Below are 128,158 nucleotides of genomic sequence, written 5' to 3'. Positions count from 1 at the left end.
TGAAAGAGCAAAGTTTTAAAGTGTCTCTGTTTACTGATGTGCAAAAAAAATTTCATAATTACAACTATTGGGTAAGGTTTTTTTCTATTTTTTCATTTTAGTGAATGATTAGGTAGTTCATACTTTTGCAGTTTACATATTTAGCTGAGTTTACAACTGCCAGTGTTTCTACAACTATCCTTATTTTAATCTTCAATGATGAATTCATCTGGGAATCTTTATTTTGGGAAGGGTGGGTCTGGGAAGAGACAAGTAGTGTTTTTTAGGGTAAGAAGCAGAAGCAGGAGCAGATGTCAGTTCTGTGCCTTTACTGATAGACTTTCATCCTCCCCTCAGTGAATATTCACTTTTCTAAAATATATTCTTGATAGCAACATTTGTGTATTTCACCGTTGAATTGTGCCCTAGTATTTTGATCTTTCAAGTAAAAACAAATTTAGTGACATTTGTCCATTCATAATTTGGTGAGGATGAAATTCACTCCAAGGTTTACAACTGGATCAAGGCTTATTCTCCACTATTCTTGCTTGCTTTAATGTATTATTGCAAAACTTTATTTTCCATTTCTAGATAGAAATTATGTGTGGGAGGGTTTTATATTTAATTTTGTTTGTTTTGTTTGTTTGTTTGTTTTTCCCCCACTAAAACCCAATATGAATATCCACAGGGTGCTGCTTCTTCAAATCCAACAGACAGAACAATGTTCCTCTGTGAAGTCAGTCTTACTCAACCTGAGTTATATTAACAATGCTGCTAGTATGCCCAGCGTGTGGATCAGGTGGTGCTGCACTGTATTTTTCCATCTGTAAGAAGAAACAGGAAGAGTTTATCTCAGAGCATGATGTATATTTCAAGATATTTGGCTTGTCCCCCTACATTACACTGCTGCGTATCATTTCTCCAGATGTCCCATTTTTCTTCTCTTTTTGTTTTATTTCTACTGTATTTTCATAAATCAAAGTATCAGATTCAGTTTCAGAAATCATACTCTTTGCCATCTAGCTCAAGGACTTATGAAAGTCAGATATACAGACTACTGATGTAAGGAGATGTTTCTCATCACAGAAGGCTTTAACCCCTGCAATAGATTTCTAGCATCTTGAAAGTCTTTTCAAGGCATTTAGAAACATCTCCTAATCATAAATATAGCAACTTGCTAAAATTTGTGGTTGTATTTATTATTATTTATTATTATATAGTCACTGAGGTGTCTTTATTATCATCTCAAGTTAATGCCTCTTCTAGTTTCATTCCTCTCTAAAGATGTTAAAAAATTATAAAGATCCCTTATTGGAATGTCATGACATACACATATTTATGTTTATTTTATGCCTTGATAAAAGAAAGATTTTCTTTTGAATTTTAACTTGCTCTCATCTTCAGAATTAAGCATTATGCACAATATTATGGTCTGAACAGACCCTTGTATTAATATAAACCATTCACCTTCTTAATTAAGATCTGTGTTATACTGTCTGTGAACATTTGGAAATCGTGGTGTATCTAATACACTTGATAACTGACTAAATTTTAAGTACAAATATTTTAACTTTTAAAAAAAGTGCTAACAGATTATTATAAATAGTGCTTAAAATTTATTCCTATAGAAAATTTGTTGAGGGCATTTTGGAGACAGCAATAAAGTAGAATTAAAGATATGGTTCAATATAATCATTATTAAAGCCCCAGAGTCTGCTCCCAAATCTAGTGCCATAAATTATCTACCTGACTTAGGTTTTGTTTCTCCAGGAGATATGGCTAATATGGCATATTTGCAATTTACCTTTACCTTTTCAATTATGCAGGTTGTGTCTAGCTATTTCTAAAGTAAAAGGTCTAGACTAAGAGTCATTTCTGAGGAGCTGAGCAGTCATTTCTGAGGAGCTGAACCAAATTGCCCCAACTACATATTTCTCAAAGACGATACTGGGTTCTGCTGAAGTCCAACACAAGCATCAGACAAGGTCAACATGATCAGAAAGGGAAAATCCTATCTAATTGGATATCTTTCTACAATAAGATATCACAATCCTGCTGGTGGATGAAGGGAGCAGAGTGAATGTAGTTCATCCGGATTTACATAATGTTTTTGATACTGTCTCAGAATAATCTTCTGAAGGAGTTGTCCACCTGTGAAGAACTGGCTGCATCTGGCCAGCAACTAGCCGGTGGTGTTTCTCAGGCTTTAACTTTGGGGGATGTTCTGTTCAACGTTTTTACAAATGGTCTCTATGCAAAATCTGAATGCTCCATCAAGTTTATCAATGATACCTGAGAGTTGCTTAAGAGACAGGAATCTTTGCAGAGAGAGCTGGGTAGAACATAGCATTTGATGACCAATGACATGAAATTTATTAAGTGTCAGATTCTGCATTTGAGACAGAGTAACACTGAACACAAGTTTAAATTGGGAGAGGAGCAGCAGCAGGAGAGCTGCCCTAGGGTTATCAAGTGCTGTATCACCAGCTGATCAAAAGAATTGATTGTATTCAGTGTTGGTGTGGCCTCATCTTGAGTACTGTATGCACTGTGGTGCTGGGCCTCATAATTAAAAATTTTAAGGTCTTTAAATGCATTTGGAGGAGTGCAACAAAGCTGGTGAAAGCACTGGCAAGCATGTGAGAAGTGACTAAGTATAATCACTTGAGCTTGTCTAGTTTGGAGAAAAGGAGCCTGTGAGGTGACATCTTTACTCTCTGCATCTTCCTGAGAAGGGAAAATAGACAAGAAGATGCTGATCTGTTCTCCCTGCATCGAGGCACAGTTGGTGCAGATAATAATTGTAGCTCTGGAGCTATTCTATTCTATTCTATTCTATTCTATTCTATTCTATTCTATTCTATTCTATTCTATTCTATTCTATCCCACTTTAACCCAACAGGGTAATGTCAAGTCAAAACAGGGAGGCCTCAGCAGGACAGGCTGTCCAAGAATTGTTTAAAGAGTAATTAGGTATAAGTAAAGGTACAGACATTCAGTTCTTCTTCAAGACTTCTCTGGTGCTCATCCAGGAACACTGTGATAGAACACTGATGGAAAAATTCTATCATTTTTTCCAAACTACAAGGAGGTTTCCTGTATTCTCATATTGTGTCTAATGAAAACTTCACAAAGAAGGCAGGTTCAATGGATGTATTTAGTTATCTGAATGACCAGTGCACAAAATCAGAAGTCAAAACTTGTAACAGAAATACCTGAAATAATTTTTCTGAGCAGGAAATAAAATGAGGAGTGTAGTAGAGCTGACCTTGGCACCCACAAAAGCCCTTGCTACCCTCTGCAATGGGTTCATGAGTTCACATAAAGGCTTGGAGAGATCGCTCATCAATCACCAGCAATGGAAAAACAGGCTTGGCTTAGAGTAAACTTATTGCTAACAAAAGAGCATCAGAGAAGGATAATGAGATAGTAATGAGAAGCAAAGTAAGCCCTTAGCAACACCTTCCCCCCACCCCTCCTTCTCCCCAGAACTACCTTCTACCCCGGCAGCGCAAGGAGATGGCATGGGGGCTATGGTCATTTCATCACCTGTGGCTTCTCATGCTGCTCAGGGAGAAAAGTCTTTCCCCTGCTGCACCACCATGTCCCTCCCATGGGAGACTGTTCACTGAGAGCTTCTCCAACAAGAGTCCATCCCACAGACAACAGTCTTCCTCAAACTGCTGCAGCTTAAGTCACTCTTCCGCGGGGTGCAATCCTGTGGAAGGACAGGTTGCTCCAGCATGGGAGCAAGGCCACTCTCTCCATATGCCTCCCACATGGTCACAGCCTCCTCTCAGACATCTACCTGCTCCAGGGTGAGGCTCCTCCACAGGCTGCAGGTGGATCTCTCCATCCCTGTAGACCTCCATGGGCTGCAGGGGCACAGCTACCTCACCATGGGTTGCAGGAGAATCTCAGCTCTAGTTCAGCCTGGAGCACCTTCTGTCCCTCCTTCTGCACTGTTCTTGGTGTCTGCAAAGTTGTTCCTCTCACTTGTTCTCACTCTGGTCTTCTCAGGTCACAATTTCAAAAGCACAACAACTATTTGTATACCTTTCTTCTTAAACCTGTTATCACAGAGGCATTACCACTATTTCCAATTGGCTCAGACCTGGCCAGCAGCACATCCCTCCTTGGAGCCACCAGGTATTGGCTCTGCTGGACATGGAAGAAACTTCTAGCAGCTTCATACAGAAGCCACCACTGTAGCCTCCCTGCTACCAAAATCAGTAGTCATGCAAAGCCAATATGAGGAGAAAAGAAAGATTTGAGACAGACTTTAATGTGGTGGGATTGTTGGTGCTATGACACAAAGACTCCTTTCAAACATTGATGTGTTGTTCCTGCTTTTATGTTAGCATTTATAAGTACATATCAAATTAGTATGTATGAAAATATAACTGTTTCATACAGTTATGAAACTGTAAGAAATTACAGTTTCCTTAGTATATTAGAAAGCATATTATTGTAAAGGTAGTAGGCTGCTTTTTTGCTATGCTTGGGGAAAGACAAATAAAAAGTATTGTGCCATATGGGTACTGCTGTTAAATTCAGACTCACAAATTAACAGAAAAAAAGCAGAAAAGGAAGGAGTTTTTTCACATATGAATGTCTAAGAGCTATATCCCAACTTCCAACAGGAATACGCATTTTATCAATTTTTTCTGGACCTGGCTAGGCAGAGAAAAATAATATATGCAATGAAACCGAATTTTTTTTTGTCTCTCCTATTGTACTCTTAGCATCTTGGATAGAAAATAAAATGAGTAACCCTCATAACTCAAAATTCACTGACAAATCCATCATTACTATGACATGTAGTATAGCTATCTAACTAAATAAATAATAATGCTAAATATTTCCACAAACATGTAAGATGCTCCTAGAACTGAAAGTTTAAAAGGAGACATAAAGGTAAGACAAAGCAAATTAAGAGAAAGTATTGTTTTGGGTTTTTTAAAATTTTTTCTTTTCTGAGGTTCAAATGTGTTTTCAAGGGTAAGAGAGGTAATGTGATATAGATAATACACTTTCAAGCCTCTGCCTCAGAATGTGTCATAAATTTCTGTACTAGTTACATTTCTTAATGCTTTATTTTTAAGTGGTTAGTGATTTAAGCTACCTGAACTAGTAATTTACCTAAGAAAAAATTGCAGCAAATGTTTCCCACAGTGAATTATGAGAAAAAGGAAAAAATATAGTAGAAAGTAAAAAGGTATTTCAAGCTTCTTGTTTCCTTGCTCTAACATTTTGAAGGAAATCACAGAATATTTGCATAACTACTATAACTCCTAATACATTTGAATTACTTCTCTGTCACAATTCAGACTGAAGGCGTATCTTTTAATGTAAAATTAGAAAACCATTTTTTTAAATGTGTTTTTTTAGCACTTCTGTTAAAAACATTAGAGTGCTACTGCCAACATTCCCCTGCCCCTCTCTACCCACTGTTTGAATGGGAGGTATAAGGAGTCAGAAGACTCTAACATTTTTCCCATAATTTCAGGAGTGGTACAGCTTAAATTAAAGTGCAACATGGTTTTAGAAGGTTCAGCATCCAAAAGAAAGAGTCTTTGGGCAGAGGAGGATGAGTGACAATTAAAAATTTCATTGTAAATATTTCGGTTTGTTTTCTTTTCTTTAAAGTACAGGTAGAGAAATTATATTAACAAGGGTGAATACAGTTTAAATTCATTATTTAAAGTGTCTTTTCTCTATGGCTTGCCTGATTTGGAGAATCCATGTTGTTTAGTCTAAAATGTAAATTCCTTGTGGCTTCCCTGCTTTATGCAAGAGCCACTGTTTAGCTGAAGGTCACCCTAAACTGAGCTGAAACCTAGTTTAGATTCCATAAAACTTACTTACAGTGCTTCAGGGAGGGTCATTATTTTTATAATATTGTAGAATAAGCAATAGTCTGTAACTCTTAGATGCTTAGAATAAAATCTGGGAAATTTATAATCCATTTAATAAACATACAAAATTGTCTTTTGTGTGTGTGTTTTAGACCATCACATTGACTATGTGCCTGAAAACCCTGGGACACTTGACAGTCAAAGATATTTTAAAGTCTGCAAGTGTCAGAAGAACATCATTTAGGTTCAGTTAAAACAAGAGTACATGGTAAAATATGAATAAAGGTGTACATGCTAGTACACAAGGGATGCTTATTTCAAAATGGATGGAATATATGAAGGCTCTTGGCTGGCAGAGGCATGCAAAGTGCTTTACAAAAATGACATGCACATGGTCTGTTGGGTAATATAGGTCAGCTAACTCTCTTGGTTTATTGAGTATTCCAGTGCACTTTGGTTCTGAGGACAGATAGTGGCATGTTAAGCTTGCCAGATATAAGGCACAGCCAGGAGTGTAATGAGAGCTGGGAGCAGGAGTGCATGTGAAAATGAGAGAGCATTTATCTTTTGGGAGGAAGAGAAAATAAGGAAAAGGAAAATGGGGTAATGCCGTCTACTTACAGAAAATAACAGGAAAGGGTACATTTCTCTTCTACACGGGAAACATAGGAAGATAACTATGAATTATTACATGGGCATGATTGTATTATTTTCTGGACTAATATTTTCTGGACAGTAGAAGGATGTCCCACTTCCACCCACAGAAACACATGAATGATGTCTGAGTTCACATTCATAGCACCCAATCTCTCCCCCATGCACCATTTAAAGTAGGGATATATCTAAATATTTGCTCACTTTAGAGCCCATCATGCTACTCCTTATAGGATTTCAAATATTGTGAATATCTGAATTTCTGTTCTTGCTCCTGCATTTTGTCTATCAACTGACACTGACATTTCTCTAGCACAAGACCCAAAAGACGCCAGTGTGTTGCATTCAGGTCTTTTTTCCTAAGACTCTCCAACAGATTAAGCAGCCATATCAAAGACATAGTTACGTTGCAGGACAGAGTATAGATATTTCTGACAAATAGAAAAACTGTTAAATAGTTTTTGCGCCAAACTGTAAACCAAACTCTTTCTTACTGCATGTAAGAAAAGCAGACATCTAGACACTGCCAACTTAACTAAATGTTATTTCTGTCCCAGCTTCTTAATGATGACAGAAAGTCACTGGGGTTTAGCAGTGAATTTTATAAAGTATCTGACATTTCTCTAATACAGATGGCTTCCTCTTTGGAGTTGTGTAGTATGTCCCTGCTTAGCTTGTGGTCACTATTTAAAAAAAACTTATTCTGTACCCCATGATAACAGAGTCATTCTTCTTAAACAAAGTACCGATTTTCACTAGCTTCTTGTAGCAGGTTCCCTTCGTTCTAAAAGTTACCCGAGATATCTTTTTTGAGAGTTTTCAAACAACTGCCATTTTTTACAGTACACCATGATTCTCCTCTCTTGATCCAATCAGCTTTCTGAATGTTCTTCATCTGACTGCATAACTGCTAAGATCTAGTAAATTAATGAGCTACTTTTATGTACATTTGAAATGCCATGATTTAAGAACTCCTGAGTAGGAGACTCTCTCAAATTAACTGACTGTTTTCTAAGACCCAGCAGTGACTATCCCTACATTTTTTTAATAGTCTCACAAAAATTCTCTAGTTTTGTCTTTTACTTAGCCAGGATTCATGCAGGAAAATAAAGCCACAACAACGTGGATATAACCTACACATTGAAGAATTTACCTGTCTCCTCTATATTAGGAAAATTTTAATAAAGAATAAATGGAAATAAACAACAATCTCCCTTTTGAAAATAGGGTATATAAGGCTGTTTCAAACATTTTATTTTTTCCTTCAGTGCAAATTAAAGGCAAGCTTTACAGAAGATAAATAAAAAATGTCTGATGGTATTTGGTATTGACTGGTGACCAAGGCAAAATTATTGCTATTTTCCTTCTGCTTCTGAGAATGTGTTGGCAATTATAAACTTAAATATATATTTCACAGCAATCAAACTATACTTATATCTATCCAAATGTCTCAGTGACATGTCATGGTCTAAGCCCAGCTGGCAACTAAGTACCACCCAGATGCTCTCTCACTGCCTCTCCACACAAATAAGTTGCATTCTTATTAGAGCACATCCTGTAACATATAAAAGAATCTAAGAACTTGCAAGGTAGGGGTACTGAAAAATTCTCTTGATTTTGTTTACAAGAAGGGAGTGATGCTGGTACCCTGTGGCTTGGCAGTGGTATCTGCTTCTAAACAAATCCTTATGTATTATGAATTACTCTTCCTTGGTAAATCATTAGCTGAAACTTGATTTCAATGTCTGTAAATTTTATTTACAGACAAATTTAAAGCTTTCTTTCATTCATCTCAGTCCAGCAATGAAATAATTATGAATTGCATAAAATTAACTGTATTCTGAACTAGAGTTATCAAAGGCTTATGCACAATTTAGTTTGGGTTTTTCCTGTGGCAATTACTCCCTTCTAGAGAGTGATATTGTGCACAGGAAAGGGTTTTCAGCTGTATTGGTGTAACACTGAAAGCAGGATAAAAAATTAACTTGTCAGAAAAGGGAAACAGCAGCAAAAAATGTCCACGATGCCATTGTATTTTCTATGCTGGCTCAATATATCCTTATTCCAGACTACATTGACCTTACTGAAGAATGATCTTCACCAGTTTCTATGACACTTTCCCAGGTCTGAGCCTTAACTGGGGAGGAGGATGCTGCTGATTTAGATTCCAGAATATTCAGTCAGTCTGCTTCATTCTGCATTACCCTGCATGTACTGTATCTAATCTGTTACTTTGGAAGGGCCTGCAGCTGCTGTTAAGTGATTTATCTCAAGTAACCTCTGTGCCATGACAGCTCTGAGATACTAGATGGTCCCAGCAGTGATAAGAGCAGCCACACTCAGCACAAAGTGCACAACTGCATATTCATGTCAGACTGGGGTTTGCCAAATAAAATCTGCAATGCTGTGATTAATCAGACAATTTCTTTTCATACACAAAATTCATTAAGAGAACAATGCAATCTTTAATATCTTGAGGCAACACAAATGTTATTTCATAAAGGGGCATAAATTTATAAGAAATATAGAAAAAGAGAGAAAGTTCCCTATTTTTGGTTAAACATATTGTTATTCAAACACATAGGTTTGTACTAGGAAAATTGATCTCATTTTATTTTGCAGCCTTGAGCTATATCCTAACACCAACAATGTGAAACACTGTGAAAAAAAGCATTATTGGTTGAGATTCCAGAGATCCATAATGTTTGAATATGTTATTTTACACTGCACACTTTTTTTTGTGTATTTTATATGTCATGACCATATTAAAATAATCTTTATAGCATTAAAAATCTTTCTGAAGTTCTTAAACAAATAAAAATAAATGCAATGTATGTTTAAAAAGGGCATGATGATAAGAAGATATTAAAAAATTCCTGAGTTACATTCTAAAAAAAAACCAAACCAAAATTAACAAACACTTAACACATCTTCAATATGCTTGAATTCCCAAAAGACAGAATTTTTTTGGATGAGTTGAAACAGGTGCAAGAGATGTCTTATGGTTGACATTACTTCAGCAAATGAACCTCTAAGAATCAGCTTTCCCCTCAACTAAAAGTACTGAATCTTGTAGCGTATCTGTTCCATCAAAACTAAGTAGAGCTATCCAGGTTTCTGGTAAAGCATATCCTTGCAACATTAAATGTCAAATTATGCTGAACTTTGTGTCAGTGGATTAACAGTATTTATAAATGAGCTGAAATTTTACCGAAGTCTTTCCAGGAAGTGATCATTTGGGCTTTGAACTGATGTTTAGACTATGGAAGAAATATGCATTTTGCCTTTTACTGAACATCAAATCTCCCTACTTTCTGACTTCATTGATGAGTGTATTAGGTTTGCATGGCAAGGTTTTGGTGGCAAGGGGGCAGAGGTGGCTTTTGTGACTTCCCATAAAAAGCTTACATTATGTCTAACAGAGACAGTGCTGGCTGGCCACAAGAGAGACCCGTGACTGGCCAAGCATAAGCTATCAGTGGTGATGGCAACACTGCTGCAATAATATGGTTTAAGAAGGGGGAAAAACTTGCTGTGAAGCAGAAGCTGAAAATGAGGTGTGAGAATATGTGAGAGAAACAGCTTTGCCGACACCAAGGACAGTGCAGAAGGAGAGGGGAAGAGGCACCCAGGCACTGGAGCTGAGATTCCCCTGCAGATGTGCTGAAGATTCCCCTGTGCTGAAGACCATGGTGAGGAAGGATGCACCCCTGCAGCCCACAAAGATCCTTGTAGGAGCACCTGCACCTGCAGCCTGTGGAGGAACCCCATTCTGGAGCAACAGAACAGGATGTTACCCCAGGATGTGGAAAGATCATACTGGAGAAGGTTTGCTGGCAGGACATGTGATTCTGCAAGGGGTTCACACTGGAGCAGTCTGTTCCTGAAAGACTGAATCCTGTGGAAAGACGCCCACACTAAAGCAGTTCCTGGAAGACTGCCTGCTGTAGGTGGAACCTGAACGGGAGAAGGGGGAGAATGTGAGGAAGAAGCAGCACCAGGGCCAATGAACTGAGTGCAACCTCCATAGAAATAGAAATTAGTGAAATTGAGAGTGAAGCTGAGCTTGAGAGGAAGGGATGGGGAGGGGAGGAATATGTTTTTAGATTTGTTTTTACTTCTAATTACCCTACTCTGGCAATAAATTTAATTAATTTTTGCAAGTTAAGTCTGTTTTGCTTGTGACAGTAACTGGTGAATTATCTTTCCCTGCCCTTATTGTGACATTTTTATTTTCTCTCTCCCCTGTCCAGCTGAGGATGGGGAATGATAGAGCAGTTTAAAGGACATTTGCCCTCCAGCCAAGATCAACCCACCACAATGTCTTAAGCAAAAATTCAGAAATAGGAAACTTTAAGTTTTTAGTAAAAGTTTTGTGCAAACCTAGAGTCAGATTCAGTGAGGTGGTTGTACCCATTGGTATAGCAAAGATGCAATAACTTTAAATCTGAAATACTAAGACCAAGAATCAGAGTTTGCAGATGTCTATAGGTTTTCTTTATAGATAGTGGACAAAAACCATGCCCATCAAGAAAGCCAGTGCATTCAGTGAAAGATATAACTTCAAGGAAAGAAAAATGTGTGTTTAAAATCCTGTTGGTATCCTGAATTTAAGCATCCCCTACAGTAAGCATCTACATGAAAATAGAATTTGCAACTTAAATATGCTTTTTTAAGGTACATGACTTAATCACAATTTGTGAAACAAATGTCTCAGCCACTGTGTGAACTAGTTGCCGCAAAACTTTTGTGCTTTGTATGATCCAGGTCTCAGTTTTCAAATGTGTCAATATACAAATTCTATTCTGCTTCAGTCTGTTTGCAGTGATGAATATTTTTGTCACAGAATTGTGAAGATACATCTTTTTCTCTTTGGTCTTTCAGTTTAAAAATGCTGCAGATTATTTACTTCATTCTTATAAATGTGTATATTCAAAAATTGTGATAAATTATTTGATCACTTTCAACCGCAGTTGCAGCAAAGCAGTTGCAGCATTTATGCATAAATCCATTTGCTAAAATGATGGAACCTTACATGCATATGTCAACAAATTAACTGCATTCTTTATTGGTGCCTAAAGTGCCCTCTCATTAAAACATTTTTTGAAATTAAGGTGTTGTAACTGTAGCAGGCTGAAATTTCCTTTTCTGTCATCTTTATGTCACCCATCAACTTCTTTTTTTTTTCCCTGGCAGAATTACATATACAGCAATTATGAATGTTAGTATTAAAATTAGGTTGAACAAAACTGCAGAAAGAAAAGTCAGTAAGTAAATAGAACTGCATAGAGAGTGTTCTGGATTGAATGTCTGATTTCTAAAAGGTTCCATGCCAGACATCTGTGGTTCAATCTCTATAGATGTTCTAGCAGTTCAGGACCCTTGTCAAGTTTGTTTGTGTACATTTAGGTGATGAATGCTTAAATGGAAAATTTCTGTATTGCTTGGTAGTGGTGAAAAAAGCTAAGTTTAGTTGTTGTTGTTGAATCTGTCAAAAGGCACTGGATATCAACCCAAATTGCAGCATCATTTCTTTCTACATATACATGCCTCTAAAGTTTAGATAAAGTGAATTGTTGTAAAGATGCTCTGCCATAAATTATAGCTGACAGTGGAAGTGATTAAGGCACATAGTTTGATTGCATGCATTAATCTCTACAACTTTCATCAAGTCTAATTTAATTACCCACAGGTAAAAGTTTCTTTTTAATTTATTAGCTTTGTCAGTAATCAGTTGCACTGTATGCTATTCCTCACAAAAGGTGAAAGCCAGCAACATTCATGGAAAAATCAGACACTGAAAGTGAAATAAAAAAGGTTAAGAGTCACAGCCCTCAAGTGTACAGTAACACTGCTAAATCCACCTATGAAATGAGACTATATATTTAATCAGGAAGGACTAACAGACTTGATTGAGACCAGCAATCTTCCAGGAAAAAAAGTTTTGAGAAGGCTTAATAATTTTCAGAATTTGAAACTGCTGCTGTTATTAGAATATCCTGCTCAGGTGTTATCAAATATACAGATTTATATATTTTTAACTGATTTTATGCCACTATTTGGACCTGGCTATTTGTTGCTTTGCTGACAGTGACCATGAACATGGATGTTAATTTTAATAACTACTGTTAGGACCCAAATATTCAGCATGGTCATCGTTTTAGGTCTCATATGTGTCTTATTTTGAATTTTCTTTGCAGTGCAGATCAGGCATTTTAAGAATTTTTATATAACAGAAATGCCTGTAGTACTCTATTGCATTTGTAGAAAGTTACATTTGCAAGACTACTCAAAAACCTTGTCCAGTCAGTATTTTGAATTTAATGTTACACAGTCTCATAAACATCCATGTCTTTTACTTACAAAATCCCTAACCAAAAGGAATACTGTAGATGTTTGGAGAGTATGTGTGTGGGGTTTTTTTTTGGTGTTTTTGTTCATTTGTTTGTTTGTTTGTAAGGTTTTTTAATTTTTATTTTGATTTTCTTTGTTTTGATTTGAGGTTTTTGTTGCTTTGTTTTTGGTGGTTTGATTTTGTTTCCCTATGCATTCTATTCTTCTAATAACATAGACATAAATTATTTTTGCATATTTTGTTATTAAAACTCATTGTAATTGTGACTAAAACATTAGGAAGAAGATTGGTTTATGTTATTGACTGTTTCCACAACCACATGGAAAAAACAAAGGAAAAAAAAAAATCATTGGGTACCAATATGTGATTAACTGTCAATATCTAAGAGCCAAACTCTGTTTCCTATATGTCAATTAATGACATTTTCTACTGTGAAATTCCTCAAATAAATGTATTGCTGACAGAGGAATTATCTTTTTTTTTTACATAACTCAAGAATTTTTAGTGCTTACTAGCCCTTAAATAATGCACAGTAAACCATTTCAAACAAATATCATGTTGAAAAGATACACAAGGGAAATAAAAGAGCCTTCCTAAATTGCACAGTACATGCAATTATTATTAAACCTGTTTAGTGAAACATGAAAATAAACTGCTTACTCGTGTCAAATGGATTTAATTACTGCTCTAGCTGTCAGACAAAAACCAGCCTTCCTGTGATGTTAATCTGTTAAACTACATGGCTATAAATTAAAAAAAATATTTTTTAATGTAGTGCATGTACATTATTACTATTGATGAGCAGTTAAGCATAGTAGCTCCCAATCTGTGGGAAAAAATACAGCTTATTAGGCCCTGCAAAGAAGTGCATGAGTGCTTTCTATGGCATGCTAAACGTCATAAAAGAATATATGGCATGATCCTAGAGTAATGCACACACAAGGGCTGAAGGGGAACTTTCAGTATGAAAACTGTATACAAACCATATGATATACCTAGCAAGTAGTAGAGTGATGTGTATATTTTATTGTTTCTTTCTTTGATCTTTTTTTCTTTAATAAAGGCATTATGCCATGGAGTTTACTCTAAAGCTGTTACTTTCCATGAGGCTAAAGGATGATAAGCATTTTGCCTGACTTAGTGGGAAAAGAGCAGTTCGAGGCAGGGGGAGGACAGGTTATTCCCCTGTTGCAGCTCAGATGGCAAATCCCAAGATAAGTGGAAATGCAGAGAAAGGTGCTGTGGGGACAACAAGAATTCATATTGGAATGCCAAATTAAAGAAAATGCTCATCAAGGCCAAAAAAATAATTTGGCCTAAGGCCTTGTTACATGGGAAGAAAATCCATAAGTTCAAAACAAGATAGAAAGTGTAAAATGGATAAAATCAGTGAACAGGCATGACCATTCTCAAACTGAGAATTAGCATAAGAAAAATATCTGAAAGTATTTAAAATGAAAGTTCGTCATAAAGCCATATCATCCTCTAATAATTTGCATTTATATATTTTTCAACTGTTACAGTTTCATGGAGAAAATTACTGCTTCATTGGGAGGCAAAAAAAGAAAAAAGAAATATTGCTTATTCATGAAAGCCTTTAATACTTTTAATCAATTTACAGAAGTAGCCTTGCAATATAAGAGACAACTTTAAAACCACCTGAACAAGAAGTTAAAATGTTTATATTGATTGACACAGTAATTAAAAGCCAATATATTCTACAATAGCTATTCTGTTCAATTTCTCCATGTACTCCAAAGGTCTAAATCCATTATCTTTAAGCCACCATGGATTATGTGGGTTGTTATAATGCTATGCTGTTAGCCAAGAAAGTTTTTCACAATTCAGAAATCTCCTCTTTATTTCTTTTCCTTTCTTGTCTGTACAGAATGTTGCCAGGAACATTGTGGGTGTTGACATCAGTATTAATTAAAGGCAATTAATGAGAGATAATGAAAATAAAGGTGAGGGGAGAGGGAAACTGATACAGACTTCTACAAGAAATTGCAGAGCTTTAAAAGTCATATTTCAAACTTTGCAAATATCACAGAGAAATAAACAAAATGTTCACCCAGACCATTTAGTTGTGACTTTACAGTCACAATTATCTCATTTTTTGCTCTCATGTTGTGCTGGTTTTGGCTGCAGTGGAGTTAATTATCTTCACATTGGCCAGTGTGAGTGTATGTTTTGTGTTTGTGCTGAACACAGTAATGATAACAGAGATATTTTTATTTCTCTGAGCAGACTCTTACTCTGAGCAGAGCCAAGGTCTTTCCTGTTTTTTGTCCTGCCATACTGATGAGGAAACTGAGAGTGCATGAGAAATGGGAAGGGGACACAATCCGGACACAACCAATCAGAGTTCTTCCAGACTGTATGACATCATGCTAAGTATATAAAGTGGGGAGAAGAAGGAGAAGGGGGGACATTTGACTTCTCAAGTAATTTTTAGGAACAAAGGAGGCAAATAGTGTACAATACAAAAGTTGAATAAAGCTAAAACTGGAAGTGGAAACTATTTGCCCCATCCCTGTGCAACATAAGATGTTCTTGTTGGCTAGACATATGAAAACTTAGGCATGATGGGGCCCTGCTCCCCTGGAGATGGCTGAATGCCTGCCTACCCATTGGAAGCAGTGAATTAATTCCTTGTTTTCATTTGGCTTGTATGTGCAGCTTTTGCATTCCCTATTAATCTATCTTTATGTCAGCCCATGGGTTTTCTACCTTTCACCCTTCCAATTCTGTTTCACTGGTGGAGGAGTGAGACAGAGGCTGCATGAGACTTGGCCTCTGGCAAAGGTTAAAGCATGACAGGTGTAGGTAAGGTTGAATATATGAAGACAGTATAAAAAAGGGAATTTTTACTCTTCAGTTATCAGAACTGAACCACAATGAAGAACCAGAAGAAACACTGCTTATTGGGTTAAGTTATTGCCTTTTACCAGAGATGGGGTTAGATGGGTCTTATTTTACATTCCATGGAATGAAATAGGTGCTCCTCACATTCAAGAAACAGATGAGAAATGTTTAATTTGATCAAGGTTCTTCCTTTATTCTTTTCATAGTATTTAAACACCACAATAAACTAACTTTAGTGCACACAATAAACTAACTGTACTGCAAGATTATTTCTGAGATTAATTAGCACTCAGAAGTAACATTAATTATAGAAGAAAAGCGTTTAACATGCTGAAGAGCAAAAGTTTACTTGTACTTTTTTACTCTAAAAAAATTTTAAAATAGAAGGAAAATGAGGATATGCAGATATTCTAGCAAGGACCCACTTTAGCCATCTAACTAGTACTGCCAAGTCTCTTTAGAGACCTGCTCTGAATCAAGACAAACTGGGTATCTTGCTCTGTATAGTGCAAAGTCAGCTTCTGTTGTCTTATTCAGAGACTATGCAGTAATATCTATCATCCCTTTAATATATGTATTCATGCTGTAACTGTGAAAATCTCCAGTGAAAGTCAATAAGAGAAATTAGATATTGGTGACTAGAAAGGTAAATACTGACACTATGTACAAAAGAAATATTGTTAATTTGCCATGTATGTTGTATCCCCAATAAAAGAGAAAATAAGAAAAAATAAGTAATTTTTAGGAGCAAAGGAGACAAATAGTGTGCAATAAAAAATTTCAATAGTGCTAAAACTGAAAGTTGAAAGGTGTTTGCCCCAGCCCTTTGCAGCACAATGTGTTGTTGTTGGCTAGACATATATGAAAAGTTTGCCTTCATTGAAAATAAACAGAAGAATATGCTTTGGTAACTGACCGTATTGATTTGTAATTGGTAAAAATTCTTAAAAACTCTCTCCCCAGAACAACTGGGCACTTTGTTGAGTGCAACAACTGAGATCTTAAACTTAACATCTCTTAAATAGATCTTTCAGGTTATTCTACAAATAGGATACAATTCCTTTTTCGAGTTATAAAAATAATTTCATTTATAAAGGAAATTGATATTTTTAGAATGGATGAAGTACTCTCCCATAAAAATAAAGGTCTAATGGAGAAATGCATGGGTCATATTAAGCATAAATCTTTCTCTTGCTCAGAGCAAATGTCTATGCAAATGGTACGCTGCCTATATAAAACATACAATTAGCAAAATACAGATGTTTCCTTTTTCAGTTCCTTGCTGTAACTTCAGAGGGAATGAATGGTGTTTTTCCACCAGTAATACCTGTCCTGGAGAATTTGAAATACGTTCAATTTTTGGGATGCCTTGTTGTTAGCGGATGTTGCTTTCAAATCGCTGCATTTTCAAACAGGCTGTGCACTGAAAATGGAAAGTATGGAAACTGGAAATTGACATGCTTTACAGAAGCCTGAGACAGAATGCTTCTCTACTTAGTAGCTCAGGCAGAACATGTAATTATTTTCACATCTTCCAGGAACACTGGTTTACTGTTAGATTGCTGTAGCTCTGTCCATGTGCAGTGCGTTTTAGTTCTGTCATTCAGAACTAGCTTGGTGAATATGTTAGATTTACTTTGAAATTTCATAAAAGATTACTGAACAATTCTATCCATGTAGAAAACAATTACTTTCCAGTCAAATTTGCCATAAAGTTTTCTCACTTCATGTCTCCCTATTCTGTACAGGTTATTTTCAAAGAGGGTATTATTGCAAGAGTCAGGAAGTTTGGTTGCTGCCCTCACAAAGCTGTTTTAATTAATCCAATTGTTTTGATATATATACCATCTTTTATAAAAGTTTATCTAGAGTTATGATATAGATTAATACAATCTGTGGACACTAATACTTCTGCTGGAGAATGCAAAGTTAATCACAATTTATAGAAGAAGACTTGTTTTGAAAATGAAATTTTGAAATTACAAGATTTTGTATTAATAGCTACATATTCTCTTCATAAGTATTTACCTCTACTTTGTAATTACTCTGTGATGAAGGAAATTTTTGTCTAAACCTTATAGAAAGAAAACTGAGGCAAATGGAAAATTAAAGTCAAAAAGGGAAAGACCCTTAGTCATTGTCAGCATTGCAATGCTATTGTGACAATACAAAGTTCTCATTTTGATGCCTATTTTTCAGAAAACATCTTTCTGGAATAGCTAAGTCAATCATGAGACACAAAGATAATGAATTCAGAGAAGTAGAAATAGCTTCTGGTACATAAAGGACAAGAAATCACCTCAAAACCTAAAAAGCACAGAACAAGCCATAGATGTCTATAATTCTTATGCCATTGATATTAAATGTCCTTCATGGTACTGCTTAGAAAGATATGTAGAAGTTCATATTTCTGCACATATTTAATGACCATTCTATGTAATGATTTTTTTTATATATTTTAGCTTAACTTATTGTTTTCTCTCAGATGATGAAGGCTTAACAAATGTAGCATCCTACAGTATTTAATATATTCATTGTAGTATCACACAGTAACTTTCAGGTAAAGTGCTGAGGTATCATTAGGTTATGTGTAATGTGAATTGAGAGTTGGCAAGACTATGAGGATCAAAGGTCCATGAACAGTGGCACAGTCCAGCTGGAGGCCAATTACAGTGGACTTCTGTCACAGAACTGATCTGGGATCAGTATTGTTTCACTACTATTTAATTATTTGTTTCGTTGTCTAATTACAACCTAGATGGTTGGATAAACTTCAACCTCAGCAAATCTGTGGATGATACCTTGTCTGGAAAAGTGGTCAATACACTGGAAGACAGAGCTAATATGCAGAGAGGCACAGAAAGCAAGCAGAAGGAACTGCATGAACATCACCTAAACAAAAAGCAAGCAAAGCCCAGCCCCTGGGACAGACAAAGTCCTGCAGCAGAACAGGCTGGGGCTGACTGGGTGGGAGCAGTTCTGCAGAACAAGCTCTAAGGACTGCAGGTTGGCAGCGTCCCCATGCAGGAATGTGGCCTTTTGTCTGGGGCTGCACAAGCAGGGATAGAGTCAGCCAGTCTGGAAAGGCATCTTCCCCTGGCTGGATCTCTCCTGCATGACATTTACATAATGGTGTGTGTCCCTCAGAAGCCACTGAAGCAATCAGGACTGGAACACTAGACATTCAAGGAGAGGACTGCAAGATCTGGATGTGTTCAGCCTGTAGGAAAATGAAAGGTGAGAGGAAGCATTTCTATCCTCAGGTATCGAATGTGCAAGTATAGAGAAGATAATCTCTGTTTCCATACTTATCAAGCAGATGAACAGCAGAATGGGACTGCAGGACCAATGTATTTGCCATTGGGAATGTCAGGTTCATGACCACCTGGAGAACCTGAATGTACTAAAATATTTGTGAGACCCAATGAGATGCATCCCAGAATCATGTGGGAATTGGCTGATTTAGTCGCCAAGCCATTGTCCATGATTTTGGAAAAGTCATGGCAGTCTAGTGAAAACCCAGGTGACTGGAGAAAAAAGGAAAACATTCACTCATCTTTAAAAGGGGTGGAAGGGAGAGCCCTGGGAACTACTGACCTGTCAACCTGCCATCTGTGCCTGGGAAGATCATGGAACAGATACTCCTAGAAGCTAAGGCTCGTGGAGGACAGGCAGGTAATTTGAGAACTATGGGTGTCATTTATTTGAACTTGTGTAAAGCCTTTGAAATGGTCCCCCACAACATCCTTGTCTCTTAAATTGAAGAGATATGCATTTGGTGGGTGGATTGTTCAGTAGATGAGAAATTGTTTGTCAAGTGACATCCAGAAGGTAGTGGTCAGTGGCTCACTCTCTAAATGGAGATCAGTAACATGTAGTGTCCCACAGGGGTCTGCATTGAGAGAAATTGTCTTCAACATATTTGTTAATGACACAGGCAATGGGTTTCAGTGCACCCTCAGCAAATTTGCAGATTACACCAAGCTGAGTTGTCTGGTTGACACATCTGAAAATGGGATGCCACTCAAAGGGACCTGGACAAGCTTTATAAGTTGGACCATGAGAATATCAGGAAATTTATAAAGACCAGGCGCAAGGTCTTGCACCTGGGTTGGGGCAACCCATGGTTTTGATAAAGACTGGGAGATGAACAGATTGACAGCAGTGCTGATTGGAAGGTCATGAGGGCACTGGTGGATGAGAGGCTGGACATGACCCAGCCATGGGCACTCACAGCCCAGAAAGCCAAACATGTCCTGGGCTGCATCCAAAGCAGTGTGGGCAGCAGGGCCAGGGAGGGGATTCTGCCCCTCTGCCCTGCCCTGCTGAGACCCCACCTGCAGGGCTGCTCCAGCTCTGGGTGCCAGCACAGGAAGGACATGGAGAAAGTCCAGAGGAAGGCCACCAAATGTGAAGGATGGAGGTCCTCTCATAGAAAGATAGGTTAAGAGAAATGTGGTTGTTCAGTCTGGAAAAGAGAAGGCTTCAGGGTGACCTAATTATGCCTTCTGGTATTTGGACCAAGCCTACAAGAAAGATGGAGATAAACTTTAGAAGGATATGTAATGACAGGAGAAGGGGAATTGGTTTTAATCTGAAAGAGAGTAGTTTTAGATTAGATGTTAAGCAGAAATTCTTTACTGTGAGTGTGGGGAGGCATTGGAGCAGATTTCCCAGCTAAATTGTTGATTCTCAGTTTCTGGAGATGTTCAAGGCCGAGTTCAATGAGGCTGTGGTATAGTAAAAGTTTTACTTAACTGTGGCAGGAGTGTTGGAACTAGATTATTTAGGTCCTTTCCAACTCAACCCATTCTATGATTCTTTGATTCTATGGACACAGAGCTGTACAGTCAAATAAGAAGAGAGACATACAAAAGAAAAGTGAAGTATTCACCTACATATAAAAATAAATTATTTGCATATTATGGGTAGTCAGAAGAGGTTAGTCATAACAGTTTTGCAACAGCCATCTTTGATTTGATGCAAAAATGGGAAAAAAGTTCTTAAGAAATTGATTGAGTTGTGCTTTCTTTGAGCACGGGAACAGATGACCACCAGAAATTATTTCTGATGTATATTTTTCCATGATTCCTTATTAGAGAAAAGTCGTCTCCGGTGTGGCTATTTTATGTGGCTTGTTTGCAACGTGTTGCACTGTTTAGAATTGCATCTACATCAGAAAACCACACGAAAATTCTTTGTTTTCAAGTAAGATATCTCCAAGGCTTACAGTTCTCTTAATTCTCTTTCAAAAGCTACTTGCACTGTACACACATGCATCTGGGACAGTGATGATGCAAATCCACAAATAAGGGAAAAAATCTTTTTGGAGATGAAGCGTGGGTTTTTTCATATTTTAAGTGTTATGGGGTTTATTCTGTGACATGCTTTCTCAGGTACTCCTGCCTGATTTTTGCAAACTCAATGACACCCTAAATATCCAAGATGTTCTCTAATATTATTAAATAGTAAGATTACTGCCTTTTGAAATAGAATAAAATGTATTTATATTTCAAGAGTCAAGAAAAGATCTATGTACCATACTGCAAGTTTCAAATTTTAGGTATCTCATTGTGACACTATGTTTATAAATTATTAAGTAATGTAATCACATGATTTTCTTGTTACCAAAACTGGAAACTAATTTAAAAAACAATGAAACCACAAATAAGCTTTCAAGCTGGAGAGAATTATGTCCATTTTGCAAGGCATGTGGTCTGAAAAATGCCATTTATACTAAGAAGTCAAAATGACTGTATAACATAAAATTAATTCCCCAAGTTATAATTAAACACTGCACTCATCGGTGATTTCTGTATTGACAGCTCAAATGAAATAGGACCACATAGACTCTTGATTCCTGTGATTACCTTTGGGTACCCCTTTGCGACATAATTTTAGAATACTGCCAGCCATTACTCAACCACATGGTCTCAAGGAGCTTTTAAGCATCATAAAACAGATGAACTTGAAAATGTCAGTATTTGGTGGGATATGGGTATATGAGGCCTTAAAGGATTAAAAGATATTAGGCAGACAAGACGAATGAATGACAAATGGATACATGAATGTGTGAGGAGACTAAAACCTCTGTCTATCCCACTGTATATAAGTTATTTATGTATTATTATTTATGTATTATTTATTATATTAACTCTTCACTATGTTATTCTTTTTGCTTCCACTAAGTTTGTTTTGGGGGATGTGTTCAACAGTATTAAACTATGACCAACCAAATGTAAGATATCATTGAAAGAAACACTGCAAGGTAAATTAATGGTTTAACTCGCTCTGAGTTTTCAGTAATAAATAATAAGTAGAACTTTACTTCTCTTGCAGGGGACACAAACATTGACAGTTGCATTTTGTTGCTGCAGCTTGAAAGATTGAGCTGTTTGCTCTCTCTCTTTCTTTCTCTGGAAGTAGCTTAATGAAATGAAAACAGCAATGGCATAACTGTTGTCTGAAGTATCACAATGTGATACAGAAAAGTTTTCTTCTGGATATTTCACTACTTATTTGGTTGAATAAAAGATGCATGATGTCAAACACAAGACCTAAATCACCTTCTGTTCAGGCGTCTTCTCTCCTTACTGATCAGCAGCCTATGAGATAGAAAAAAATCCTTGAGAGATATATGCTGAAAATTATTTGTGGCAGAAGACTGGTTTTCCCTGGTGGCTTTGCACAACAGTTTAGTATCGTTTTCAAGCATTTCCCTTTCCTTATGCAGAGCTTCCTTCAAAGCTCTGGCATAGCATTGTTCTTACTTTACAGCAAAGGACAAACCTCTAGCGATTTGAAGCTGCTGACATCTTCTTTTAGCAGCCATGTGATGGTGAATATTTTGCATGACAAAGAAAGTCCATATTCATTATAATTTATACTAAAGGCTGCATTATTGTCTGTGGATTGATAGAAGAATTTAAAAATTCAAACTGCATATAGGAAATGCATTTCATGGACTTAATATACTATAGCCATAAAGGGAAAAATCTTAGCAGTTTCAAGCAACTGGATATTTTTTACACATTTTATAGAAAACCAATAGAATTGACTGCCTAGGGGAGGTGAAAAGATTAGAGGACAGAGAAAAAGAAACTTATCAAAGATGCCTTTTCAGAATCAGAACTCACACAGTATTTTTCATAGTATTTCTACTCCAAAAGCATAATAATATTTAAAAATATTCCCTATATTTCTACATTTTAATTGAATTATATTTATAGTCTCTGCCTCTATCATCTGTAAAAAATACTTTACAGCAAAATAAAATAAAAATGTTCCAACCACCTGAAGTTGACATCAGTGGCTGGTGGTCTGAAAAAAAACATCTTCCTACATAAATTTTATACAGTTTTAAATTGGTCCCCTATGCTAGTCTTTGTTTGGTCTACAAGGTACCAACTCAAACATCTGACATAAACAGAGCATTCTAAGAAAAGAAAAATCATGAGAAGATTAGAATTACTCTGTTGGGCTGAGATATTTTTAACTACCAATCTACTGTTTGTTGAATATGGGATAGGAATACGTTGTCCATCTCTTTATAATGTGAACAGACTGAAGTATTAACTAGTGTAAATAAAGCTATGATCTCTATTTTAAAAATTGATATAGTATTATTGAATTGAAGGGGTCATTTCCATGGTGTTTTTTCAAAAATAAATGTGAGGCTGACAGATGTCATCAAAATATTTACAACAAATTACTGCTTCTTATCAAGTTAGTGAAACTACATGTCAGTATAGTATTTGCTAAAGGTAAACAAAGCAGCACTTTATTCCAATACCATGATTGCCAAATGTTTCTGTGAAATTAATCAAAAGTAAGCTTCTGTTAAATACTATAAAGAGAAATTACAGCTATATCTTATCTGAAATGCATATTTTAAATTCTCCAGATTTCTAATGCAAAACACTCCATCCAGTTTGACAGCATAGTATAAAATTCTAGATATCCTATGCTTGTATAACAAATGTTTACAGATCATCTGATTGTTTATAATGTTTTTTGCTCTCTTCCTGTACTTTTCTGCATCTCAGGTGCCTATACTAATCAAGAAATGAGAAAGCAAAACATGAGAATTTTGAAATAATGAATAAAAAGAAAATATATAACTTTACCTGTTTCTAAGAAAGGTTATTGCAGCCATAACACAGCAAACATGGCTGCAGTAATCTGAAAGTTAGATGGGCAAATGAAGATAAACCAAACATGTTTTGATGTGGCCAAACTCTCCATTTGGTTTAATATTTTGAAACAAACGAAATATTGTTATCACTCTTTGATCTGATGAATTCCTTAGGCTTGTGCATATATTGTTTCTAATAAAACAGTATGCTGATGGTGGAATATGTATGTCTCTAGATTAGGTGGAAAGCAATGAAGTGTGAATAAAGACTTCCTGCTCCACCAACACATGAGGTACCAAGAAACAGGTGTCATTCACTTTACTACTGGCTCTAACTATATCTTATAAAGCATGAAGCTTAGAAGTCGTTTTTTGTCAGATTCATGAAGACATGATTATAAGCCTTGTAATTCTTCACTCTTTTTTTCTGTTCCCAGTTATTTTTTTGGTGGTGGTTTTCTGATAGATCTATCACAGAATCACAGAAGGACTGATACTGACCAGCACACCTTCACATTGTCTAGGCACATCCAGGAAGGTTTCAGTGTCTCCATGGACTGGAATTCTACCGCCTCTTGAGGAAATCTGTTCCATTGTTTCATAACCCTCACAATGAAATCCCTTTCCTTTCTATTTAGAATTATTTTCAATTATCTCAGTTTGTGTCACTTTCCTCTTGTCTCTGGACACCACTGAGAAGTTTGATTCTTTCTTCTTAATGCATATGCATAAATATGTATACACCTAAAGAAGAGCCTCCTGAGCCTTTCCTTCAGGACATACACGGAAAGCTCTCCCAGCCTCTCTGCCTCGTGACAGATGTTCCAGTCACTTTATCATCTTCATGGTTCCCCATGAGGAGTGTCTCCAGTATGAAAGAATGCTACAATAGTTTGAGGTGGAAGGGACCTTTAAAGACCATCCAGCAGTGATCAGGGACATCTTTGACTAAATCAGGTTGCTCAAAGGTCGACCTGATCATGAATGTTTCTAAGGGTGGGACATGTATCAGATCCCTGGACAACCACTGCCTGTGCCTTACCACTCTTATTGTAAAATAAGTTTTTCTAATATTTAATTTAAATATAAGTTCCTCTCCAGCTTTCTTTCAAGTCCCCTTTAAATCCTGGGAGGCTGCTATAAGGTCACCCTGGAATCATCTGTTCTCCAGGCTGAAAAACCTTAGCTCAGTCTATCTTCTGTAAGAAGAGTCTGAGTTCTCCTCTGGACTTCCTCCAGCTAGTCCCTGTCTTTTACTGGAGACACATGAATAAAGGTTTCCTTGAAACATTTTTGTGATAGTGAGATAGTGTTATAGTGGATCTTGTGATAGTGGAGAAGGGCAGAATCACCACCTCCAATCTGCTGACCAGGCTTTTTTTGATGCATGAGATTGGCTTTCTGGCCTGGGAACATACATCTCCTGGCTCATATCCAGCCTCTCATCCGCCAGCACCCCGAAGTCCTTTCTGGCAGGACTGCTCATAATTTGTTCATCTTCCAGACAACATTTGTACTTGGAGTTGTCTCAACCTGGGTTTAAGACCTTGCACTTGGTCTTGTAGAACCTTGTGATGGTACCATGTGCCCACCTCTTGCCATGTGTCTCTTGTCCCTCAGGTGTGTCAAATGAACCAGTCAGCTTGGTACCATCTTTGAATTTACTGAGCTGTATCTCTCTATGTCATCGATAAAAACATTAAAAAGTGCTGGTCTTGAACCCCAGAAGGACACCCTTTTTCACTGATGTCCATCTGGATATTGAGGCACTGACCACTAGCCTCTGGGTATCACTCTCCGAATAATTTTTCATCCACAGAATAGTCTATCTATCAAATGCATATCTCTTCAATTTAAGAGACAAGGATGTTGTGGGGGACCATTTCAAAGGCTTTACACAAGTTCAAATAAATGACGCCCATAGTTCTCAAATTACCTCCCTGTCCTCCATGAGACTTAGCTTCTAGGAGTATCTGTTCCATGATCTTCCCAGGAAGATCTTCCTGGGAAGATCTGCCATCTTCCCAGGAACAGATGGCAGGCTGACAGGTCAGTAGTTCCCAGGGCTCTCCCTTCCACCTTTTTTAAAGATGGGTGAAGGTTTTCCTTTTTTCTCCAGTCACCTGGGTTTTCACCAGACTGCCATAACTTTTCCAAAATCGTGGACAATGGCTTGGCAACTAAATCAGCCAATTCCCACATGATTCTGGGATGCATCTCATCAGGTTTTATAGAGTTGTATATGTTCAGGTTCCTCAATTGGCCATGAAACTCATCTTGTCCTACAGTGGGAGGGCCTTTGCTCCCCCAGTCCCTATTCTGAGGTCCATTCACTCTAGAAATGTGGGAAAAAAAGCTGCAGTTGTAGAATAAAGCAAAAAATCTATTGAGTACCTCAGCCTACTCCTTGACTGTTTTACCAGTTTACTTGCCTTGCTCATAAGGGGGATCACATTCTTTAACCTTCTTTTCTGGCTAACACACATACTGCTTTTTGCATCCCTTGCCAAGTTCAGCTTCACCTTCGCCTTGACATTTCTCACCTTATACATACACAACGGGACTGCATCCCTATACTCTTCTCAGTATACCTACTTCCACTGCCTGTGCCTGCGCTTCTTTCCCTTTAGTTTGACCAGTAGGTATATTCATGTCCCTCTTGTGCAAGCCAGCCCAGCACTGGATACTGCACAGAGATGTGTCTCATTTAAGTTGAATACTGGGAAGGACTGCCTCTTTCAATCTGCTTGCTGTGGTCTTCCTAATGTGTCAGGGTGGTGCTGTCCCTCTTTGCTGCCAGGGGATATTTCTCACTCAGGTTAACTTCCTGTTCCCCACGACCAAAGGGTCTTTCTCTGCACAGCTGTGCTCAAGCTTACAGGACAACAGCATAGGTTTATTTCTCCTCAGCTGCAAGGTGTGTCCCTTTATTTGGTTGAGTTTAGTGAGATTGCTGTCTAACCATGTTGCCAGCATTTCCAGATTTCTCTGAGAGCCATGCATGCATCTGGTGTATCATCTGCTCCTTCCAGTTTTGTTCCTTCCATAAGAGATTGTAATCTCTTTCTAATATAATCAGTGGCTTCATCTCAGTGACTGTTGTGCTGCTTCTTACAAAAGCTTGTGGTACTGCATGTTTCAGCTTCTACCTAAAGACATGAGCTTGTGTTTTCACTTATGGCTATTATAATTTCATCTGTCTCATTACACAAAGGCATTAAATGGCTTCTGCTACTTTGCACTGACAGAAAGACAGCTGTTATGCTACCAACTCTGATGAAATGGAGTCCAACTCATTCCAAATCACAATCCACTATTTTACTGCAGCATTTTATGCTTGTATCTTCTGCACAAGTCTGTCAAGAATGATAGTAAAAATCTTGGCTTTAAATTTGCTTGCATTGAAATTAACAGGCATCTTACCATTAATTCCACTGGAGCAACTAAGCCAATGGTAAGGGCTTAGGAAGAATCCTGCCATATGTGCGTTTTAAATATTCATAACTGAGATAAGTAGAAAGATATTTTCTCTTCAAGGTCGTGTTAGTGGGTTTTTTGGGGGTGAAGGCTCAATTTGCCCCAATATTCTGTATTAAAACAGAAATCTTTTCACTATTCTAAGGTTTCTCAGAATATGACCATCTGTTTTGCTTTTTAAAAAAATATTTAAGAACAGAAAAAATTTTTTTTAAAGAACAAGCAAAAAGTGTCAGACCAGGAGTTTTAGATAAAATGTGATATGGAATTTGAGCATGAAAGTGCAATTTCCACTTCTATACAACACATATGATTGTACGTGTTGGGAACACATTCAAGACACAGTTGCTATTTCCTTCTCTATCCCACAATTTTAGAGGAAATCTGATCATCTGTCATGTCTTAAGAATACCATTTGCCACACCCAGTTCTACATACAGCTTTTAAAAAATTATTTTGTAGTACAATCCAAATAAATAAAAAGCAAAATTTTAAATAATTAACTATAAGCATTGTTTCTCAACTTTTTATGCTTTATTCCATGTTACTTTTACACTTGAAGCAAGAACTACAAATTACATTTTTAAATCTTTTTTACTTAAAATGGTTGTTTTAAGAATATATTTACTTTCAACATATGAACACCAGAGTAATTTTTCAGTATCAGAATACCTCAGCTTATATTTTGGCTATATGATCTGATCAACTTGTTGACAGGAAATCAAAGTAAATTTTCAGTCCTGTTATTTTCCTGCATCTTGGGGTTCTGCCTTATTTTCCTTGAGGAATAGGAGGAACAAAAAACACACATCCTAGTCAACAGGTAATTCACAAACATTAAAAAACCCTACCAAAACCATATTTAATGAATTTTAAATATAATGCAATTTTGCTTTATGGAGTATGAAATAGATACTCTGGGGATGGAAACTTGTACTTTATGTTGTCAGATTTGGATTCATAGATTTTTTAACTCTTGGTTAGGAGAGAAGCAGCAGAGAAGGTATTCCATTAGGTTTATCCTTCCTGGTTGTTATTTTATTGCATTGAGATGTGACAGTTTTACCTATCTTTGAATGTCATTACCAGTTAATCAATGTTGACACAGAGAGTACTGACAGTAACTACATTCTTGTTTTCCAGCATCTACCAAAACCTTCCAAGAAAAGATCACCCTTTGTTGATTTCCTCTTATTATTCTGAGGAACAAGCATTTCCTAGAAGCTGAGGTAAAATACTCTTTACTAATAAAATAAGAAATTTCTGACAGTGAGAAGACTTTGTTCCATATGCTCTGTTTTAGGACCAGTGCCTGAAGTCATTATTTACTTATATGTTTCTTAACACCCACCTGAAATAAAACCCAATTTTGTTTCTTATAGCCATTAGTTCAAACTGGTGCAATCTGTTTATAGAAAGTATTGTCAGTTTTTCCCATGTATCAAAGGGGCAGAAAACAGCTGCACTCCACCCTTAGTGATTTTAAAGCTTTAGTTTTCAAGTTTTGAAGAGAAAATCAAGACATCAAACTCATATCTATATGATATTGCAGAATTATTCAATATTTTTGCTCTCTTCATGCTTTGCCTCTGCTTATCTCAGTGTTTTAGTTTTGCTGCCACTTGAAAGCATGTGATTGACTGATATAAGGCATGAAAGAATGTGACAAAGTCATCAAGTGCCTTTATATCAGCATCTTTTCCAGACTACATGCTAAAAAAAGACTCCTCATTAGGAATAGTGTCTTGAAGAGAACATATAATCTATATTTACACTTTTACGTGCATTTTAAGAAGTTCTGCATTTTGTAGAAGCAACATCTATTTTTACGTTGTCTTATTTCCTTTCAATTTCATTAGTTTCCATGCCTCCCCCTTCTTCTTTTCACACTCCTGAAATTAAAAAGATGAAAAAATATATATTTGTTGTGTTTGGTTGATAAAGACACAAAATTTGGGTACATAGGCAGTGATAATTTAGCTGCTTTTGTGTAAACTGGAAAACAGAAATTTCTTTCTTCAGAATTCAATAAACACCTCAGCTTCTTTTAAATGCAGACCCATTTTTTTCTCTTTTATAATTCTATGCTATATTGATTTTTGTTTAAATGAAAGCTTTTGCAAAACAATAAAAATCTCTATTTTAAACTCTAGATAGAAAGAAAAATATTTCAAATACTTTGAAAAAAATTAGTGGATTGCATGAATTTGACAATGATCTTTTGTCTTGTTTATGCGTAAGTAAGCACAAAGTGGATATATTTTAGTTACCAGAAGAATAAACACGGCCTGTGCCAAAAGTTAGTGTGACAGAGCACCACACTGTAGATTATATTGTATGGATAGTAAGAACTACCAATACCAGAGATGCTGCTCAAAGGGCCATCTAGAATTAAATGATTCACCTTGAATTCAGACAAGAAGGTAGATAAAGAGTAAATGGCAGACATTTTTTGGCATTACTACAATGATATGCACATGCCACACAAAGTACCCACCACAGCTGACTAATCAGAGGTAGGCTTTCTTGTTTCATGTAAATTTTATTGCATTCAAAATTTCTTAAGTGACTGGCTATCAGATGGCAGGCCACACAAAACAATTTTTCAGGACAACTTAATTATGTCCTGTTCCTTGGGTGAACTTTCCTTTTCAAATATTGCAAAATTTTGCCTCATAAATTGCATATGAAATGATAAGCTCCATTTCTAGCTTACCAATTCATCAATGCGGTTTTGTATGTATGACCTTTTACTTTTACACTGTTAACTTGCTTTTAAACTTGTGTTCCTTCACACTAAGGATTAGGTTTCAGCAGCTGGCAGAGTCAATCTGAGACGTCTGCAGAGGGAGGTTTTCTTATGCTGTATGTGGCTTGGTAATTCAAGTGTTCTCTCTGTCTTGACTCTGCTACTATGTTAGCCAACATAGCTCAATAACTTATCCTGTGTCAAAAAAGACAAAACTCTGTTTCTTCTTTATTCTGCTGAACAGACTCAACAGTATATATGCAAATACTTTAATGAGAACAAGCAAGAGACAGTTGTGAATAAAGAAGATTATAAAAAGGCAAAATTAATACCTATCTCTCTTAACTGATATGAAACAGATTCATGTACCTGACCATAACTGACAAAAATGACTGAAAATCAGGTAAGCAGAAAGCAGAATGCCTTACACATCCTACAGAAAGCATATTTTGGAGCAAAAAACCAGCATCACACAACTGAAGTGGGTACTATATAATCTATCTCTGTGACTGGTGACTTTTATTTTTTCCTCCTTACTGCTTTCCACTAATATCAGATTTAAAGAGTAATAGTTTTATAGTACCAAATTTCCAAACAACAAATAGAGATTGGATACTTGAACTGCAAGTGTATATTTTACCAACCAATCAGGATTGGAAAGAAAATCATACTCAAGATTTATCTAAGATTATCAACACAGGTATAATTTTGCACTTTGATCTGGAAAAGTTTAGAACATATTAAAAATTAGTACTGAATATAAAAATAGAATAATAGTTATGAAGTATTCCACAGAATGAAGATAATTTTACTATTCTTTACCACACCATGTATTTCATTTTTTTGTAAGGAAGTTTTGCAAAAGGACTATATATTGTCATTAGGTCAAAGAGAAGATATTGTGGCAATGACCGCCATTAATTTATTTCTGTTTATTAACATTGTCACTGCAAAATCCACTAACATGAGTTTATCACAATTATCAGTTAAATTTTTTTTTTCAGAGAAAAATAAAATATGTTTTCTACTTCTACACATCCTGTTTTAACACTCCCATCGGATTTGTTGTATTCTAATTTTATGGAGAGATGGTTATGGAAAAGGATGTGTTTTTCCCTAAAGCCAACACAAAGAACAACAACAAAAAAGATCATTAATAATATTTAAGTGATCAGCAACAATTTTTTGAGTCAGCTGAAAAACCATGAATACCACAGGCAGACCTTGAAAATTAGATTCCAAAAGTCATAATAGCTGTGATGAAAAAATAGCATGGCAGATCAAAACTATACCGTTTTCTCATTGCAACTGGTAGCTTTTACTGAAATGTTTATGTTTCAACAATGTTTTTTCAGCAGTAATATTCTTCAGGTATGTGCTGGCTTTACAACCAAACTACTACCTATCATGGGATAGACAGTAGTATGGTGAATATGGATGGAATATATGAAATTATGATTCTGACCCAGGGAATAAACTCCATTACTCCATTGATACATTGGATACACAGGTATTACACATTCCTTTAAAATGTTTTAAAGTACTTTGTTTGGGTTTTTGTTTTATTTTGAAATGAACCAAAAACTATTTTAAAACTTTAGAGTGCTTTATTGAGGGAAATGATGTTTCATGACTTTTGCAGGGAAAAAAACAAATGAAAATGAACATGAACATGAACATGAAAATACTAATACTAATACTTATTATTATTATTATTATTAATGTTTCTAAAAGCAACAGACTGCCAAAAACACCCCAAATCCTGATCCAATAGAAAAATCAGCAGCTAATTCTATGCCATAAAACTATTACTGCTAAAATGTAGATATAACTGAAAGACAGAATCCTTTGAATAATATACAGAAAACATACACCAATATTATGAAAAGTGTGTTAAGCCAGTTAACAGAGAGACAGAGCAAATAGAAAACCAAACATGAAAACATCAAAGGGTGACAAGATCCTCGAAGAACAGTAGTCAACTATGCTAAAGATGATGCACTCTCTAACTCATAAGTAGGAACAAGTAACCTGCTACCAGTTACTTTTACCAGTTACTTGGGTGTGCTTCAATGGGCCAAAGTAAGACTAAAATATCCAGAATGAGACTGTGGAAAATAACTGAAAAGCCCCGTAATGCATTTATATGCTCTATTCATATATGTGCACAATGTATTCTACATGCAGAGTTTCTGGAACTTGTATTGTTAAACAGTTCATCTCTGTAGGTGTTGCTCTCTTGTGGATGTAAATCAAAGCTAAATGTCTTATTAGCTTCTATGACATGGAACTTTCCGAGGTTTTTTCCATATCTGAATTTTATGAAGCACCTGTAGGTGGAGTATACTGATACATGTGCCAGAAACAAGATTAAATAAACTAAAGGAATCTCACAGAGATTTGTAAAGCATTCAGTTGTCTGGAGTTTTTGTTGGGTTTTTCTGTTTGTTTGTTTTTGTGGAGTTTTTCTTGGTTTTGTTTTTGTTCAGGTTTTTTGGTTTTTTTCCTGTTGTTTTGTTTTTGTTAGTTTTTGGTGTTGTTGTTGTTGGTTTTGTTTTGTCTGTCATTGTTGTTGTTTTTGCTTTATACCTATTCGTATGCCTATACGAACAAAAAAAAAGTGATAAAGAATTCCAACATTGAAATGACTAACTAATTTCATTGCATAGCTCCATAAAATCTGGCAGGATTCCATCAGAAAAGGCCTGAACACCTGTGCCATGTGGGCACAGAGAGGCTGCTGTAGACCATATGCTGGGAAAATGTCCCAGGAAGGATTACCAGTCATTGGATAGGCAGCATGAAAAGCTATGCAAGAAGAATGTCTATCAACCACAGCCTCACAACCTGGAACTATCAGCATTTGAGCTAACTGCTGAAATAATCTGGTATGTACAGCCTGGTAAGGAAGAAAGGCCTATCAAACCAAATGGTATCTGAATGCATAAGTCAGAGACTTTAATTGTGAAATATCAATGCAATCAAAGTAATTTATAAATAGTCACTTTTGAACTAAAATCAACTCAATCAAATGAGCTAAATAACCAATAATCTCCTTAAAAATTATGCAAAGTATAAAATATTGACATTATTACTCAGGAAGGGCAGAAGGGGTGAAGATGAGGCTGTAAGGAAAAAAAGTAAACAATTCTGATGCAAAGACTGCAAGCCCATATGCAGTCTTTGAAAATGTAAGCAGTCAGTTCTATGCAAATGCAACTAAAAAGGTAAGATTCCATTCTTTCTTTTAAATACAGTATTCTTAGTCATGAGATATTCACCAAGTATTCAGTACAGAATGCTGTAGAATTCTATTAAATAGAAAAGATAATTCATAAGTGTTGTCATATGGCAATAATTTGGAAGGAAAAGACATATTTTAAGAAAAACACAGTAAAGATACAGAAATTCAATCAGTATTATTTTTTTTTGTTTTTTCCTATATATTTTAATTAAAAATTAAATTAATCCTTTACTTTTATTTTGTAGTTCAGTAGCTGTATTCCTACCTGAGTAAACATACAGTTTCAGTGACCTTAAAACAAATATTTAGCACAGTACTAATGTAATGGCATTTTGTGTGTCAGACTTGCTAAAAAACAGGTGCCTAATAGAGCCTTTCACATGTGTTCCCTGGCAGAGTTTTCTCATTAAAAAAACCTCATACTTCTGAAGATATTATTTAACTGTAACTTTTCCTCACTCTCCTTTGAAGCAATTTGTATGGAAAAAACCCAGTTTTTATTGACACCCAAAAGAGTCATGCCAGGAAAGAAAAGATCATATGTCCTGCTGACAAGCACTATAAACTAGTCCAAGTAAACAAGGATTGTCAGTGGTTAAAAGCTTTCAGCAAACCAACAGGAAGGTTATAATTTCTTGCTCTTCTATATTTATATGCAGTTTCTTTATTGCCTTATGCTCTTGCAATTTGTTTGCCTCTCTTTAACCCCAAATATATCACTGTCTCACAGATGTGGTGACAAAGAGACGTTTTGAGTATTATTAACCAAATTTTCAGTTGCCACAATAGGCTTGAAGAATTGGAGAAATTATGAACAAGACAAGAACAAATAATGACCTTCACAGGAGTGAATGATACTCTTCTATTATTAACCCACATTAAGTGTACCTTTATTTTAGATATTGCACTGGGAACAAAAAAAAAGCTTTTGTTTATTTTTCAAATATTATACTGTTTCCTTCCTTTCAACCTTTCATTCTCATTTTCATCACTGCCTGGTTAAAAAAAACCACCACCACCACCACCACCACCACCACCACCAACAAAAAAAAAGACAAAAAAGAAAAACCCCACCAAAAAAACCCCAACCAACCAAACAAAAAAAAACTCCACCAAAACATTAGTAGCTCCTGAGGCAGGGAAATTAACCCTGCCTTTTGTATAAATGAATGGCTGGCTTGAGCAGCTCTGCAGTTGTTCTTAGATGCAATCATTTCAGAGAAATATGAAGTTTTGGTAGCAGTATTGTCCTGTTTCCGAAGCCTTATCCAGAATAAATCCTGTCTCCTGGCAGACATTTAAAGCCTAACCCAGCCTAACCCAGAATAATCTGATACACAGATAAATTTTGAGATCTGGATCCAGAAAAAGCAGTTGAATGGCCAGCTGCCACTGAAAGTTTAAGGAGAATTACACCTTTAAATCAGTCAGGTTTTGGAAACTTCAGTATTCATTGAGTTTAGTGAACATTGAATGAAACAGCTCTTTCCTTCAGAAACATTAATGAGGAAAAGTCTCTTCATTTGATACAGAAATAATAATTTAATGCTCTGCCAATATGTGGATGATTATGGAGGGAACGGAAGCGTATTTACTTTCATTACAATCATGCCAAAGGCGAAGTGCCTACAAACCCACTCACCTCATGTTATTAAGTAGCAGAAGGAAACTCATAAATCACTATTCATTTTGAATCACATAAAATAATCATGTCTAATTGGGACCTTATTATTTCATTATTCATCTTGTTTTGTTGGGAGTAGTCCAATATATTAAGTCATAATATATAGTCTATCACAAAACACTCTGCTATGTGCTGGCACATATATTGGTTTCAAAGATTTCCTTCCTGTTTTTCATTTGTATACTAGAGACTCTGTTATTTAAATAGAAGGCACCTCTGCTGTGGACAGTACTGTATTCTGTGTGTCCTGTCAACATAAATGCCTTTTGTTTTGGACTTTGTGATTTTTTGATATTGTCTGAGTTTCCATTAAATTATTCTTAACAGTTTGGAATTCTGGACTGATAATACTCATTTTTGTGTATCTTTTTTCCCTAAAATTTTATACGCAATTTTGTAGCCATTAAATGATTGCATCTGCTTCTTTATGAATAGTTATACTATCCTCCTTATTTGTCTGTGGTTTGGAGTGAGATGTAAGAATTTGTTTTAAAACTCTTGACACCTGCCATGGTTTCTGAAGTCCTTCATCTGTATTACAGTTGGATAGTCCATTTCTGAGAGGCACCATTCAGGCCCTTTAAAAAACCTGACCTATGTGCTGTAACTCAAATGATCCTTTTGAATTCTATTCCTCAAGATCACTGAGATCTAGTTTCTTAAGAGAAATGTTTTCTTATAATCACTGGTTACAAATTATTTTCCCTGCACCACATTTTCTTGAGCAGCACAAACGAAAAAAAATAGAGAAGATACAACAAAACTGCTGAATAACATTCAACTAGAAAGGATAGTAAGTACCATTTCAGCATTCACAATGGAAACTGAAAATAATCCCCATTAAATACACTCAATAGGAATGAAGAAAGTAGATTCAGAATTGATATAAAATTGGCAGAGCTTCCCTTAAGTGAGTGGAATTTTGCTGAATTACATCACCTAAGAATTTGCTTTCCTGGGGAGAACAAAAAGTACTTTAAACTTAAAGAAATAATGGATTGGTTTTCTCAGAAAGGACTATAGCTTTTCTATAAAAATCCTCTATCTTTTTTTCCTAATACATGTCAGGTGAATCAATCATGTAAAATGTTCTAACTTGTAAAATGTTAAATAAGATACTGAGGCAAAAATAGGATAGCTAGTTGTAGAGTAAAATGTAGTCATTCATTGAAAAACCTATGGATGAATTTTTATACCTGAAACACCCTTGGTTTATATAATAAATATTGCAAAAATAAAAGAAAGAAACTACAGAATTAATGTCGCATAAAGGGCAAAAGTCTTCAGATCAATTAATAAAAACACCATGAAAAATTAAATTCTCAGGTACTTCTTAGTGATGAAAAATTTGCTGCTCTATCTAGCAACATTGTGTTGTATTAAGTCATCAAATGCATCCAATACTATTTAAAGCAAAATTAGAAAAGTTGCTTTTAAATAAATTATAAAGATGAAACCATTATATATGCTTCAAAATCATCTTCAGGAAATGTCATGTGGAAAAAGATCACATACCATATTGAATGTTGTATCAAATATGTCTGTAGGCACATTTGATTGTTAAAATAATTGCCTGTTCTTCCATGGTAACATGAATATTCTGTATCTAAATTTTTAACAAAAAAAATTTATATGCGTCTGGAAGAATTCTGTAGCTGTCCCTGACTTAGTAGTCAAAATATAGTACAAACACGGGAACTTCTCCACAAATATCCACTGGGAAAATGTTCTTTGGTCCTTATCAGCCTTTGCATAGTGCTTTAAAGTATTTCTTATACTTGTCACGTGTCCAAAGCAGCAATATTTTCAGGGCATACGTACTATGACAAAGACTTTTCCGAGGCCACTGGAGCTTCAGGATGTTCTAGTGCTGACATTTTGAGTTGTACTGGTTCCAATACGGATTTTTGCTTACTCCACAATCCTTTCAGGATGTACATGCTGTGATGTGCACACAGCCATGGCCACAGACACTTTGAAGTGTACCTCTTTGCAGGTGGACATACATCCTACTTCACACTGCAGTTCCAGCCTGCCCCCTACAGCAGCATACAAAAAGCAGTAAAGTCCTAGTCAACTACCAATCCAGGCAACAATTTATTGAAATTGTCCCAGTCACAGTAGGGCAGAAAACAAGGACTACAGCAATCAGCAAAAGCAAATATAATGTCAAGCAAGCAAGCCCCATGGCAAGTACAAGACCCTTTTAGTTATTAACTGTTATAAATTTGGGCTACCACACTCCAATCAAATCTATTGTCTTTAACCCTTGAGCCCTGTTGGATTCCTAAAATAGACAGCTGTGGTTTAAGCTGCATTGAGAGCTAAGCACCACGCAAATGCTCACTCACTACACCTTAGCAGCTGGGATAGAGAACTGAAAGAGTAAAAGTGAGAAAACTGATGGGTTGAGGTAAAATAGATTAATAAGTTAAAAGCTGCAGAGCAAATTCTTTCTAAAAGCTAAAAAGGAAGACTTTCACCACTTCTCATGGGCAGGCAGGTGTTCAGGCATCAGGAACGCAGAGCTCCAGCATGTGTTCATAGTAACTTGGGAAGACAAATGCCATCACTCTAAATGTGCCCCTCTCTCTTCTTCTTCCCTAGCTTTATTTATTGAGCTTGATGGCATATGGCATGGAATAATAGCCTTTGGGTCAGTCTGGTCAGTAGTCCTGGGTGTGTCCCTGCCCAATCTCTTGTGCACCGCTGGCCTCCTCCTTGCAGGGAAGCATGAAAAGCATGCTGTTGTTCAGCAGTAACTAAAGCATGACTATGTTATCAACGTTTTTTTCCACCAGAAATCCAAACCACAAAACCATGTGAGCTACCATTAAGAAAATTAGTCATATCCCATCCAAAACCAGTACAAAAAAGAACAGTAGTGATAGGCAAGGTACCATGGATTGTCAATATGCATTCCATGTAGACCACTTAAACAGAATTTTTATTCAACAATCTTTTCCTACTTTGTTCCTCCTCAGTCAACACTTTCTTCCTGATGCTGTGTTTATTTACACTTTACAGTTACTGTTCAACATACTGTCCTTCCTGCCTCCCATTCATGCTCTGTAACCTTATCTTCTTTTTCCTTACCATTTTTTTATGTTCAGAATGGTGCTGATAAAACTTTTTATGGACAATCTCTTAGATCATTGTGCATAATGAATGCCAGGAAAAGAAGGCTTCTCCTACTTTTTCTACCAAAAACTTATTTGATTTCAATTGAAATATCATGTGGATATCCTCATGTTGTCAAAGGATGTTCCTGTTGTAGCCTTGGATATGACTAAAGCTAAGAAACTTTAATTGCTTTTTAAAAATCAAGTAAATAGTACCTCCTGTTCTTTCATCTCAGTTTGAAGGTAATTCCCCTGCTAATAAAGCAAGAAAATCTTTGAAATTTCTGTAAAATTTTCTTGTAAAAACAAACATGGAAGTGGTGGTTTGGTAAAAGAACTTACATTGTGGCATCTTTAGGGTTCCATATTTGACTAATTTAGGGTTTATTTGCCAAATATATATTTAATACCTTTGGATTGCACTAATGAATATAAAGTCTGAGGGCATATGACCTTATTTTTGAGGTTAAATGAACTAGCTTGTTGGGACTTCTACACCTTCATTTCCATGTGAAAGGAATTAATGAGTCCTTTATCTCCTCTGACCTATCCTCTTGCTCATGGCTTTCAGTTTGCTTCACTCTCTTTAACTGTTTTATCATATATATGTTACTAACCTCTTTAGTAATAGATTCCCCGTCTTCTATTTTATGGAAATTATTTTCCTCCTTTAGTTTTATTTTATTATTTAAACTTCTAAACTTTTTTTCCCTCACTTGGGACCCATAAATAAACTCAAGAATCTAACTAAATTTTTGAAAAATAGCTCCCAAGAAAGCTGGATTTCCTTTTATTTTTCCCCATCAGATCAAGATGTTGCTTTGTTTTCAAGTTTTGTACACACTCAAAATCATTTTCTGTGAAACTCTGAGAATTAAAGTAATTAAGGATAATATCGAGCTGAATGAGAAACTATTATGACCATTGTCAAATCTCAGTCTTCACATTGGCAGTTATCATAATACTGAAGAAGGGTGTGGAGTAAGACTGGAATATTCACATGTGGGATCAGTATTTTCTGGAAAAAAATTTAATGTGTTAAGACACGTTTGTTAAATTTTCTCTCAGTTACAACCAAAAGAAAGTAGCATGAGAAAAGTGTATCTGGCTGAGCTGGAGTTCATTTTCCCATAGCAGCCCTCTCCAGCTTTGCATTGGCAGCTGAAAGAATGTAGCAGATACACCCGTGTTTTGGCTACTGCTGAGCAGCACTGGCACATCATCAGCTCTGCCTTTCCAACAGTGCATCAGTAGGCAGGGATTTGGCAAGATCCCGGAAGGGCACACAACAAGGAGAGCTGACCAAATTGGCCAAAAAGATATCTCATGCCATATTATTTCTACTCAGCTATAAAAAAACCAAGAGAGAGGAGTGGGGGCTTTGGGGAAAGGAATTGAGGTTTGCATCTGTTACTGACATTTGCCTTCCAGGGCAACCAATATGGGTACTCAAGTCCTGCTTCTCAGGAAGTAGAAGGATAACACACACTGAAGTAAAGTAGAGAATACACATTTTGTTTTTCTTAGCTTCTGCGTGCAGCCTTTATTTTTGCTTTATTAAACTGACCTTTTCTTGACTCATTGGTTTTTTACATTTTATTTACTCCCTGCCTGTCCTGCTGAATGGCTTGGTAGGCATATGCCAAGGAATGTCAGGAGATAACTACATTCATTTATTAGCAAAAAAAAATAGTGTGGTAAGCACTGCAAGGACAATACAATGTGATATTCTTTTCTATGCACTATCATAATCTGCCTGTTTAGTTTTCATTCCAGAATCTTTATTGTGGGTGATGAGGCAAGAGACAAGAAGAACTGAGTTTGTTTTTTAGAGAAAGGACAGGCATGTATCTCTGACAATTAAGAAAACCTGTATTTAGCTTTCAAATGAGTGAATTTGATAAGAATTCAGTGAAGGAAATAAACAGGAAAAGCAGGATGTAATTTTAGAGATACTATTCTTCTCCCCTCCCTCTGTGTCTACCATGCTTGAACAGTAACTGAAGAAGTTCGAATAAGTGTCAATTTATCCTTTTCCCTCATGGCCATCTGATCAAATCAAAAAGGCTGGGCAAAAACATCAAGAAAGTGACATAGTGAAAACTATGTGACAAATACATATGATGTTATATCCAAAGAGAGAAATGAAAATGGATGCAACTAGAAAGAGTTGGAAAGATACAGACCCCACGTTTAATAGCGGCTGATGGTTTGGAGGTTTTTAACTTTCTTATTTAAACTAGAAATTAGAGCACTTACCAGAGCAGTTTGGGAGGCAGTTAGGTCTACACGAAGTGGAGTGCAGTGTGACAGTAAGACAGGTAAGATGGCACGGCTCCCACAAGAGATCTAGCTGTGACAACATGTAGATGATTTAGGCTGTACAGTCTGTGTTCCTTCTTCTGGGCTGCTTCCAGTACTAGAGCTAGTGTGTATGACTACTTTGGATACGTGTGTAATTTTACTTGAGCCTGAAACTGGGAGACCTTGAGAGCACATAGACAGGGAATAATGGCAACTGTTCAATTCTAAACATAACACCAACTAAGAAAATACAATCTTCACTCACTAAACTTGCACAGCCCCTGGCAGTTATTCAGTGCAATTAGGACAGCAGAGATATAAGAATAAAAGAAATATTTTTCATAATAGTGACAACCTTTTTATAACTCTTTATATTGATGTGAATGTTTCAAAATTTTATTGTGAAAAATGTGAATTAGGAGCACATTATTATTCCTTAATATAGAAATTTTCAGTTAAATGTAACAGCTAAGATAACTATATATGTGAAGGCATTCTTCCTCTTCTCCCCATTGAAAGCCTGAGATTCCACAGTCTACTGCTACCTAAATTAAGACAGGTGTTCTAAAAATACATTTTTAGGTCACATACTCTTGCTGAGATCCTTGCTGTACAAATTCTTCAAGTTTACAGTTCTGGAAGTGCAGAAGAAAGATGATGCAATTAAACTTGTTAGACGACTAGGAAAGAGATATAGAATTAAATATATGTAATTCTTATATGGCAAGATAAAAATACCTTTCTCATAACTTATTGATTACATATCTGTTTCAAAATACAAAAGTACAAAATTAAAGTTTAGGAAGCACACTGATTTGCAGAGGTGATTCATTTCAGCAAGGGTCAACTTAAGTGATATTTCATTGCCTTTTCATCCTGGGCTCTGGATATCATAAAAATAAATATTTGTGACAGACATGTTAAGGTAACTAACACATGCATGCTTAACCTTGTTTGTTTAAAGGTAAATATCAGAGTTAATTTTAAATAACACCTAAAGCTAATCAAGTAAAACTACAGTAAATATTAGTTAAGGGCAGCCACTGTTAGATCACAGAATGCCAAGGTAATGATAAGATATTAATAGTTTCTTCATGCTATAGCCCATCCATGTTCCTCAGAGATAATGAAGATATTTTAAATTATTCCTCTGTTGTGATTTAAATCTATTCCTCTTTTGTGAGGAAATGTTATGATTTCTAAAAGATGAAATAATATCAATAATGAAAATTCATGCAGAAGTAGTACATGAGACCAAAAATCCTCCCATGATTTCATTTCAGAGATGGATTCTCTGAAGCCATATGTCTTTTAATTCTTCTTTAAATACCAAATAGGTTATGAAAAAACTGAGAAAATTAGCCATCATCACCTAATGAAAGGAGCTGAGAACTCCAATTTAATTTAGGAAGTTGAGACCTTATAATGAAATAGTGGCATCATTCTAATGAATTCTGATATAACACTTGACATAGAGCACTGGAACTGTGAAATATCTGATTTTTCATTTGGAAAGCCAAATAAATAATTCAACACTTACTGAATTTTTTTCCCCCCTCATTTGAAGCCAGTTTAAAGAGGAAGGTTTATCCATTCCTCTTGTTTACTGATAATTTTTACATAGATCAAAATAAATTTCATTTACGAATCAACAAGTTAATAATTATTTTCTGAAGTCACTACTTGCAAATATGTTTCAAGATTTATATTTTCATCTGGATGAATTCTATACAAGGAACATGTTATGAACAGTACAGAATCCAATAAGAAAAACAAGTCTGTGTATCATTAAAACTGGGGTACTAGAAAGAGGGCCTTAGCATTTTAATATGATTATTGCATATTTTACAATACAAGTCTTAAAAAAGCCAGCTCAGCAACATTTTCACTAACCACAAACACACACACACATATGAACAAAATAAGCAGGTAAAAATACGAACAAATAAATAAAGTCAATATATTTCAGGTTTACTCTGAACATGTACAGACTTGACTGATATGTAGATTTAGGAAGAGTTTGTGAAACTTCATTATGAAAAAATAATATTTTATTTCTTTTTCAGTAAACATGGCAATATATTCCCCTTTAGAAATCTTTTGTATTCCTGGAGTGGGGCAGGAGAAGAGAAGTAGTTTCAAATAAAAAAAATATTTAAGTGAATCAGTTTGAAATTTTATTTAAAAGTGAATTAATGGTAGCTGCAATTTCTAGACCTGAGTGTTCTGTTTCTCATGGCTTCACAGGTAAAATAGAGAACCATGGAGACAGGATTGTGCAACATACCCAAGTTAATGCATGATTATTTTTGACACTCTTGCATGTATTAGAAATTATCTACATTGTTATTTAACTCACAGTTACTTTTTTGAGTAACTGATTTACCATTGAAGTTAGGCTACATTCTTATATCAATCAAATCTGAGTAGGGAGGCATTCCCATTGAAATAAATCCACATTCATTCAAGATAAGAATGAGAAATGGCAAAAAAATCATGCTTTATGGTATTACTGCACTGAGGGAGAAGAATGGGACTCTAAAACTATTTTATCAGAAATTTGGCAAGATCTTACTGCTGGCAATATATATACAAATCCTGCAGTGAGAGTGCAAATGTCTGAGATAGCAGAACTTAAAATGTATAAAAAGTAAAATTGGATAGAGGAAGAGCAAAGGGATACTAAATCAGATACAGTGGATTTTTAATTTTTTTTCTATTTTTGCCAGGAATCAGATCTTTATAGAGACAAGAGACAAAACAACATCCCTCTTAAAAAAAAAACACAACAAAACCAACAAAAAAACAAATGAAAAAACCCCACTTTTGGTAGTTTTTAGTTAGATGGTCAGACTCCAACTTTTACAGTGAGATGCCTGACATGAAATCAGTAGATGGTGAAAAAATGCACCAGGTGTTCAATTTATGGGAAAAATATCTTATCTGGGGATGAGACTTTTGACCTCCTAATTCAATAAATTAAACTAATTGAAGACTAAAATCCTGGCATGCATAAAGATTATCACCATCAAATAGTAACACAAGATGTATGACACTGAGGATTACTTCAATACTTAGTTGATTATGAGGTGTTGAAATATCAGCGTTAAACAGTTTAAGACTCATTTGATTACAGCATATATTGGATGAAAAAGCATATGCAAGCGATTCTACAGTTGCTTCGCAGAACTGGTGGGTTTTGGCTCTTCCAGTAAGAAATTGGATGACATCTTCTTTCAGGTCTGAAGATGATACCCTTCTCCGGCAATAAAATATATTGAAATTACACTTGCCCTCCTATTTTTGTCTCAGAAACTAAGAAATCTGTCATCCTACTGCCATTATTTTTGCAGCAGAAGTTGAATTGGATTTTTCCAAAACAAATGATTAATGTATAAGATTTTGCAATTTAATACTAGGGGTTTTTTTTCCCTGCACAAGCATCTTGGATCCTGTTTTCAGCAACTGATTTAACATATAAATTGGCCAAACTTGGCAAAAGTCAAGAATATTTAATAGGATACAGATGGTACAGCAGAAAGCAATATCTAGAGATTTGGGTGACTTGAATGCTCTTTAGCCCTCTACCAGCTGCTTTGGCTCAAGTGTGAATGAAGACCTTTTAAGAATCAATAAGTGTATCTTATGTTGTGCCTAAGCATTTGCCCACCCAACTAAGCTGACACCAAAAACAAAAGCAACCATATGGTTTTAAGTATATTAATGAACAGGGCACTACAGCTTGATACTCAAGTTTAAATATGTTAATTTAATACCATCAATTCCTTGCACATTGCTAATTTCCATTGGCCATCTAATACAAAGATATGTAATTCTCTCCAGATTTTCAGTTTCAATGGTAACAGAAAATAAAACAGACAGCAATTGCCTGAGGCTAGAAGAAAATGGAAGAGACACTCAATTTCTTTCTTTACAAACCATAATAAAATCACAGTCAATAGATTTTAGTTATTGGAATCATAAAACAACACTAGCTGCAGTTAAGAATTAAGTCCTTTGGGGCTGTAAGTGCTCTATATGGTGTTTTCAGCCTGTAATGAATGATTACTAATTACAAGGCTCAGATTATATTGCAAGCATTTAAGTGCTGATGTCCCACTATAATAAAGCAGAGAACCTCGAGCAGTGTCCTCCTTTCTCTTTTATGCAGCAGCACACTGCATTTGATGAATTGATCTTCAAGTTCCTAATAAACGCTAAAACGTAAGTGATGGAGTGGATTCCAATTGTAAATGGATTCCTGGGGCATTAGATACTGGAGGCAATATCCTAACAATACTCCATGCTTTCCTCTAGCATTGACTCGTTATTATGTTCAGAGGCTCTTGTGGTTGTGTATATCAAGAGCAGCATTATTGCCACAGTTCAAACTATATACAGCTGTGAAATCTTGGCAAAAATAAAAGAAAAAAACTGAAAGACAAAAAAGATACTAATCTATCCCATGACAACAGTACCAACAATTATGATCAAACAAACAAACAAGTAAATAAAAACTGGAACATGAGAAATTCTGGCTGAATTCTGGAAAGGGAACTTTCCAGAAGGAGAAAGTTGGAGTTTAATCACCAGTGGAGGTGATTAAAAATAGCAATACTCAGAGGAGCACTGGTCATAGCCCTAAGCCACCTGCTATCATGGGACCTGCATCAAGCAGGGGCTGGGGTTGGTGACCCAGTTGGTGATCTGAAGATTCCTTCCTACCGACACTATGACTGTGGTGAAATTTCACTTACAAATTTCTATTACAATAAAGGCCTAATAGCTTGTAGTCTGCACAAAATATCATACTCTCCATCAGTGGATCTGGGTCTTCCCCATGCGAAGGGGGCCCAGCACTCAGGTACAGCTATATACACAGATATCTCTGCAGTAAAAGACAACAGGGAATTATCCCCTCTGCAAGCAAGGAACTACTTTGTTTCCTGGGGGCATTGCTGCCTCCTGCCCTGAGGCACCAGATCCTTTATTGCAGAACTGCTTCTGACTTGTCAGCCCCACCATGTCCACCTGCAAGGCTTTATTCATCCCCTGTATCAGGCTTGGAATTCAGCTTTGGTGGACCTCGTAAGGTTCATGACTATCCTCTTTTCCAGCCTATCCAGGAACCTCTGCAATCCTGCCTTCCTGCATATTAACTTTTTCTAGCAACATAAACTAATGACAGACCTTTACTCAGAAGGTCAATTTACTCATTGCCTCAGAAGTTAGTCATTCATGGTATTATCAGCTTGTCACATCCATATCTTACCAATTTGGTTATAACATACTAAAATACAAAAGACACAGGATGCTTAGTACTTTTAACCTCAATTTGACACAGTCACTTCTTTTATGACAAAAGAGAGATAATATAAGTATGTTTACATATTTTAGAATGGATCAAACAGAATAAACATATGGTAAAATGAATATAAAATATCATTTATGAAATAAAATAATAAATAGATTAGAACTTTTGAATTTATGTTTCTTTTTTAGACATATAAAGTAAATTAAGTAAATTATAATTTTTATATAAACTAGCTTCAAAGAGTATTAAACATTTTCAGCAAATGTGATTAAAAGCATACCATTACAATCACAACTTTAGAATTTACAAAGATTTGCTTAACTGTGCAAAGAAAACTTTTGACAGATAAGGCTGAAAGAGACATTTCTGCATTTTGTATTTTTTTTCCTCACATCAAGCATGAGTGTCTTAGTTTGTTCCCACTGCCTCTCATTGTCATGCCCTGTACCACTACTACTAAGCAATATAGTTTAAAAAATCACATGAATTTCACAAGTACCTTCATCTAAAACATCTAATCTACATTTTAAATAACTAAAGACACAGAGTGGGCTTAAACACATCTTGTCCCAGGTGAAAATCCATTATAAAATCTCATGTGTAGAATCTCTTGTTTAAACTTGCAATTTCTATGAGACTGTTTTTGTGTTGGTGCCTTTCCAACAGTCACAAATCATGGATGAAAGAGGATCTAGGAATCCTTATGGATCTACCAGTGTGCTCAGAATAGAGTCAGGTAACAGAACTGTCAAAAAAGTCCAATGACTCTTTGGATGGCAACTGTCATTATGAACAGTTGCTGGTGACTTATTAGCCTTGGTTTTCCTAGTAAAAATAGAGGTGTTTTAAAACGCTGCTGATAGCAGTGCATTCATGTTGACACTACATGTCAAATATCATCAACACACCTGCACCTGTCATGAACTACAAAGTGTGCTTCTCAAAAGTTATGAAAAAACTTTTCTGATTTCATTACATCATACATTATATTCAGAAAACAATTCTTTGCAACCTTCTTTTTGTCCTTTTCATCATCTTTAAATCAAAATTGACTTGAAGGAAAATTTCTTTCATTTTCCTTCCTTCTCTGTTTTCTCTAACTCCTCTGATCTTATTTCAAACATCAACTTCTAACCTACAGTATTTATTTTTTCTTATTTTTTTTAATTAAATTCTCATTCTCTGTGTCTCTGTTGTGTTCTACTTGATCTGAGCTTACTTCATCTAGGCTTCTCCCTTATACCACTGAAGAAAACAAATTCTGAAAGCCAATTTTTCCCAATTAAAGGAAAAATCCACTGTCATTGTCTCCTCCTCTTCACCTCCTAATAATTTTTAGTGTAACAAATAATTTTACTTTTTAACTTTTTCACCATCCTTCAAAATACAGTGAAAATCACAGACATAAACCTTTGTGGTCAGCTAGCACTGCCATATGACTGATACAATTTTGCAAAATAAAACCTTGGCTTGTGTTTCATTATTGTTTCCTGCTCATATCTAGCTCACACTTTTCTTCTTTAGGCAGTGGGGATATAATCAGTGGACTACCTTAAAATAACAGAATGAAAAACTTATGATTTTCCTGGTGCCAATATCGTTTAATAAATTGTCATTTATTTTCCTCACAGTAGGGTTAAAAAAAAATACAAAAGAGCAAGCACATGCTAAAGGATGCTTGAATGTTCCAGCTTCAATATTGTGCAATTTAGTTCACTGAGCCTCTCTAGTGCCATCTCTGAAATTAATAGGCAGGTTAGCTACATTTTTAAAAAAATATTTATTCAAGAGATGTAAAGATTTAATGGCCAGATCACCTGTACTATTTTATTGTAGAAATAAAATTGCAGACTAACAGATGTGTTAAGGTTTTCGCAGGACAGAAAGAAATGGAATATTTAATAATAAACAATTAATGGAAGAAAATTATGATTACAAAAAATATTAAACTATTCATCTGCAGATTTTCAGGAGGTTGTGTTCAGAATTACTTAGACAAATAGATATGCCAATTAAATACATATGGTGCATAAAACTGGTATTCACCACATATAGTGGCATTAATATTAGATATTCTAATTTGGTACAATTAACCTTTTGTAATTGTTTTAAAGACCTTGTCTAACCATGCAGAATATTACTTCATTGAAGAAATAACTGATTGAGTATAAAACCAGAGGCAAGGCTTCAAGAAACTAAATATACTGTCTGGATACAGTACATTTTTCCTGCTAAGGTTTAAGTCACCTTTATACATTCATCTATTCTTCCAGACAATCTTAGTAATGGAGAACAATTGCTCAAAGTTAAATATTTGGTTTTCATTTTTGTCCTCTGAATTTGAGCTGCGAAATGCAACCCAATACTTTCATGGGCTGGGACAGAGGGAAGAAAGATGATAAAAGTAGAGTGTAGTTTACAATTGTGTGTTAAAATTAAGGATACTATTTGCAAATTTTGTGCTTCATTGCCCAACATATGCTGATGCAGACAAAAAGAACTAGCACAGATATTTTCCCTGTAATATGTTCTGGGAAACAGAAAGAAACTGGCCAACTGGCAGAATGCTAGAGATCAATCACTTGAGTAAAGTGACTGTGTGCTAGTATGGGTTTTGAATGATGTAAGCTGTGTGCTAGTATGGGTTTTGAATGATGTAAGCTACATGGATCAGATTTCCTGCATTAGAATCTTACTCTATATAACCAAAAAGGGAACACAGTTATTGAAAATAGTTAGTCTGAAATAGTTTTGTTTTTTCATAGTACATCAGACCCTTACTCATTACTAGGCTGTTATTATTGAGAGGTAGCCCTGCTCTTTAGTTTGTGGTGAAGCCTTTGACATTTAGATTCTTATTGGTGGAATCATTTATTAGTTCAACAAGCACACAGCCCTTAGTTCCACTTTTGCGCATTTTGTCTAAAATGCTTTGGACTATTTCAGTGCCATGTGACTCACATGAGAAATGAAGAAATTAATCCAAGAGAAATGTTCAGACTGAAAGCATAAGTTTAACTTCAGAGCCTTGGAGACTTCCCTTTGCTACTAAGTACTTGCTAACTTTGCAGATATCCTTTGCAAGTATATATGTTTGCAAAGACAGAAGACTAATGTCTTTGTTTTCTTTGGAAAAAAAAAAGGCATACAAGATTAGCACCAAACACATTTCCTATCTATTATTAACATTATTTAAAAACTTTACAAGTCATATGGTATGACCTTGTTACTGAGCCCTTGCTCAGCTCGTAACTACACAAACATGAGTAAGTGCCAATACTGAATCTTGAGCCCTAATAAACGTAGCCAAACAAATAAATACAAACGTACAACAGTAAAGGAAGGAAAATGTTTTTTGAGGTTTATTGTTCTATTGCCATTTAATGTGACACATGTCTTGCTAAATTCAGAAAATCTTTTGTGCTAAGTGGAAATATTTTTCTTGGAAGAAGATTTCCAAGTAACTTTTCCATTAAAAATTTCATATGGCTCACAAATACCACCTGAATTTATTTGTAACATAAAACATGGCATAAAAGCAAGCCCAGCTAGGTGAACTGAAATACTTAGTCATTCCTCAAGAGTTTAATTGAACCTTGAACTGACATTCCAGAAAAAAATTAACCTAAAATCATACATATCCATGAAACTTTTGACCTGGAGATCTAAGCTATTCCAAAGGGGCCTATTAAAGACAAGAATATGCTAAAAAATGGAAAAGCAGCATTCACAACATATTTTCAATTCTAAGAAACTGAAACTTTTCTGAACTATTAAATTATTTTTAAGCCTCCAATGATACTGCACAGAAGATAAAACTGTTGCAACAAATCTGTTCTTTACCTCATCACTTTCTAGTGGTTCATCCAAATGAGATGAAAAAGGAAAAAAATATTATTCAGAGGACTGTTCACTTAACCTTAATCAACAGAATCCAACTGAATCGTGGAAATCTTAATTTCAAGATTAAGTTCCTCTTTTTAATCCTGATGGCTTTGTCTACCCATATTTCAACAAAAAATGATAAAAATTGCAACCCACCTATTCCTTCAAGTATGCAACTGCCTTGTAGAGAGATGAAGAACAGGGACACAGTGTAGAACCTTTGCACAGCCACCTACTGTGTAGTAGTAAGCTTGGACAAGTAGCTGGAGGAGTAGTGCATATTCCAGTTACACTTGTAGGTTCTCTCTCTGTGAAGAGTCAGTAAATAATTACCTTTAGATTTCCAATACTGACACCATGAACGAGCATCAGAAATTCAGAAAATTTTACTCAAGAGGAACATTCCATTGTATTTGAAAAGTCATGGCAATCAGATGAATTCCCAGTGCCTGGAAAAGAGAAGACAACAGCCGTTAATATAAAGGGTATAAAAAGGGCTTTTGGAAACTACTGATTAGTCAGCCTCACCTCCATGCCTCATAACATCATGGAATAGGCCCACCTGGAAGCCGAGCAAAACATATAAAAACCAGAGATGTGATAGAAATAGCTAACATGGGTTCACCAAGGCAAATCATACCTGAGTCTGAGTAAGCTGGTGGCTTTCTATGCAGAATGATGGAGCTGGTGAATAAGGAAAGAGCTCCTGATGTCCTCTCTCTGGACTTGAAATGATGCCACCCAAATTTTGTTGTTATGTTGAAGAGACATGGGTTTGATGGATGAATTGTTAGATGGATAAAGAATTGATGGAACCGCCCTATCCAAAGTGTTGCTGTCTCAATGTCCAGATGGAGATCAGTGATGTACAGTGTCCCTCAGAGGTCTGTACTTGGGCCAGTGCTGTTTATTAATGATATAAACAGTGAGATTATTTGCATTCTCAGCAAGTTATGGATTACAGAAAAATGAAGTGTAGTTAATGTACTAGAGGGGTGACATGCAGAGGGACCTTGACAGACTTGAGAAGTGTGTGTGAACAGCTTGATGGTTGAACAAGGTCAAGTGAAAAGTTCTGCAAGTGGGTTGGGACAACCCTCAGTATCAGGACAGCCTGGGGTATGAATGGGTTGGGAGCATCCCTATGGAGAAGGACTTGGAGATATTGATAGAGAAAAAATTGGACATGAGACAGCAAAGTACATTTACAGCCCAGAAAGCCAATGGCATCTTGAGTTGCAGCAAAAAAAAGTGTGGCCAGTAGGTTGAGGGAGATGATTTTCCTCCTTTACTCTGCACTGGGAAAACCTCACCTAGACTACTGCATCCAGCTCTGGGCCTCTCAGCACTAAAAACCAGATGAATGGATCCGAGAGGGTCCAGGTGAGGGCCTTGAAAATGGTCAAAGGACTAGAAAAACTCTCCTGCGAATAAAGGATGAGAGAGTTAAAGTTGTTCAAACTTTGATTATGTAAAAGATATGTGATCTTTCAATATAAAAAGGGAGCTTACAAGAATGATGGGGAGTGGCTTTTTGTCAGTACCTGTAATAAATAACAGGATTAGGGATAATGGTTTTTAAATGAAAAAGAGTTGATTTAGATCAGATATAAAGAAGAATTTTGTTTACAGTAAGTGTGGTGAGACACTGGAGCAGTTTGCTCCAAGAAGATGGAAGTGTTCAAGGCCAGATTGGATGAACCCTTGTGCAACCTGCTCTCATGAAAGATGTCCCTGTCTGTGCCAGGGAGGATTGGAACCTAAAGATCCCTTCCAACCCAAACCATTCTATTATTCTTGAACCATGAGTCCAAGAACCTCTCTGAAAGGTATTAAAATCATCTATAGAAAGGTGTTATTTTTCACAATGGACTATTGAATCACACCCAATAAGGAGGGATAAGGTACCTCATAATTTCTATGTTGCACAATAAATAATAAATCATGAAACAACTCAGAAAATGGATCAGCTTCTTGCAAAATCTTTTTTTCAATCCAAACCAAAATCTGTTACCACTCCAGGGACTAAGAAATTGATATTACTGTTTTATACCACAAACTTGCTCTTTCTTCCTGTGGAAGCCGCTGAGATTTGATAGAATCTGCACATCTTGAAAGGGACATAAATGGTTTTGCTACTCAATGCCCTCTGAAATTACATAGATTTTAGTAATGAGATGTATTTCAATTATTTCTTTACATCTGCATGATATCTTTTACAGCAGAAACACAGAAATCTTCTGTAAGAAATCAGTATTTCTATTATTGCTGCTACATTCATAAATCCTTACTGTCAAAAATAGAGAATAAGACAATGGATTAGTTTGCATGCTTGATGGAAAATCATCTGAATATTTGTTCTCAGTCAGGTAGAGGCAGTACGGTTAGCTCTAAGAGTAGTAATATACTTCTACTCTTAGTTTTTTAACTGACAGGGTTGGGTAGCTCATACTCAAAATTATTTCTCCTTCACACAGTACATAAAAAATTTCATCTAACAGATGTAGAGATACAGTCAGTTTATAGTCCAGTGCATACTGAACTTCAAGAAAAATAATGGTGTTTTTCTACTGAAAGAGTAGTCACAACCACTCTTCTCCCATTTATGAGAAGAGCACTGCAAACAGGATTTAGAAAAATTATAGGATTTAGAAAAAATTATTACTGTGGCAATCCACCTGAAATGCAGATGATTCCTTAGCTCTTGGTTGATTCTATTGGTTCTTCACTGGTTTATTTCTGCCATTGCTCCTTTTTAGAGGGAGAAGTGCAGACAATGATTTAGACACATGACAGATATGCATCTGGAATTATTGTATTGGTGAAATATCTTTTGGAGCTGAACAATTCACCACACCACTGAGCTGTAACATCTAATTATCACTAGTGGCACAAACTACTGAATTGTTCAGCTCGTCTACAATGCCACTTTATGCATTGCTTCTGTTAAAATGTTCAGTCATCAATTACTTACAAGCTGATGGATGCCTCCATTCATCAGTCATTTGAAAGGAATACTTACTTGGAAGGAATGGATTACTCTGGGGTTTTGAAAATACGAAGGTGAGAGGGGAAAGTGGTCTCTTTTAGAGACCCCAGAAATCACCTGGAAAATGACTCTTGGTTAACAATCTACTTGACACTGATAAAACATAAAATCATCTCTGAACAACAAACAAATTTTTGTGTTAATTTCTATAATTTTTTAAAGTGTAAAAGATACACTCCATGAGCAGGCTATTTGTAATTGTTTTATTCTTTGGAGTGACTTAATCTCTTCTGTACTGCAATGCCCTGCAGCTTGAATTTTGTGGAATTAAAAAAAAAATTATTATAAATTTGATATTTGTTTCATATGAAAAAACATATTTAAATTCCCAATTAAAAAAAAAAAAAACGAAACAAAACAAAACAAAATCCAAATCCCCACCTTAACTGCATTATGTTATTTATTGTGCAGACACATTTATTTACAAATGAGACAAGTATGACACCCAAGCGTGGTACAAGAGTTACTTTCTTATTTCCTGAAAACATTTTTTAAACATCTATAGAAAAATTCACAATTATGTTTTCTTAGTGGTAGAATCATAAGAAAAATCAGTAGATGACATATTTAAGTAAAATGCTTCTATTTACCATAAGTGCTCTTAAGTGACTGTGTGACTGTGTTATCCTGAAACAGACATATTTTGTTGCGCAAGATAATTTCTCAAGCTTGCCCTTTTTGCTGTGTTTTTACATGCCCTTTTGTTTTGTTTTTACAGATATGATTTTGAATTATTTAAAGTATGCTGTGGCCTCCATCTTTTCTTCATATCACTTGAAGGTTGTAAAAAATGTTTATTTCTTTACCAATAATAACCATCTGACTCTCCAGTATAAGATGAGATAAATATCTTTCGAGACACAACTCAGAAGTAGGTTCTATCTATTTCCGTAACCAGCTTATTACTTTGTTAGGTGTGTTTTAAGTGTTATACATCTTCAGTGAAAAAAAAGCCCAATGTCCTATTACTAAATAAAATCTTCCCTTTCAAAAGAGGTTCAATGAGCATTGGAAACCCTTTCACGCTGCCCGAACAGAGCTTCTGTGAGAGGACAGAAAGCACTTCTTCTGTTTTGACACATGGGTTGTAACTGGGAGTGGAAAATATTTTATAAAATACTTCCAGCAATAGACTTCATACACCAAAGAGAATACATAAGAAAAAGTTTGTGTCCAGTCATCTTTTTTGAGACAATATTTTTTTTAAATGAAGCAAAGCCCATAATTTATTTCACAGCCTAGATATTTTCCATTTTCATTCTACTGAACTCATATAAGAAAACTCTCTTTACCTTTATGGATGCATCTTTCATCTGTGGAACAAAATATATTTTGCCAAGTATTAATATCACCCATGAAAGTGATAAACATAAACTTCATTAGGGAACATGAAACATGCTTGTAGAAAGGTGGCTTTGGTCTGTTTATTTTACACTAATACCAGTAATACTAAATAAGTGTATTAAATTATGTTAAATAAAATGTATCTGTCAATAAATGAAAGAATAAATGAATGCTCAGTGAAAATACGAGTCTTCATTTACTAAAACTAGGCATTGATTGTATCTAAAAAGGCAGCTAGAAAGAAAAGCTTCAATGAATTTGGCTTGTGAACATCAAGACCCTTTAGCAAAGTCAAATACATCTCTGTTCAGACCCAAAAGGGAGCAAGAGAACACATGAAGAACTACATTGACAGGATCATAGCATACACAGACTAATCTCTCAGCAAAGTATTTTTAGTGATTTTTATTATGTAGGCCCTTATAATTGATTAAATGGTTTATAACAAGAAGCAAAAATTGAAAAACCCAGGGAAGGTATCAGTGCACAATCGCCACAAAAGGCTTTGACCAATAGCAGCATTGGTCAAATTCTATTACCATCCAAAATATATGGGTTTGTTAAAGAACGGGGAGGTAACTTTTTCTAGTTTCCTCTTCCTCCCTGGGAAGTATCCCAAATCCTTGACATAAGATTGGAGGTTTCAATTTTTTTCAGTACACCATTTTACATACATAAACATTTATGGACATGAAAAGAGAAGAAGCTTTCTCCAACCTGGAAGTTTGGACTCACATCTGGGAGTAGGGATAATCAGGTTTTATTCCCTGGTTCACCATTTAATTATTTGTGGAAAGTGAAACAAAATGTGAATGGATGTAATTGAGAACACCCTACTTTAGAGATCCTTATATGGTCATGATTCGGAATCTTTGCTGTGATGAAGTTATAATCTTCTCAGAGGAAGGAACGGAATCTCCTGTTTCTTCCCCCAATTTCACAAGTATTTTTCTTTGAGTTTGTATAATAATGAAGACCAAAAATGTTCTGAAAAATTAAATTATTTCTTTAAGAGTAATAACTACTTTTTTTCTATAATATCAAGTGAAAATAAAAAAAAATCAGGAAATCTCATTGGCGCTTTGTGTCTCAAACTTTTTGTTTAGCAGAAAAGATCACACATTCTCACTCAACTCTTTGCAGAACATTCACAGAACCTTCAAGATTAGAAGAGACCTTAAGATCATATAGTACAACCATCAGCCCAGCAGTGCCATGATCACCCCTAAACCATATTCCAGGTGCTACATCCAGAGGCTTGAACATGCCCAGAGATTGTTGTTCCATCACCTCCCTGGGTAACTTATTCCAGTGCCTAACCACTCTTTCAGTGATTTTTTTGTTTTCTAATATCTAATCTGAACCTCCCCTAACATAACTTCAGACTACTTCCTACTGTTCTTTTACTTGAGACGTGGCAGAAAAGTCTGACCCCCATTTTAGTACAAGCTCCTTTCAGGTAGTTGTAAACAGCTATGGCATCTCCCCTGACACTCCATTTGTCCAGATTAAACTTCTGCTCCTCTCATAGGACGTATATTCTAGACTTCTCACCAGCTTTTTTGCCCTTCTCTGGAGAAGCTCCAGCATCTCAGTGTATTTCTTGTAGTGAGTTTCATGTTTGAAAACTGAAAACATTACTCCAGGTGTGGCCTCTCCAGTGCCAATGTCGCATTCTGCTGTAGGGAACTGCGAGTTCTTTTAAAGGGGATGGTCTAAAATGTAATTAAGCCAAACAAGGCAAATATTATATCTGAGACCGGTTTATTGGTAACAAACCATGCATAGCCCTAGCAAAGAAGAACAGAAAAGACAAAACAGAAGGAAAGAAAATTTAAAAAAAATAAAAAATAGAGGAGGGTAGAGAGGGAGAGAGAAGAGAGAATTTGGGAGTGAGCTGTCACCAACCAACCAGCTGGTGGAGTGTGCATGCTCCCTGCTGGACCGGAGCTTGGGCAGCTCTCAGAGAGGCTGCACAGGCAGAGCTCTCACAGCGATGGGCAGCTGGAAATGAGTTAAAGTGGGGATCTGGCAGGAGATGCAGAACCCTGGACAAGGTTGCAGGAGGGATCACAGTGGTGGGCGGGCTGGATTGGTGAAGCAGTGTGGAGGGCAGGTGGCTCAGCAGGGATGAAGGAGATAGAGCCATTGGGCAGGAACACAGGGAGACAACAAGCGAGGGCTGGAACTGGTGAGGGAGAAGAAGTGGTGGGGCAGGACACAGGCTGGGCACAAGGCTCGGAGGAAGTCTCAGGTGGTCGGTCAGCAAAGTGAAGTCAGCAAGCCAAGTTGGAAGTGTCCAGCCAAGCATCTGGCAGCAGTGCATCCAGCCAAGCATGCCCCAAGAAGCTCATAATGCAGTCACACAAGATCTGGCTCCTCCCAAGATATGCTTGGTGGCAGAAGAACATTGGCCATTCAAGTGTTAGATTGTTGGATTGCAGTCCATTGGTGGAGATCTTTTGCCATCCGATTAGAGAACCTCTCTAGATGACGGTGTCCTTGGCAATCTCCTCCTCCTCACAGGAGGAGGAGACTGTGTATTATTCCATGTGAGATATGAAATGGCTGTCAGGCAAAGTCTCCCCAGAGACAGGGTTTCCCTCCATCTTCACCTAGCTGCCTCCTGCAAGTGGCACGTGTGCAGCACCCCTCCCCTCACCCTCCAATACCTCTAATCAAACAATGTTGAGAAAAAAAATCAAAATTAAATTGGTTCCCTGTTGCCTGGTGCAGGTGTAAAATCACTTCCCTGGTCATGCTGGCTGTACTGTTGCTGATACAGGCCCAAATGCCTTTGGCCTTTTTCACTACCTGGGTACAGTGATGATTCATGTTTAGACGGCTCTCAATCAGTGCTCAGAAGTCTTTTTCTGGTGAGAAGCTCTTGAGCTACTCCACCCCAAGCCTATAGCACTGCCTGGGATTGTCATGACTCAAAGGCAAGAGGTTTTTGAACCTCATGCAGTTGTCCTCAGCTCATCAATCCAGTCTTACAAGATTTCTCTATAGATTCTTCCTATCCTCCACCCAATCAACACTCCCACCCAGCCTGGTGTCACCTGTGAAGTTACTGAGGATGCACTCAAGCCCCTCATCCAAATCAACAAGAGAGATGTTAAGGAGGACAGGCTGCATTACTGAGCCCTGGAACAAATCTAGTCAATCCTTGCTAGGCTGCCAGCTGAGTTTGGTCCCATACACCGCCACTCACTGGACAAACAAGTTTTAGACCCAATAAAGAGTGCACCTATCCCAGATGTATTGTATTGTATGAAGTTAAACAAAAAATAAAGTTGCACAGTTCAAAAATCAGCTATTTGACGATTAAACCATGGATTTAGTAATACAAAATTTATACATCTGATGCATGGGAGCAGAATTAAAAAATTAAGAATGTGAAATGTTGCCATTCATTCCCTTCTCCAAAACATCTTTAGCTGATAGAGACTGTCTGTAGCATATTAAACTATTTTTGAAAGTAATTGTCTCTTTTGCTAGCTATTTTCATCACTAAATTTCTTTTTCAAATTTTTCCATACTTTCTGAAAAGTTTTTTTTGAAATTTTGAAAACATTTAAAATGTTCAATGCAACATAACTTTAATATTAAACAAATCAAAGTTAATTCAGTTAGCAGATTCACTACTAGAGTTCACCATCATGTGAAAAATATACTGGAAAGTATACACACAAATAGCTGAGTCAGAATTATATTTTCAACTGTAAAGTATTTACTTAAAGGAACTTGAAAGGGAAGGATAACACACTAAAAAAGCATTCTAAAATTTAAAAAAGAAAAATGAATGTGATGAATTATCCAGCCACAGGCTATTCTAATTTCTTATTTCTATGCTAGATTTAAATATTCATGTACTTTCAGTCCTTAAAACCCTCTCATATTCAAGTGAATTAACATGTCAGCAAATATAATGAATATGTATGCAATTAAGCAAGGAGTCAGTTCAATCTTTATTTTCTTTCATAAAGTACTGGACTGACAAAAATATGCTTTGGACAATGTAACATAGGAGATAAAGAACAGAGCATATAACAGAACTGCAGAAATTCCAGGGATTTACCAGACTGGGTTGAAAAATTCTGCAAAAGTAATGACTTCAGGGGCTTTAACATATGACATCAGAGTCAGTTCAGAGCATAGGATTTACTGACTTAGCTTCTATGCAAGGTTCATGTGCAAGATAGTTCTTTCTCGCCAAAAATACAACATTTCAAATGTAGATACTAAAGGAAGTTTTATAATGTGGGTACTGATGGTTTCTAATTTAGAGTTCACTTTACATGAGTATTTTGCAAAATCAAATGACCCATAAACACATTTTGGACAATCTTACTAATTCACTCACTAGAGTAATCTCAGGCAGTACACCTAATAGAAATAAATGCAACAGAGAATTTTCTAATATGACAATATTAAATGTAAATTTGTTGTTAAATGAAAATGTAAATTTAAGTCTACCAGATCTCCTTAAAATTCAATATGTTTTAAAAGTCAAGGTTTCTCTGACAGTATAACATATATTTCCTGCCTTTTGTGATTGGTCAAAATATTCACTAAGAGCATTCAATATATCCAATTAGAGCAATCTGGTTTTGTTTGATAGCTGCTTCTATGTGCTATCCAATTTCTTTTGGAATCATAGATTTCTAATTTTGTCATTATTAATACAAAAGATGTTTCAATAGGTACCAACTGAAAGAATTGTACTAGGTGCAGCCAATGCATTTAGCTGAAAATGGCTTTTGAAGCCTTCTCACAGGCTTCAAAAGAAAAGGGGGGGTGGAAAGTGAAATGGAAGTTCATTTTGTGAGCAGCAGGTTGTGGCACAAAATGATGGGCACCAAAGGCCAAGGCCAGATTTCTGAGAAAACAGTTCTGTGGCTGGTAGCACTCAAAGATAATAGTCTCTAATGGTTTGCTCTGTGAAATGTATGGCCTGGTTTTCAGAGTAGTTCAGCACCCAAGGTAGAAAATGACACTTTCTTTATTCTATATCTCAAAAGTGTAAGCCAAAGCTTATGAAAAATCTAACTTTAGTGATGAATTCTGACTACTTTATCAAATCTATCACCATGTCACTTTGTACAAGGTCACATAAGAAGTCTATCAAAGTGCCTGGAACTGAACCTACATCTCTAGAATTTTAGCATAGTACTTCTTCTGACATGCACAGAAATTCAAGGAAAGCACTACACCATAAACTACTCTCAGTGAATGCATTCTCTTGCTACGAGACAGTGAAAAGATAAAAAATCAGAAGAGAGATGTTGCATCAGCATTTTTTAAAAGAATTTATGCATCCTATTTTTATTTTAGATTCAATTTGCCTTTATAAGTTAGGGTGAAGAAAGTGATTTTTCTTGTTTGTTTTCTAAGAGATGTGCTAAATGGCCAGGAAATATAGAATACACTAGAGAGTATGGAGACTTGTTAATTCATTGCCTTGGTGTACAGTAAATCTATTCCTTGAACAGCTTTATTTCTTTTATCCAGCAGGATTTCACCTAATGGATGACATGGATATAAGATGGTGACTGTGTAGTGAGTGATGTTACTAGGGGCAAGACTTATCACCGTGATTCAAAGTAAAGAGAAGGAGCCCTTTACAAATAAGTGCTTTGTAAAGAAAATAGGTTTTAAACCAAACATGTCTTTCCTACCTGCAAACAAGTTCATTGCTGTGAAGGATGTAAACTTACAACATTGCTTTGACCGAGTCATTCCACTTCACTCCTACCCAACAACTCCAACTCTGGGTTCATTCCAATCCTGAGTGGAAGAAGTAGGTGAAGCAAGCTAGTCCCCCTGACATAGCAGTGATATGTATAAATTGTTCCAAATATACCTACTTGTATTATTGTCAGTATTGTAGATTTGATGTGAGCCCAAACTGAATTGAAGGTTAGCTTGTCACATTTTAACTGATGTGCTCTTTGATGGCATTTGGCTTCTAGTTTAAGCTAAGACATCAGGGCTTAAGAATAAGATAGATATTCAAGAAAAATGGGGGGTCAGGAATTGTTTGTTTGTTTTTGTCCTAGACAAACAAGGAAAAATCTGCATGTGAACACAATATAAAAAAACCAAACAAACAACATATTTGCCTCCATCTGCAAATAAGAGATTCTGGACTCTGAATTCTCCACATCTAATTTTTTTCTCCTTGAAAATTATTACAATAATAAGGCTTAAAAGTCAATAATACTAGAAGAAGAAGAAAGGCGGTACAAATGACACCTTTAAAGTTTATAATTTAGAACTGGTTGAAGGAAAGAAATTCCAAAGAAAAATTGGGCAGATACAGCTGCGGGGAAAGACAAAAGATCGACAATAAGAGTAAAAATGCAAAGGAAAAAAGGATAAAGAGATGCTAGATGGGCAATAGCAGCAGTGTGAGGATGGGCAGGTAGTTTTCACTAGTCAAAGCTTAATATAACATTGCCATATAAACTAAACATACTGAGATCACTTCAAGAATTACCTGCTGCCTTTCTGTGTAAAGCTGATGATACCACTACAAGATTCTATACAGTCTCAGAGACTACCAAATGCTCAATTTTATTCTCAATAAACTGTGGAGGTGAGTCATCCTTGAGAGAAGTTTTATTTCTTGTTTGGTGACAATGACATCAGTACAATTAATTCATTGCTGGGCTAAGTTTACCAGTTATTGTAACGACCTTGCAACTCCCTCAGTGCACGCGCGTGCACACACACACACACACATAGAGACCATAAGGGTTTTACTGCCTGTAGTCAAGGCTGTCTTTGACAAGATAGGCTGCCTGGACCTGGTTTACAGCTGCAGAAAAGGCTATGAATAATGCCCCCACTCCCCCACCTTGTGTAGGAGCCTTTGCAGCTGTGCCAGCACCTGGTGATATACAGTGCTGGTCTAGATTGTGACTCACAGATTCAACTCCCTGACTTGACCTCTTGGTATCAATGAGAATCCTGGCCAGCCCAGGTCACCATGAGGGACTTGACCTGGTCATCCTGTTCCCTTGAGGGTGAACTGCACCTGTTAGGGTTGTTTCCTGCCGTGCCCTGCCTTGCCCTGACCTGCCCTGCCCTGCCCTGTGTTGGAGTTGCCCTTGGTTCTACTTCCCCTGAAGAGCACCCTTTCCTGCCATTTTCTGAAAATATGATTCTAAGTCTCCTCTGCCTTGGCTGACAAAATTTTGCCTTGAGATATGAAGCCCTACATTGTTTTTTTCCAGCTTACATTGTTTCTTCCCCAGTAGGAATTTCAAGGGCTGGTTTTGCTTCTATTTCACACTGTATTTCAGCCCAGTGAAGAATTTTATGAGATAAAGAATCATAGCACGTAGCTCTCAAAGATCCTTCCCGAAGGTAACAACATGGGCATCATCAAAATATAATCAAGATAATATGAATTCCTAAGTTCTGATGAAAAAAGGCAGTCATGTTTGTAAATTGACTACTCAGACCACTGGGAAGCTCTTGAAAATCAAAGTACCCAAGAACAGAAGAATTCAGGGATGACTGAAAAAAAATCAGTGTGTTCCCAGTAGAAATATCTCATGGCTGAATATAATTCATGGGCTGCAAAGTTTTCATCAGTTTTGTGTCACTATTCTGTTCAAAAAAACTTGCCTTTTATAACATGTGATACAAACAAAAATAGACATTAAGTTGCTGAGGTAACTGTGAGTTTATTGACCTGTAGCCTAAATCCAGAATAAATGCCATGACATCTGTATTCACTGAAATCTTATTAATACAATGTCACCAACAGTGAAATTAGAACAGTGATGCATAACTTCCCAAATATCCCTCCATGAATGTGGTCATCCGAAGAATTCAGAAAGAGCTGACTGGTGATAGTTATGGCTTTCGGCATATCTAGGGTGCCTTCATCTCCAGAATTTCAAACAATATCTCATACATTTTGTAAAACCTAATTTAACCAAGATTTATAGCTTTATAACAGAGAGCTAAAGTATATAGAGAACATTTTAGCCATCACACACAGAGAACAGCTGCCAATCAGTAAACAAAATTAGTGCTTCAGCACATCTCTAGACCAGAAAACCATGAAAGAGTGAGAAAAAATAAGATAAGATAAGGAAGAAGGAAGAAGGAGGCAGAAGGGAAGGGAAAGGGAGAGGGTAACAGTAAAGGGAAGGGAAAGGGGAAGGAGGAGGAGAAGGAAAGAGGGAAGCAGAAGTGAAACAGAAAAGGAAAGTGGAAAACTTCATCTCCTCCCACAGTTTCCTGCTTTCCGGAAATACTTTGTGTTGAAACCATTTAGGATACACTTCCCCTCTATCAATTGTTTCATTGGTAGTACAAACATGGAGTCCCAAAGAGCCCTGGCCTGTCAAACATGAATATCACACAAAATTGTGGATATAATGCTGACTTGTGAGGATATCAGAACATAGATCTCACTTGGATTATTCATGCAGATAAAAAAAAAGAATAGACCTGGTACTAGTGAACATTGCAGCTATGGTTAGAAATGTCACATAAAAATTATTACATTCCAAATATTTACATTGGTGGCTCAATGGAAGGAATTTTCATTTTCCTGGCCTTTTCAGCAATTTCACTTTAAATTGGTTGGCAATATCTGGCCATGACCCTTTAACCTTTCATTTTCACATGGGAGACCCTTAGAGAACAATCATCCTCCACAGATTTTAATTAAGTTTAAAATTTTAAGAGAAAGATCAGTCTTATGCTGTGTTAAATACAGAAAATTCAGAAAAGTACAGGAAGAACAAATAGGTTCAGTAAAATAAGTATGATACTTTGAACACTTGGGAGAGAGAAGGGTCATAATGGATAGGACCTTAGAAATCCCTTATCTTGCTTTCATTAAAATACCTTTCTCCTACTTAGTTACTGGATGGAATGGTGCTTACAACCTGGGATTTCAAGACTATTCTTTTACAACCATCAGCTTTAACACATTTCATGCCTGTCATAACTATACTTCTGATTCATTAAAAGCCTTTGAAACTGATCCCTTTCAGTATTAAAACATTGACAGGAAGAGTAAATTATTGTCATTATATAATTTAAGTCCTAGGGTAAATTCACATGCCCTTTTCCCAATAATAACACAGAAAACTGATTTCATGGAAAATAACTATTTCAGGGTAGCACCTTCCCAGTATGACCTGTTGATGAGTCCTGAAAGTTCTCAATGTCACTCAATGCATTTTTAAAGGAGTTATCCAGGTATCTTTGCAAAAGAAGGTCACTTTGCCCATGCAAAAGCAGATTTCTACAGCAGCACCTTATTTTTCAAAATTTGATGTAAGAGAGGTTTTCAGCTGCAAAATATTTATCATTAGGATTTGTGTTAGAATCAAACCTTCTCAGAAATGCTCACACACACAAAAAAAGCCTACAAAACACTCTATTTTTTCTTATTTTGGTTTGGTTTGGTTTGGTTTTTGCTTTGGTTTTTTGTTTTGCTTAGGTTTTATTTCTTTTTTATTATTTATTTTTATTTTAAACTTGACCAAAAATTTCTTTTAAATGTGTCTATTTCACTAATATATTGCTATGAAGTTTTTCAGGGGATTTTCCTTATTTTATTTTAATTTTTTTATTTTCCTTTTGCCTCATTAAAAAAACCCAGAAATTTTTAAAGGAAGACATAGATAATCTTTCACAGTTTCATTTTTTATGTGAGCTTTTATTCTATCTTGGTCTTTTTTCTGATTTTCTTCTGGAAAATAACTCACAAACCTAAGAAATCCATATCTTATATCTAGAATGTTGAGGGGCAGTCTCAGTACAGTATGCGAGTTATAATCCTGGATTGGAATCCCATTAGAAATTTTTATATAGGGAACTCATTAACCAATAATGATAATATAGGGTTTGTAGTTTCAAACATGTATAGCTCATAAAGTTTGCAAGGTCTAAGGGATTTATTTTCCAAAATTACTGATTAAATGTTTAATTGCCTTTAAAAAGCAGCACTCAGATAATAATTATACATGTACACAAAATAGAAAAAACTCAAACACAAGCAACCTTCACAATAATACCTAAAATCTTAGGTGATTTTTCATTTTTTTCAGAAATAATATATTCTTTTGTATTTATATTTCTCTGCAGAAGATTTTATAATTCAAGGGACACAAAGAATGGCATAAAATGGTGCCTCCAGACATGCAATTTCTGAGTAGTAAGCCTTTTCTTGTGGGATGAATAATACTTGAAGCATTATTCTTATGTAAATTATAATAAAAGCAGAAATATAATAAAAGTTAAAAAGCATATGGCATATTAAATATGCAATATGAAATATATATTACGTGTACCAAATATATAAATTACTAGAATCTATGAAAATAATAAAAATCCTGTTATCTATCCACTGGAAGCACATTCTGGTCTTACAAGAACTTTCACTGCCACTGAAGTTTCTGAAGGCTCCCTCGGCAAAAAACAAAAAACAATGCCACCACAAATAAATAATAATTACTTGAAAGCAGCTGCCTCAGTAAACACGGTTTTTTAAAGTTACTATAATTTAGGCAGATCTAGAGATGGTTAAGCTTAGTTTTAGCCTTTTATAACATCAATACCTTACAGGTGTCTTAGATTTAATGTAGAAAATGGAGGCATGTCTTCATAAAGTTAGACTGCTTTTTTTGCCAAGCTAAATATAACATGGGACTATTAATTGGATGTCTTAAATATTTTACATGTAAACCAGAAGCTGTTACTTTACAATATATGTCTAAGGGCTGAAATAATTAATAAATTGTTATTTGCTTTTAGGAATCTGAAGGGAATGTAATACTCTTAAGAAACCTAGGCAAACATTATGCTTAATCCAAAGTTATTCTGAACCTGAAGTCTTTAGCAATTTGAAAATGTTAATTTTCAGGCAAATCCTAGTGTAATTCTGGATAAAAATTTGTATTAGCTAAGGATTTAGAATTAGTTTAAATACACATAGATTCTGGCATAAAGAAATGAACCATAGGTGATTTTGAGACAAAATATTCTGTCCTTAAGTAGGCATAAAGTTAAAAAAAAAACCACGTAAGCAAATAAAAAGTAGAGTATTTATCTTGATAAAGGTACAGTTTTAAAATATTATCAAGCTGAAATATTGTAAACCAGGATTTACTGCAACAATAATTTAAGGTAATAGCAAAGATGTCATTTAAGCAATTTGCAAATCGTATATTTCCTTGCTGTGTTTGCAAGATTACCTTGTGAATCATCGGGAACCATAACTCAAAAGGCTTTTGATTTACATTTTCTTGAGACCTAAAGGCAAGAAAGGACACTATGGATAAGATGAATAACTTGATGATCTACTAGCTTCAATAAAGAAAAGGCTGCCTTTTCCCAACTCGCTCAAGTTAGCACCTGATACATTCTTGCAAACTATCATATAGATATACTGCAGGGTAAAAGACTGTCTGGATCAGTCTGTGAGAAGTTTTTTCATTATATTTATAAATAAATATAATTATGGTCCTCAGAGTGCAAGACCTGAGATGTACAAAAGTTCTGGTTCATGAATACATTGGTTAAAATAATTTTAATAATTAAAATGTGGTTTTCAGACTAACTTTGTCTAATATTTCTGTCCACATCACAGGTTTATTTCTGTGGAGGCTGCACATTACTGCTGAATATCTGCTTCATTCCATTCAGGTTCAGCTCTGTCTGCAATTACTGAAACATCAGCGTGCCTTCTTGTAGCATATTAAGTAGTGTGGCTAACATCTGTTCTGTATTTATTTGTTCTTTTTTCTTCTCAAAGAGAAAGAAAATGAGCACTGGAGGTTTATTTATTTATTAATTTTATTATTTACCCCGTGTCTTTGTGGAGATTTCCAGAATGTGCTGCTATGGATTTGCATTAGAAATCAGCATCAGGGAAGAAAGCATCCCTATACCTGGATTAGATAACATTGGGGATCCTGTTGGCCCTCAGTTCCCAGGGGACACTATTCATGAGAATAAATAAACCACAGGATTTAATCTTAGAGAACAAACATACACTGTGCTAGAGCAATGGAAGTGCCGACACCAGCTTTCAGTGTAGGGTTAAAGAGTACTTTTTCAATAGTCTGCCCATAGTCTACTGAGTTCCATGAAGACAAGGAAAGCATCTGCAAATTTGGCTATTTCCCATATGTCAGCCATGTAAAAAGGGAAAACAGGTGTGACATTTTCAAGTAACCTACACTGTAGGGAAATCTGTTATGTGGGTACATAAAGCCCAACAATTTGCTTCAGTTTGTGTAACTCTTGCAAATGTACACATCATAGAAGAAAGTATATTTATTCTGAAAAATAGTATAAAATTGGTTTTGATAAAAACCTGTGGTTAAGAGTACAATCTATGTGAAATGCTTATGCTAGAAAATATCAACCAGCAGTCTTCAGAAAAGAGGTTTCCTGTTGAAATTTAGAATATTTTTTACCTCTGCTTGGACTAGAATAATCTTTGAATAACTATTCTACCATGGCTGAATGCTTAGGACACACATACATTGATGGCACACAATGTCTGTCCAATCCCTTCTCATTTCCCTACAATTCAATTTTCTCATCTTTCAATTTCCTGCCATTCCTTCTCATTTTTGGGTAGGAAAATACAGTTACAGCATAAATGTACCTTATCATTCATTGGAATCTCGCAATCTCTGATGCTCAGCTAACTCCAGTATGAATCTCTTCTGCAGAGTCTACAAGGGTTTGGTGTCATCTTCAGATGGTCTAAAACTCTTCTAGGAATTGGGTATGATAACAAATATCTCCACATTTTTATGAAATTCAAAACTTCCCTTTGAGACCCTGTTTCTTAGACAGTAACAAATTTAAAATTCCTGCTATTCCTACTACTCTCTCTAACAGAAGGGAATAATGTAAAACAAAGTCATTTCACAAATGACAGTAATCTTATTAAATTGTGAACTTGAAAACTTCAGAGTGATAAATTTAGTGCAACAGTCTTGCACAAACTGTAATGTAAATGTAAATAATTGGGAGTTATCTACTCTTGGAAAGCCCTATATTTTGTAACTTCCTAGTCCTAGATGTACATGGTCCAGTTTCCACAAAGCAAAAGTTTTTGGTACCTTTTTTTTAGGAAAAGAAACAAAGGAAATGGACTCTGCAATTTAGGTTATCAAAAAATAACAAAAAACCAAAACCAAAACCAACCATCCAAACAAAAAACCCCCAAACAAACAAAAACAAAAACAACAAAAAATACCACCAGGATACCTTTACTAAAAAACAAGATCATAAAAAATCCAAGCTCTGGTGTCTTTCATCAAATGGATGGCACTCACTATTAAACATGAAATTACTGCTTCATGGTACTTTGATCTTGATTCCCTCAAATATTTTCTAACACTCCCTACAAGAAAATACCAGACTGTAGATAATTTTAAGAAAATAACTTGTGGAAGATTCTGGTCGTTTCTTTTTCAACAGGGATGAAATTTGTAACGTCAGGAGAGGAAATAATACTTTCTATGATAAGAATGAATCTTCCAATATTTCTTTCAGAACAAAAAGCTACACTTCAATCTTTAGTTAGGAGGTTTTTGTGCTGCTATTTTTTTTTTCCCCTAAACCTGTTCCCTCACTGGACTTGTGCTACATAATGCATTCTAGCAAGAAGTCAAATGCTTCTTGGTAGCACTTAATAGAGTCATAGTAGTGAATGAGAAGCAGTGATTACATGCTAACTTAAGAGTAATAAATGAGACTACTTCTCCATAAATTGGAGAATTCCTCCATTCCCAATTAATTCCTCCATTTCCGAGTGCTTCCTCCAGAAGCACTTAACAGGAAAGGTTGACAAGTGCAAAAATATCCAATAATCATCCACAGATGTCTTTGTGGATGATGTCTTACACTTCAGATCTTCAAGAGACCTCCCAGTAACTAGGAGCTTAACAGACAAACTGATGGACTGCTCCAAAGGAGTTAGTGGAAATAATTTGTCAGGCAACGATGTGTTATCTGCAGGCATCTCAAAACACCTGGCACACAGTCAAAAGCACTTTGAACTCCAAGTTCTATTATCATTTTGGCAAGCAGAAACTTTTCAAAGTGAGGTCTTAGAACAAGAAAAATCTAAGTTTCTCTGCACAAATGTCACTTCTAATGGAATGTTTCTGACATAAAACTTGTTTTGGAGAATCCATTTCTATGAATAATACTCAAGCCTCTAAAACAAACTGTTGTACTAGAGGCATATGTTACAGATCTTGGATAACTTTTACAATAAGAAATGCATCAAATCAATTATATCATCAAAAGAAAGTCTTTGGAGTAACACTTCCCCATATTTATTTTATCTGGCTAGCCACTTGTTATTTCTTCCCAGCAGGCTCATGAATGCCGATTATGTAAAGGAAAACACAAAAGTCAGTGGGTTACAAGAAACTGGATTTTTTTCTTCTTCATGGATATTGGCCCAGAGCTGTCTGAATACCAAGAAATTTATCCAAAATTTTTAATGAAAAAACAAATTTCCTTTGATTGTCTCCCTTTTCTATGAAACCAAACATGGCTGAAATTTTCTTGTGTGCATGTGCAACAAAGGTTAAGCTACAGAAAAACTGGCCAATCTGACCAGATGAGTAAACTAAATATCAGGAATCATAATACAGTTGCTGTATTTTTCTGAGTTCCTGGAAATCTCCCTAAACCTGTGATAACCTAGGATTCAAGTGTTAAAATTCTACAACGGTTATCATTGCACATAAAGAAAAAAGAAGGAAAAACAAAGACCTGCACCATAAGCAGTGGGAGGGAAGACTGGGAGGTAAGAAAGAGGAAAGAAGAAAAAATTATTCCACTAGCATTGAAAATTACCAAATATTCAACCATATTTATGAACTTTCTGCTCTGTTTGGCAAGACAGTGATAAGCTGTAAGGATGAGGAAACAAAAGAATTGTACCAAAAAAAAAGTGTTTTCCTCAGTTGTATGTTGTTAAAATACTTACAGGTAAATATTGATGTAAGGTGATTGTGATTAGTGACACTTTTTGTGACAATGCAGTATTCTCTTTTCCATATTTGAGATATGTACCATAAAACTGAAAACTGCTGTTGATTAATTTCAATTTCTAACAGGAAACTTCTCAACTACCAACTAATTAGAAATTTATTTTTTTGTAGCTGTAAGATACTGGAGCCCTCTGACAAGACTCAACAAGTCCTTTAAAAACTTAGATGAAACTAGAAAATTTAACATGCTCCAGAAAGCAGGGAACAAGGGGGATATAACATGCAGATATGATGTGCAGCTGGTGACCTCAGTTGATTTTGGAATGACAGCAATAGACAAACTGGGGCGGGGTGGGGGGGAAGAAGCCTTCAGCAACTCTGCAGAAATGCAAGAGCTTCTGTGCCATTATTTGCACAAAATAGTTCTCAGTCTTCTGTGGAGAATACAACCATAATTTATAGCAGAGGGTGTCAGAAGCTTCAGAAAGCCTTTGGAAAAGTTCTCTACTATTGTAGGGGATAATACGACTACTGTGAAATAAAGCATGAGCTTAGGAAAAGAGCTGAGTATTAACCACTGAAACATTCTCAGATATATTTTAAAAAAGTGAGGTCAAAATAAAATAGAAATGGCTGTATTTATGACTTAGATCTTTTATGGGTCAGATGCTCCAGAAGTGCAAAAGATTAAATATAAAACAGGAAGACTAGAAAAACATATATGCTTACCTCAAAGGTTCAGGAGATTAGCAATTATGAAACACACATGGAGGGAAAAACATGTGATGGAGTTTAAGAACTATTCTATGATCTAAGCACTTAATGATTTTGGAAGTAGCTCTGGGAGTGCTCTTTCCAGCAAATGGTTCTCCTCCACAGCCTTGGTGGTTCTAAAAGTGCCATCAACCAGAACTCCTTTTGAAGTTTTCTCTACATCATGTTGTACAAATTCATAGATTGGCAGAGACTGTTCTTATTCTTCCAGAGAAGTATCCTGAGCCTAATCTAGCTTTTCCCATATGACAGCATTGAAAAAAAAAGCAGAGAAGATGAAGTCAAACAAGAAAGTAGGCAATTCCTTAAGGTTTGTCGTCTTTAATTTTTCAAACTTAACTGTTAGATTAGATGCACAACTTTCTCAGATGAAGTTTTACCTCTTCATCTGTGTGTCCTTTGTTATTTTATTCTGACCACAAGGGAAAAAGACAGTAATTTTAGAAAATTTATGGTGCTGGTACATGTGCACATCAAAGATGCCATCACAAAAACATTATCTATCAATTGTATCTTGAAAATGGAATAAATAACCTCATTAGATATCTCAAATTGCTTGTTGGTAAACATAGAAAAATGTTACATGACAATGAAGTTTGTCATCCACTGGCTTAATGGACAGACAAAAAGAGAGATATATCAGTTTTTGTATTTAAGTAGGGACTGGACAAAACAGGTCATCTAACTACCTTCTCCTATGAAAAAGTGGAAAAAAAATCTGATCATTCAAAGTTTTGGAATCCAAGCAAGGGACATTCATTTTACTTAGTGATTACTTACCCACAGGAAATTCTTACACTTAAAGGCATTTTTTTTTCCACTGAGTTCTGCTTCCTGACTATACACAATATAAGTTTGTGATTTCCAGTGAAAAACTCTTTGTTTGGCCTTATTTCTTCCTGTGACAGTAGTCTCCAAATTTGCATGAACACATGAGATGACCACTATATCCTGAGTCCTCTCACAATGCAGGCTACCTGCAGAATATGAAGAAGTTATCTAAAAGTCAGTTGTTTTCTATTTTTTTTTTTTCTTCTGGATAAAATATGGGAGTGAGTCTAATTTCCTCCTTACCCTGAAAATAGACAGTGGCTCAGCAAACCTATGTGACAATTTTAGATTTTTGTATGTGGGTCAACTTGCGTAAAACCAGACCACTGTAAAAGGAAGAAGTATCCTCTCTAACACATTGTGATTGCCTCAAGCAAGTGAAAGCTTACTGCATTTAAATTGGAGGCTTTTCCCTCTGTCTCTAAAAAGCTTTATTTTAAGGCATGAGAACAGAGAGTGTCTGTAGGGAAAGAAGAAAGACGATTTGTCTGGGTCTTCAGGAGGCTCTGTAAACCTTTGGATGTGGAATGAACTAATATCACCTATTCATGAATTTTTAATAGAGTTCCTTAAGCATCAGAGCACACACAGCATTTACCATGAACATCCAGAGACCTGGCTTTTGATGGGAATTCATCCCAATACTTTCAGCAAGTGCACTGCACCTGTAATGTGCAATTTTGGCAACTTGATTCTGCTGTTACCAATGAAGGAACTACATTTTAAAAGTACACATTTACTGAGGTACACTTCTCAATTCCTTGTCTAGCTTCTGATGAACAGAAGTTGAACTTCATGACAAACTTGTAACCTATTGTGAAATAGTGACTATCTCTTACTTGAGCCCATTCTGTATGCATAAAAACTCTTCAACCATCAATTATTGACTTTTAAGTAACATAAAAAAGAGACCCATCTACTTTTTACTTTAACTATTACCTTAAAAATTATTTTTTTTAAAAAAAGAAAAATAAAAAAGTGTTCTTCCTATGCATTATGAATACAAATGACGTAAATTTAAAAAACCCCACAGATTTGAGAAACAAATGAGAAGGAAAAATTCCCTTCATCCCCTGTTTATCACAATGCTCAATGAGTTAAAATCAGTCCATCAGAAGTAGCATCCCTAAACTGGGTTTTTGGTTACCACTTCTGAAAAGACAATTAAGTCCATTGTAAGATGCAGAAGCATCCTGCACTGTCACTGAAAACTTGAACTTGTTTGCTTAACTGAAATAGCTCTGTGCCAAAGAAGGAAGTATTGACTAAAGAGTATTTTGAATTAACAGAAATGGTGACAAATATAAGGGCTTCCTTTTATATAAGGGTCTTCCTATGTAATACCAAAATGCTCATGTACATGCAATCCCAAACCATATGATTACCCATTATGACAGCTCTTTCCAGCAAAACTTTAGATAACTGTATCTATTCTATTCATTATATAGTATAGTATGTGGAGTATATAGTATTTAACTTCAAGCTCAGTCTGTGAGGAAATTAAATATTTCAACCATTTTTCAATGTAGAATTCCTTAAGTAATTTTTGAAGTTTCCCACTTGTCTCTCATTACTTAATTACTGTAGATATTAATTTTCCTAAAGACTGTATCTCTTAAACATCCCCTTCTATGTTATTTTATTTAATAATGTTAACAATTAAAACATTTTATATGTGTCAATGTATTAAAATGTTAAAATTTTTTGTATATTATGTCAACATAATGTTATTTTTAAAAGTAGATACATAATAAAGTATTTAAGAAAAATGGGCTCTTGGTGCTTGAAAAATGTTGACTTGTTTTCCTACAAAGCAAAGGAAATTCAAAATCATATGGTTATGTGAGATATCACTTAGTCAAAATGGTATCTTGTCTGTAAATACAATTTTGCAGCAGTCTCTGGAGAGCTACACAAGCTGGCTTGTGTTATGTGAAAGGAAGGAGAAAAAAATCCAGGACATTCACAATTAAAAGTTTTGTCAGAAGAGAAATATCATTCCTAAACTAAAAGAAAGAAGTTAACAGAATTACAGAAGTGGAGAGACAATAACTAAACTGTAGGGGAAAATACATATTTATTTAATGGCTTCTGTAGAGCTATGATTTTCAGTGCTTGAGGATTAGATCTTCTGTTCATATTTGCTAAAATAGTTTTTTGCTGTAATAATTAACAGGCATCAGGAATGAAAAATTACTTAAAATGAGAATGCAATACTATCCCATCAGAATATTTGATCATATTTTATTAGTATGTTTTCAGGAGCAAAAACCAGACTTCCGAACTTCCTTGAATTTTCCACTGACTCAGTTTCATTTTGGCTTTTTTTTTTTGTGTTAAAGAGTGCTAAGAAGTCTGCAGCCAGTACACCCAGAACCTGGGCACAATGAAAGCAGCACCCAGGAAAGGAAAAACAAACACATGCTGCCAAAAGATGACAGTTGCATAAGTGATGTTAAGGTTTTTATAAATTAATTCTGTTTACCAATCTGTTCTGGAGATGCAGAAGAATCCCACCCCTTTTTTCACATATAGCATGACAAAGGAATTAAGTAGACATATAATATAAATTTCTATCAAGAAATTGAGATTAAAAGAGATATATTTTTCATCTTGGATTTTTATGTTTAAATCCTGAAATCTCTTTAATTCCATCCCCAAAACTTCACATAACCATATTCTAAATTTACCAACGTATTTTCATATCTGTTTTATATAGCAAATTTGGTGTTGTTTGGTAATTCAAGTAAAAAAACATGAGTGCATTTAGAAATTTTAATGCTATATATTTCAAAGGCTATTGATGGTTGCCTTGAGAGCACCATCTATGAATGGAAATTAAGCAGAATGCACATTATATCAGACTTTACTAAGCACAAAACATTTCCTAATATAGCTCTAAAACGTGAATATTTTGGAATAAATGAAGACAACTTATATTAATTCTGTCATTTTATTTGTAGCTCACATCTCCCTTACGGAGAAGCGGTATATTTCATTTGCCCATATTCTCAGCAGATTCTTTCTGTACCTATAATATATGTACATGTACATTTTTTCTTCTTTTCAGTGCTACCCTATTACATTATTTTCCTATCAAGAGATGGCTAAACATATTAGATTGATTATTGCTCAGTCATCATCAAAAAAAAAAAAAGCCACTTTCTTGAACTACTATTTATGTCAATAATCAGTACACTATGGCTGCTGCACATTAACATTTCATTAATGCTCATCTCTCTGTGCTTGAGTGTAATAATTTGTGTATTTTCTCTGGAACATGTCACTGAACCAGTCAAAAGTTGACTGTGCCAGAGAGCACTGAACAGTTAAAGCCAGCACACTAAGCATTAGCAATGCAAGGCATATGAAAATGAGGAAAGCAGGGCAATGGATGCATTCTGTTGCCTTTGCCATTTTCTGCACCCCTTTGAAAATGAGAGGAAGTCAGCATTCTTATTTTGAAAAAACCACAGGACTCATTAGTCCCACTTAGCACAATTTTAGCAAAAGATTAATTTCTCCTCAGAGCTGATCTAGATGTGTGAGGTTTGTGTTACAGTGTGAGGGTCTGCTACAGAAATGCGGTCTTGACAATGTGCATGGGCACTCCTGAAAGACTCTAAGTCTTGTTTCAATGTCTGTTGGACCCTGGCTGTACAAAGGTCTTCACAAGTTGCCACTCATTCAGTCATTAGGAGCTGAATTAATTAGGCTAATGTGTTTTTTCCTTGTCATATTTCAAGTGGACTATATAATGTTTCAGTCCACTACATTGAATTCCTATTGTCGTTACAATAAATTTACAAAGTGTAAGCTGTAAGACTATATATAACTTATATACATACAGTTCATATAGCTGTAACACTGAATTTCTACATTCAGGGTTTGGAATTTTCTGTGGGTTTTTTACTTGTTTCTTTTAAGAGTACTGCTTGCTATTCATACTAATGAATTATTACCTTGACAAGACGTTTGCATTCATTCTTCTGATTATTTGGATAAAAACCACAAAATGCCTTTCTTTCTATTCTGGCTAGCCATACAGCCAAATCATGAGCAGCATACCTCCATCTGTACAGGACACATGCTTTAGTGGCAGACAGAAGCACAGCATTATAGACACTACAGCTGTAGTCAGCTAGAATTTTAACTCAGGGGAACCTGCATCAAAGGTAGCACAAACAATGCTCTGTCCTAGAAGGCTGAGAGACAATGCATAGTATTTTGTTTTGCAAGCTCAGTACACCGTTTAGTTTTCATTTCCTAAAAGGAAAATGGCAATAGAGAGGTGACAAATATATAGTTGTAATGCTAAAGTTGTCACTACCAAATGGTGAGAAAGCTAAGAATCACACTCAGTACCAACTGTAAGTGAAAAGTTCATACACAGGAAAAACTCCTAAGACCTGTATTGTGGCAAAGATATTATTTAGCCCTTCATGCATTAGGCTGAGTCCAGGAATTCTTGAGAAGATAGTGGAGCTCACGGAAAGACTCTGAAAGTGATCCATTTTTGCACGCAATTATTTTTCAAACCTACTTTCATAAGAAAGATTACCTGTCTCCCTTGGAAGCTTTGTAAATGCCACATTTTTTGTATTGGCAGAAAAATTTGGAATGCATCTGGAAACTCATGTGTGATATGAAGTGTGTTTGGAAATTCATTCATACTCTCTATAATTAAAACACAAATATAAAGAACACTGGATTTTTAATCCAGTTGTGTAACTTTTTGGGAAGTAATGCTTCATTTAAGAAGAATGAACAATATTTAGGGGAATAATTAATTTTTCTATTTTCATGTGCCTTGAAAAGTTAATTAAATCAGAACTAAATCTTGACAAAACTAAACACCACCAAATCACAGCAAAGGCTTACCTACTTTATCTCATTAACAAGACACAAAGTAAAAAAAATGAGAATGTTAAGCATGAAACTTTTCTTAAATGGAGGTTTTTCTAAACTGCAATGTAACATTTAAAAAATATTTTTAAAATTCTCATGGTGGATAGAGCTCTCCGGAAAATTCATTCTATATGCCCGAGTGTGTTGGCTTTTAGTATAGTGTAAGGTTCTAGCTGTACACAATTTGAAATAAGTCAATTTTTCCTTGTCTTTAGCTTATTTGAGAAGTCAGGTTTTATATTTGTTCACCAATATGAAATTACTTCATTCGCTATTTAAAATTATTTCACCAATTATTTGTATTAAAAAAAGGAAGAGTTTTTTCCTACTACACTTTCATCAACTATCTAATGTGAATATTTTAAATTCACTGTAGCTGGTCTTTAAAGTTACATTGTTCTTATTCTATGCTTTGGTGGAAAGTTCTAATGCTTCCCAAGCTTAAAAAAAAAACGTCTTGCAGGTGTTTTTTATTTATAGTTAAAAATGAAAATCACTTAACAAATGCAATTATTCTTGATCAATCGCATTTATTCCCCATCCAAAAAATAATCTCAGAGTAAAATGTGGCCATGGGCCTTTGCAGAAACAGTTGGTTTAAGCTTCAAAGAAAATCCCTCTTTCCCCTCATTAGCATGGAGACTTTTTGTACAAGAGAGAATTTTACAAAGCCTATGAGTTGGCATAATGGCACTGATTCTGTGGTTGTAGGACACTTCCTAGTTAAATAATTATCTTCTTCATAATGACAGCTCATATAAAAACTGGGTAGCAATATGAAAAGAAAGCAGTATCAAGAAGAAAAATTCTAGAGCAATAGGTTATTCTTTTCAATAAATGTGGAGCCCATCTATTCCTTCTCTCTGTCCCCTCTTTCATGAGGAGTTTGTCTTGAACAAGCTTGGTGTTACCAGTCTTTTAAGTACTATTCAGTCTTTTAAGTACTATTTTATGATGTTTTCCAAACCATGGAATAGACACAATGGCAAGGAACAGATACCTTTTGTAAAGGATAAACAGCACAGTGTGGTGTTTAAATCATGCATTATTGAAAATGTTTCCCAAGGAGCCAGCTCATTTAAGTAATTAGCAACTAGTTTGTTAGTTTTCCATCCTGATGCCAAGCTGAGAATGGATAACTATCTAGTAAAGCTTTTTGCCATGAAAATGGCTGCTTCCATAGGTTTTATTTTGAAGACTTAGTAAATAGTTTACTGTAACAATATTTAATTTTTGAAAAATCTGGACGAGAAGTATAAGAGAGGTGCATTATAAAAGAAAATTAGTTATGTTTACTAGCCTTTACAAACTGGCTTTCTATTATTCAGAACATAGAACAGTTTATTTGAGAAATCATAAATAAGTAGCATAGCTTCATCTTTCCTTCTGCTCTGTGATATTTTGTTTCCCTTCAGCCATCTAAGCATTTCATGAACAGGCCAAGGTTATCTCTTGCTAATCCATTATTAGTTAATAATGGATTATTAACCAATATTAGTTAAGCAACATGTACTTCCATTCTAACCTGGTCTAATAAAACAGGGCAGAAGAAGTAGCTAGGGGTGGTTCCTTACATTAAAAAAACAATTTCACCTTTTAAAGAGTGTTATGAATATTCAGAACCGAAAAAAGTATCTAAATAATCCATTATTGAAAATAATATTTTGGCAAGCCAATGGGTGAAAGTATGAACTGAATGAAAATAAGTATGCAAGAAAAGAAAGATACCAGTAGCTTGTAGATAAATTACTTCATTTAACTATACTTAAATATCTGCCTACACTTTTGTCACAAAAAGAAGCATATGGTAGTATCCTCATGTTCTATGGCAATATGACAAAATTAGACAGTCATTCCATAACATCAAAATAAAATACTGGAAATTTCTAAAAGTCCTGAGAGCATTGTATTTTTCTCTTTTAGTAATCAAAGTTTAAATTAATACATACTGTTCTTTGTAGTTACTCCTTGAGACTTACTCCAGCTTCTAATCAATTGTTAACCTTTCATATCAAAGTGAGCCTGAGAAATCACTGACTCCCTCTTTTCCAGAAGTTATGTAGTACAAATTAAATACCTGTATACTTAGGATTAAGAAAGGCAGCAAACACCAGAAAACAATAATGAAAATAATGATTCTGACAGTAAGTATTCATTGGCACAAGCTGAGATAAAAGAACACCATGCAACTTTTACAATAACATATCTTTTCAATTTATTTCTAAATTGATGTGAACAACAGTTTAGTCTATCAAAAGAAAGTGTCATCACAGACTCTTGAAGAAATTGTGTTTTATGTGCATAAAAACATTTATTTAAATATATATTAAGCATGCAATTTCTCACAGGTGTTTCTTTTTTGTGTTCTTTATTCTTTCTCAAGGTTTTTATATCCAGTAATAAAATAGAAGAATATTAACTGATAAAAAGTACAGGAGATTAGGAAATCTAAATTATAAATAACATAGCAAATAATTCATGAGAGATCACTGGCTAGAATTTGTATGTCTAAAACAATGAAATATCTTTTTGTAATCTTTTCAAGTATACAAAAAGATTGCACTTGTTTCACATACAAATTTTTAATAGGAAAGTAAACTCCTAATTTTTAATAAGTCAGTAATTTTGAAGGGTGCACCTAGCTGTGATAATTGTCTGTCCATTTCCTTGTGATTAAAACAAACAAGATAATAAAAAAAAAAGAACGATTAAGCAGATAAAAGACAAACTGAAATTTAGAATCTTTTGAAGATATGGCTTGTATTTATATATATATATATATATATATATATATATATACACACACACACATATATATATATATATATATATATATATATTTATATTTATAAAATGGTCTTTTATATCCAGGAAGACAATGAATGAACTCCTCAGGACTGTTTTTCCTTCTAACCAGCAGCTAAAAGGAGGAAAAACTTTTCTCACACTTGCAGACACCAGTTCTCAAATTCTGCTGCCATATGTGCTAGAAACTTTTTTTGCTTGCATTTTACATAATCATCCAGTTTCATAAAGGAGAATCTGCTTTCTGCCTAACCCCTTGCAATGCACTTACTTTGAAGGGTTGGCTTTATTTTGATATGCTGACATAATTTCATATTTGGAAGCTTGGAAGAGGTTACTTTAATCGCCAGGGGAAAGCATTCATAATTTTTTGAGTTTAAAATCTGGTCTATATGTTATACTTCTTGTACATATGGGTTTTTTTCATTGATTATAGTTCATGAAGACAGTAAACCCCTATGAAAACACAAGAAATTGTGAAATTTTACCTCTCATATCAGCAGTTAAAATAGACATGTTCTAGGTACATTTAGAAGGATGTGGGTTTTCATGTAGAGCTATGTAAGGAGTATCTGACCTTAATATCACCGATTCTACTTTCAATTAATATTGGAACATGAATGTTCTTTGGAATCTTTATTTAATTCCTCTATCAAAACATTGGTTTTGATATAAACACTCTTCTGCTTTATTATATCATGTCAAAAAAAAGGCTCACTTCTGGGTGATAGTGATAGATCTCAAAATGTGCAACGGGGTTTTTGTATTACAGCTTACTTTCTGATATATTGACTTAGAAAGCAGATCTCTTCAAAATGAGCCCCGTAAAGTAAGTGCATTCTTCCTCTCATATATTTACCATCTTTGATAAATCCAAGTAAGAGCTGATAAAAGTAACTAAAAATATATTAATTTTTTCCATGCCTGTTGAATATATGCTCTACAATGGATAGCACAGAGGTAATTTTATGATGGTTCAGATGCTTCCGGTCTAGCTTTGAGAAAAAAGGAGAATATACCTGGCTACCTATGCTCAAAGCTATCATTCTTGCAGATGATGAACTTGAATGCTAGGGCTTGTTGCTTTTTGGTTTGGATTTTTTTTTTTTTTTCTTTTTATGATCTATTTCTTTTAAACAGATTTTATCTCTCACTTTGGAGAAAACCTAGTATGGTCACATTATCTCACTGCAAGTCAAATAGAAAATAGTAGTTATCCTTGACTGGATAAGTTAAGGAAGAAAATGCTGAGCTACAGTGAGGAGCACCTGAAGGTTCAGTAAAGCATCAGGCAAGCATACTCTGAACATTTACTGTGTCAATGTCTCCTGTATATATGGACATAAAAATCTCCTAGCCTTACAAATACGTCTTTGTAGACATATTTTATTTTCCAGGCTCTTGTCCTTATGTGGAAGGTGGACTGCCTCAGTCATCTAATGTACTGTAATTAGAGGCATATTACTAAGTGGCTCATAGCAGACAGATTTCCAAAAATATCCCTCTGCATATTTCCTTTCCCATGAACATGAGCATTAACTTAATGCTCTAGTGGAAGGTACAATAACTGCCTTGATGTGCCGAGGATAGGCTTGGATTTTCAGATTTCCCAGCACTGAGGCCCTCATTGCAAATTGCCCAACTGTAAACAAAAACAAGTTCCCAGTGGGAACACCTGTGTGCCTTATTCCCCCTAACACTATGTTGAGAACTACAGCCTTCCATCACTTGAAATTTCAGGAGCATCTACATATTTTCTAAACACTTTCCCTAAATCCTTTAGGGTCCAGCTCTCCACAGGTTCCCCCAAAATTCACAGCTAGGACTTCCAAGCCAAAATTTCACATGTATTTATTCAGCACTTACTGAGAGAAGATGATCCAGCAGTTTCTTATTCAACTCACGATGTTCTTCTGTACAGCCATCCAAAATGTAAAATTATCCTGATATAACCCTTCTGCATTTTTTTCTCAGTCTGTAGATCTGTGGCAGTCTTTCTTGACAGATAATGATGCCCTATTTTCCAGCTGCACAGGAGATCTTTTAGGTAAAATGTTCTCATTTTCATGTTTCTCCCATAGAAACAGGATGTTTTCTTGTTCAGGGGATCATGTTCAACATTTCTGATCAGTACAAAGTGAAGCAGTAGAGGAAGCAGAATTCTGTTAAGAGTCTTTGGCTCTGAGTAATCACGAAGAGCCAGTGGTGCCAGGAATAAATCACATGAAGAGAAATACTTTGAGCATAGGAATGGAACTGTGAAAACCTCACTAGAATTGGAATGCTCCAGAAACACAGAGAACAACTGGAGAAGATTTAAACAGCACCTAACTTTTGGGTACAGACATAGAACTACAGAATGAGGGAATTATTGCAGTTTAAAAAGGCTACAAAGCTTCAATTCTAAATGGCTGTCTGCTCCTAGCTCATGCAAAACACACTAAAATATGTTAGTGTAGGAATACTTGGAAGTAGGAAAAAAAACAAACAAAAAAAACCAAGCCAAACCAACAAACCCCAATTTTTTTTCTGAGCCATAAATCTTTTTGAAAGACAGTTCAGGGATATGCACTAGCCAATAAATATTCCACTTCATTTACAAAGACAGTTGCATGCACAGAGACATTGAAATGCAGCTCACCTGTCAACAGTGGCCTATGTGTTACCAACCAAGTTATTGCAATCTATTGTATACTGATCTATGAAAACCCTCAGCAGTGGGACCTGGGAGGGACTCAAAAGGTAATATCAGATTTTTTGATATCTGATTTTGAAGACATTCTCTTTCTTAGAATTTTCCAACTTATTGCAAGTAAACTAATTATGAAATTACTACCTGGTCCTATGAGCAGGAAATATGTATGTTAAACATGTAAGCAACACCCACCCCCCCCCCCCACCCACCAAGAACAGCAAACCCACATCAAAACAGAAAAAAACAACCAAAAGACAAACAGTGAAAGAGAAGACAGTAGAGATCCAAATTTGCCATTTTGAGTCTGATGAAATCCTATATACATGGAAGGTTTTATTTGGCAAATCATACTATATTCCCAAGCTACAGGAAAGCACTTCTATAGCTTTGAATAAGCTACATCATCTTCTGGTTTGAATCATTTGATACCAGCTGAGAGAGGAAAAAAAAAAAACCTAAAAAATTGTAAGTTAAGTGTTCTCAGTCCTGAGGTGCTGAAATCATTACCTGCTCGTTGCTTGCATTTACTGGATGCTTAGCACTCCAAGCTGCAAAGTGAGCTCAACTGTGGAAATACTTTTCAGCCTTTGCTATAGCAAGGATATAATCCTACAGCTGAAAAGCAAGTGTTTGCACTTCTGAAGGAAAACCACCCTTCTCATGCTTTGCTTTATGACACTGAAAAGTGACATCCATTAAATGCAAACTTGTAGTTTTCTGTGTCTGAGGCTATAATGTATAATGTAAAACCAGAAGTATGTATTTTATTACCATCTTCATAAGCTGTTAAAAACACGTGGAGCAGTGTTCTTTATCTCTTCCATGACTTGTCCCTGATAACTCCCTCTGGGGCTATCTCTGCTAACAGGCCATCAAGACTCAAAATTACATGATCCCATTGTGAGACTCTCCACCCAGGGGGATGAATCAAGCATTCCTACCTGGATATAATCTGGACTTGGAACACCCCAAGCAGCACTACCCACTGTATTCCAAGAAGAAAAGAGCTTCATAATCAATACTGGACCTCCAGAAAAGAACCAAATTCACTACAAGATCACCACTTCAACAGAATTATATTCATCATTCCAATAGGACTGCAGCCATCATTTAATCAGACTTCTATTACCACCCTGACCAACAGGGTGTCAGGTCATATCCTGACTGCCATTTTAAAGTCAGTGTTTCTGTATTATTGTCTTTATCTTAATTTTCCTATTAAATTCTAATTCTGACTAGGGCTCTCCTGCTGGTTTGCTTTCAAGCAAGTACACTGTGACTTCTGGTATAGTCCAGCTATCAACTGTAACACTTTGGGAATTGCAATTCAATGGAATTTGGTTTTCTGAACCAAACCAAACCAAACCAAACCAAACCAAACCAAACCAAAAGCAGTCTTTCTGTTCATTTCTGTCCCTAAGGTCCTAATAAGTGGTTCAACTGCAGTCACTTCAGAGATGGACAAATGAAGAACTGATAATGGTATTTTTCCTGAATGGGTGACAAAATATAGAAATACTAGTTTTCTGAATATAAAAAATGACTGTACAAAAGTCACATCAGGTGGATAGTGGAGCAGGGTTTCTTTGGCCTTCAGGCATTAGCATTTAAAAAAGAAAATAGGAATAAAACCTTAAATAGTGTACATAAGGCAAGACACAAAAGAAGATTTTTCGAAGTTTTTTCATTCTGTTTTATGTTTCTGTCCGGTTGCCAAGGTTTAAATAGGACATCTAGATTAAAAAGAAGAAAAGTTAGAAATGCTTTGCTTCTTATCCTTTATTTAAAAAGAGGAAAAAAAAGTTTGAAATGAGAAGGCAGAGGTTAGAAACAATATTATCTACTGATAGCAAGATAGAACAGGGATAGCTTTTTTGGGGGGATAGCTTTTTTTACTGTCTGTTGAACCAGGAAACACAGGGTAGAGACTTTACATTTAATTGGTAGTGTTTTTCTGGATTCATTTCTTGTCCAGAGATTTTAAGGAGAAAGGAAATTATATGTATATACATTTTTCTAAAGACTTTAAAAGTAAAATTAAAATGCACTTCAAAGAGAAAATATGTGCCTCCAGAAGATGCTTCTTTTATCTAGATAAGGTAAGGAGATGTTGAATGATAACAGGAGTTTTTTAAGGTGATTATTAGTTGCTCAATGGATTATACTTTATTATTATCTGCAAAATTTAAAAAACAAGTTTTTTCAAGAAAAGAAAGTCTATAGACTATCAGAAGACACATTCACAGTTTTAAGTTTTTGGAAAGCACAAAAGCCCAGACACTAGTCATACCCACACATCTGAGAATAGGCACAGAAACCTCACATAACATGTTAAATACCAACTCAATAATAACATAGTGGAGACCAGACACAGTAGACAGTGTCTGTGTTTTCATAATGTTCAATACTGGCATGGACAGAAGATTCATACCCTGAGTTGTGTCTCTTGGCCAGCCTGAAAAAGCTTTTCCTTGTCCCATAGCTTGAAGCTTAGGAAAATTATGAAAAGCCAAGGGACAAGGACTTGCTTCTACAATTAGAACCATCCTTACATGAGTTTTCAACTATGTAGAAAGGTGCAACACGAGACCTGACTGTTCCACATTACACACACAAACATTCTCTACATAAATCCTAGTTCTTCTGCAACTTCTTTATCATAAACTCTTAGATATTCAAAACCTTCCTCTTTCACATTAAAGTTATCACTGATTAGTATTGTTCACAGAGAAAGAAAATTACATTGTTCCAGTCACTGTATTTGACCATAGTGACCACTAATAATAAAAAAATAATGCCAACTTTTCAAAAAGCCTAAGAGAAAGTTTTTCATAAGATGACCATCATGGATTTACTGCTTACAAATTTCCAGATTAAGGTCATCAAGCATCCTGTGCTTCCAGCCTTGACATCTACTACTGTCATAGGCCATGGAACTGTAAGTGTGGTGAGAAACTATCAGAACAGTTCTGATGCTTCTGTTCTTTGAAAGTGCAAATTTCAGCTTACTGCTGAACACCTTCTGAGTTCTATTAAAAGAATGAGGACACATGCCAGACTAGTTCAGAACTGCCAAGAATCTATAAGAGTGATTTAGAACTAGGAATTTCTATCATGGCTATGATCTTAATCTTATCTTGAAACTAAAGGGCTATATGCAAAACAAAACAAAAATTAAAAAAAGCAATCTGAAGATAAAACATGTAGAACTCATTCATTTCATAAAAGAATGTATCCACTTCCTTCAAGAAAATTATACTGCAGGTAACTTCCATTTCAGGCTATATACAAGTATCTCAGGCACACAGAGGTCACAGGAAAAGGCAAATATTCCAACACTAGTTGGAAGCACAAGGAATGGTGCTGTGAAGTATGCATGTTGCTTCAACATAATTTCTTGATGAATGAGGACTATGTGTACTTGAGATGTCTCTACAGGAGTCTAATAATATTTTAGTCACTAGGGTATCAATGGTAAAGAGGAGACTAGAATAGAAAAACATTTAAGCTAAAATACTTGAGTTGGGTGAGGACTTCTTTTAGTGTCTATGTATTATCTGTCTATGCAGGTAATGTTTTAAATCACAGTACAGGAAGAGATTAAGCATCAATTTAATATATACCAAATGACAGGAAAAACAGGACCTTCTGAAGAGATTTTGCAGGTAATGCAAGCCCTTCTTTCAGCTTTAAACTGAAGAAATAGTTGCAGTCTAGAGGACATTAGTTGTTGGAAGCTGTGTCCTTGACAGTTTACATACAGTATCTATCACTTAGATATCTGCCATCAGGGACAGGCAGGCATAGAAAAGAAGGTGTTCAGACAGTTTTTAATGCTTCTGGCAAGTACAAACTCTTTTTGGTTTAAGCCCACTGAGGACTTAAATCAGTAATATCCACAATGCAAACAATCCTGACAGTACAAGTACTTGATACTGTAATTTAATGGTTTTCTGGCGTAGTTGAGAATCCCATACTTCTGTGCTGAAATGTCTGTGATATTTTTGTTGGTATTGTTATTGGGTAACTGCTTGGGAGAAATTTGTTCATTTGGGAGAAGGGCTATTAGAGGTTAGGACAGTTAGATTTGTTTTTCAGTTTGTTTTTTGGTGGTGGCAATTTGCTTTGGGTTTTTTGTTTTATTTTGTTTTGTTTTATGTTTATTTGATTGATTGATTGATTGTTTTTTCTGTGTTGTATAAACCTTTAGACATGAAATGGCCCTCTTGATAATTCTGCACATATGTATAGATTTTCTGTTTCCATAAAGCAAATTAATGCTTTAGGAAAGTGTCATTTAGATGTCTTTAAGGCAGGTGTCTTGGTAGCAGTTCCTTTCCTCAGTACCTTTCTCTCACATGCATCGATTTCACAGAATCATTAGGTTGGAAAAAACCTCTGAGATCATTGAATCCAACCTTTGACTAATCAACAACTTGCCAACTACAGCATGGCACTAGATGCCATGTCCAGTCATTTTGTGAACACCTCCAGGGATGGTGAATCCACCAGCAACATAAGCACCAACCTAACAACCCTTTCAGTACAAAAATTCTTCATGAGAGACGTAGAGGGATAATGTAGTATTTCTCAGTTCTTTATGGCTGTTGACTTAGTTTGGTATGAGAAGTAATTTCTTTTAATTTCATAGATTGGTCCCCAGATCCTATCAGCTTAAAGAGATTTTTAAATCAGGTATTTTTAAAATCAGATAATACAATATAAAATTTTAGTAAATTACTGTCTGTAATCTGCAGAACCTGAATTTTTCCAGTGTTAGACAATATCACAGCAACATTGTATTAATTGGACTAATTCAAATCCCCAATCAATTCCTTAAAAAAGTTTTTTTTTCCTATGTATATATTTGATGCTTCTAAACAATGTCATTATGAGAAATGACATAGATAGGAATAGTGTTCTTATAAACCATAGTGTAAAATTTTTGGCTTGTCTAGGCATGTGGTTTCAGCTTGTTTACCAGACCTTTCTATGGAGAAATTTTCTAATTAAAGAAAACTAGATGGAGTTACAGAGAAGTTTGGTGAATATTTTGTGTGCAGCTCAGTTATATTCATATACTGCTCTAATGACTAGAGACAAGTGACAGAGGTCAAAACATTTCAGGCCTTTTGGACAAGATAAGTTCATTCAATCTAATTAGAATTTTTTTTAGAAACAAGTCTCAAGTACAGAAACATTTTTTCAAACTCCCTAAAAGTATTGTGTTTGCTCAGTGGACTGCATTTAAGGAATTTGATATAAATCTATGTCTTGTTTCAACTAAGGACTCTTTTGAACACATATATGTGGCTCTTGGTACTGCAGCATCTGAGAAACAAGATAGAGCATTGAACTGTTTATACAGTTCAATGATTATATCTTGGTGTTCAATGTAAAAGTGAAATTGATTACTCTAATCCCATACATTTACTAGACTCTATTTAAATGGAGCAAACTTTCTTCTCTGGTAAATGACAGTTTCTGCAAGAGATGGCAGAAGTTGCAGTAATATATATTCTGAAGAGTTCTAATCTTTATTTATCTCATTGCAAAAGTAATTTGTTGGAGACCTTCTCCAGAAGTAGAAGCAGGTTCACTTAAGAGTTCCTTCCAGTACTTTGAAGCTGATTGATTTTATAAAGCAGCTGCATGTCCCTAATCTTTTAACTGCCAAAGGATACTACTACAAGGGGAAACTGAAATTCTTGCTCACATGTGTTGCCCAAAAGTGACCACCTTAAATGGTGACTAAGGCTGCATAACCAATGGGAAAAGTATTAAACTACACTTTCAACTTGCCTTAAAATAAAAGTCAAGTACAAAAAAATTGGGTTTTTATCAGAGTAGCAGTTAACAAAGATAGATAGATGGAATAAAATATGTCAAATAGCACTGTGCAGCTTTCATTGTCTTTGCATTTGACAGTTGCCCTATGCTCACCATTTACTACAGAGTATTTCTTGCATACATAGGAGGTAGCTACAAATTTTCAGTCTGAATAAAAATGGATTTGGAAAAATTAAGATCAAATTTTTGGTACAGAAGTATTTTTAGGATTTACAGGAATACAAAACTGCCTCTTGAGGAAATCCTTTTCAGCAAAATTTTTTTCATGATCTTCCACACACAGCTGTTTGTAAGGTAGGGAAATTTGGATAGCAATCTCTTTCAATCTCCAGATCCTCAAGGTATATCCTAATTTGATATTTTAAGAGCTTTAATGATATTGTCATACTCTGTTCTCCAGGAAATATTGTTTTATACACAATATAATCATTGAACCTGAGGAATTTGCATGACTGTGCATTGTTATGAACACTTGAAGGTCTTGTTGTTTTCTTAAATCTTTTTTTGAAGACAGATTGGAGATCTTTTGTGGTACCTTCCTTTGCTAATCTTCCAAATTAAAATTTCAATTCTGACCATCTAAGATGGTAAAACTAAGCCAAAATTGTAAATCCAAGTTGTATGCTTCAAGAGCAGTTCCTAATTATAGGAAGACATGAGTCTAAAAGCAATAGCAGTAAATAAAACAAACTTGATATACCTGCAGAGAAAACTGAAAAGGTAGAAAAAATAAATAAATTCCAAGGAAGGGAATGACACTTGGAGGCAGAATTATAAGGAAGAATGTTCTCTCAGTGTAGAAAGCACAGATATGAAGGTGCAGACCTGATCATTTTCTCTCTAGCACAAACTCCCAGGGCCATAGGTGCCTTTGAATATGGGCGAGGGGGGAAAAAAGGGGTAGTAAGAGGATTTGGGATGGATACTCAGGAGTAGATCAACTTTTTGTAGTGGAAGAGGGAGATGAGGAATAAGAAAACAAGACTGTGATGGCTCACTGCCAGACCACAAAAGCCTTGGGACCTAAAAGCAACTCTATTTGATGGGCACTCAGTACTAAGAGACCACAAGTGTCTCTTTTAGATTTATCCAAGTCCAGTTAAGAGGCAATTAGTTTAATTAATGAGGCTAAATAATTACTTTTTCCTTGGCAAGATTTTCAGCACAATAAGAAATTGCTCAATTTTATTCAGAACAGTGATGTAATTTCCCAAGTTCTACACAATCTGATTTGGGCTCACCTAATTTAATTTTACGAATGGTCCCTAGTGTCTCATACCAATCCTGATACTGCTAGATACCTCTAAAACACAATCAAACACCTTTCAGTACAGTATTTTAATTTTCCTCCTTTATTCTTCTTCTTTCACCTGCAGTCTGATGCCATATATAGAAGAAAAAAACCTCTATTGTAAACAAATATAGAGAATTCTTCTACAATAGTCTATGATAAGTCAGCTCTGGTAATAAATTTACAGGAATGTTTTAGTGTTTTGTAGAAAAATACCTGCTGGAAAAATTCTTGATTAAATTGCATCTCTTAATTTTATTAAAATTCCACAAACCTGATATGTGTAGTATTTGTGAATAAATTTAATTATGTCATCTTTCGGTCTGTGATAACGCTACATTCGTTTTTTCTTGCACTAAATATATTTATATTCAAGAAAGAGTTCAAACTAACTATTTGTCTTTATCAATGCAATTTTACTTGTTCTGCACACTAAAAATTATGCTGAAAACAAATGGGAAGTTTGGGCCTTTGCAAAAGAAAAAAGTAACAGCCAGTAAGGAAGAAGCAAAGACTGAATGAAGACTTTTGTCAGCTTGGTCAGAAATAGACTAGAGAGAATAATTAGTTTGTCTCCAGTTACACCATTAGCATTGTGTGAAACAGGTTTTCTGTTTCTGAGCAACACCATCTTGTTGCCAATGTGCTTTCTTTCTCCTGCACACCACTGACTACTCAATAAGGAAAGCCAGTATACCTAAGTCTTGATAGAGGTGGAGGACTTCTGGGCACATCCCCAGAGAAACTGCAAAATTATGCAGACTAGCACATCTACAAAGAAGAAAAGAGAAGAGAGACAAGACACTTCTTTGAACTTCAATAAATATTTTCCATTGATATCCTGCTTCTTTCTGGTCTGTGACCATTAGAGGAAACTCTTCTTCATATCAATTATATTTTGCCCATCTAAGAAATCCTTTACTTTCCATTACCACTATGGAGCCCAGCATGCATGCAAAATCATGCCTGAAATATCAGTTTGAATATAATTATAGTTCAATATAAAGAAAACTGCCATTTCAGCTTTTAGGCACAGACACACACAGGCACACACACACACACACACACACACACACACACACAGATTTGAAGAGACAGAAACCTTCCTCATTCTGCACCAACCCTTTATAAGGGATATTAGTCAGAGACTATGATAGCAGAGAAAAAGCTCCATCCTGTAGTAGTTGTCATTTAAGGCAGTTTGACAGTTTGTAGGTTTTCTTGGTTTCTCTGATCAAATCATCCTGGTACACAATGTCAAAAATTTGGGTCACATAATTTGTAATGTGTAATCTTGAGAGACCTGAAATATTTTTAGTAGATATGTTTTCTAATATAGTTTTACAACAGTGTGTAATTTCATTTTGAATAAGTTTCAAAAAATATTTTTTACCTCTTGTCAGTCTATACATACTTTTTCAGAACTACTAGACTAAATTTCCTATGCTATCTTCTGAAAAAGTCACATAATTGGACCAACATATTCCAAAATTGCATTTATTCAGCTAGCTAAAAACTGCATGCAGTTTTGTAATATATTTGTATTTGTAAAAATTTATATCTGTAAATATATTCAGATAGCTATAACTTAGGTGTAAATTTTATTCATATTTTTTTCCTGTTCCATGAGCAGAAGAATAGAGGAAAATAAAATTTCTAATATATTTCTAGTTAATTTCTTCTCCTCATATATATTCATATCTCTCTCTGTCTTTCTCTCTCAATCTCTTTTTCTCCCCCCCTACTCCATCCCCCTCCAGAACTTCACTACAGAATTATATTTTAAGGCATTTCCTAGTTTAGTCTCTGTCTGTACAATGATTTCCATTGTTTTTCAGGCTTGTAGAAGAGTATCTGAATGGCAAGTCCAAGGTCTGAAAGCTCCTGTTTGCCATTAATGTTTCTTACATTCAGTTTTGTGGGTTTTCTTATACAGCTAATCTTGATGAAATCAGTCCTTGTAAATTCTATATTATTCCTATTTTAAAATATATTACCTTTTTCTCATGCAATATAGTCAGAGCACAGAGATTCCCCCCACCCCCAAAATAGGAAATAATTTCAAAGTTTGAGCATAACTTTCCTAAATCCTCCCTAACTCTCTGCATTTTCCATCTAATGTACCTCAATGTTGTCTACAAAGTAGATATTAAAAAAGCTAGCAGCAGTACTCTACAAAAATACAATATCCTTCCTTCACCTATCCTTATAAATGTTCTAGTTGAAAAGCTCAAGGCACGGGACCTGCAAAAAACTAACCCTTTACCTCCTATTGTCTTTTTTGTGTCATGAAAATATAACAGTGTTACAAAGTATTTGTAAGGAAGTATTTTCTCAAATATTATGAATATGAACAAACTTTCTGTGACTATTAAGACCTATGAAACTGGCATGATTTTCCTTCAGTTTTCCTATTCTTGGAGAACTATGCGCACTATAGACTCTAGGAGAAGAATACCTACCTCCTTACCAGGATAGATACATTGTGAAAGAGCAGCTCTGTAAGTCTCATCTTTCCATATGCATCAAGGGTCAATACAAGACTCCCACTTAGAAGGGGAAAAATGAGGAAGCAAAAGGGGAGAATTTGTTTTTCTTTCTTCTTTCTTTCTTGAATGCTGTACCACAAACTACTGCTCTGGAAGAATTTATGTTAATCCCAGGAGTCCTCAAGAACAGATTGTTAGGTGTTTATATGTTTTCTCATATTTTCATCTATTTTCTCAGTATTTTCATCTATTTTAAAGATAAAATATTCTTACACTCAGAAGTAAAATGAACTGTCCAAAGACTAGTTCAGGGTGGAGCTGGGAAGATGAACATGAATATAACTGTTATACAGCAAATTTGCCTCCCATTTTAGTACCCATCCATTAATACAAAATACTAATTCTAATACACGCTGAGAATAAAATAAAATGTGACACAATGGGTAATTTTGTTAGTAACTTCCAAGTTTCTTAATGCATCTGTAACAGCTGTCTTCTATGCCTCATTCTAATAAGTAGTATTTGTTTTTGGTAAGGCAACTGTTAGACCAAATTTTTGATCAGTTGTGCAAAGAGAACTGAACATAATAATCTGAAAAGTTCAAAACAGTGTGAATTGATTTTTCTTTTTAACATTTTAAAACCAACAAAGATAAAAAGTGACGTCATAAAAAGTTTGATACAAAAACAAAACAGAAAATAAAACCCAAAAACCTACAAGTTAGCATTTTGTTAAAATAGGAAGCTTGGGAAAATGTGATGCTTGTGTAATTCTGTGCATTACAGTAGGAACTCTTTGTTGTAGTTTTCTGCTGCTGCAGTGCCCTCTGTCTTTTAACATACCTATATACACCTAATTATCCCATGATGTACAGTGGTTTTGTTTCTTCAGAATCAGGGCAACTTTGGCTCATATTTTTGTTCTTCAGGGTAAACTATATATCAAATAAATAATAATTTTAAGTCTTCCCATAAACTAGGATTTATTTTCCATCTTCTTATATAAATTCACAAAGTGTTTAAGCCATTTTTTTGCATGAGACAACTGGTTAAATTCTAGTATTCATACTATCATAACTTAAGTGTATCCAGTTCAGCAACTGACAAAATTTGTGCAGACTAGAAAAGAAATTTCACTGACAGTGTTAAATTGAAACTATCAGATGATTTATTAATATAATTAAATGATTGGTTCAGTTGATAAGTATAACAATGTCCAGAAGTGTTATTACACTAATTATTACTTAATAATTAATACTGTTACTGTTAAATCCAGAGAGCTTTATGTTGCTTAATATACCTCAGAGAAATTCCTATCCTATGTGCTCATATCATAAACAATAGTCTGAGAATTTGAAATTCTGGTCTCGGACAGCTCATCTGTAATATCTTGGCAGTACATTATTGAAAACAGAGAGCACCAGGATATATAAATTATTTGAGGCAAAAGCTGTTTTCAGTGGAGAAGAGGGTCTCCGGCTATATATGGAAAGGAAAAGGTTAGAAAAGGCAGTGCTGAAAATACCTTAAAATGGCAACATTCTAAAAATACCTATGCACTTTGCTTTTCCATAAACTGTGAGCTTTGAATTCTCTTATAAAAACATATGTTCCACTTTTGCTTGAGAAGACTCTGTTAGTGTGTCAAAATGCTGTATGCTGTTTTGTATAAGCCTTGTGCTTTTGTATGTAACACATACAGGTGATAAATACAACATGCCACCAGTTATTATGCTCCTTTTTCATGGGAATTCATTCCTTTTTTCCTCCACCCTTTTCCCTCTCCCATTTCCTCAGTATTACAGTTTCACCCAGGAGAGCTCTAAATGATGCATAGCTAGAACAAAGGCAAGGGAATCTAGGGCAGTGCCGTAAGACTAGACAGCCTCAGATTCTGCTGTAGCATGTAACAATGCAGAGTATTAAGCATATACACATCTGTTTTTTATCAGAATTGCTTATCCTGTACTTTTAAAAAAATAACTCTTTTGATTTTACTGTAGCATGCAATCTGCTCCTAGCAGGAAAAAAAATGAAAAAGTAATATTTCCCACACCAGAAAAATCTTTTTGCTACAGAGATGTATGCGAATATGTAAAAAAAAAAGAAAATCATAAAGAGTAAAAGTAAAAGAAAACAAAAATAGATGCCATGGACGAATTTCTCTTGGTTGTCATTCTTCCTCATTCTCCAAATGCGTTTATACAGGATTGTTTGAAATAATTACATAGGCAGAGGAAAAAAAGCATACCGTTTTAGAGGTTCTATGGCTATGATTAAACAACTACCTAGATTTTCCTTCTTTCTGAAGCATTTATTTTTATTAGTATTAAAGAATTCTCATGGTGCAACATGTCAAACAATATGAAAACATCTCACTAGCTGCGTGGTTCATCAATTTTTTACACGTTTTCAAAAAATAAGGTGATGGGTGAAAATTTGAAATCTAGCGATGTGAAAGTTCAACATATCAAAATGCCTTGTGACAACATATTTTCAGTTCTGTCCCAGCATAACTAACAAGATAAATAAAGCTGCACTAGACCACCTAGTTGGTTGGCAAATTCCCATGAGCATGACAGAGAAGGTGGTAATAGTGATTTAGTACATGGTTCACTGCCACCTGTGTGATAGTAATGAACTAATGGTATCACACAGTACAGTGAAATGCTGTGCGGAGAGACACAGCTAGTTACCCTCAACCAGTCAGTAGCTGGAATTTGTCTGCCAGGGAGTCCAGGGTGCTTTCATGTCAAATATGGAGGTGGGGAGTCTGGTGCTCAGCAGCACTCCCGAACTGCAGTCCACTGACTTCTGTGGGCCTCTTCCTACTTTGTGGGAAGGAAATGTGCACCACAGATAGATGGCACACACCAGGATGTTTCAGTGACAGATATGTACAGGTGACACTCATAGTCTAGGGTCAATGTTTGCTTCATTCTCAGTGCTTTACAATACAAGTATTATTCTGTGCCATGGAATTAAAAATTGTACTACTATGAAATGAACTCTCTTCTGGATGCAGTGTTTAGATTCCTTCTGATTCCAACACCTCCAGGTGTATTATAGAGCAAAACAGGCTGATACAATGAGAATGTTTTCCAGATCCACCATAGCTTGGGGAAATTGATTTAAGTCCGTTCATTCAATTCAAACTGTTAGTCTAAAATCCAAGGAAGCAAAACAAAATCAATATAGCCATTTGAGAAGCTGCCAATGCTGGCACCTGAATTCAGGGATATTAGAGTACATGGTCAGCAGCTATTGATCTATGTGCAAAGATCATTTATATGAGGCAGTTTCTTCATCCTTACCAGGATTTTAAAATTTCAAGAAGTATATAAGATTTTATTTCCCTTTGTGTATAAAAAAGATGTCAGATCAAAAGGGTTATGCTGAACAGTCCATTACAGATATAGAAATTACACTTAAAATATTGTTCTGTGCCTAGATTTTCTTTCTGGACAGTGTCTCCAGAAAGAAAAAACCAAAACAAAACAATAAATGCCACAACCAGCAAACAAACAAAAAGAACTTAAACAAAGATTTAGCAAAATGTCTCTTGACTATGCAGAATATGTAGATGTATCAACAGCATTGCTGCTTAAATATGTTGATACATTTATTAGCTATAACCAAAGAAAATGCCAACTGAACCAAAATAAAAGAAAATTTAAAAAATTGTTTTAAAGAAAGTTTGTTTAGAGCAAAGCTTGCAGCAATGTCTTTTTAACAAAACCAGTGCAACTTCACTGGTTGTAGTTGAGTTGCTCCCTCATCCTGATGCAATAATAAAGAAGCAAGCCAAGTATCTGTGAGAAAAAAGAAATATTGAAAGACATTAATATTTTTCTTACAGTATGTGATGATGTAACACTTAAAGGAAGGCCAAATGCTCTCTTTTTTACCCTCTAATTAATAGATCATCCCACTCCCCTTCACTTTATGTGAATGTAAAAGAATCGTTACTATAGTCAAAATGAAAATGAAATTTGCTTGCAAATATTATCAGAATTTCTTTTCTTAAATTAAATGTGTAATTTTTTAATTATAAAGCCCTGTCTGAAGTGAGTGTTGGAGTTTGATCTCAAGAAAAGTCCCTGGTTAACCCTCTGATTTCCTTTGATGCTATAAGGAAAAATAATTTTTTTACTCTGATGCAGTGAATGGTCAAATATCTGTATTTAAATAGAGTATTTTTAAAACTGTTTATAAAAAAAAGAGCTAAGGAGTTCTGGCTTCCTTGAGTGCCAGGAAATAGAGGTTGTTTATTTTATAGAGCTCATTTGTGCTACTGCTCTTGGATATGAGACAAGAAAGTTAAAAATTAGAACTGCACAGGAAGGGAAGCTCAGAAGCATATAAATACCAGCTTAAAATGAGTTATCTGAAAGTCTCATCAAAGGTCTTGGAGAATAATAATAATTATTATTATTATAATACAAGAATAAAGGTCTTGGCTGTTCAAAATTTTATAACTACAACCAAAAAAACCAAAAAAACAAATCAAACCAACCAACAACCAAACAAATTAAAAGCAACAATCAGCAATCTCAGAAAACCTGCACAGAAATAGCTGGTTTTATATAATGTCACATGCTTCCATTTTGCTAAATTAATTAACTTTTTCTATTTGTTACCTCTTTTGATCTGAGTCATGTCTGTAAAGATAGAGCACTAAGGTCTCATTTCATGAAGCTTCAATCAGCAAGAGATAACATAGTAAGGAAACCCACAGCTCCTTAAGTTCTCATTAAACTATGTCAGTATAATAAAACCAGAACGTATCCTTAGATATGAAATTTCTTGTCAACAAGACAGAATGAATCCTGACTGGAACAAGGCCAGCCAAGTTGTAAACCATGCCAAGTTGTACGGGGCATCTAATATGGTATCATTCTTGCTATTCACCAGCAGGTAATGACAAATGAATATAAAGACCATAGCTTGGGGCTAAAGACCATAGTACTGGGCTGAGAATTGTAAAATGCTGGAATCAAAAAGACAAATACACAGAAGAAACTGAGTCTTTCATGTATCAGTGGTACAGTAAAGAAGATGAATGAAGTGCAGATTTCAGTAGAAAGTCTGACACGGTCAAACTGAGAAGGAAGGAACAGAATTTCAGTTGCTGATTTATCTTTATCTGTTGTACATACTTAAGGATGCTTCTGTTGGCATGCAGAGGCCATATGACAACAAGGTCTTGAATATCAACCAGTTTTGGACCTATTTTAGAAATAAAAGTTTCAATCTAAATATTTTGTAAATAAATTGATTTTAATATAACAGAAAAGTATTATGAAGGTCAGAGTCTTGGCATAAGGAAACAGAAAAGAGGTATCAGAGGAATTTCATCCCCTGTTATTAAATGTTACATTTTCATTTTGTCCATCCAGTGATGTTCCATTCTCATACCAGGCTGAACCTATTAAGTGTTAAAATTGGGGAATAATTAATACAAGCATAGTATTAAGAATAAGAAACTATCTTCTACTAACAATTGACATGACATGTCAGTATATGAAACTCACTCCCAATAAAATTATGAGCATGAAGGCAATAAGGGCTTTAGTGAAATGAACTGAGATATGCTGCAGTGGTCTGTTCCATCTGATTTTGGTTTGCTTGCTGGTTGCTTTGTGTTTTCCTTTTTCACCTCAAAACCTTTCCCTTTCCTTTTTCCAACAAATATAATTGCTATAGTCCTTGAGGGAAGTGTCGTTTGAGTCAAGGTGATAGATTTCCAAAAGGAAATGGAGAAGAGGCAAAGGTGTAGGAAACTTTATATGTCCGTAAGATCAAACCATTTATGGAAGCACAGGGGCATAAGCATTTGCAGAAGAACAAACAGACCTGCATGGTCTATCACTGCCACACCATTGCACTGCCAGGAGCAATTCACCTGGTACCCAACTTTAGATTCTTTTTTCTTCTTCCATGTGATTCTCATAGTTTTAAGTTTCATTACTAAGACAAACTTCTTTGATTTTAAAGAGTATAGAAATTTTAGTAAGGGCTACACAGACTTCTTTGATCTTCAAGAGTATGCGAACTTAAAAAAGTTGGTATAGGCTCCTTTGATTTTAAAATGTATAGGAATTTCAAAAAGGTCTATTTCCTTATTTTAACTTTGAAAACTTTCAGTTTCTCTACTGCCTTAAATCATCTGTTAATGGTCCACAGGGATCATATTCATGCTCATATTTATTAACCAGCTTTTGAATGCCTGTCCCTCTTGCCATGTTTATTTCATTAGTAAAAGTAAATTTATTGCATGCTTTTCAGTTACACCTTATTCACTATAATTCCCATTTCCACATCACTCTGTTGTTGCAAAACACTAATTCTAAAACAACCTATTTTGTTTTCATTAGATCCTGCTGGCTCCTATCTGTGCCAAAGTACCATCATTTTTTCCTCTATTAACTGCCTTGTTATATCCTTTTATACATAGTACAAATACAGAACTGTGTATTTTATTTGTAAGTCTCTAATTATCAATGTATATTCTCACATATGAGTCAATATATTGTCCTCTAAATTCTGAAGCAGTAATTGAATCAATTATAATGAGCCTCTGCTTGTTCATTTGTTCTGTGGTATGACTCACCAAAACAAAGACAGGAATAAGGAGCAGAGGTGTTTCACCAAAGATAAATCTGGACAGTTTTGAACTAAAAACACAAGGTCCTTTAAGGCACCTAGCACTATTATTAGTAACAGAAGCACATATAGCTAGTAATTACAAACAGATGGTTCTTTCTGCACTATGACAGACAAACGGTGAATTAGAACAGTATTTGAAGTCCAAGCAAGTCCAGTAAAGATGTAAAACACTGTTGTAACTGTTTTTAGGTCTCTGGTTTTTTCATGTGGTTCCTATTGCTTCAGTTACCCAGTAAAAAAGAAAAACCAAGTTACAATCGAGTCACTTGACTTCAGCTAACAGAGCACTATTGCTTTCTTGCACACAATTTATCTGATCCCCCTGCAGCAATTTTCATTACGTAACTTCAAAATGCCCCCAGATATTCCCATGGGGTCCTGGCAAGAAATTCTATAGTACTTTCATCAGTTTTATTTTACAGATATGTATGGAGCATGACCAAGAAGACTAATGATTTTAGCAAGCCAGATCCCAAGGCTGTTCTTCCCTCAGAATAGGCCCTGGGCCAGACTCTGACTGGCATTGCTACCAAAGAAGAGAAAAAGATCATAATGGTATTCTCTTCCTACACAATACCTCCCATGAGGATCAGACAGAATTGCAGATCCTGTGTTAGGCAAGATCTGGAGCATGAGCTCAATTCTACAGGAACTAGTATGGGAAGTTATTTTAAGAAAGAAACAAAAGCAGGGCATTACCCTTATGTTCACTTTATTCTTTGTCCATTTAGGTTGCAAATTCAGCAGGGGAAAATGCCATGCTATATATGTATCTACAGTGTTCACTCCAACAGGGCACTGCTCCCTGTGACAGTCCTTAGCAGTCATATAGTCCCCACCTAAATGACCCCTCATATTCCTCTTTCCTGTTCTCTAGTCACAATTCTTATCTGTCTATTCAACAGCCTTGAGAGTGGAATTTTTTTAGGTTTTTTTTTTTTACTGCATGGAGCGATGTAATCCTGAAGTGATTTTGTGAGAAATGATGAATGTTCTGCAAATGCAGAAAAGTACTGCTTCTCATAAGTGCAGGTAGAAGAGGAAAATTACCTGTGGGTACAATGAATTCTGCTACTACTTGTGGTTTCAGCCAGAAGCAAGCAGTAGTCTATTACCATACTGATGGAGTCACCAGACTTTTAGGAAAAGATAGTACGAAAAATTGTTGAAAGCAAACTGTTGTCAACTCTAGAATTCCTTATCTTTTATTTCTGGATGTATTTTAGGAGGAAGTCAGTGGATTTTCCTAATGTTTGTGGGAGAGGAAGCAATTTGTTGTGGGCTTCTTCAATCATTGTTATTGTTTAATTCTTCATTTAGTGCAAATTAACGTAAAAAACTTTGAAAATTATTCAACTGAGTACTCCAGTATTCTTCCGTGTAATTAGCCTGTTCACATCCCTGCTCAGGGGAAAATGAAAGATACAACCATGGAACTGTTATTCTGTCTCTGTTATAAAAATATCTGGCATAGAAACATTGATACAGGCTAAACAGATGGAAAATGTAATTCACCTAGCATTTCCTGTCACTGGAAGCTAGAATGCCTGACTCTCACAAATAGCTTCTTTAAGGAAGCAAAGTTATGTTCAGCTTGGTGCAGATCATAGAGGGACATCCAGGAAAGGGTATGAACTCTTGAGATAAAGGTGCTCCCAGTCCCAGCAGTAAAAACCCCTAAAATTCTTAGATTACTTTATGGGAGAAAACAATAATAGCAATACCACATACACAATTATTCAGGCATGCAGTCTACAAAAACATCTGTTGAACCACCCAGAGTCTCCAGCTTTTATTTTTTTGTTTAATTTTTTTCTGTTTTCCTCTGTTTTTTTATTGTTAAAAAATGAAGCAAGTTCCTAATCTCCAGCACTACCTCCAGAAGAGAGCTGACTACAGGTTTCTGGGACATGCTTCTAGGACAATGAAAACACAAAGTGACTGAGAAGATTTTTCCTTTTATTTTTAATAATAATAAACAAAATAAACAAAATTTTATAATAAATAATAAGCAAAATTGATTTCCAAACATTTTTTTTTGACCCTGCTGGAACACAATTGTTAGAGAATTTGAAGGAGAAATCAGTTTTTTGATTTTCTGAAGTGACTGTACTGAGTATGACACCCACAGATTTTCTCCTTCTCCTTCTCCTTCTCCTTCTCCTTCTCCTTCTCCTTCTCCTTCTCCTCCTCTTTTTCTGCTTATGACATATTTGAAATAAATAAATTCTGAAACAAATAAAGATCAACTTACATCTGTCTTCTTCCTTTCTAACACAAATATCTCTTGTCCTGATTTACTATTGCTAGCATTTTTAAGTATATAGAGTTTAAACTCTTCTAATTACACAAATCCTACTCCCCAGCCAAACAGGATAGGAGCTTTTAACACTCACTGCTCTCACAGAAGATAGAGTATTATTCACTTATAATCACAGTAAAAAAAACCCATATCTGAGCTGCCTTGTTTAGTCAGTATTTCTTGAAGATTTTACTAGGTCTATTCATGCAGATAGATTAACAGTTTTTCAAATATTTATTAAAGTGTTCCCCTCTTTTGATATTGCCAAGATATAATTACTGCACCTTTAACCATGACCATTTGCAATGCAAAGTAGGAAAGGAGCTTTTCTGAATAATATCTTTTAAGTCCTTGATTTAGTTCTGCATAAACTGATTTTTATACAGAGAACACAAATTGTTGCTACTTCATCAATGCCTCATTTTTCTCTCAACAATGAACCAGCAGTGATTAATTTCTGAAGACCAGTAAACAAAAACATAGCCTTGAAAGTGATTAAAGCTTAGCTGTAAAATATGTGCATGTACATACTAACAAATGACTGTTATTATAAAGTCAAGCACTGCTTCAAAAAAGAACATTCAAATGGACGGGAGTATGCAACAATAGCAAAAACTGTGTGGTGCCATAGGGGTCCTTAGGGATTTTCATTAATACCAAATATACATGAGTATGATCTATTGAGAATCTTCTTCTGAGTGACATTGAGAGGTGACTATAAGAATAAATTAATTCCTGATGAATTTGGTACAACTCTGCAATCATACTGTGTGAATGTTGCATGTGTTTTTCTATCTGGGTTCCACTACAATAAACACATTAGCCTAAGTAACCACAATGACCCTTGCTTTTGTAAACTACAATCCTGAAAAGACAGGGCTTGTAAGCCTTTGTGTACCTCTTGATTCCTTATCTGAATAGAATGTTTTAAAGCATAATATTGTCAATTTTAATAGTATCAGTGGTATTTGATGGAATGTTATGATTAAAATAATAAAATATTTGTTTAAAATATATTCAATAGCTTGTATACTATTTCACATCTAATTTTTCAGTATTGAATAAAAAGTATATAAGATATTGTGACTGTGAACACAACATCCCATTTATTGTTTATTTGTACTGTCATGAACAATTTGGAGATGAAGGATTAAGAAACTGAAGAGTATTAAGATACAAAGAGAGAAGAATACTGAAGACACTTAAGAAATAATTGGGTTCCAGTGGCAGTATTCTGTACAAACACAAGTTGTTCTGAGAGAGATAATGAAGTATAAAAGCAGCCTACCTCAAAAACTATAGAGCTGTGGTATTTTTTGTCATTTGAAAAGACCACTTGTCTTAACAAGTTTATGCATATGTTGTATGAAAGGTTCCTATGCAAATTTAATAGGATTTAGAAGATTGTGAATTCAACAAAACTAGCTAAAAAGAGAGTTTCTTTTGATTTTTGCTACCAGTGATGTACGCTGTCATGGAATATAAAATAAATGAAGAATATATAAGCAAAATTTTGCTTAAACAAATAAGCAAATAAAGATCAACCCTTGTTGATTGTTGATTATTGTTGCCTTCTTAAAACGATAAGAAGGCAACAATAAGGGAAAAAATTCTAGCTCTTATTGCCATAATTTCATATTTTGTTTTCTGGTTTGCTTGATTAGACAGTGTTTACATTGAAAATTTAGATGCTCATTTCTTAACTGTCAGGCTTGTTTTTAAAAATTTGCTCTGTGATAATGTTAGGCAGGAGGTATTTTCTAGTGATGTATGTGCAAAAATATGGAATTTGATCTAAAATAAAATAAGAAATCCCCAGTAAAATACAATTACCTTTGGACTTTCATTCCAATTTCATAATTTTTATTATTAGTTTTAAATAAAAACATTATTTAAGACTGTCTCACAAATTTGGGATGATTGAACATGATTTAGAATATATTGATGAATCTTGTCATTCAGGCAGATATTCAACTAAATAGCTGAAAAGATGCTTTTTAAATATAGCTATATATTTATAAAAATGAGTATCAGGGGCCAAAAGAAAGAGTCACTTTTAGAGCAAATCAAGAGAAAAGGCAATAACAGGAAGACTGAAGTGTTACCTTTTCTGACAAAACAAAAAATAAAGGAATTAAAAAAATTACTTTTATCAAAATCATATACCTAGACCCTTATTTTTTTGAGTGATTTGTTTTTGGGGTGGTTTTTTTACATTTTGAGAGTTTTATTCCTTTCCAGTGATCTGTTCTAGAAAGCAATGATTAAATTAAATGAATTCATGACAGAACACCTAAACAACTGTGCATTAATCCTAAACCTCATGCAGAAAAATAAGACTCCAATTACATGTATGACTATGTTGCTAGAATTTTTAGAATTGTAAGATCTCAGAAAGCATTCACAGTACTTAGCAAAAACGCAGCTGCTCAGGCACAATACACCCACTCACATATTCTACAGAAGGCATTTATTTTTTTATTTCCCCCTCCCAAATTGCCCTCTTTAATTTGTTCTAAGAAGTAATTAGTTTCAATTAGTCATCATGAGACTTGTTACCACAGTTTAAGTACAAGAGTAAAAACTCCAGAAACCATAAGGATTGGATAGAAATTAATTATTGAATATTTTGTATCAGTTCCAGCGTAATAGGGTTGAACATTCTAGGTTGAAATACAGCAACTGAGATTTGGCTTTCTTGTAGAAAGACAAGTGCATTGCTTGAACATCAGGCAGGCTATTACTTTTTTCCATTGGGAATGAATTGTTTTCTCTAGTCAAAGATTCAATAAAGAACTCCCTTAGGCTATCTATAGCATGCTTGCAAGGAGCTATGAGTTGTACCAGAAAGAAAAAAAAAAAATGGAAGTGCCACAAATTCAGGAGTATTCTGAGTAAGGTAATATTTCATTCACTTAATGATATAAAGGTTGCTTCCCTCATAATGTTCATCCAAATTTGAAGTTAGTCTGCTCTGCCCCTTGTAAGAGATGTGGGCCATCCTGCTAGTGAATCCTTGTCTTGCTTTTGGTGAATCTTCAATATTCCTACACTCTCACAGCTTTCCCAGAGGACTGTTTTGCAGTATTTTGACTCCTGCATCCCTACATTCTTCCAGAGTAGTCTGAGACTATTTTTATCTTTATAATCAGTAGGAATAAGTTAATAAGCCTAACTTTCCTCAATAACTTTTGGTCATTTAGGAATTACTTTACCTATGAATTCCTGAAGGCCGTCATGCCACAGAAACAATATCCTAACACCTATTATAGAAAGGAGCAAAGTCTGACCAAATTCCAGCTTTGGGCTACAATTTCTAGCTTTGCAAATAGAAAATGCAACCATATTGCCTTGATTTTGCTTCAAGATTTATCATCAAAAAGTCTGTGAAAGCAATGCAAAGCTCCAAGACAAATGTCCTTTCCATAATAGATTTGATTTGTGTACCCACAAATCTCCCTGTTGGAAAACCACATACGTTTCTCAGGAAAAGACAGTAAAATCGCTCTGCATGTTCCATCCGCAAATGGTGATCCATCTCACTAGCACGACTGCACAGTAATGTTCAGTCTGCACCCTAATGAGTCCCAGATCAATGGCTGTGACATCCCTGTTTCAATATTGGTGAGTTTGACCCTGGAACTGCTGCTTATTTACACTGTCTTAAGTGATGCCACTGTCATAGGACTGGCAACAATCAATATTTCATTAGCAAAACCTTTGGCTTTTTCTGACTGGTCAGGAAACCCAATGGTTTGTGTATTGAAAATATGTTTTTTTAAATTATCTTTATGATTTGGTACCTTGAATGTTGATCTACGCAATATAAGGCAACTATAATTTCAACTATCCAGAGCTTAATGCTTAATCTACGGGAGTTATGAGCACTGCCAATATTGCAAGATATCAAGGATAACCAGAGTTATCTAAGGCATCTCATGCTGAGAGGATAAAGTGAAACATAAATAAATAAATAAAGTCGAAAACTATCTGTGCAGGAAAAGGTCAAGTAAATTAGCAAGCATTTAAATGCCTATCTGTACATTTGTTCAAATATCAACACATAAAGCCCAAAGATATAAAAATATAAATCTCAGTAAGTTTATACTCTTAACATAGTCCTGCCTCAATTCTTTCCTGCTTTCCTTTTACTATAAAAATTGGGTTTTGGTCTTAATTTTGGAATATACAAGTCAGTACAGTGACAACTACAGCCTTTTTTTTTTTAATATTACCTTAAAAAGCTGTTACTTGCATTAATTTCTTTATGGGTTCCGTATTGAGAACTATTTAGTCCTTGGCAGTAATATCAAATACATTTTCAGATTTAGGAGCAAATGTATCAATGCCATGACTACTCAAATACCTAGAAGTTAATTATTCATTATGTAGATGTTATCCATTGAATGTAAATTCTGGCAGATTACAGAATATTTTCACTATTGTGAAAAACTCTTGAATTATTAACTATGAAGAATTTTAATACAAGAGCTTTTTTTCTGTCTAAGATTTGAGAAGGAATAATTTTTTGCAATTATTCAGTACATATGCTGTGGTTTTAGAACTATGTAACTTAATTACAAATAATCAAACGTCAAGGTAACAAATCCTTTAAGTACAATACAGATGAAAAAATAAGGTGCATCTGTCTGAGGGATGACTTTAAGAAAATAATTTTTTAGGTTATTTTTTGGACACCACTAAAGGAAATGCATGACTAAAGTCATTTATTTTAAAAAAGGAGACAATATTTGCAGAAGATTATCTGTGTGCCTTTTTCTTTTAAATAATAAGAAAAAATATTTAGCTTACTTTATTTCATTTTTGGGTATAAAACAATTTACATTCTTTGTTTAAAATTATAAACCCAAACAATCAGATTTTAAAATGCAGTTAAAACATCTGTATCTCCCAGGGCAGATTTTTCACAAACTAGAAATAATAAGCAAAAAGTGTATGCTTTTGGGGTATCATTCACCTAAACTATTAAAATTGAAATATTTTATCAGAGAAGAAAAAAACCTAAAATTCAAAAAGTTACCACTCTTTCCCAATCCCGATTTTGAAATTTATGTGAGATGGTCCTAGGTATTTCATCTTTCTCTAAACTACACAAGTTGTTCTAATTTTGTCAGCTATTAGTAGATAATCACAATTGTTTATCTGTTACAAATAGAACAAAAGTGAGAAAAGGGGCTGAGAGAAATGTATACTCTTAAAGGAGCTTCTGACCAATATGAGGAACAAAAAAAAACAGAAAGGATTATTTTACACACCAGTAATGGTAATATACAGGGTGGAGGAAGGCATGGAAAAACAATTCTGTAGTAAGAAGTAGTAGAGATAATGCCAAACAAAAGTAAAATATTTATGCTATGATAAGAAAGACATGAACAAAATAAATGTGTTATGCTGAAAATATGGATACTTAGATGATCATAGAAACAGATTCCAACCAATTATTTTTAATGAAAAATGTTGTAGGCTGTTGTCTGAGAAAGTAATGAGAAAAAGAGTGAAGTTAACATCTATCAGATTTAATTGTTAATTTGCAATTACTGAAAGGATTAAGCCATGTGAAATCATTTCAAACAGCAGCAATGTATGTTAAAGAGTTGTGATTGTATCCTGCCAGAGTAAACTAGCTTAAAATGGGAAATTTTAATGAAGACGTCTTGGTAAAGAGAGCCAATACTCTGTTTGTATGCATTTTGTGGAAGACAAGTCAATAGAATAGAGCATATGCTATTGGGAGCAAGGAAGCATTCAGCAATGTAACCTTAATGTTGTCTCTTTTGTTTCAATAAGTAACACCTGAAGGCAGGTGCAAGTCTCCCTTCTGTACATAAGGAAAACTATTTTCCTTACCCATCAGTAATTGAAAAAGACAATAATTGAAGTAAAATGGATAGCTCTAATTCCTTATCTTTAAAGCAGAGCTCTGATATTCAGCCACAGTATTTACACAGGTATCTCCCTATAACTTCAATGAGTATAAGCAATGAAATATATAAGCCATTTAAGTGAGGCTATGAAGAACACCTAGATATTGTATTAACAGTGTATAACATCGAACATTGTGACACCCCGTCTTCCCACACCCTCCCTGGTGCCTTATCAGCAGCATAGACAGATGGCCAACACAGTTCTTCTGACATGCAGTCCGCAGACTGACATTGTCAACAAAGACAAGATGCTGCTCACAGTGCTCAAGTCAGGTACAGACAAGTCTTCAATCACACTGCTTTTGGTAGTGCCAAGAGGTTGGGCAACTCCTACCTATATCCAAGCAATTTTTGCATGATTGACTGTTGGTGTCAAATGACCCCAGACATAAAGTGTCCCTGTCAGTCCACCAGAGCTATGGCACCACTTACAATCCCCTGTTTCCTGTCATTGATCGCTGTAGGGGTGTATTGTTGCTCATCTTTCTTACTGACTCAATAAATGTTTGGTTTTTAACACATTGTCAGACTCTATTACTGTTCAGACCACACATTAAGGGCTAGATCTTTCTTGATGAATAACACTTTAGAAGAAAACCTAAGCTTAGTAGTCTGGTGCTCTGGCCTGGATTTCATCACTATTTTATGTGTCAGATTCCTACATTTAAAATCCCCATGCTGTTCTGAAAAAGTTTTTTATAATAATCTGAAATATACTTTACTAGGGAGGATGCAGGTTTAGCTAGGCCAGTTTGCTTGTGTCTTCTCCATCTGTTTTTTTCCTGAACGCACTCCTTTTTCCTCTCAATATGAGTATTCCAGTCTGGGTCTTTCTTTTACAGAAGGCATCAAATAAGAATAATGTTAATTTCTTTGTTTTCTTAATGCTCAGAATAGCAATCAAAGGACAAAGGAACTGCAAACTGATTCTAGATAAGCAGCCAGATTTAGAAGAATAATTTGGCTGATGAGCAGCTATGGTGCTGCTACTGCAGTTTTTTGGTCGCACCAAAAAGGAAATGGCTATGATTTCCTGCAACTTAGCTACCATTTCTCTTTAAAATAGCACAGTTAACATTAAAATTGAAAGAAAATGTTTGATTTTTTTTAAAGATGATACTATTATCATCATACTATTATTTGTACCATTGTTTATTTCCTGTTCACCAGCCAAGCTCTGCAATGTAACTTTCAAGCTATTTACAAGGAATGTAACAACAATTGAAGTCAAATAGCAGTAATATGCTTAGAAATCTTATATTTGATTCAAGCAATGTTTCAAATATCTTCAATTTCTATATTTAAAAAGTAGGGCATTTTAATAACTTTTTTTTCCACTATAACAAGCTGTCTTTACTGAAAGTGGATCTCCTTCTGATTTTATTTCAGAAACATTCTGATGAAGCAAATACTTGACTGTTTAATAGAAGACTGTAATTTGACTTGTGACCAAAATTGCGTACATTGTGGGCATTAGAACACTTCAGGTAAATCAGACTTAAATTTAAAATGAAAGGCTAAAAAATGCAGTCATCTGATACAATTAAAATTTGGAACTTCATTTCAGAGTTATCTGCAGTCATATCATATCTTTCATACCACAGATGATGACATAATCCTTAGCCCTAGCAGGAAAAACATTTAAGTATATACTTAATTGTTAGCCTATAATCAAGTACATTTGACATCAGAAGGATTTGTATCTGCTTAGAGTGCTTGTCTGAACTAGGGTCCAGTAAAACAACATTAGAAAAAATCTAAAATATGTTTGTAATAACACAGCCTTAAATAGAAGCAAATATCTGTCAACCAAAGATTTGATTAGTTTCTGGTTCATATAATTTGTAACTCTGTCACCAGTCAGCAATGTTGCTCAGAATCAAAAAGTGATTCATGGGACATGGCAGCTCAGTAGAATGTCCCTTTCTCACATCTTCTTAACTTATTTTTCCCTACTTAGTGCTTTGAAAAAGGTTCTTTCTTGACAGATAACAACTGAGCAGCTAATACTATGATTACGATATTCAAATGATCTTATAACACAGTTTCTGGAGTGCAAGCAGATCAACTCTCCATCCATTTTTTAACAAGTCTATACCATCTTTGATGCATGAATGTAGTTGTAAATAAATTATAAACTAAATAAATTATAAGATTGCTTATCAGATAAAGCCAGTGTCTATTCTTTTCACTCTCTGTGACCTACTTTTTCTATTTTATAAACTCACTCTACCATAGTTCCTTTCTCCCTTCTGCTTATTTACATTCTATTTGCATGGTAATTTTTTCCTCACACAGACTATTTATTTTAAGATATGTCTAATTTTTCTGTTGAAATGCACATTTAGTATCTGAATTTTTATGATACCACCAAGGCATATTGAAAAAAACATGGCTACTTCAGAGGAACAATTCTAAAGGCTTTAAGAAGTGTTTAGAACAACAGAGCAGAGATGCAATACCCAATAAGGCCTATACATATTGGAAGTCTAGATTCCATGCCAATATATGTTGTGAAAGTGATGTAAGCCCATTCAATAAGTACTTAATTACTCCTGATTTAATTCTGAAAAGAAAAAAAAAAAAAAGAGTTTGCAGGTTTTAACCATGAATTCCCAATGTACTTCAAGTTAGAGAGAAGAATGCAAAATCATTGGTGCATTGTATAGCTCTAAAAGAAGGCCAAGAGTACCAAAATCTAAAACTAACATAATCACTAGATTTGCCTCCTTTGGGCTTATTTGTCCTTTACAGCAAAGTAAGAAAAAGTAAACCTTTGTGATTAAAAATGCTGGAGAGTAAAGGCTGAGTTTTTGCAGGTTTACAAAAATTTGCAAGGTAAATTACTTGAGGGAAATATAGTCCCTCAGTTACATCCCACAGGTTACAAACACACAATAACTGACAAGTAGAACATAGAAGGAAAACACTATGCAGTTTTGGGTGTCATGACATAGGAAGTACATAAAACTTTTAAAAAGCATCCAAAGAAGAGCTATGACAGCAGTGAAAGGCCTAGAAAAGAAACTACAAGGAGCAGCTGAGGTCATTTGACCTCTTTGTAGTCCACAACTTTTTCGTGAGAGGAAGAGAAAAGAGAGACGCTGATCTCTTCTCTGTGGTGATCAGTGACAGGACTCGAGGGAATGGCTTGAAGTTGTGTTGTGGAGGTTTAAGTTCTCTACCCAGAGGGTGGTTGGGCACTGGAACAGTTCCCCAAGGAAGTGCTCATAGGACTAAGCTGACAGAGTTCAAGGGCCCTTTGGACAACGCTCTCAGGCACACAGTGAGACTCATGGGGTGTCCTATGCATGACCAGAGTTTGAACTCAGAATATTCTATGACCCTATTCTATGATACTGCAGTTTTTTAGGTGATTTTGAAATGAAAACATTTATCTAAATTTAACAGAATAGTTCAAGAGAATTATGGTTTGCATTTCTTCATTTTTCTGCATTTTATAGGAGGATAGATACCTCCTTTTGCTAAACTTTTATGGAATAAGACACCTCTTAAAAAAATGTTTTCCTCAGGAGGTATCAGGTATACTGAGTTGCACAGACTGTGCATCTGATAGCTTGTATCTGCATTTTAAGTAATGTTTAATATTCTTATTCAAGTATTGAATTGACACCAAATCAATTTAGAGTCTTAACAAAGAGTTATAGTTCCAGTAATAAATTACATATATACAACCATATTATTATTTCAGTATTGTCCTAGGGTGACTTTATGATGCTTGTATCCCCAAACGTCTGTTCTGTTTATGCTGGATTTAAAGTTCTTTAAGACTGGTTCTGAGAGCAAAGTGAGGGGGAAAAAGGTGCGCAGTTTTTTTGCAGAAACTGCACTCGCTTCTCTGCATCGCACCTCCTAGATTGTGTTTGTCTGCAGCATGGACAGACAGTGGGAGAGATCTCTCCTTTGCTTTTTAGTTAGGTTTTTTTTTAGTTAGCTGAGGCAGAGAAGTTCCCTGACATTTTTTTTCAGTTTTCCTTGGAACTGACTAGCCCTTCTCTGGACTGAAAACCCAGAGAAGCATCAGGAGCTCATGCCTGTAGCCCACCAGGGCCTGGGACACAGAATTTTCCAGCAGTCTGATAACAAACAGACTGAGCAAGCTGAGCTACAGCCCACAAAAAGGACTTTCTGAATTTGCCATCTCTTCAGAACAGCGAGAGGTTTTATTGTCTAATATTATTCATTTTTTTTATGGTCACAATTACTTTGCTTGTTAAATAAACATTTTTTTTCCACTTTTCTCCAAGGAAGTCTTTTCCTGAACTGGGAGGGAGGGACCTCATTTGGAGGTTTCCTCCCAAATTTGCCCTAAACCAGGAAAAATATAAGTATGAAGGTGTTAATTAGTGGCTTAATGGAGTGAAAAATAATAAAATTCTTCCAAAACCATGGAAGACTCAAAAAGAAAAATCTCTTTCAATGGAAAAAAAAGTCAAATTTTTTCTTTTGCAAACACTTTGGATTAAAATCAAAGCTGGTTTTACATACCCTGACCTAATAATTCACATATCCTTTATTTACCTTGACACTATAGATTTTTCTTCCTTAATATTTTGCATTGCTCCAAAAAATTAACTAGATATTTTAAATATTTTAAGTTGTATGTAGTCATAAAATATGTTTCTTAAGCTGCTACTTCTGCAGAGTGTTGACCCTGTTTTAAACATCTCCTATGTGTTAGAGAGTTTTCATTATCTTACTGAAAAGGAACAAGTTCCCAGGTTCTTTCATGCATTCCCATATAGCTTTCCTCAGATGCCATACAGGAGAGGCACAGTCAATGTCAATCCTATGTACCACCACGGTACTGCAAAGCATCCCTACCAACAGCTCATTACAGGAGGAAGTGCTGCTGCTCTGTCAGGTAATGATGAGTTACACTAACAAGATGGAAAGTGACTACTGTTACTACTTTGTGCTTCATAGTTCTTGCAAGCAAAGAAATATAGACAAGAGTCCACTGTACTGTGACTAGAACACTCTACACTCTGCAGGGCTGTTGAGATTTTGTTTTGGGTTGCTTTTATTTTTAAAGTTGCTCCATGACTTAGGCACTTCGCAGACAAGGTAACGTCTCACTGTTACAGTTCACAAAATAGAAGTTTCTATGATCACAAAACTGTGCATCCAAAATAATTTGCATTCAATTGGATTTTATCAGAGTCAAAGTCCTACAATTAGCCTGGCTACTTCAAGGAGTGTGTACAAAACAGCCTATGAGAAAATTCCATGAAGAAGTAGGAGTGCTATAATCCTCCCATCAGCTGAAATAACCCTTGAAAAAATAGCAAGGAGACTAAAGTGACCAGGAGTCACTTTAATTGCTCTGATTTCCACATTTCTATGTATTTTTCTTCCAATTACTACTAAGCATAATGTGTCTTAAAACAAAGACACGGGTATTTAATGTAGCAATGCTGTTAAAACACTAATTCTGAACCCATCCAAAGATTATTTTCACTGGGAGTGAAAACATAATTCTGTTTTTTCTGATTTATTGCTAACCAGTTCTGCATGAAATCAAGAATTCACTGAATTGATCAAAGATACATTTTTAAATTATTTCTTTTCTGTCAAAATTAATGTAAATATTCCTTTGACAGTCATGTAAATAAAATCAGTTCAAGAGAAAGGGGTGCAATTCTGGTTTTTTTTTTTAACAGCAGTCCAACTTCCTATCATGGTTTTCACCTCCCAGCTTTATATAACTCTCTCATCTTCCATAACTGGTTTAACAAATGAAATTAAACTTCATTGTTTTCATCAATTAACACTTCATTATGTTCATGGATTAACTAAATGGTTTAAAATTGCTTTAAGTTCTCCAAAAATCAGAAGTTGTAAGAAGTGATGAACACTTTGCCATGTCACATGCTAAAGAGAAATTCAGTTTCTCCTTAGCAGGAGGTCTGTATAATAAGGATAGTAGAACATGATAATAATTTTTTTTATTCTTATCAAGGGAAAAAGAACAATATAGCCTCAGAGGAGCAGATGAGGCTAACAAAAAGGAAGTAATGCAAAATGCAAGCAGGATACCAGCTCAGCTCTGCAAGGCTGACAAGGCACAAATTATGTAAAACAACAATATTACATTTATTCAAAAGAGGGGGTCAAGGAACAGCCACCTAAAAAAGACACTGGATGTTGAAGACCACCAAGACAACCCCCAAAGAACCATACAAGGACTTCCAATGAGGGGTATGATTATGTAAAATAAACTGCTATATATGCATCAAGTAAGCAGAGATAGCTAGTGAATATGTAATCACTGTGTATGATAAAAGCTGTTTTCCTAACACTTGGCACACTTGATTAGAGGAAGGACCCTCCGAGTGACCAGCATGCTGTAATAATGAATGCCTGCTTTCTAATACTCAAAACTTTGTTAGAAAGTTTCCATCTGGCCAATTTCAGTATCAATGACCTTCCATTGCGATACCATCCTTACTACACTGCTTATTTGAGGGATCATTTTAAAGGCTGTTTCCTCCTAGATATGAACCTCCATGTAAGTAATTATTGAATTTTAATAACCAGTTTAAGTTAAAACATACTGAAGCATCCTATTTTTATTTTATTAATCTTTTTGAGATCCTTATGGTGACTCCGTACTTATAAGTTTTATAAAAGTTAGGTTCACAAATATTTGGGCAGTAAAAAGGTGAGCAAGACAACCCAAAAATTTTATGAGAATTGTGAAAACTATTAAATATGAGTCGTCTGCCTATAATGAAGTTGTATTAACTAACAGAAAGAATCCAGGGATTTCAAGAAAAATAATGACATGCTTTTGCTTTTAGTTCCCAGTGCTGGTACTTTTGTATCTTTTGTACTGTAGATAATTCCTACTTCTGTTTCCTGTAATGCTGGCTGAAATTAACTTACAACAATATGAAAGGTGACCACATGTATTTTCTATATAGTCAAAAGGTCTATGGGTATATCTTGCTGCAGAAGAGGAGACTTTTTTTTTCCATTTCACATTTTTTTTCAAAATTATCTCTAGCTACTTCACTTGCGTGTATGCCAAAATTGTAGTCATAATTGCTTTAAGATTCTCACCCAGGATCATTGTCACATCAGACAACTCAGTACACACTTTCTGTTTTAAGATCAAGATCATTCTTTGATAACCTACCATGCATATGAGTAAATTTTACATCGTAAACTGGTTTGCCTCCTCCTTCTCCCTTTCCATTTTAATATAAAGCAGTTCATTTGCTTTTATCATTGTCTTCCTTTTGCTTCTGTTTCTACATCCTGTCTTCTATTACTCTTTTTCAACATTAATGGACTAACACTGGAAATCTCATATGGATCCAAATGAATTGCCAGTATTGATCTGCATTGAAAAGCTCCTACATAATGTCACCTCAGTGACCACTGTATTCCCACAATAATAACCAGCTACATTTCCTGAGGAAACATTTTTATGCTTAGTGGAAGATAGAAGCTTTAAATACAATACTTTACAGACTGTGATCCTCTACTGTGATGCATTTACAGAACACAGCTGGCTGCAAAACTTTCAAGCTGCATTCCAAGCTCCAATATTGAGATATACAGCCACTACAGTTGACAAAGTTCCTCCTTTACCACATCCAGTCTCAAAACTTCTACGTTAATAGCTTGGAAATGTGAGAGTTTTCTGGTAATCTTGCCAGTGTTCTAAGTTGAAATGGCATTACACTTGCTTATTATCCACTTTTCCCTATTATATTGTGGCAATAAGAGAAGATTACTGAAAAATTAATCCTCCATGCTACTTGGACCTAATTATGGCAAGTATGTTTTATGACAATTGCCAAGAGTTAGTAAGAGTGGATGCAGCTCATACTGGGTGAAGGACTAAGTGATCAGCAGTAAAGGAAAGGATGAAAGGAAATAAGAGACTCATAGTATGAAATCACTGCTGTAAATATTCCAGGGGTTCCAGTTGCTCAGCTGTAATTAAATAAAAAAGACATACTGATATAAAATGATTACCACTATGCATATGGATAGATAATTTGAGAATCAGAGCATGGAGAGCTTTCAATTTACCCACAGGCATAGGTGCTGTGAAATGTCTCTGACTAAAGGAAGAGTACTTTTGGCTCATACCTAATAAATATTCTAAGACAAGTTGGCTAACCTAAAGGGCTAAAATTTGCATGATAGAACATAGGATATCATCACAACAATCCTTAAGTTCTTTCCCAAAAGAGTGAGCACAACTCCAGAACAGCTTTATCCATTACCAATAGCAATTAATTGAGTAATAAAATCTCAGTATCATAAATTCTGAGTTCTTCTCAAGTATCTTGGTTCATACCATTGTAGTGCAGCAACCCTTATCAGAGCCTGGTGAACTGGTGTAGTGAGCCCAGCCCTGTGGTCCCAAGTAACATCAATAAGATTCATAGTTACTAGAGATATATAGTTACCAGATATGACCAAATTAGTCACAGCAGTGTCTTCAGAAAGTTTCCTTTCCTTCTCCCACATGACAATGAAATGTTTTTAATTTTCTTGTAAATATTTGTTGCATGTTCCGTGTTCCTTTCAGGGTTTCTAAATGTGGAGATAACTGCGTGTTTAACAAATCCCTGCCAATAAATCATGAATGCCTGATTTTCATACTATGAGGGGTTCTATCAAAGGCCATGAAAAATAAATGCTTAGACTATAAAAATAAGCTTTCTTAAATAATTACCATGATTACCATGACAGGTTTTTTTTGCCTGACTCAAAGTACATCACACTTAGAGTCAGAATTTAGATTAAAATACTAAATTATATGTGTACACTTAGTCTACAATATTTCAAAATACAAAATAAGTCTACAATATTTCCTTTAAACAAACCTATTATAAAATTTACACTACCCTTTAGTCAGCCTAGAAATTAAGCAGAATTTATTTATTATGGGTAGTCTTAAGAAGTCCTGTTTTGTTCTAATTCTCGGCATAAGGTAAATTTTGGGGAATTTGGTTATTTTACTAACTTTTCAGATTTTAATTGCTTTCAGGCCTCCTGTCCTGGTTTTGCATCACAGAAGTCATGCAAAGAGAAGCTGCTAGCAGTTTCTCTGTGTCCGACAAAAAAAAAAAAACAATCAGTAATTAGGCTTTGAGAATAGACAATCTGTTAAACCACTGAAAAAGCTGATACAACTCTGTGAACACCCCTGTAAAAAATAAAAAAATCCCGGGAAACTTCTTTTTCTTTTCTGGCAAAGAGTTTACAAGGCTGGACCAGCCCCTGTCTCGGCCGGGCTGGGCCGGGTGAGGCCCGGCTCCATGGCCGCCGGGCAGGGGAAGGGGAGGCCACGGAGCCGGGGCCGACCAGGCCCCAGCAGCTGCGGTGCAGGGGTAGGGGAGGCCATCGGCCACTAAGTCCAAGCCTGGCTGCTGGGATCCATGCCACTCCCCCTGCTCCCCCAGCGAAGCCGCCAAAAAAGCCAGAGGCGGCTCTGCAGCCCGTGAAGAACGCAGCCAAGGCCGGTCCGGCTCAGACAGGATTCTACCACCACTGAGATTCACCCACAAGCACGGGACAGGAGGGAAGAAAAGCCATCGGCCCTGGCCATGCTGGTTGCTGTGTCCGAGCCTGGCTGCTGGCATCCTGGCCCTCCTCCGAGCGCGGCTGATCCTGCCACCACCCCAGCACAGCCGCTGCAGAAACCTCCATCATAAAACAGCTCCGGCCACAAGCGACCCAGCCCGGCTGGGGTCCTGTGACCATCTGCAGCCCCCGGGCGAGATATTAACTCTTTCAGTGCTTCAATCCTCCTTCGACTGAGAGACAAGGATAAAGTGAAAACATTTAGAGAAACATCATAAAGACACCAAGGTCAGTGAAGAAAGAGTCAAGTCCCAGATGAGAGGAATAAGGAGATCCCTTGATCTTGGGGCTGAAATCCTCTTGTAAAGCTATGGAGAAGGATGCAATTGATACATCAAACTCTCTTTTTCCTTATAACACATTGAAAGTATGAGGAGATGGCTTGTTCAAATTGTATATATATCTAGCAAAGGCCTCCATGCTAAAGTAAGCAAATGATGTAACTGTGATCCCATAAGAAGTTTGAACAGAGAAGGAGAGAAGAGTGATAAAGACCCTGTGCCCCCAGGGAGAGAAGAAGAAGAAGAAGACTTCTGTTCCTAGAGATGATTTCAGAGATAAATAAAGAGAACCTTTGCTCTTGAACATCTTTAAAATAGTACCCCATAAGCTGACATGGCCTATAAACGCAGCTGTGAGAAAAGATGTGAAAAATAGGAGGGACTTCATGATTACAGATTTTTTCAGGCGTCTGCTATTCGTAGAAATTAAAAGCCACACAATAACTATTTTCTTGTAGAGAAGCCTCTATGAATTTACTAGAAGGACTCCTTTCCCTAACTGAACTGCAGGAAGACAATTCTAGAAGTGCTAAACTAACTGAATTGTTTCTGTAACTTGTGAATGGGAAAGAAAAGATTGTGGAGGGAGGAGAAGTGTTCTAAAAGTTTTATTCTGATTCTTATTATTCTTTCTTTTTTGTAATTACTGTAAACAAATTTCTTTATATTCTTTTAAAGTTTTGAGCCTGCTTTGCCTTCCTCCTAATCCTATCTCACAACAAGAAATGAGTAAGTATATTCTAGTAGGTGCACTGGCATTTGGCCAGAACTAAACCACCATGCCTCTCCATTTTAAATTGATTGAAAATGTCTTTATTTCTGGTAACCAATCAGATCAAATAATTAAAAAAATTAAAAACAAAAAAGAGAAAGTCATCTGAATGCATTTTTTACACACCCACAAGAACTTTCCCACAGAAGATATATGGTTCTGTTTAGCATACAAAATTTTTCCCAGAGTTCTGTTGCCAACTTTGTTTAATTATTGCTTGGCAGTGATAGATCCCAGCTGTTACATGCCTTTGCAACACATGCATTGAACTATTCAGCATATACAGACCTTTTATTCAGGCAAATGGAAGATGAATTTACAAAATGTATTTTAAAGTATTTTTAAAGAAATTTTAACAAGGAGAATGAAATTAGCAACCCTAAAGAATAATTTTAATTACCTCATTAAGAAAAAAAAATAAAACATTTAGTTGAAACCAAATTATACTAAAACTTGAGGCTGTAAAGAAAAGAGTTCAAAAACTTTTGTTGTTGCTGCTTGTACTCTATATATGACTAGCATAAAGTGTCTGTCATTCCTTAATACTATTAATTCAGCAGCTATTACTAGTTTACTGTGCAAACCACATTGAAAACAGTTCTAAGGACTAGTGAAAAGGTTTTTGCTTTCTTTTTCATTAAACAAATTCCCAGAGTTTATTTTGTTACTGAAGACTCCCCAGCTTCCACCAGCCCTAGTATTTTATCAACATGATCTAAATTAAAATCTTCTGCTTTGTTGTATATTGTGTTCATAGACAAGCAGGCTGATACCTTAGAAATCTGCGTTAAGGAGTTCCCCAACGATGTGTATTACACACAGCACTGTTGTTAAGGGGGTATTTATGGGCTTCTAAGTCAATAACTGAATCCAGGCTCCATATGCCAAATATAACCCTGCACCAGCTGGTTGAAAAGCTGTTTCTCTCCCTCTCAGGGAGAGCTCTGGGTAAAATATTCATTACTTGAAAGGAGGGCCTGGAATTTAATGCTTTTATAAACCGAGAGAAAATTAATTCTATGCTTAAAGGATAAAAGAATCCCTGTAAATTTATGTTTTCCTTTTTCTGTACTAGCCCAACACAAATAGTCACTCTGTAGATTTATGCTACTCATGTCACTTGTCTAGAAAAAACTTCCTTTTTCCTCCCAATTTATGAAATAAATACCTGTATTTCAAATATTTTCATCTAAGTACAAAAAGATAGTACTAAATAAGGGTGAATATCTAAATGTTCATATAGATTTCAAACCTTCATGCATTTCATTAGAAATGTTTAGTCTACTAGGCTACCAGCAACCAGGAGGATAAAAGTGTGTGGGTATTTGTGTGTGTGTATTTTTGTGTGTGTGTGTGTTTGTATTTTGAGTTCTCAGTTGCTCAAACAGAAAACAGCACCATGTATTGTTCCATGAAGAGGCAGTTCTGTTTTGAGTTAAAAATCAAATGTTAAACTCTTCCTTATCTTTAGTGAAAATGCAAAGTCACTTGTAAGGTTTTGATTTATTATAATGTTTACATTACATAGGAACTGGGGGAGTGAGAAAAAGGCAAGGCAAACCAAGGTAAGCTAAGACAATATAATTCAGCTGATCTTAACTGAAGAAAATAACTTTAAACACAAAAAGGTGCTTTAAGTCCCCAAATTTTGATGTGGGTATATGTTTTCCTAATTTTATAAATAATTTTTTTAGTAAAAAACACAAATATACAAAAAAACCCCCATGTAAATGCCACCACCCCACACCAATTATTTGGGGACAAAATCGTTTAAGTTCTGAAAACTGATTATTCTCTGTCTGTGTCTCACATATGTTTAACATCACAAAGGAGTTGCAGAATGTCCCCTCTATTCTATTTTGAAAGCTATCAAATATATTTTTGCCACCTCATCTCAGCAAAGCAAAAATAATAGTAAATTTCAAGATGTCTAATTTTTCTATAATTTCTGAATTTTCTCAACCGTCAAATGCAAATAATTTTCTCCAACTAGATTAAAAAGAACCTATTCTCCTGTATGAAATCAATATCAAAGATCTGCATGTAGTAAAACAAACCAACAAAACAAAAAACCCCACCTTCTGAATATTACATACCAAGAAACTATCTTAGCATATTTCTATCAATGAATGCTTTTCTTTCACGCTTTAAGGGCCTAATTTAGTACTAAGTTTTATTATTTCTAGACCTCATTTCACTTTGTTGCATACAACATTGTTGTTGATCAATCAGATATTGATCAATCAATATTTCTATGTGGATTTTTGAGATAAATTGTTAGACATGTTTTAAATTATAAAACTCTTAAAGGGCCAAATTTGAAATTTGCTGAATACAGAGCACACTGTGGCAGAACTGATATCCCTAACTAAACACAGGCATCACATAATCAATTGCCTTTCACCTTGTGACACAATGCTTTGGCTTCAATGAAAAAGGCAATGCTGTAGTCCATCTCCCTTCTCACATCCCAAACTATAGAGGTACCCTGCTTACAGGACTACAATTACAATTATATCTTACAAACCAAGATAATACCCAGCTGCCATGCTGCATGGGAATAAAAGCAGTTCTAGTTTCACCTGCAGCAGCCATTGTAGCTGTTGCAGATGAATGCAGAGCTGCTTTCTTCCAGCCATCAGGATGTTGCTTCTTCTTCCAACCCGTACTCTCCTGCAGATATTTTTCTAACTGTTTTCAGTTTAAGAGAGACAATGTGGCTAAACTTGCTTTCCACATAGGTGCAGTGGTCTGATTTTTGACTAAAACAAATACAATTTCTGTAAATGAAGCTTCATAAGCTGTCAGGTCTGAGGCACTGGTTGTGAGAAGCTGTGGGCAGTAACTCGGGCATAACTGTTACAGAAGAGGAAGTGTGCTGATGGCCTTGTTCCTCTGAAATAACAGGGAAGGAATTTCAAGTAATCAAAATGGTAGAATTTGTCCAGAAAAAAGCTGCCTGGAAGAATACAGGGCATCATTATTGAGAAAAAATTTTCTTGCCTAAATGAAACTTTGTTCTAAATTAAAAATGGAAGAAAATGGGTAGAGGTGGGAAAAAGAGAGGGAATGTCAAGCCACCAACAAGCAAACAAAGAATTAATAGTGCCTGCAAGAGTTTTAAGTACTGTACAGAGTTCTCAGGGCTGAGTAAGATTGGAATTAATGATCTTTGGCAATCACATTGATTCTGATCTGGCATGGTGAATCTTATCTGTTTTAGACAGATAGTTAAGGGTGCTTCACATAACCCTGTTGTCTTTATCATCTCAGCTAATTGCTCATTCTTCATTGTAGTCCGAACTTTTATCACAGGGACAAAACTACTATCAGTGCAGATAAATATATAAATAAGAGGGACTCAATCCACAATTAATTAGGGTATGTCATGTAAGGAATTCCAATCTGCAATGAAAGACTAGCATACTAGTTTAAAGTGATACAGAGGCAAGATTCAGTTAAACATTTTCAAGACTAAATTTTCATGGGGAAGAAAATAATGTTTTAAACCAAATTTATATTATGCTTATAAAATATTAGACCAAATGATCATCTAAATGTATTATGTCTGTATCTACTCTACAGGGCAGAAATAGAGAAAAAGATGAGCAATTAAGTAATGAAACAACAAGAACTAATATGCTTTTCATAGAATCATGGAATGGTAAGGTTGGAAGAGATCATTGAAGGTCTTCTGGTCTAACTTCCCTGCTCAAGCAGGATCCCCTAGAACACATTACTCAGGTTCGTGTGGAGTCAGATTTTGAGTATCTTCAAGGAATGAGGCTCCACAATCTTTGTGGGCAGCCAGTAAATTTCTGTGAAAGCTGTAAACTCATGAATCCCCTCAATAACCAAACAAAATCAATTGGGTTTTTAGTACTGCTGATTGAAGGAAGACATATTTCACAGAAAAAACTTGATGAAATGTGGAGGGATAGAATGTAAGAAAATAGTGCAAAAGGTAGTCTCACACCTAAGGAGTTGCAGCTGTACTAATCCCCAAAGATTAGGAACAGGCCTGCCCTTAATAGGCCACAGCTGTGTCCAATAAGAATGCGAGTGCTACAAAAGAGTGGGTTAGCTGGGTAAGGAGAGAGTTGGAGTTTGTTGGCTGTACTGTGAGGAAGGAGGAGTCAGTGCTGTGAGGAGATGCCCATGAGAAATCACTGAGAAGGTATGAGAGCTTTGCAATAAGATGACAACAATTGGTGACCTCGATGTGATCCCATGGTGATTCAGGTAGCAAGAGCAGTAAGGATGTGATTCTGACATGATCCCATGGTGATTTGGGAAAAAGGACTTAAATATTAACTGATGTGATCCTGTGGTGGTTTGGGAAAAAGGGCTTAAATATTAAGCAATGTGATCCCAAGGTGATCCAGGAAGATGACTGCAGACCTAAGAGAAATAAGATGGTGGAGTCAGACAGACCAAGAGCCTGAGAGCCTAAAAATCCAGATAAACTCTAGCCAGGCAGACCTAGAAGCCTAGAAGTCTGGACAATGTATGAGGTACCACCCCCAAGAAGAAGAGTGCTGGAGATGAGGAGCGAACGCTACACACTTTGCTTATTTGGTGCATTGGAGCAAGCCCTGTGTCCCCTGCCAAGGTATGGCTGCAGTCCAGAGGGGACCCAGGACAGTGCTGGGTTCCCCCTGAGTGGCAGAGTGTGCAGCAAGACACGATGGGAAAGTTGCAGCTACGTGAGCAGACAATATGTAAGAGAAGCCCTCTAAAATTGTATGGTGGCCATCTCCACAGTAGCCCGATGTGATTCGGGGTTGGGCTGTAGGGCGAGGTGCAGCCAGAGATGGAGCCCAGCATAGCACTGAGAGCAGCAGGGGATGCTGCCTGGTCTGGACCTGACAGATTGTGACACCTGGAGTACAGGTGAGCCACTGGGGACACAATGGGAAATAACATATGGTTTGCTGCTGCATGAGCGCTTGAACAAAAGCAACATGGAGCTCTGAGAGGCAGAGTCAGAGCTGCACAGGCAATATGTAACAGAAGCCCTCTAAAACTGTATAGTGGCCATCTCCACAGTAACCCAATGTGATTTGGGATTGGGCTCTAGCGCAAGGTGCAGCCAGAGATGGAGCCCAGCGAAGCATTGAGAGCAGCAGGGGAGGCTGCCTGGTCTGGACCTGACAGATTTTGACACCTGGAGCATAGGTGAGCTGCTGGGGACACAATGGGAAATAACATATCGAGTGAGGAACAGACTGTTTCATCTACATGGAAAACAGAGCAGGGCAAGAGAGGCTTGCAGTGGCCAACTAATATAACAAAAGAACTTTAAAAGCAAGAAGAGAATTATTAAAACAGCAGTTGGAGCTGGGGACAGAGTAGCTCTATCATTCAGTATGGTGTATTCGTCTGCTGATGAAACATGTGCATTTTGTGAATTGCAGCTATTAATCTTTGATTAGGCAAAAGTGTAAAAGTTTATATTCCATAGCATAAGTACACTCAACAGATACTGGATCGATGTTGTTCAAGTTGTATAGCTATTGATAAAATTATGTAACTGTTGATTTGTTACTATCCTAATATATAGCCTTTAACTTATTCTTCTGAGTTGCCTTATAAAGTTGTCCAGCTATTGATATTGTCAATATTCTAGAAGTGTAAGTACAAGAGTTTCTGATAATGTGCAATGTAAGTTTGAGTAATGACTCAAGGTCAGGGCACAGACATATTCCAAAGTTAAATGGAAATTACGCAAAAGATGATTGTACTGAGTTTGCTATCTTTTGTAAAGGGCCCTGCAAAGGATAGTAAACACAATGTTAGTTTATGAAAAGCCTTAGGTTGATGTTTTTGCTGTGACATGTTGACTGAACATTTGTATACTGTTAGTTCTAAGTGAGATATGTGAATATGTTATAATATCAATTTACTTAAACATATCTTTCCAGCGATGCTGCAACTTTGTAATTAAAAGAAAAGGGGGAATTGTGAGGGATAGAACGTAAGAAAATAGTGTGGAAGGTAGTCTCACACCTGAGGAGTTGCAGCTGTACTAATCCTCAAAAATTAGGAACAGGTCTGCCCTTAATAGGCCACAGCTGTGTCCAATAAGAAGGTGAGTGCTACAAAAGAATTTGTTGGCTGTACTGTGAAGAGAATGGAGTTTTTTGGCTGCACTGTGAAGAAGGAGTCAGTGCTGCAAGGAGCTGCTGATGAGAAACCACTGAGAAGGTATGGGACTTTTGAAATATGATGACAACACGAAAATGTGAAATTATAAATTTCATATCAAAATAGAAAGGTACATTTACAAGAAAACTGATAGTTAATATGGATGAGATACTAAGGCGTAAATTTCCAAAACAATAATCCTGAAAATTTTACATACTTCTTCTGAAAAATTAAATATAAAACTGAAAATAAATTAAATATGACTTCTATTGTACAGAGAAATCTAGGGTAAAGAAATGAGCCTGCAAGTCTGCTCTCCCCACTATATTTCTAGAGAAAAAGCCCCAAGCAACAAGAAACCCAACAAAACTCCCCCATTAAAATTAAAAAATAAAAGACAATAAAAAAGTAAAGACAGCTAAGGTTTGTTTTTTCTTAAAAAATGAGGTCAAAAATTATAGGTCAACTATTCAATTGAAAAGTAATACATAACTCATTTTCTCATGCCAGTATGTAGCAGTGTACCCTCAGGTACACTGTCTAGTCCTGTTTAACATGTCCATTAAACACCTGGGAGCCTCCAGCCTGAAATGCAGCTCAGTAGTATAGGACTTTCTGATCACAAAGAGAAACACTGGAGGTTTCTCAGAAGTTAAGAAAACACTTGTTCATTGTGAGCATGACTGAGCCCTGGCACGAGTTGCCCTGAGGCTGTGGTGTCTCATCCTTGGTGATGTTCAAAAGCCATCTGAATATGGCCCTGAACAATTGGTTCTAGGTGGCCATGCTTGAGTAGGTGGGCCTAGACCAGAGGACCTCCAGAGCACCCTCCCAAACTCAATATAACAACATTCTATTATTCATATAAATAAATAAAATAAACCATTAGAAATATAATTTATAAAATTATTCATCACTTGATGCTATTTTTGAATAAGTTAAAATTTAACAGAGTATTTAGATTTAATATGTATGTGAAAATTGACAACATTTTGAAGATCCACATTAGCATTCTGAAAGTTTGTTCTGAAAAATGCTTTTCTATTGTCCTATCAAAAATATTACGTTACAGGCTAGTGTGAAAAAATTTAAACTCTTAAATCAAGAGTAGAGTTGATGGAATACAGTCATTATTCAGTCTTCCCTTTTGGAACAACTGAAACCATCACTTTCAGTACTTACATAATATCATAAACACACAAAATTCACACAGGAGATTGGAGTAGAAGCCAACAATAGAAGCACCATCCAAGCAAGTGGTCAAACACATTGCATCAGAAGACATAGATAAAAAACCCTGAGACTTTAACCCACAAAGATTTATTGCAAGATATTGTGGTTGGTGTCAGAATAATGTTTTGTTTCTCTATGTTGGCTTTCTTGTATTGAAGGGATACAAGTCTCTGTGGTGTTCTAGCCACAGGTAGTAAGCCCCCTTCTAGTAGCACAGTCACTTTCTTCCATGTGGATGTGGGAGAGAGTCAGAAGGGCAAAAATTTAAAAAACTTTTGGGTTAGGAAAAGGAAAATTTAACAAGTGGAGGGGGAAAAAAAAACCAAAAAAAACAAGAAAGAAAAAGTGAAGGATAAGTGAGATAAAAGGAATAATGTCTTAGTAACTTGAGTGATTGGCAATACTCAGCTACTCCAGGAGTACTTGCCTTAGACCCCTGTCCCCTTCCCAATATTATCAATTGTATTTCTGAAGCGAATCTCATATGATTCTTTTTGTGAATTCAGGTTAGTTGTCCCAGCTGCATCCCTTCCCAGCCTCCTGCCCGCCCCCAGCATACTTGCTAGCCAAACAGAGTGTGAAACATGTTGTGAAAGCACTGTTCAGCAACAGCTGAGAACATGCATGTGTTATCAACACAGTTTTGGTCACAAAAACAAAACAAACACCGTGAGATCAGCAGAAAAATGAAGTAAATTAATCTGTCCCAGCAAAGCTGTGGCTGCTTTGCTATCTGATACACTTGCAGCAACCAGCAAGGAGACACAACTATGCTATCAAAAGAAGGGAAGGGGGACGGGGGAAGACAAAGAAAGGGAAGCAGAAGAAAAAAAAATGAAGAGGAAAACTAAGGAGGAAAAGGGGACAAAGGAGGAAATCCAAAAGCAGGGAATGGAAAGGGAAACTTTTCAGTAATTCCAATGGTTGTTTGAAAAAAATAGATAAATAATTCCCTTTTAAAACTGGAACCAGAAAGAGGCTGAGAGCCATTTTCTTAAACACCTTAAATTGTACTAGTTAATCTCTAAAAGACAGCTATTTTACTGGTGGGCTGTTTTTCTTACTATTTGAATTTTGCTGTTGGTGTTTCAGTAAATATACTTGCAGGTTTCCTTTTAAGAATCAGTTGGGATGTTGCAAAACAATAAAACCTTCTACATCCTATTATATACTATATATTGCATAGAATAAGATGAAACCAAACATTACAGTACAAGTTTATTGCAAGTATAAACTTGGTTAAGAAAGCATCACAAACTAGCTGGTACAGTTATCTCTTTAAGAGGAAATTATTTAAAGATACATCTTCTGCAGCTCAATTTGATTCTCTATATTTTTAAGTTTTCCTTTTACTTGTTTTCTACAAGGTTTGAAACTGCTTTTTTTAGTAATTTATCTGCTAAGCAGTTTCTTCAGCATGTTGCTGGTCACCTTTCCTCACCAAAGTTCTCATAATATTTTATTTTTTACTTTCACAGCTTTTTCTTTCATGTTCTGGGACTTCAAATCTGACGTGACATTGTCTGTTAGGAAGAGATGATGTTATTACAAGGCACCCTCTGGGTGTGTTCCCCTGTTGAGGTTTGGAAGAGCACTCACGGTATGCCCTCAATAGCACTGGGGAGAAACATGCCCAGCTTTCCTGACTGTAGAAGTCTGACATCAGTATGTTCAGAAAAAGCCAAGGGATGGTTATTAGTCTGCCCTATAAGCTACAGTGATCAACAGTAGGGCTGATCTTCTACTGGCACCCCTTATATACCTTTTTTTTTTTTTCCCCAAAAAGAAACATTCATACATTTTCAACATTTCTACTCTCATCATTTCCTAAATAAACACACCACCTTTTTTATTCTTCTTCAACTGCTTTGACACCATTTTTTTTTATTTTAGGGTTGCCTTGGTAGTCTCTATTTAGCTTGCAAACCATGGAGTTCTTGTCCACTTTCTTGTAATCACACCATTAGCTTGTTAGTATAACTAGATGGCTAAGATTAGCTGTCTGCTGTGATATCAGGAGCATGTCTGTGATATCAGGAGCATGTGGCAGCTTCTCATGTTTCTCTCTAGCTAGAGTAGCCATATAGTCAGGGCAGACTCCTTTTTCTATTATTTAATAGCTCTGACAAAGTGTCTGATACTGTGTTCTGCTCTCTTCCAGAACCTGAAGCAGCTACTGAACAATTATCTGCCGTACTTTAACCCCAGCTGACAAACTAAGTACCATGCAGACATTCACTCTCCATCCCTGCCCTCTCTGAATTTCAATGTCAACTCATCTCTTTCTCACATTTCTGCTTCTCACCAGAATTGACAAGGATAAAATGTCTGCAATGCCTCAGGCCATTCAGATATAATTCCTGAGAAAGTCAGTGAAAGTCTTTGTTTAATGATAATTCACATCATTTTGCCAGGAGTGTAGTAGATTGTAATTTATTTAGAGCAGGATTCTCTTGTCAAAGAGGTACTTCCTCGTAGAGAGGTGGATCATAACTGTGTTCATTTGTCTTTTCTTGTTTGGAAGAAGAGAACGAGGTAGAGAAGAATATGCAATCAAGAAAAACAAACTCAAATATATTTTCTGAGGCTACTGGTGCTAAGTTTGAGAATGACCCCACATCAGTGAAGTAAGCTTTGCAGCTGTATTAAGTGCTTTCAATGGTGGAAACACCAGGGGGGACAGTGAGAAATAACTTGTCTATAGTGTTATTGTCTCTCTCTGGGATGGGTAGAATAGTGCATGAAGGAGGTGTTAATTTGGTGTAAGGCTTCCTGATTTGCACTGCTTCAGCTGCTGTGGCTTGAAGCAGGGCCAATTCATGTCTGTTTGCAGCTACCGCTACAGAAATGATTTTAAGGTTTCTTTCAGGGAATAGCCAATTACAAAAATATTTTGTGTCTTTCCAATTTTTTTGACAAGCACTTGTTCAAAGTGATCTATTATGTAGTGAAAACAATATGTCAAGAGCAGAAAACAAATGCAAAAATCTTTTAACAATAATCACAAAAATACAGAACGAGTCTGGTTGGAAGGGACCTGAGCTGGTCAGCTTATCCAACTTCCCTGCTCAAGCAGGGTTGTCCCAGAGCACACTGCACAGGATTTCATCCAGATGGTTTTTTAATACCTCCCGGGAGGGACATTCCACAGCTGCTCTGGGGAATGTATGCCAGTGCTTGGTCACTCCCACATTACAGAAGTTCTTCCTCATATTAAGGTGAAGCTTCCTGTGTATCAGTTTCTGCCCATTGGCTCTTGTCCTGTTCCTGGTCACCAATGAAAAGAGTGTGTCTCCATCTTTTTGACACCTTCCTTTCATATACACTGTAATTGTAGTGTCCACAAAAAATCATAAGAATCTTATGTTCAGCCGTTTCTTGTGAGAGAACATAAATCATCTTTGAGGTTCTTGTGACTGGAAAAAATTACTCTATTTAACTCTTCATATGACAGTATGAGAAAGTAATGTAAGAATCAAAAGATTTCCAAATGGTAATCAAGGGTAGGGGCAGGGATATTATTTTTTCTGGGATTTTAGAAGAAGACAAGAAGGAACCAACCATTAAGAGAAATGCTTGTCATTTCTTTCAAGATATAATGCTTTGTTATAATATTTCTTAAAAATTTTGTTTAAGTTTTCGGTTTTATAAGTTTTAATGGAAAAAAAGCTCTTAGCAAATCAGCAGTTCATTTTCAATAATGACAGAAGAAAAGATTAGGGAGGGTTTTGGAACACATAGAGTTATTCACTAATGTCTTATATTAGACTATATCAGGGTGCTGAAACACAAGAAGTAGTCAGCCTATTTCTTCCATAGCATCATGGGTAGTCAAGAGTCAGACAGTCCTGACATAATTATTCTTAATAATTATCCATTTCACACAGAACTTTGTCACAACTGATAGCATGGTATTTATGTGGCAGTTTCTGGTAGTGCCACTGTTGCCCATCTGAGTGACAAAATCTGATGGTCCTCACAGAGGGACAATGAGCATCAATATCATCCTGACAGGATTTCTACACTTCTGTCAGTGGCAATTTGGATTCCCTATGTCCTCGAACTATGACCAGAACGACATCTTCTATGTCTTGGTGACAGTTTACTGGAATTCTCTGATGACAAACATCAGTTTTGACCAGTTTGGCTGTGGTTTAGCTTTTAAAGAGCTGGGATGACTGTTTTTTGAGGATTAAGCAATGTGTCAACACCCTAGTGTAAAAAATATTTAACCAAATTTCACTTCAAGATTTTTCAAGTAAATACCAAAAATTAGCCCCATACTACCCAGTGGCCATCTGCTTTACCACATGAACCTCCTTATAATTTGCTTAGAAGACAGACATTTCCTGTTTTTGCAGCAGTATTGTAGTGTTTTGAGATTTTCCTTCTGTGACTTGAGATTGTCCTTTCAGGGAAACAAATACAACAGTCTTCATCAAACTAAACTAATCTAAACTAAATTAACACATTACAGGGTATCTAGGATGGGTGAATAGTCAAGAAAACTTTAA

The 128,158-nt window shown here is 35.6% G+C and overlaps 1 long non-coding RNA gene across 4 annotated transcripts; it reads right to left on the bottom strand.

Annotated features, from left to right (window-relative positions):
• Positions 1-27,871: 27,871 nt before the first annotated feature.
• On the bottom strand, positions 27,872-80,622 carry LOC143692189 (uncharacterized). 4 transcript variants are annotated; one of them, XR_013180047.1, is made up of 6 exons: positions 80,207-80,622; positions 49,781-50,073; positions 41,017-41,060; positions 40,381-40,474; positions 36,821-37,038; positions 27,872-29,214 (listed from the first exon to the last, which is right to left on the bottom strand). It is a non-coding gene; the product is annotated as an uncharacterized LOC143692189 (long non-coding RNA). The 4 variants fall into 4 exon arrangements; XR_013180045.1 differs by having other exon boundaries at positions 40,381-41,060; XR_013180046.1 differs by lacking the exon at positions 41,017-41,060.
• Positions 80,623-128,158: the final 47,536 nt, after the last annotated feature.

The sequence above is a fragment of the Agelaius phoeniceus genome, chromosome Z (assembly GCF_051311805.1).
Source record: "Agelaius phoeniceus isolate bAgePho1 chromosome Z, bAgePho1.hap1, whole genome shotgun sequence".
Taxonomy (NCBI): Eukaryota; Metazoa; Chordata; class Aves; order Passeriformes; family Icteridae; genus Agelaius; species Agelaius phoeniceus.
Note: the sequence above shows the minus strand (reverse complement) of the source record. Positions and strands in the feature narration are given on the sequence as shown.